Source organism: Castor canadensis, chromosome 16 (genome assembly GCF_047511655.1).
Source record: "Castor canadensis chromosome 16, mCasCan1.hap1v2, whole genome shotgun sequence".
In the NCBI taxonomy this organism is placed as follows: Eukaryota; Metazoa; Chordata; class Mammalia; order Rodentia; family Castoridae; genus Castor; species Castor canadensis.
In genome coordinates, this window is record NC_133401.1 from 61,539,662 (window position 1) to 61,682,073 (window position 142,412).

The 142,412-nt window shown below is 40.8% G+C and overlaps 5 protein-coding genes, 1 non-coding gene and 1 pseudogene across 14 annotated transcripts; 5 read left to right on the plus strand and 2 right to left on the minus strand.

The window, feature by feature from the left end:
* The first annotated feature begins 9,702 nt into the window (after positions 1-9,702).
* On the plus strand, positions 9,703-89,986 carry Aff4 (ALF transcription elongation factor 4). Of its 3 annotated transcripts, none has more exons than XM_020179703.2 (21): positions 9,703-9,842; positions 36,982-37,108; positions 39,998-40,780; positions 42,445-42,489; positions 46,051-46,137; positions 55,506-55,542; positions 58,292-58,340; positions 61,855-61,909; positions 62,343-62,380; positions 62,777-62,939; positions 63,609-64,526; positions 69,096-69,184; positions 69,804-70,044; positions 75,049-75,143; positions 75,756-75,819; positions 75,930-76,066; positions 76,321-76,392; positions 77,853-77,946; positions 78,837-78,880; positions 80,651-80,871; positions 84,297-89,986. In XM_020179703.2, exons 2-21 carry the CDS (start codon positions 36,986-36,988, stop codon positions 84,422-84,424), a joined length of 3,483 nt encoding a protein of 1,160 aa, XP_020035292.1. In that variant the 5' UTR covers positions 9,703-9,842; positions 36,982-36,985; the 3' UTR covers positions 84,425-89,986. The 3 variants fall into 3 exon arrangements, with proteins under 3 accessions (XP_020035292.1, XP_073913301.1, XP_073913300.1); XM_074057199.1 differs by lacking the exon at positions 9,703-9,842 and adding an exon at positions 23,559-23,577; XM_074057200.1 differs by lacking the exon at positions 46,051-46,137.
* On the plus strand, positions 29,747-29,819 carry Trnas-aga (transfer RNA serine (anticodon AGA)). Its single transcript has one exon. It is a non-coding gene; the product is annotated as a tRNA-Ser (tRNA).
* Positions 89,987-90,592: 606 nt separating the features above from the next.
* On the minus strand, positions 90,593-92,837 carry Leap2 (liver enriched antimicrobial peptide 2). Its single transcript, XM_020179701.2, has 3 exons — positions 92,681-92,837; positions 92,347-92,486; positions 90,593-90,833 (listed from the first exon to the last, which is right to left on the minus strand). Exons 1-3 carry the CDS (start codon positions 92,801-92,803, stop codon positions 90,797-90,799), a joined length of 300 nt encoding a protein of 99 aa, XP_020035290.1. The 5' UTR covers positions 92,804-92,837; the 3' UTR covers positions 90,593-90,796.
* A 5,408-nt stretch (positions 92,838-98,245) lies between these two features.
* Uqcrq (ubiquinol-cytochrome c reductase complex III subunit VII) lies at positions 98,246-99,733 on the minus strand. Its single transcript, XM_020179700.2, has 3 exons — positions 99,585-99,733; positions 99,283-99,449; positions 98,246-98,445 (listed from the first exon to the last, which is right to left on the minus strand). Exons 2-3 carry the CDS (start codon positions 99,434-99,436, stop codon positions 98,351-98,353), a joined length of 249 nt encoding a protein of 82 aa, XP_020035289.1. The 5' UTR covers positions 99,437-99,449; positions 99,585-99,733; the 3' UTR covers positions 98,246-98,350.
* Positions 99,697-105,935, plus strand: Gdf9 (growth differentiation factor 9). Of its 3 annotated transcripts, none has more exons than XM_074057201.1 (3): positions 99,697-100,652; positions 102,598-102,793; positions 104,635-105,935. In XM_074057201.1, exons 2-3 carry the CDS (start codon positions 102,661-102,663, stop codon positions 105,549-105,551), a joined length of 1,050 nt encoding a protein of 349 aa, XP_073913302.1. In that variant the 5' UTR covers positions 99,697-100,652; positions 102,598-102,660; the 3' UTR covers positions 105,552-105,935. The 3 variants fall into 3 exon arrangements, with proteins under 3 accessions (XP_073913302.1, XP_073913303.1, XP_020035293.1); XM_074057202.1 differs by having other exon boundaries at positions 99,697-100,183; XM_020179704.2 differs by having other exon boundaries at positions 99,697-102,793.
* A 12,056-nt stretch (positions 105,936-117,991) lies between these two features.
* On the plus strand, positions 117,992-119,499 carry LOC141418153 (ATP synthase F(1) complex subunit alpha, mitochondrial-like; annotated as a pseudogene).
* Positions 119,500-129,015: 9,516 nt separating this feature from the next.
* Positions 129,016-138,568, plus strand: Shroom1 (shroom family member 1). 5 transcript variants are annotated; one of them, XM_074057205.1, is made up of 9 exons: positions 129,016-129,145; positions 129,486-129,654; positions 133,485-134,483; positions 134,569-134,624; positions 134,812-135,018; positions 135,219-135,782; positions 135,870-136,011; positions 136,102-136,374; positions 136,485-138,567. In XM_074057205.1, the coding sequence occupies exons 3-9, from the start codon at positions 133,527-133,529 to the stop codon at positions 136,815-136,817; spliced, it is 2,532 nt and encodes an 843-aa protein (XP_073913306.1). In that variant the 5' UTR covers positions 129,016-129,145; positions 129,486-129,654; positions 133,485-133,526; the 3' UTR covers positions 136,818-138,567. The 5 variants fall into 5 exon arrangements, with proteins under 5 accessions (XP_073913306.1, XP_073913305.1, XP_073913308.1 ...); XM_074057204.1 differs by having other exon boundaries at positions 129,017-129,145; positions 129,439-129,654; XM_074057207.1 differs by lacking the exon at positions 129,486-129,654 and having other exon boundaries at positions 129,052-129,145; positions 136,485-138,568.
* The last annotated feature ends 3,844 nt before the right edge of the window (positions 138,569-142,412 follow it).

Genomic DNA, 142,412 nt, shown 5'->3' on the forward strand with positions numbered 1-142,412 from the left:
CACATATGCCCTTAATAGTATATTTAGCTTCTAAGTTGAGGACAGAGAACGTATCAAAACTATGAGTCCTAAGTGAATTCGTACTAACTACTTTATTGTTGTTTTTGTCAGGGGATAACTGGGGATTGAACTCAGGGCTTCACACTTGCTAAGCAGGCACTCTACCACTTGAGCCACTCTACCAGCCTTGTTTTGTGTTGGGTATTTTCAAGATAGGGTCTTTCTATTTTTCTGGTGCTGGCCTCAATCTGTTGATCTCTGCCTGCTGAGTAGCAAGGATTATAGATGTGAGCTACCTGGTCTAACTACTTTTCTTAATATAGTTAGAATCATTACAACAAAACCTTTTTTGGGGGGGGGGGTTTGCTGGGGCTTGAACTCAGGGCTTACACCTTGAGTCATTCCACCAGCCCTTTTTTGTAATTTTTTTTTCAAGATAGGGTCTCAGCACTGTTTGCCCTGGCTGGTTTTGAACCATGATCCTCCTGATCTCTGTCTCCTGAGTAGTTAGGATTACAGGTGTGAGTCACCGGTGCCCTGCTCAAAAACTTTTTTTTAAGAAATAATAGATAAGCTGGGTACTGGTGGCTTATGCCTGTTATCCTGCCTACTCAGGAGGCAGAGATAAGAGGATCGTGGTTCAAAGCCAGCCTGGGCAAATAGTTCTCAAGACTCTATCTCAAGAATACCCATCACAAAAAGGGCTGGTGGAGTGGCTCAAGGTGAAGGCCCTGAGTTCAAGCCCCAGTGCTGCAAAAAATAAAAGGAAAGAAGGAAGGGAGGAAGGAAGGAAGGAAGGAAAGAAAGAAAGATAGGGTTGACAGAGTGGCTTAGATGGTACAGTACCTGCCTCGAAAGCCACGAGGCTCTGAGTTCAAACCCCAGTACTGCCAAAAAAAAAGAAAAAGAAATGAGAGATAAAAACCGGGGTCCTGTAATCTTAGCCACTCAGGAGGCAGAAATCAGGAGGATGGAGGTTTGAAGCCAGCCCAGGCAAATAGTTCTTGAGACTCAGGGCCTCACACTTACTAGGCAGTCATTCTACCACTTGAGCCACACCTCCAGCCCTTTTGCTTTAGATTTTTTATGATTTATGTTTTTTGTTTTGGATAAAGTCTTGCAGTTTTTGCCCCAGGCTGGCTTTGGACCAGGATCCTCCCAATCTCTGCCTCCAGAGTTGCTGGGATTATAGACATGAGTCACCACCCCTGGCTAGAACATTCTGATCACTCCAAAGGAAACCCTGTATGCCTTAGCAGTCACTATCCATTTCCTGCCCTCTGCATCCACCCAGCCCTAGTCAACCACTTTCTGTCTCTATAGATTTGCTTACTGTGGACATTCCATATAAATGGAATCATAAAATATATTGTCCCTTGTGACTGACTTCTTTCACTTAGCATAATGTTTTCAAGTTTCGTGTGTGATACACCTTGTCATGTATCAGTAATTTCTTTTTAGTGCCAAATAATATTCCATTCATTACTTGAACATTTGGGTTGTCTCCTACCTTTTTGGCTATTATAAATGATGCTTCCATGAACATTCATGTACAAGTTTTTGTGTGGACATATATTTTGAATTCTCTTAGGTATATACCTACAAATGGAATTTGTCATTGGAATTTGTTGTACATACATTACCTACTTTTAACTTTTTTTTGTGTGTCATTGGGATTTGAACTCAGGGCTTTGCACTCTACCACTTGAGTCATGCCTCCAGTCCATTTTGCTTTGGTTATTTTGGAGATGGGGGTCTCACAAACTATTTGCCCAGGCTTGCCTCAAACCTCAATTCTCTCGGTCTCAGTCTCCTGAGTAGTTATGATTGCAGGTGAGACATCCACACCCAGCATTAAAGTTTTTTCTTTTTTTTGGTACTGGGGATCAAGACCTTGCTCATGTTAGCATGCAGTCTGTTGCTGAGCTATACTACCACCCCCATATGCTATATGTTTAACTCTTTTTCTCTTGTCTTTTTTTCTTTTTTGTGATACTGGGATTTGAACTCAGGACCTCACACTTGCTAAGCAAACACTCTACCACTGAATCACTCCACCAGCCCTGCATTGTTTATTTTTGAGACAGGGTCTTGATTTATGATCAGGCTGGTCTATACTGCCATCCTCCTCTTTGTGCTTCCCTGCATAGCTGGGATGACAGGTGTGTGCTGCCACACCCAGCTATTGGTTAAGACAGTCTTTTTGCACAGGCTAGCTTCAAACCACGATCTTCCTGATCTCTATCTTCCAAGTAGCTAGGTTTACAGGCTTCAGCCATTGTACTGAGCCTAGTTTTCATTTTTATTGTTTGATCCCTTTTGAATTAAATTTTGTGTATTTTGTGAGCTAGAAGGTCCAACTTCATTTTGCCTATGGGTATCTAGTTGTTGCAGAACCATTTGTTTAAGAGTTTTTTTGTTTGTTCACTGAGTTGTCTTGTTGAAAGTCAATTGAAAATAAAATATGAGGATTTATTTCTTGACTGTAATTTTATTCTGTTCGTTTACATGTTCTGGACTCTTTTTTTGTGTGTGTGATAGTGAGTTTTGGACTAAGGGCCTGTACCTTAAGCCACTCCAGCCAGTTTTTGTGAAGGGTTTTTTCAGATAGGGTCTTGAGAACTATTTGCCTGCGCTGGCTTCAAACTGTGATCCTCCTGCTGTCTGCCTCATGAGTGGCAAGGATTACAGAGTGAGCAAGCAGCACTCAGCTGGTTAGATTTATAAAGCTGTGACAATGTAAATTATTTAAAGTCTCATGGAAGTCTTTTAATTTATCATGTGTTATTGAACCATTAATAGCGCTGACAGTAAATTTCATTTGTGCTTCTGGACAAATGAATGAGAAGAATAAAAAAGAAATATGTCACACATTTGCAGCAAATATGTTTTCTGATCTCAAACTCTAGTGCCTACATCCTGTTTTGGACTTCACTTCAGGAGTAAAGGGGAGGTTTCAAAGTTCAAAATCTATTTCATTATACAATTGAGGACTTCCCAGTCCATCTTTTTTTTTATTTTTTATTTTTATTCTTCCACTACTAGGGTTTAAACTCAGGGCCTACAACCTGAGCCTCTCCACTGTCCCTTTTTTGTAATTTTTTTTTTTTTTTTGAGATAGGGTTTCATGAACTGTTGGCCCAGGCTGGCTTCGAACCTTGATTCTCCTGATCTCTGCCTCCTGAATAGCTAGGATTACAGGTGTGAGCCACCAGCGCAATCTCCTGTTGGAGCTGATTACTCTTCACTGTAACATATGCTCAAAGGCACATACCCAGAGACAAATCTAGCTGGGTGTGGTGTCACATACTTGCAATTCCAGTGCTCAGGAAATAGAGACAGGAGGGATTTTTTTTTTTAATCATTAATTTTTGGCAGTACTGGGATCTGAACTCTGAGCCTCAGGCTTGCTAGGCAGGCACTCTACCACTTGAGCCACTCCACCAGCAACAGGAGGATCTTGAGTTCAAGTCCAGTCTGTGCTACATAGCAAGACTCTGCCTCAGTAAGGGAAAAAAAAAGAGAGAATGAAGAATCAAATAGAATTTTATAAATTTATTCCAAGCAGTGAATATTTTCAATTAACATCACATGCCAGTGGATTGGCATCAGATATTTATCAGTGTGAAAAAAGTTTTCAAAAATAAAATACAAAAAATCTTTTTACAGATAATCATTAATAGAAGAATATTTGACAAACTCATTTTTTTTTGTTTTTGTTTTTTTCTTTTTTGGGCAGAACTGGAGTTTGAACACAGGGCTTTGGTGTTTGCTGATAAGTAGCCTATCACTTTAACCACTCCTGCTCTTGTTTTCCTATTTTTTTTTTTTCTTTTAGACAGGGTCTTTCTATGAAGCCTAGATTTGCCTCAATTCACTGTGTATCCCAGGTTGGCCTCAATTTTTTTTTTTTTGGTGGTACTGGGGATTTGAAATCTGGGCCTTGTGTTGCCTTGAACTTTTGATTCCCCTCTTGCTCTTTGAATTCTTTTTTTTTTTTTTTTTTTTTTGTGGTAATGAGGCTTGAATTCAAGGCCTATACCTTGAGCCATACCACCAGCCCTAATTTTGCTATTCAAACTCCATTTTATTTACTTTAAAGATAATACTTCAATTCATCAGTTGTAGAAGACAACTATATCACTGGGAAATTTTCTCTACACAGAACAAAAATGAATTTTGTTAATTAAGAATCCGTTTCAGGAATTGTTGGAAGGTGAGTTATTCTGTAGTAACTATGTGATGGGCTTTTTAAGATAGGGTCTCGAGCACTATTTGTCCTGGCTGGCTTTGAACTGTGATCCTCCTGATCTCTGCCTCTTGAGTAGCCAGGATTACAGGGATGAGCCACCAGTGCCCGACTTCAAATCCTCCTTAATTGAATTGTAATTAAGCAAAATGTTATCACCTGCCAGGTTTATTTTTTAATTCTGCTATTTTTTATTTTCAGTAGTTGTGATGAGTTACAAAATTTATTTGACTAACATATTTTGAATTGTATCAATACAAAATTTATGGAAACTTGTATATTGTCACATAAGTAACCTGCATAAAATCTTTGATTTTGCCATTTCGCCTACAAAGTATAAAATATTTTAGCCTTTTCAGAAAAACTTTGCTGACCTTTGGGTCTAGTTGAACATAATAAGGAGAGAAAGGGAAAAAGGCTGAAGATCAAGTCTTCCTTAGATTTACCTCTATTCAGAAGTCCAGAACAGGTAAAAAGTCTCCAGCAAATAAGGGTGAAAAGCAGCAACCACAGTGGTAGGAAAGAAGCTAGCTAGCAGTGTAGCATTTTGACAGTTAAATGAAGAAAGTGTTTCAAAAAGAGAATGGTCAATTGTGTTGAACATCTGTAAGGTAAAGATAGAGATTCAGATTTTAGATTTGGCAGTGTGGCAATTGCTGGTAATGCTGATGAGTGGTTTCAGTGTCATGGAAGTGTGGAAAAGACAGAATGGGAAGGGTCAAGAAGATTAAATAGGGAGGAAGTGGGGATAAAGGAAAAATACAAAGGAGGTGAGTCTAATGAGTAAGATATGTTGTAACACTTTTTTTTTTTCTTTTTTTGCAGGACTGGGGTTTGAACTCAGGGCCTGCACCTTGAGTCACTCCATCAGCCTGTTTTTGTGAAGGCTGTTTTCCAGATAGGGTCTCTCAGGCTATTTGCCCAGGGCTGGCTTTGAACTGTGATCCTCCTGATTTCTGCCTCCTGAGTAGCTACAGATGCCCAGCTATTATTGTAAGCACTTTTGTAAATGTCACAATGTACCCCTGGTATAACTATTAAAATACGCTAATAAATAAAAAAGATATTAAATTAGTCATTCAAAGTACCAAGCCCTGTGCCTGGCACGTAGTATATGCAGTAATTATCACTGAAGGAGGGTTGGTGCCTCTCCCGATTTCCCTCATTCCTGCCATTTCAAGAATACTACTTTGAATATGAATTTCAACTATGCAGGTGTTTCTGCTTTTTTTGGGGGGTGGGGGGGCGTGGAACAGGGGCCTGAACTCTGGGCTTCACACTTGCAAAGCAGTTGCTCTACTCTTGAGCCACACCTCCAGTCCATTTTGCTCAGGTTTAAGAGGCCCAGGCTGGCCTCAAACTACAATCCTCCTGATCTCAGGCTCTCAAGTAGGTAGGATTACAGGCATGAGTCACCAGTACTCAGCAGATGTTTCTGCTTTTATTTGCCTGAGAGTTTTCTCTGGCTACTGGAGTCTGCTCTGCTTACATACAACAAGCTGGAGCTGCTGTGAAATCATTGCCTTCCCTGGGTAATGACCGAGAGGGGCTATATAAGTACTGCAGCTCTCTTGCCCCTTAGATGGGATAACTGAGGATGTGTTCTATCCCTTTCCCACAGTTCTTCTAGCATGATTATGGACAGGAAAACCTGGCACCTATGTAATTTGAAACAACTATCTACAGAGAAACTTGATTCACTATTATGACACCTTTATTATTATGAAGAGTTGGGTTGATCATAACCCCAGATGTTAATAATCCCCCAGACAGACTGAAAAATGACTACCAGATGGAATACTGAAAATTGACATCATCTAGGTCCACCTAGGTTACTGTCATCATTAACATAATCTTACTACTCCATTTTCATCTTCAACAAATCCTTACTATTCTAGGGATTTTCAGACAAGAAAGAAAAATCGCAAATAGCTTTATTACAAATAGCTTCTCAAAATCCCATTTAAACCAGGTGCTGGTAGCTCACATCTGTAATCCTAGCTATTCAGAAGGCAGAGATCAAGAGCATTACAGTTTGAAGTCAGCCCTGGGAAATACTTCTTGAGACCCTATCTTGAAAATACCCAACACAGTCGGGTGCCTGCAATCCTTGCTACGCAGGAGGCAGAGATCAGGAGGATTGAGGTTCAAAACCAGCCTGGGCAAATAGTTCTCAAGACCCTATCTTGAAAAAAACCCTTCATAAAAAAAGGGCCGGTGGAGTGGCTCAGCATGTAGGCCTTGAGTTTTTTGGGTTTTTTTTTTCTTTCTTTCTTTTTTATGGTATTGGGGTTTGAACTGAGGACTTCATGCTTGCTAGGCCGATGCTCTACCACTGGAGCCATTCTGGTTCCCTATATATATGTAATTTTTGATGGGACTTTTTTTTTTTGTGATACTGAAGTTTTGAACTCAGGGCTTCATGCTTGCCAGGCAGGTGTGCTCTACCTCTTGTGCCACTCTGCCAGCCCTATTTTGTGTTCAGTATTTTCCAGGTAGAGTCTCAAACTATTTGCTGGCTTTGAACTTCGGTCCTCCTGATCTGTTTCCTGAGTATCTATGAGCCACCGGCTCCTGGAGGCACTGGGGTTGGAATTTAAGAATTTGAGCTCACAAAGCAGGCACTCTACTGCTTGAGCCCCACCTCCAGTCCATTTTACTCTTGTTATTTTGAAGATGGGGGTCTCTCCAACTATCTCCCTGGGCTGGCCTTGAATTGTGATTCTTCAGATCTTAGCTTCCCAAGTTGCTAGAATTACAGGCATGAGCCACTGGCTGCCCAGATTATACCAGTTTATGTCTCTCTCTCTCTCTCTCTTTTTTTTTTTTTTTTGCAATATTAGGGCTTGAACTCAGGGCTTTGTGCTTGCTAAGCAGGTGCTTTACTTGAGCCACTACACCAGTCCTCTTTTTTTCCACTTTTGCAGTTCTGCAATTGCTCAGGGTCTTGTGAATGCTATTCAAGTGCTCTGTCACTGAGGTGCATCCCAGCCCCAAAATGTTGTGTATATTGCTTACACAACCATATCCATGCTAGAACTCATAGAACTGTACATTAAAAAGGATGAATTTTTGCCGGGTGCTGGTGGCTCACGCCTGTAATCCTAGCTACTCAGGAGGCAGAGATCAGGAGGATAATGGTTTGAAGCTAGCCTAGGCAAATAGTTTGGGAGATTCTATCTCAAAAATACCCAACACAAAAAGGGCTGGTCTGGTGAAGTGGCTCAAGGTGAAGGCCCTGAATTCAAGCCCCAGTGCTGCCAAAAAAAAAGATGAATTTCATTGTATGGAAATTATACCTCAAAAACCTGACCTTAAAATAGTTTTGTATTAAGAATTGCTACTCTAACAATAGATATTAAATCCTTTAAAATCTTACATGTTAATGAAACAATTTTGTGTGTGTGTGGTAATGGGGTTTAAACTCACTCCACCATCCCTTTTTTTTCTTTGATTTTTTTTCTTTTATTCATATGTGCATACAATGTTTGGGTCATTTTTCCCCCCATCCCTTTTTCTGATGTTTTTTTTTTTGTTTGTTTGTTTTTTTTTTTTTTGAGATAGGGTCTCAAGAACTATTTGTCCCAGCTGGCTTCAGACTGATCCTTCTTATTCCTGCCTCCTGAGTAGCTAGGATTACAGGCATGAGCCACCAGTGCCTAGTGAGATTGTTTTTCTATTTTATAGTTTGTTAGTTATTTTCTGCTATTTCTCCATTTGTGTAGAAAAGTCTTACATTATTCTGGAACATGAAATTAAAGACAGAAAACTCACATTATTAAAGTGAATGCAACAAGCCAGATGCCTGTGGCTCATGCCTGTAATCCTGGGGATGGACCCCAGGGCCTCAGGCCTTCTGTATGCTAGGCAAGCACTCTACTACTGAGCTACATCCCCAACGCTTAATAGATTTCTTAATTTATATACTACATATGTATGTATATATGTAAAATTTATATATAACAAAGTGATGCTTAAAAATAGTAGATAGTTCAACCAGCAAAAACCCTTGTTCCTTCCTATTACGGCTTATACTCTCTCTACAACAAAATTAGAAATAAGGGCAAAATAGTTTCTGCTGGGTATTGAGGGGGTGGAGGGAGAGGGAGGGGGTGGAGTGGGAGGTAAGGGAAGGGGTGGGGACAGGGGGGAGAAATGACCCAAAGCTTGTATGCACATATGAATAATAAAAGAAAAATGAAAAAAAATAGTAGATAGTAAATTCAAAAATGAAAAATGTTATACTTTATTGATGCTAGTGAATTAACAGCTTTGGGAAGGGTGAAAAAAGCATTGTTCATATGCACATTTCTATTCTGAAGCTATTTCAAATCCCATGCACTTTATTAAAAACAATCTTTAAAATGCTTGTTTGAAAATGTTAGAATGGAGGGGGAAAAGAAAACTTTATGAGGCTCCTCAAATCAAGAAAGCAGGCGAGAGATAGGAACTTAAGGAGTTTTTCAAACGAACAGGAGATAGCCTCTCTGGACAGTCACCCTACTGGGTTGTAAGAGATCCTAAAACCCTGCCTAGGCTGTATGATTTTTTAAAATAATTTTTTATTAGGATATGTTCATTATACAGGATGGGGGATTCGTACAATTCTTATTACACTCATATAGTACATTGCAGTTAGTTACATTGCCCCCATCATAGACCGTATGATTTTCCTCTTAAATCATGGCTTGCCCTGACTGGCAGGCCATTAAGGGGTGCAGGAGCGTTCAGAATGATTTCCTGATAAAGAATATTGGAAGCAAAATTGCCTAGATAATGAGGCGGGCAGTCTTGGCTCCTGAGCGTAAGTTCAAGCGTAGGTCTAGACAGCCGCCTGCAAAAAAATCCCCCACGCCCTCTTCCTTTCTGCGGACCTGTTGAGGGCCACAGACAGGACCGGGAAAGGTTCGAGTCCAACTTATGACGCCCCAGAACCCGTAGATCCGGATCGGCCCGGCCCCGCGCCGCGCCGCGCCGCCGAACCCCACTAGCGGGCTGCGAAGGAGGGCGTGCCCGCCCCGCCCCTCTGGCCGAGACCACGTCGCAGGCCCTCGGCCCCCCGGAGCCGTCGGGCCACGCAGCCCCGCCTGTCAGCACCACAGGCGCCACAGGCGCCGCAGGTCCGCAGCGCCCACTCCGCGGCGGGAGGGGCGCATCGTCGTCACGTGACTCCCCGCCCCCGCCCGGCCCTGGTCACATGGGCCGCACGGCCGCTGCGTCAGTCAGTCCTGGCTGAGGGAGTCGAGCCATCGCCCCCGCCGCCGCCAGCGGACGGGGCGGGCATCTTGGTGCCAGGTCTTCGTCAGCCCGCCCCCGCCGCTTCAGTCAGCCGTCCCGGGCTCGGTCCGACCGTCATGGAGCGGGGCGGGACCTCCGCCTGTCCGATGTGAGGCGTACCGTCGCCGCAGCAGCTTCGCGAGGCCCTCGGAGCCGCCGCCGCCGCCGCCCGGCCGCAGCCCCTCGCCCTTGGCAGCCTGTCGCCGCCCCCTTGGGCGGACCCGAATGCGCGTCCGGTGAAGGTGCAGGCCCGGCGCCGCCGCAGCCGCAGTCGCGGCCGGGAGATGATTAGGGCCTAGCGGAGCCGGGACTGGAGGTGAGAAGGGCCGACTGACTGACTGACAGATCGAGGGCCGGGCCGCGGGGGAGGGGAGTCCGGGCACAGGGCGACCTGGGGCGGGGGCCGCTCGATCCGCCCTGGTCCCTCGTCTGCGCGTTCCTCCCGCAGACGTGAAAAAAAAAAAAAAAAGACTAACGCAAGCCCGGCCGGAGACCATCTTTCTCGTGTCTTCCCTCCGCGCTGGGGCCCCGTCCGCCCCCTTCCTTCCACACCCGGTCGGTTGATCTTCTTTTTTAATATCTGTCTTATTTCCAAGTATTTGCAAGCTAAGAGAAAATAGGCCCCGGTTCTGGCGATCATTACCCAACTAGTTCTCGCTCTCCTTCTCGCGATCCTGTGCACCTCCCCCCCACCACTCCGTTGCAAAAAAAAAAAAAGAAAAAAATTTCCGTCTTTCACCAACGAAGGGGGTTGTCTAAAAATGGGAACGGGGGGGTCATACTCGAAACCCCCCGCAGCTCGGGCATCGGCCTGCTACCTGGCTGTGCGATCGCGGGGTTTGGATAGTTAGTGATGGCGAGGCCTTGCCTCCAGCTGCCTGTGCTCGGGTTAATCTCGTAATTGACGTCAGTGCTTTGTTCCTTCCACTTTGCTGTTCCTTCCACTCCTTGAGGATGGATCCTGGGGTGTAGGAGTTTGGGGAGTGTCCTTACTGCCGTTTCATTCACAGATGACCTCGTTTGCCGGGAGTTGAAAGTACAGATCGGAAATGCTTGGGTATGGGGTTTAAACGAGGAGATCCACTTAGGGTTCTCTTAGTTTTACCAGCTGTAGTTCAGAATTGGGCCTTTTTCTTTCCTGCTAGCCGTAGGGAGATTATAAACTAAGGCCAGTCCCGTTCCAAGTGACCAGTGTTTTTCTTGTCTGAATCTAAGCTATAAGTGCCCGTGAATGGGCTGTTTGTGTGGCATTTAAAATGTGTGTTGTTTTTTAGGGCTCAGATGTGAAAGGCTTAAAGCTTTGTTTCTATATTGATTCTGAAAAGCCTTATAAGGTCTTTTTTTTAACTTAACTTATCAAAATTGAAATATTTATTAGAACTTTCTTAATTTGGGATTTGATAAAGAGCTTTTGTGGCCTGTGAGTCTGCCTAGAATCATCTTTGGTCATATGTGCATAAAGAAGTGTTGGCAAGTGTCCACTTGGTTTTCAATAAAGCTGGCTTCAACTCTTTCAAGGTTTATTTTCCTTATCACTGCATTTCTCAGTTCCCAAACCTAAAAAAATTTTGTTATTTTTTAATTAACTTTCAGAATGGACTTGATAAAAACCTGGAAACAATCAAAAAAGTTTTAATGCCAGCAGTGTCATTCAGTTTGTGGTCATTTTCAGGCGTTTTGTTAGCTCTGTAGGAACACTAGGCACATTTTACTTTAGACAAAATTTTGTTTCAGGTGGGGACAAGGTAGGGTGTCCGTGAGTGACCAGATCTTTACTGTTTGATTTAAAAAAAAAGAAACAAAACCAAAAAAAGCTTAGCTGTGTTAATTGGAACGTGCTCTACAATTTTGGTGTGTAAAGATGACTCTTCAGAGCTTTAGGCAAGCTGTGTAATTAAGAATTCCTAAAGATGAAATTTTGTCATTTCAGTTCACTTTCTGCTTGTCAAATTCTCACATTCATATTCATACATTCTCTTCTCTGTGCTCTTTTTTCTTTTTCTTTTTTTTTTTTTGCGATATTGGGGTTTGAACTCAGGGCCTACACCTTCAGCCACTCCATCACCCCTGTTTTGTATTGTTTTTTTAATTTTAAGATAGGGTTTTTTGAACTCTTTGCCCAGGCTGGCTTTGAACTGCCATCCTTCTGATCTCTGCCTCTTGAGTTGCTAAGATTACAGGCTTGAGCCACTGGCACCCATCTTTCTCTGTGCTTTTGAGTTATTATATCCCCCTTTTGTAAGTTAATATATTATACTTGTATACTGTGATTTTCTTTGTTTTCTATTTTTTATTTCCTTTATTCATATGTGCATACAATGATTGGGTCATTACTTACCCCCACCCCCTTGTGATTTTCTTATAGGCCTGTTGTAATGTCTTTTTTTTTATTTTTTGGCAATACTGGAGTTTGAACTCCAGGGCCTCACACTTAGGTAGACAGGCACTCTACCACTTGAGCCACTCCCTCATCTTTATTGTAGTGTCTTTACAGCAAATACCAGTACAAGTATTTTATATTATTAATAGATTTAATATGAATGTGATAATTGAACTTCGAATTGTTTATCAAGTTATCCAATTTTAAGATTTCACAAACAGGTATCCTAAAAAAAGTACTAAGCAAGTGATCAGTACTTGAAGGGGGAAAAGTATCAACTTCAGAAGGTGAAACAAGATAAAACCTTCTAAAAGTTATGTATCTTACCTTTTTTTGAGGAGGTAAGGTAAATGTCTTGATTGTATGTGTACCTGAGAGGAACAAAGAAAACAGGTATTTCTTCTTTGGTGGCCATCTACTGGTTTATAATGGAGTTCAAAATGTATGAGGCCTTCCCTTTTCTTTGTACTGTTTTTCATAAAATCAAAGAGGTGCACTTAAATATTGAGAGCACACCTGAAAAACGACTTAGAGGTGTGTATATTTTATAAAAATTGATGACTTAGATTTTTTTTATTTTAGCTCTATTCTATGATATCTTTCCTATATAAAAACTTTGCTATGTAATATAAAGGTTTTCCAGCTTTCCCCAGTCCTAATTACATTTTCCTCATTCCCTTTTTCATTTTCTCTGCTAAGTTAGAATGATTTGTTTGATTTCTGGGAGGGCGTTTGCCAGTTATTGTGAAATAAGGTGTAGTTAATGACTAAAGACTGCTTAAAATTAACTTGACCTCTTGTAACCTTGCTGCTTTTTCCTTTGGGTTAAGAGGAGCACCCCCACTTGTTCCAACTCCCTATACCCATCTTAGTTATTTGAAGTGATGTTCTAGTATGTTGAAGAAAGCAGTAGTAAGCATTCCAATGATTAACTTTTGGCTGATCATCTACATTCCTTTTTTGTCCTGATGTTCGTTTTCCCTGGCATCATATCTTGAGAATTTTAGTGGTACTGGCGCATAGAAAGTATTAGAAGTACTAAATTTAGTTCCAAAATATTCCAGAGCATTTTAATGTTGGGACTACCTATTCTTTTTTTGAAGGAAAAAAAAAAAGTCTTAAGGTCTGTTTGCTTCATCAGCTATAGTTTATTTACAAATCTGTAACCTGTGCAAATGTTCAGAGAAGGCATTTCATGTAACTTTATTATTATCATTATTTTTTACACTACTACTGGGTTTTGAACTCAGGGCCTACACCTTTAGCCACTCTGCCAGCCCTTTTTTTGTGAAGGGATTTTTCAAGATAGGGTCTCTTGAACTATTTGCCTGGGCTGGCTTCGAACCTCGATCCTCCTGATCTCTGCCTCCTGAGTTGCTAGGATTACAGGCATGAGCCACCGGTGCCCAGCTCATTAACTTTATCTCACAGTGCCTAATGAACCATGATAGTGACTTTTAGGAAGGAAGACGCAGTTTATTAGTGGATACTATTTTAAACTAGTTATTTTGATAATCATTTCTTGGGACAGATGGAAGAACCTGATATATCCTTTTTGAGAAAAAAAAAACAAAAAACAAAACAACTGAACAAGTTTCCTGGAAAACCAATGTAGTTTGGTTATCCTGAGATTGTAACGATTTGTCTTGGAGCTGGGCTCCTTAGTGCTGCTTTGGGCCTCAGTGGTCCTCCCACCATTTTGTCAGTTTGGAGTTGCCTAGTGAGTTAGGACTTTTCACTCTAACTTTTCCTTTTCATGTCATCATTAGGGAAGGGACAGTTTTATGGCGAGGTGAGTACAGCCCAGTATTATACATAGGCCTTCACCTCTTTGCAGTTGCATCCATTTCTTCCAATTTGGGTATCATTTTTCGTCTCTTGTTTTCTACCTATAAAAATGTCATCTCTTAGGCCTGATGCAAGTACACTTGCCTTCCTAAAGTTTTGCGTGATTGATTCCTCACCCAATTCTAATTGTGATCTATTGTCTTTGACTATCTGTATCACTTTGTGTTTATCTTTATTTATTTATTTTTTCAGTACTGGGATTTGAACTCAGGGCCTTGTGCTTGCTAGTCAGGCAGTCGACCACTTGAGCCACTCCACTAGCCCTTTTTTTGTGTGTTGGGTATTTTTGAAATAGGGTCTTGCTTTCATTTTGTCCAGGCTGGCCTTAGAACCTCTATTCTCCTCCTCTCTGCCTCCTGAGTAGCTAGGATTATAGGCATGAGTCACTGATGCCTGGCTTCTTACTCTTGAATCTTCAGCCTGATTTTTTATTTGACCATGCCGGTTAATGTTGCTCTTACCAAGTCTGCCTGCAACTTCTATATTGCCAAATTGTATTGTCATTGTTTAGTCTTTTACTTCTTTCTCTATTTGATATTATGAACCATTTCCTGATTGTTTTAGAAAATTTTTTTAATTCTATTTATTTTTATTGGTGATACTGGAGTTTGAACTCAGGTCCTCAGGCTTGCTAGGCAGGTGTTCTACTGCTTGAGCCACTCCACCCTGTTTTGTGTTGGGTATTTTCAAGATAGGGTCTCTCAAACTGTTTGCCCAGGCTGACTTTGAACTGAGATCTTCCTGATCTCTGCCTCCCAAGTAGTTAGGATTACTAGACTGAGCCTCTGGTGCCTGGCCCCAGTTTGTTGATACTCTTTTTTCCTTGACTTGACTCTGCCTTTTTTCTGCCTTTCTTTGTACTGACTGTTGTTCCTTAATTCTCTGATAACCTCTTGATACTGGTAGCTCTGATAACCTCTTGATATTGGTAGTTTTGGATTCCTTTGGCCTTCTCTGTGTATTCTGAATTGACCATATCCAGTTCTGTTTCTTCAGCTACTGTGTTAGTTAGCTTTCCATTACTGTGATAAAAAGCCTGAGGTAAACAAGAAAAAGGAGGAAATGTTTATTTTGGGTCAAGATCTCAGAGGTTTCAGTTCATGGTCATTTGGTCATGTTGCTTTTGGGCCTGTCTTAAGGCAGTATATTATAGTGAAAGTGCATAGTAAAGGAAACTTGTTCACTTCATGATGACCAGGAAGTAAGGAGAGATGGGGAGATGGGAAGGGAGGAGTTGCAATATCCTCTTCAACAGCCCAAATAATATAACTTCCTTTCACTAGGCTCCTCCTAAGGGTTCCTCCATACTGCCCTCCCCTTAGTGTGCCACATGCCGGGGACCAAGATTTTAGCACATGACACTTTGCCAGAAGGCATTCTAGTACTTCTAGTGCTTGAGATACTTGCCAGTATCTCAAGTGTTTCGTGAGCATTAGAATTCTTTCATCTACCTGAGTACTCCCTTTAGTTTGTCTAGGGGGGCACTTTGTTTTAGTCAGGAAGTTGACACATAGCTAACTGCAGCAAAAGGAGGAAATTATTGAGAACATATTGGGTATCACGTGAATTCTAAGAAAGATGACAAGCCATAGGAGGACAGCTAGAACTCAGGAAGGACTCTTGATTCTACCTTGGTTAGGGTGATACATTGTAATAACATCTTTTATGTGCAACATCTTTTAGGAACAAATGGAGTAAAAGATATTCCATCCCATTTATTCCATGGCTATTTAGTACACATACATGGTCCTACTTTCCCCCCATATTTGTTACTTTACTTATTTTATTTTTTTGGGATACTGGGGTTTGAACTCAGTATTGCACTTGCTAGGCAGATGCTCTATCACTTGAGCCATGACCCCAGCCCTTTTTGCTTTAGTTACTTGAGATAGAATCGTTTATTGCTTATACTCAGGCGGGCCTGAACTACTGTCCTCCTGTTTATGCTTCCTGTATAGCTGGTATGATAGACATTTACCAGCCCAGCTTTTTTTTTTTTTTTTTAATTGGTGGAGATGGGTTTGCACAAACTTTTCCCCTGGGCTGGCCTCAAACTTCAATCCTCCCAGTCTCCACTTCCTGAATAGCCAGGATTACAGGTGTGAACTACCTCGCCTAGCCATGTTAAGCAATTTTTTTTCTTTTTGTTTTTTGTGATACTGGGGCTTGAACTCAGTCAGGGCCTATACCTTGAGCTACTCCACCAGCGCTGTTTTGTGATTTTCTTCTTTTAAACATCAGCAAACACCCTCATTTCTTCTATGGGAGGCACCCAAATTCATATTTAGCAACTATTTTTGTAAGTCCTGATGTTGCTGGGGGCATGGTTCAAGTGGCAGGGTGCTTGCCTAGCAAGTTTGAGGCCCTGAGTTCAAACCCCCAGTACTGTTAGTTAGATAGATAGATAGTAGGGAACACGGCTCAAGAGGCAGAGTACCTGTCTAGAAAGTATGAGGCCCTGAGTTCAAACCCTAGTACCCCAACTAAATCCTGATGTTAAAATGATACCCTGTTAGTCACAATTCTGAAAACTGGACTCAATTCTAAAGGTAATTATCCCTAACATAACTGATTCACAATGGTCGGGAGAAAACTTATGAGGGGAAGGGAGAAAGAAGAAGGTACTAGAATTATATCCTAAAACTTATACATATCTGCTGGACAAATACAGTATAAGTTAAGTAATGGAACCTGGGAATTGATTTGTTGACTCACTTCCTTGCAAATGGAATGAGTTCTTTGGTCAGCTAAGTGAAGGTTTTCAGTTCTGTCCACTGGGAGATTTTTCTTGTGTTTGTTTTGACACTTAAGATTAACACTGGGGTCATATTTGGGAAGGAGTTTTAGAGGAGGGCAGTTTTTCGTACAAGGGTTAGTGAACTTGGTCAATAGACCAAATGCAACCTGCTGCCTATTTTTGTATGATCTGATAGGGAAGAATAGTTTTGTATAATTTTTGTTTTGTATTGTTTTTTGGTAGTACTGGGGTTTGACCTCAAGGCCTCATGCTTGCTAGGCAGGTGCTCTTACCACTTGAGCCACTCTTGTCAGCCCCTTTTTTGTGTTGGATATTTTTGAGATAGGTCTCTCCAACTCTTTGCCTAGGCTGATTTTGAACTGCAGTCTTCCTGATCTTTGTCTCCTGAGTAGCTAGGATTATAGGCATGAGCCAACAGCCTCTGGCTTGTTTTGTTTTTGAAAGAGGGTCTCATTATGTACTCCAAGCTGGCTTCTAACTTGATAATCCTCTTGTCTTAGCATCCTGAGTGCTAGGATTATAGGTGAGTATCACCATACCCAGCTTGTTTTTATATTTTCAAACAGTAGAAAAAACTCAATTTTTTTTTTTAGAAAGTGAGTATTATAGGATACTCAAATTTCAGTGTCCATAAATAAAGTATTATTGGAACACATCACACCCATTTGTGTATCGTCTGTGCTATATATAAGGGCAGAGTTGAGAAATTGTGACTTTATGGTCTGCCAAACCTAAAATATTTATTATCTGGCCCTAAAAAGTTTGAGTCTTGGTTTAGCAGATCAAATGAACCTTAGTGGATACTTAGGCCTGAGGATTGCCTTAAGGTAAGTTGTATGGTCCCTATTTTACTTATTTATTTTTGCAATACTGGGGCTTGAACTCAGGCCAGCCCTTTTTTTGTGATTTTTTTTTTTTTGATGGGTTTTTTTGAGATAGAGTCTGGGCTGGCTTTGAACAGAGATCCTCCTGATCTCTGCCTCCTGAGTAGCTAGGATTACAGGTGTGAGCCACCAGCACCTGGCTAAGGTCCCTGTTTACTGTGGTGTCTATTAGGGATTTTGTTTGTAGACTATATATATTTGAATATTATATCTGCACATACAAAATAATTCATTATCTAGTACATATTGCACATAATATGTGTAATACTAAGTATACTTAAAATGTATATAACATGTAACTGTAATATACTATTACACTATTACATATTATACAAAATAGTAGGTAGGTGAGGTCTGGACATTAACCTACTTTATTTGAGGATTCAAACTCCACCTGTCAGGTTGGACCATTCTGTAGATTACATTGTAGCATATCTACTCTTAGTACAGCTATGAGGGGGAAATAGTCCAGAAAAGTTGGGAATGAGATGAGGCTAGAAGCTGATAAGGATTATTATCCTTATAAGTGTTCAGCATGTACAGATGAACTATTAATTATCAGTCCTCTCGCCCCCAAATTCCGCTCTTTTCCTTGCCCTGGGGAATGACCCACTGTCATCACTTTTTCCAGAAACCTGCAAATTGTCCTTAATTCCTCTATTTTACTTCTCACATCTGTCTGGCTTCCAAGATTCTACTTCTTTGCCATCTTTAAATTCAAACCCCTCTTTTTTTTTTGGTACTAGATTTGAACTCAGGGCCTACAACTTGATCCACTCCACCAGTTCTATTTTTGTGATGGGTTTTTTTGAGATATGGTCTGGAGAACTATTTGCCTGGGCTGGCTTCAAACCAAGATCTTCGAGATCTCTGCTTCCTGCATAGCTAGGATTACAGTTGTGAGCCCCTGGCACCAGATCTCAAATCCCTTCTTGACATCTGCATTTCTATTACTGACTTAATCCAAGTGGGGTCTTCATTTCCCACCTGGGTATTCTGAGAGCTTTCTATTTGTTTCTTCACTGCTCCATCCTATACCAGGGTGGTTTTTCCCTCTGACTTACAAATATTGACACTTAAAAAAAAAGTCCTGAGTAGTTTTCTATTTTCTGTAATAACTGCAGATTCTTGGGCATTTAATGACTTTTGTAAAACTTCTGAAGAACTACCTTATAGCTAATTATTTCCTTGGGACCTTGTTGCAGTGTTTAGATTTGGTTATTTATTGTTTGTGTCAAGTTATAATGCATTGCACTAATGATTTCCCAGTAGTTTAAGCAGGAATAGATGGTGGGTAAAATCGGGACATGGTATGTGTTAGTACAGGTAGGCCAAGCCCAAAGAACCCTGACATAAATATAATAGATATATAATTCTAGCACTAAGAGGCTGAGGCCAAGGCAGAGGCAGAAGGATCTCCAGTTCAAGGCCAGCCTGGGCTACAAACAACAGCAACAATAAAAAAGATTATTTTATGTGTGTGTGTGTGTGTGTGTGTGTGTGTGTGTGTGTGTATGTGTGTGTGTGTGTGTGTGTGTTATATGTAATACATACAATACATAAAATTATAAGTACAAATATTTTATATGTAAAAGAACTGTAGGCTTTGCATGCCTATAATTCTGGCATTAGGGAAGCTGAGGCAGGAGGATGGCCAGTTTTAGGACAGACTGGGCTACATAGTAAGTTTGAGACCAGGCTGTGCTGCAAATGAGAGCCTGTCTCAACAAATCTGTCTTTCTCTGTCTCTGTCTCTGTCTCTCTTTCTCTCTCTCTCTCTCTCTCTCTCTGACACACACTTTCTCTCTCTCTCTAAACCCTGGCATAATGTATGTGTTTATGTGTATGCATGTGTGTATTAAAAAAACTCTTGCTGTTATAAAATATAATCAAAAATCTTAGTAAAGATTTGGGGGGCTATCTATGGATAGAAAAAAGTGGTGACATTCTATTCTGAAACCCAGCCTTTAGTGAGCACTTTCACTGACTATATTTACTCTTGAGGCAATAATGCTTCAGTTGTGACCCTTATAAAGTTCACAGAGCATTTTGAATATCTGTCGTATGCCAGTCATTGTGTTAAGCAGTGGAGGGGAGAGAGTGGGCAGCTATGTTTATTGCTTTCCAGGAGCTTGTAGTGTGGTAGCAAGGAGAGAGGGGATATACAATAACAGTAAATACAGTAACCCTAATGTAAGCAAGTGTTAAGTGCCAACAGAAATATAAAGAAATGCTTTGGGAATTGAATGATTTTAATGACACAAATCACAAAGGGCTTCTTGGAGGATTGAAATACATGTGTTTAGAAGTGGGGAGAAGGAAGGACATTCTAGGTTGAAAGACTGTATTACATAAAGACCTGGATCTGAATGTCTGAATGTATGTAAGATATTTCCAGACTCATAAAGCCTGAAGGCTTTAAAAGTAGGTGAGAATTGAAATGTGGACAGTTTTAAAATCTTGCAATAAGAATTTTGAACTGAGTCAAAAGATTGTTTTAGGGCTGGGGATATAGCTCAGTGCTAGAGCACTTTTGTAGCATGCAGGAAGCTCTAGGCTCTATCCCCAGAACTGTCCCCCTCAAAAAACTAATGAAAGTATGAAAAGTAGAATTTGTTAGGCTGGGCATGGAGGCACACCCATGTAATCCCAGCCTGTAATTTTAGCACTAGGAGGCAGAGGCAGAAAGATCTCCAGTTCCAGGCTACATAATGAGACCTTATATCGGAACCAAACAATAGCAACAACAAAAGATTGTTTTATATATATAAATGTTTTTTAAATATGTAATGTGTATAACATATAAAATATAAATATAAAGTTTTATATATAAAAGAATGTTCAGCATTCAGCACATGCCTATAATCCTAGCACTAGGGAACTTGAGGCAGGAGGGTGGACAGTTCAAGGACAAGGTGGGTTACATATAGAGTTTGAGGTGAGGCTCAGCTACATGGCGAGAGCTGGTCTTAAGAAATCCCTCCCCCCTCACTCACAGACACACACAACATGCAAACTTATATTTTATTTGTCTTTTTTTTGTGAGTCTGGGGTTTGAATTCAGGGCTTCACGCCCTCAGTAGGTACCTGAAAGTAGGTGCTCTATCATAACTTGAGCCACACCTCCAGTCCGTTTTGCAGTGGTTATTTTGGTGATGGGATCTTGCAATGTGTTTGCCCAGACTGGCCTTGAACCAAGGTCCTCCTGATCTCAACCTCCTTAGTAGCTAGGGTTACAGACTTGAGCCATCTGTGTCTGGCAGCAAAGTTTTATTTTTAACCATTTTCTCCCTCAATGAAGGAAAATAAAAGATAATGGTAGCTGGAGGGGGACCTTTTGTGTGTGTATTATGGTGAGCTACTCCCTCAGTTTCCCCTACCCCTGCCTTTTTCAAAGAGAATGAATGCTGATGGAAAGTATTAAAGGGTTCATTAGGGAGGAAGAAGTTGAAATTGTTGGAGAGAAGGCAGTAATTGATAAAGGTCTGGAAGACAACAAAATGAGGTTAATTGTTCTTTGATAGGAGGAAATATTTTTTCCTTTGTAACCCAGAATAAAGAAGAGAATAGGTGTAGATTTTGAGAGTTGATGGTTGATTAATGATTTTTAATCATGTTCTCTGATTTTTATGTTCTTTTTCTTAATCTTTGTCCAATTCTACATAGTGGAATTTAGGATTGGGGAAAACCCATAGGACTCAATGAAACACACATGCAGAATAAGAAAGAACATTCACCAGAGAAAGATTAAATACAATTTCTTTGGGGACCTAGTTGAGAACAATTTATGGAACAGGATAATGAGAACTTCAGGCAACACATAAAGATATAATTAAGAAAGCAAGAGTAGTATGGAATTGTTCTCTTTGCTTTCATATTTTCATGGCTAGATCAAGGCCAGCCATGTGGCTGAGCGATAGAATGCTTGCCTTGCATGTGTAAGCCCTGTGTAGGATTCCCAGCACTGAGAAAAACCAAACCTACCAACAAACAAAAACTACACATCTCATGACTAGTTTTTGGGCAAGGGTCCTTCTGTACAAGTACTGTCTTGGGACTTGATGTTTTGTTAGTTTGGCTTTGATCTCTAGGTGTGCAATCTTTGTTTCCTTGTCTTACAGGTAGTCTTCTCTTCACATGTTCTTATGGGTAGAGAAATTCTGCCAAATAAGGCCAAGAGGGGTTTCTGTACCCATGAGACTTACTTTGTACTTTAACATATTGCATTGTGGTGAGTTACAGTTGCTTAGTGTTTGTAATATACTCAGTTTGAAAATAATTGAAATTTTAGCTTAAGTCTCATTTTGTCTTTTGGAGTTTACCCAATAATCTGGTAGTTGAATGGGCCATTTTTTTAAAACAGGGTAATTGTTCTACAACACTGATTGAAACAACATTGTAACAGATTCTGTGCTTCACTTGAGTTTTTTTTCTTTTGGTGGCACTGGGGTTTGAACACAAGGTCTCATGCTTGCTAGACATATACTGCCGCTTGAGCCACTCCACCAGCCCCTGAACTTCACTTGAAAGGGACAGAATAGAGTAAAATATTTTACTGTAAACTGTTTAAAATTTTTTTAAAAAATATATAGAGATTTAAAAATTAGCAGCAGTGTTCATAAAAATCATAGAATGTTAATTTCTCATTAGGAATGCATATTTAAGTATTTTTATTATGTGCTCAATGGATTGTTTTTGTACTGTAGTTTGAACTCAGGGCCTCCCCACTTGCTAGACAGGTGCTCTGCTACTTGAGCCAGTCAACCAGCCCTCTAATTGTTATTTTCATGTTAAACCAACCTATTGTCCTGGGATAAATCCCACTTGGTCATGGCGTGTAATCCTTTGTATATATTGCTAGATTCAGTTTGCTAGTACTTTGTTGAGGATTTTCATATTTATAAGGTTTTATTGATTTGTGGTTTTCTTAGATCTTTGTCTAGTGTGATAATCAAGTATAATACTGGTTTTATACAATGAACTAGAAGATGTTCCCTTTTCTTTTTTAAGGGAAGGGTTTGTGAAGGATTAGGATCAATTATTTAGTATTTGTTGGGCTTCACCATGAAGCCAGTCCTAGGCTTTTTTTAGAGTTCTTTTTTTTTTTTTCTTTTCCATTACCAGTTAAGTTTTATTACTTGTTATAGGTCTATTCAGGCTATTACTTTGCTCTCTGTCTCTTTTTTTTGTTTTGTTTTGTGCTTGGCTTGAACTCAGGGCCTACACTTTGAACCACTCCCCCAGTCCTTTTTTGTGATGTGTTTTCTTCAAGACAGGGTCTGGAGAACTATTTGCCCTGACTGGCCTCAAACCGCCATCCTCCTGCTCTCTGCCTCCTAAGTAGCTAAGATTATAGGCCTAAGCCACTGGCGCTTGACCATTACTTTATTACTAAAATTAGTTACATATTTTTAGGCATTTTGTCTAGGCTTTATAATTTGGTGGTAGACATTTTTTCTTAGTATTCTCTTACCTGTTTTATTTCTGTAAGGTTGGTAATATAGTCCTCTCTCTCTCTTTTTTTTTGTAGTACTGGGTCTTGAACTCAGAGCCTACACATTGAGCCACTCCACCAGCCCTCTTTTGTGATTTTTTTTTGTTTGTTTGTTTGTTTTTGAGGTAGGATCTCACTAGCTATTTGCCTGGGCTGGCTTCAAACCTTGATCCTCCTGATCTCTACCTCCTGAGTAGCTAGGATTACAGGCATGAGCCGCTGCACCCAGCTTATCCTCTCTTTTATTCTTAATTTTGATAATTCGAATTTTCATTCTTTTCTCTTTTTTTGTAGCTATAGCTAAAGGCTTGTCAGTTTTCTTGATTGTCTCGGACTAGCTTTTAGTTTTGATTTTATTTTCCTATTCCCTGTTGTATTCCCTTCCAATCATTATTTCCTTCCTTCGGCTTGCTTTGGGTTTAGTTCATTTTTTTTCTTTTGTCTTTTTCTTCTCTTTTTCAATTCTTTTTTTCTTTTTGATGATTGAACTCAGGGCCTGTGTTTACTAGGTGGGTGCTCTAATACCAGAGCCATGCCCGCAGACCCCCCTTTTTTTGTTTCATAAGGTTAGGTTATTAACTTCAAATATTTTTTTCTTTCTTTTTCTTTTGCACAGGTGTCACTGTGTAGCCCAGGCTGACCTGGAACTGATGATCCTCTTTAACTTCTTGAATGCTGGGATTACAGGTGTGTACCAGCACACCTAGGTCAAGATCTTCCTTTTTTAGTGCTACTGGTGTTTGAACTCAGGGCTTCATGCTTGCTAGGCAGGCATTCTAGTGATTGAGCCACACCTCCAGCAAGATCTTTCTTTTTACTTACTTTTATTTTTTAATTTCTTTTGGTGGGACTGGAATTTCAACTTAGTGCTTGCAAAGCAGGCATTCTACTACTTGAGCCATACCTCCTGTCTATTTTGCTCTGTTTATTTTGGAAATGGGGTCTTGCAGTTCTCCCAATCTCAGCCACCTAGGTAGCTAGGTTTACAGCCATGAGCCACCAGCGCCTGGCAAGATCTTTCTTTTTTAAAACCAGTCAGGTGCCACTGGCCCATACCTATAATCCTGGCTACCCAGGAGGTAGAGATCAAGAGGATCCAGGTACTGAGGCCAGCCTGGGCAAATAGTTCAAGAGATCCTATCCCAATAAAACCCTTCACAAAATGGGCTGGTGGAGTGGCTCAAGGTATAGGCCCTGAGTTCAAACCCCATTACTGCAAAAAAAACCCCAAAACTCGGTGTTTACATTTCTGAATTTTCCTGGAGGCACTGCTTTAGCTGCATCTCCTAAGTTGTAGTGTGTTTTGTTTTCATTTTAATTATCTCAAATGGTATCCTACTTTCCCTTGTGATTTCTTTTTGACTCATTGGTTATTTAGAAGTGTGTTCTTTAGTTGCCATATATGTGTGAATTCCCCAGTTTTCCTTCTGTTCTTGATTTCTAATTTCATTCCATTGTGATTAGAGATATACTTTATATGCTTTCATTTCTCTTGAATTTATACATGTAATAAATTCAAAAGTACATGTAATAAATGTTCCATGTGCATTTGAGAAGAATGTGCATTCTGTTGTTGAGGGAAGTTTTATTACAGTGTTTATTCAAATTCAATATATCAAATCCTGGGAGACAAATACTTGCTCTGTTTATAACCTTTATCTGTTGAATAACATCAGATATATTTAAATATATGAAATCATAGCTATTTCTGATGGGGAAATGGGCAGTTTTAAGTTTATTCAGAAGATTGGGAACCTGAATTGTTTAAGGGTGTGCATTGGTTTCATCAATAAGACTATTAGAACAGAGGAGGAGCTGACAGATGATCATAATTAAGAATCTTTTTAAAGCTGATAATATTCCCTTTTTTCTTTTAGAAAAGAACAGCTTTATTGAGCTTCAATTTATATCCATAGAATGCAGGTTTTTTTATGTGTACAACACAATGTTTTTTTTAAGTCAGTTTACAGACCTAACTGTCACCACAGTTTAATTGTAGAACATTTTCATCACCCCCAAAAGATTTGTCATGTCCATTTGCAGTCACCCATTATTTTGCATTTTATCTTTTATTCTTACATAATATAATATATTTAAGCATGTTCAGGTACTTTTTTCATCTAGTCTTCCAGTCTTTGTCATTATATAAGTAGTATGGACTTTGTAGAAGGTAAAACTAAGGTAGAAAAGTTCCTTGCTTAAGTTACGTATCTGGTATGTTATATAAGACCAACTAAAAATTACAAAGCCTTAACTGTTTTTATAATTCATTTGAAGTTTGGACCTTATAGTACTTTGTTAAGTTATTTAAGAGGTAATTGCCTGTTTTTTGGTTTTTGTTTTTGGTTGTTGTTAGACATTTTATGTGTGAGAATTTTTGTTGGTAAGGATACCACTCTCCATCTAATCCATTTCAGTTAGTAATCCTTGCTTACAGCTAAACTGCCCAAATCATTTTTGATTTAAGGAATTCCGCACTGGCTAATCTTGAAAAAACTGTATCTTAGTCTCTTTGGTATTATGGAGAGGACTTCTCTTCCTCTAAATAGTCATTCAACATAGTGCACATGGCAGTATTCCTGATGTTGAGATTACTATACTTAAACATCTCTGACTTACTTCCTTTTTTTTCTCTCTTGAGAAAAGGATCTTGACAGAAATGTAAATGACTGAAAAGTCATCTTTTCTATAAATGTAGTTTGACTTGGTGCTGGTAATATCAGGTGGATGAGATTTGTAGTATAGTAGTCTTCTCTTACCTGTAGCTTCACTTCCCATGCTTCCAGTTACCTGTAGACAACTTTCCAGTTACTTGGAGCAAACCATAGTCTGAAAATACTAAATAGAAAATTCCACAAGTAAATAATTCATCAATTTTTAAATTGCATGCTGTTCTGAGTATTGTGATAAAATCTCACACAATCAAACTTCATCCCACTTGGGATATGAATCATCCCTTTATCCAGCTTATCCCCTTTATGCTATCCTCCTGTTAGTCACTTAGTAGCCATCTTGGTTATCATATTGACTTGTGGAATGGCACAGCCATTATTTTACTTAATAATGACCCCAAATCACAAAAATAATGATGCTTGGAATTTCGATAAGCCAAAAAAGTCATAGTGTTTTCCTTGAAATGAAAAGGTGAATGTCTCAATTTAATAAATAAAAAAACGTATACTGAATTTGTCATGATCTATGGTAAGAACAAATCTTTTGTGAAGCTAGGAGTGTGGCTCAAGTGGCAGAGCACTTGCCAACAAGTGTGAGACCATGAGTTCAAACCTCAGTACCACCAGAAAAACTCAACCCCCCCGCAAAAAAAAAAAAAAACCCAAACAGCCAGGCACCAGTGGTTCACACCTGTAATCCTAGCTACTTAGAGCAGAGAGCAGGAGGGTCATGGTTAGAAGCCAGCCCCAGGCAAATAGTTTGACCCTATCTCGAAATAAACCCATCGCAAAAAAGAACTGGTGGAGTGGCATATGCTCTGAGTTCAAGCTCCATTACCACAAAAAAAAAAAAGAAAAATCCGGTGAATTGTGAAGGAAGAAGAAATTCATTTTAGTTTTTCTGTCTCGTCTCAATTACCAAATGAAAAGGGTAAGAAAAGATACTAAATTTGTGGGTGGAAGACATAAACAGAAAAGATGTTTCAATTGCTGAAAATATGTTGTGCCATAAAGTGTTGAGCCTAAATGAAGACTTCAGCAAGCAGTCTCCTGACTTAAGTCATTCTATTACAATGAATTGTTCTATTTTACTATTTTATTATTAATTTATCTTTAATAAACTAAACATGCTTCATAAATATGTCTTGTTGGAAAAAACAGCAAATACAGGCAGTGCTCCCAGTGACTTCAAGCCTCTGCTTGGGGTGTTGGGAAATTATCCACTGAAGGTAAGGGAAGTCTCCTGTAACTGCACTGGGTAGTAGAGGCTCCCTATCAAAGCCAGCCTTTTCTTCCAATAGGCCCCAAATTCTATGTTGTCCATGATGGATTTACTTTGGGTTTCTTTTTTCCTTGGTACTAGGGATTGAAACCAGGGCCTCTCACATGCTAGGCATGTGCTCTACCTCTTCAGTCCAGCTCCCAGCCCTTTTGTTTATATTTTTGTTTCTGAGATAGGGTTTTGTCTAGCCTAGCCTTAAACTCGGGATCCTCCTGTTTCTGCTCCCTGAATAGCTGGGATTACAGGCATGCATCACCACACCTGACTCATTTTGGGTTTCTTTAGGTACCGATTGAGCATTCGTAATCTGAAATCTGAAATGCTCTTAGAGCATTTAGATTTTGGGATTAGGAATGCTCAGTTGTTTAAGCCTATCTGAACATTCCAAAATCTAAAACAGTCCAAAATCTGAGCCACTTCTGGTCCCAAGCATTTCAGATAAGGGATACTCAGCCTGTGCTAGATAACTGAGAAATAAAAGTTATAGATAGCCCAGTGTCTGTAGTATAAAAATTAAAAACTACTGACTTAGATTAATTATATAGTTACTCACAAATGATAAATTCAAGCTTCAGAAAGACTGAACAAATGCTGATTAAGATAAAAGAAGGAAAGCAGTCAGAAATAAATGGACACTTAGAGAAAGTATTGACAGTTTTTAACAACTGCAGTTGGGTTTGTATTTTAATATTCAGAGATTAGAGAGAAGGCAGGCATGGCTTGTAGAGTTTGGGAGTAGGCCTGGAGGAAAAGCAGACAGGCTCTGAAAGTCAGTTGGATTAGAGTACAGTTTAGTATAAGGTTTAATCTTATCCTTTATTTCTCAGTTGAGATAGGTGCCACGTTGGAGAAATAGTTGTTACATAATTAAAAGGCTGGGACTGGGGGATGTGGCTCAGGTGGTAGAGCACTTTCATGTGCAAACTGAGTTCAAACCCCAGTGATATGAAATATAAAAAAATAATAAATAATAAAAGACTACCACTTTAATAGAAAAGTGGGCCAAAGACATAAGTAGTAGTTCACAGAAGAAGAAATATGAATGGTAAGTAACATGAAAAGATGTGCAGTCTAACCAGTTATCACAGAAATTCTGTACAATGCAGTTGACTGTGACCTCTGTTAGGTCAAGACCCATCTTGTGTCATTTTCCATATTTTTCATTTTATATCTAGCTCCTGGCACAGTACCTAGAAGTTGTAGATCACTTGGAGTACTTTTTTTTTTTAACCTGTTAGATTATTAGCACAGTTTATTTATTTATTTATTTTCACACCACCTTTTATTTATTTATTTATTTATTTGAAATTTTCTTTTTTTTCTTTCTTTTATTATTCATATGTGCATACAAGGCTTGGTTCATTTCTCCCCCCTGCCCCCACCCCCTCCCTTACCACCCACTCTGCCCCCTCCCTCTTCCCCCCACCCCCTCAATACCCAGCAGAAACTATTTTGCCCTTATTTCTAACTTTGTTGTAGAGAGAGTATAAGCAATAACAGGAAGGGACAAGGGTTTTTGCTGGTTGAGATAAGGATAGCTATACAGGGTATTGACTCACATTGATTTCCTGTGCGTGGTTGTTACCTTCTGGGTTAATTCTTTTTGATCTCACCTTTTCTCTAGTACCTGTTCCCCTTTTCCTATTGGCCTCAGTTGCTTTTAAGGTATCTGCTTTAGTTTCTCTGCGTTAAGGGCAACAAATGCTAGCTAATTTTTTAGGTGTCTTACTTATCGTCACCCCTCCCTTGTGTGCTCTTGCTTTTATCATGTGCTCATAGTCTAATCCCATTGTTGTGTTTGCCCTTGATCTAATGTCCACATATGAGGGAGAACATACGATTTTTGGTCTTTTGGGCCAGGCTAACCTCACTCAGAATGATGTTCTCCAATTCCATCCATTTACCAGCAAATGATAACATTTCGTTCTTCTTCATGGCTGCATAAAATTCCATTGTGTATAGATACCACATTTTCTTAATCGATTCGTCAGTGGTGGGGCATCTTGGCTGTTTCCATAACTTGGCTATTATGAATAGTGCTGCAATAAACATGGGTGTGCAGGTATTAGCACAGTTTAAAAAGATTCATGCCCAGCTGGTGGAGTACTCAAGTGGTAGAGCACCTGCCTAGCAAGCTCAAGGCCCTGAGTTCAAACTCCAGGTCCATCAAAAAAAAAAAAAAGTAATAGATAAATACTTGTATATGATTATATTTCTTCTTAGAATGTTAATTATGGGGTTTTTTTTGGGGGGGAGAGTTAGGTTATTGATGGCTTTTTATATTCAGTAATTACTAGTTTTCAAGATACGGTCTTGCTCTGTTGCCCAGGCTGGCTTCAGACTCTTGGCCTTAAATGAATCTCTTGCTTCAGCCTCCCTGGTAGCTGGGACTTAGAGGCATGCGCATTGTGACTGAATCATATTAGAACTTTTAAGCACAGACCAAGTATTACTCTTAAAATGGGAAAAATTAAGCCATCAAGTTATATTATATCTCTTCTGAAAAATACATAGGTGAAAGGAGAATGTCTTTATTCACATTTATAAGAACAACCAAAACATTTACTGGGGTCGAGAAAAATTTAGCTACGTAAGAAGACATTGGATAGCCAGGGTTGGAAAACTGAGTATTCAGATTTCAATTTTCTTGTGTGTTTAGCTAGTGAAAAACCTGCATGTAACACATTTTGATCTTAGTTGGGTTGTATCTAATTCTTATCTATATCCTCTATACCTAATGATTCTACTTCTGAATCTGCTCTAAAGATGCTGGGCACCAGTGACTCTTGCCTATAATCCTAGCTACTCAGGAGGCAGGATCAGGAGGATTGCAGTTCAACAACAGCCCAGGCAAAGAGTTGGAGAAACCTTATCTTGAAAAAACCCATCACAAAAAAGGGCTGGTGGAGTGGCTCAAGTGGTAGAGCGCCTGCCTAGAAAGCATGAGGCCCTGAGTTCAAGCCCCAGTGCCACCAAAAAAAAATAGATAAAAAGAGCAAATGAACAGTTTTAATTCTAGCATTAGTTTAAAGAAAAAAAGTGAACAATTGAACAAAAATAAGGAATTGGTTAAATAACGTTGAATAAAAACAGTTCTTCCATTCCATTTATCCCAGCTATACTGTCAAATACAGCTGGCTATGTGGGGGTGTGGTTGGTGTTTTCTGTATTTTTGTCCCCCTGAAAGATACATTGTGTTGCCCCTACTTTTCCTCACATGAAAGTGATTATGGAAATTCCTCCAAGATAATTGACAAAGATCTACTTCAGGTGTTTTTAAAAGTTGACTAATAATTTGTCATATAGATGAACCATTCTATTCTTGGGCATTCAGTTATTTTCAGTTATTCTACCAGTAAAATTATGCTGCAGTAAACATCTTTGCTTTTTTTTAGTGGCTGTTTTTTTTTAAGCTTTAAAATTTTTTTATTTGGATATATTTGTTGTACAAAGGGGATTCATTGTGAAAATTCTAAAGAGGCTTACATTGTACATTAGTTAGATTGCCTCCACTGTCTCCCCCACACACACTTGAAGGAATTGCAAAAGAGGTTTCATTGTTCTATTTCATATATGTATATGAAGCCCATCAACCATATTCCCTCACCTTCATTTCCTCCATTCCCCCCCATGTTACCTCCCCCGCATACATACACTGTATACTTTTAATTATGTAGAATGTATTCCTGTTAAAGTTGCTGATGATTCTAATCAGATTTGGTCCTTGTGCTCTGATAAGGAAGAATCCAAGCAGAATACCTGAATGTAATGAGGGAAATAATGGAGTTTTATTATAGGAAAGAGGAAAAGGGATTACAGATGGAATCTCTGTCAAGTGGAATAGAGGCATTGTGAGTGTGCAGAGAAAAAAAGAATTTTTACTTTAGGTTGTTTTTATATCATCCTGAACTTGGAGGTGGGGAGAAGACCTATGTCATTCCTATTTCCAATGGCCTTGAGGCCAGGGATCGATCTGGGTGGACTCATGCATACACCTATACTAATTCTCAGGTATCCTATGTCTATTTGGAAGGAAATTTCCACTGTAATTTAACAAAGGATTTGCAATTGAAATGGAGCTCAGAGGGGATGGATAAGGGAGGGGCAACTAAGGTGCTCTAAATCAGACTGTATGGTTTTTTAAAGTCTTGAACTTTAACATCTGGTCTATCTCATTCCCACTTGTGAGCCTGCTGTGCTGAAGGATTTATGTATTTTTTCTAGTTGATTTGAAACTTGGCTTTACTATTTTATTATCTTTGGTACCTTAGAAAACTACTTAGCTCTTAATTACTGTTGTAATTAAATAAAACTTATTTTCCCAGTGGATTGGATTCGTTAACTATTAAAATCTAACCTATTTTTGGGTGTATTTCTGGCCTGCTTTCTTTTAGTGCCACGTTTGTTAATTTCTCCCATCCAAATACTAAACAGGCCAGACCCTGGTTAGCTTCTGAGATCAGATGAGATCGTGTATATTCAGACTGGTATGGCCATAGACCAGTTTGTTAATTTCTGTGTACTGTCATACTATTTTTTGATAACAGTGTGGCTTTATAGTAAACTTACTATACAGTAGGGCAAATTATTCTTGTTCCTGTTCTCTTCCCCAGTGCTTTCTATTGTTTTCTGATCTTCCAGGATTCTAATACATGTCTGTTGCATAATAAGTTAATACACTTATTAATACTGGGTCTTGCATTAGATAAATTTGAGATGCCCATTTACCTTTGAGAAACTAGTATTTGTTGTGTTGATGGTGTCCCCTCCTAGCCACGCATGGTATTGTAATGTAACTTTCTCAAGTATAATAAATAGTAACAGAGGAGGAGTTAAGGAAAATTGGATGGTCATTGTGAATGTGGAGGGAGGGTTTTTAAGGTTTACCTCTCCTTAAACATGAGGAGAATACTTTAGGCTTTAGGGAGGGGACAGTTTGATAGTAAATCCTAAAGGTGAAAAATGCTGTAAAGCACCTCCAGTTCTCTGATGGGTTTATCACCCCTTCTTCCTATCTTTTATTCTGAAAAGTTTTACACTTACAAGGACATCCATCTACTCTTTACCCAGGTCCACCAGTTGTTACCATTTTTACTGTAATTGTTGCTGCTCTGCTTCTCTTTCTCCTCCTCTTCTTTCCCTCTCCTCTCTCTTCTCTCCTTCTGCCTCTGTTTGTCTCTCTCTCTCTCTGTTGCTCTCTCTGTCTCTCACATACACACACACAGTAGATATATATTTGGATGACTGCTTGACCATTTAAGAGTCCGGCACTCCTATTTGTTTAGTATATGTGTCCTGAGAATCAAGGACAATTCTCTTGCATAACCAAGTACAGTTATCATAGTTGAGAAACTTAACATTGCTATGGTTATTTGAAATACTAGCCATACTCAGATTTCGCCCAAGTTTTCCAATAATGTCCTTTTCAAGCATCCCCACCCCAATCCAGAATCTGGGAAATGAAGGGCCATGTGTTATATTTTGATATTGTGACTCCTTGAATGTAGAAGTAACCTCCCAGGCCCTCTTCCTTTTGTTAGTCTCATGATACATTTTCAGAGTCCAGACCAGTTTCCCAGAAAACTCCTCAGTTTAGGTTTGTCTTTCTACTCTTAGACTTTTTATTGTGATGTATCTTCAGTGTGTCACCTTAGGGAGATACATGTCATGCTGGCAGAGTGGCTTAAGTGATAAGAGCACCTACCTTGCAAGTGTGAGGCCTGAATTCAAACCCCAGTGCCACAAAAAAACCCAAAAAACACAAGGAGACCCATGTCAGTTTCTCCTGTATTAAATGTTGTTTGATCACTTGATTAAGGGTAATCGTTGCTGTACTTCTCTATTTACATTTTTTTTCTCTTCAGACTTAGTAGTTTATGGGGTATACCAAATAGTCTGTTCTTCCCCAAATTTTCACTCGGTGGTTGAAGCATTAATTGAAGACTCTTGCCTCTTATTACTATGGTGGCTGGGAAAGGTGACTTTTTAATTTTTTTTTTTTTTTGGTGGCACCGGAGTTTGAACTCAGGGCTTCACGCTTGCTACACAGGCACTTCACTTGAGCCATACCACCAGCCCTTTTATGTGATGGGATTTTTTTTTGAGATAGGGTCTCCCAAACTATTTCCCTGGGCTTGCTTCGAACCTGGATCCTCCTGATCTCTGCCTCCCAAGTAGCTAGGATTACAGGCGTGAGCCACTGGTGCCTGCCTCTAATTCTTTTATTTCTTCTATATTTGATAGTTATCTTCTATAAAGAAGGGTATCTTCTCCCTGCTTTCTTATCTTTTTTTTTTTCTGGTGGTGGGACTGGGGTTTGAACTCAGCTATGAGATTTGCAATTGCAAAGCAGTCGCTCTACCCCTTGAACCATACCTTCAGTCTATTTTGGTCTGTTTATTTTTATTTATTTATATTTTGGTGTTACTGGGGCTTGAACTTTGGGCTTCACACTTGTTAGGCAGGCACTATACTGTTTGAGCTTCTCTGCCAGCCCTTTTTCATGTTGGATATTTTCAAGATAGGGTCTTAAGAACTATTTGCCCAGCTGGCTTTGAACCAAGATCCTCCCAATCTCAGCTTCCCAAGTAGCTGGAATTACAGGTTGAACCACAGGTGCCCAGCTATTTTATTTTTCTTATTGTTCTTTACTTGGATTTTAAAAAATTTGGTTGATTATCTTCTATTGTTGTCATTGCTAATTTTGATGAGTAGATGTTTTTAAATCTGCCTAGTGAGAGCCCCTTTAGATGGACTCTTGTGTTCTTTTGATATGTGAGTTTATTTTTTCCCCAAGTGCTAAGGATTGAACATGGGGCCTCTTCTATGCTTGGCAGCCACTCTACCTCTGAGCTACATCCCCAGCTCTGACCATATTCTTAACTATTACAGTATGTTTTAGGTTTACCTTGTTACCTTCCAGCTGTTTCTCCAAGAAACCCTCTTTCCTTTTAGTTAGGAGAATGACATTAGAAAACAAAATGCAGGTGCTAGAGGTGCTCATTTCTGTACAGTGTCACTGCTCATTTCTGTACAGAATCACATGACCAAAATTTCCAATTAGTGAGTGGTCTGTGTCATCAGATTTCCTAGGATGAAATTCTGTATTATCTATTAAGTGTATAACCTTAAATAAATAACATTTGTGCTTCAGTTTTATGCTGAGTAGAGTTAGGATAATAATGGTATCTAGTTCGCAATGGCATTGTTAGAAATGAGTAATAGACAATTAGTAATACACTTAGCATAGGAATTGCTGGCAGGTGGCTCAAGTGGTAAAGGGCCTGCTTAGCATAGGAGTCTGCCCATTTCCTGAGTGGGGAGCAGGAAATGTTTCTCCCCATTTCTCTGTACTTTTACCCTGTTATACTAAGTTTCTTTCCTAATAAACTTTAGTATCAATTGCAACTACAAAACAAAACAAAAAACAACCCATTCAGCACAGTGTCTGGGTCCATTAAAGCACATAATAAATATTAGCTGTTATCATTGTCCCCTTCCATTCTCATAGCAATCTCTTCCTTAATAGTGTTTCAAACCCAGTGGGGATCAAACCTAGGGCCTCATGCATGCTAGGTAAGAACTCTTAACACTGAGTTAAGTCCCCAGCCCCCACATACATATTTTTAAACCTAGAAGTTCATAATATTAGTAATAACCTCAATGTTCTTTTTCTCCTTACTCTATTCTATATTTATCTCTTCTCTCATAGCAAAATCAATAGTTCCTCGAGAGTCTCAGTTTATTTACTAGTCATTTGCTGAATCTGTAAACATCTGTAAAATAAGTACTTCATAGATATTTAAAACAATTTGCCTTAAGTAACTAAAAATTTTAGATAACCCTCCTTTCTATTTGCTCGTTTTCTTTTTAGAAAATTTTAATCTAGTAATCTCACAGATTTTGTTGTGATGTAAATTTGCTAATTTTAACTGAATCTTGTTTCATTTCAGTAATTATAAGTGTCTTGAGGGATATACTATAAAATAGTTTTGTCTGTACAACAAAGATACATTTCATATTGATGCATGTTTAGATTTTTTGTTAATGTTGGTAGAACTCAGATTACTGGAATTACCAGTTTGGAGGAAAACTTTAGTCAGAGATACAGATGATCAGAGTCACAAGAAAAAATGAAATCCATAAATTAGACACAAAAATAAGTTAGAACAGGAAAAATATTTATTTTTGCAATAAATATACAGGTATTTTCCCTTCCTTCCTTTCTTCCCACCCTTGCTCTCTTCCTTCCTTTCTTTTTGAGATGGGGTCTTCCTATGTTGCCAAGACTGGCCTGAACTTCTAGGCTCGAGCAATTCCCCCTGCCTCTGTTTCCAAAGTGGTTAGGATTACAAGTGCATGCTATCATGATTGGCTCATACAAATATTTCTTGAATGATTATTTTAGTGCTGTTGAATACATAGCATTAAACCACATTTTAAGGAAGTGTTATCTCTCTTTCTCTCTCTCTCTCTCTCTCATGTTCTTGGTGATGGGGATAGAATGAACCCATGCTAACAATCATGCACTCTACCACTGAGCTATACCCCTAGCCTGTTCTTTCAGGATTCAAGTTTAAGAGATTAAAGAAAACTAGTAGTTATCATGCCCCTTAGACTCTGAAAAACTTTGTGTGTTGGATCACATAGTTCGAGACTAATTAGACTGTGGTGTATGCCTGTAATCCCAGCTACTCTGGAGGCAGAGATCAGGTAGATCATGGTTCAGAGCCAACCTAGACAAATGGTTTGTGAGACCCTATCTTGAATATACTCAATACCAAAAAATAGGACTGGGGAGTGGCTCAAGTGGTAGAGTGCCTGCCTAGCAAGCACAAGGCCCATCAAGTCCCCGTACTGCCTTGAAAATAAAAAAGAGAGCCAGCGCCAGTGGCTCATGTCTGAAATCCTAGCTACTCAGGAGGCAGAGATCAGGAGGATTGCAGTTCAAAGCTAGCGTGGGCAAATAGTTTGGGAGACTCTATCTTGAAAAACCCCATCACCAAAAATTGGGCTGGTGGAGTGGCTCAAGGTGAAGGCCCCGAGTTCAAGCCCCAGTACCATAAATAAATCAATAAAAAGAGACCTAATTAAAACTTGATTGTTGCTCAGTGTCAGTGGCTCACACCACCTATACTCCTAGCTACTCAGGAGGCAGAGATCAGAAGGATTGAGGTTCAAAGCCAGCCCCAGCAAATAGCTCTCAAGACCCTACCTCACAAAAACCCTTTACAAAAAAGGGCTGGAAGCATGGCTTAAGCCCAGAACTGGCTTCGAACCACAATCCTCCTGGTCTCTGCCTCAAGTAGTTAGGATTATAGGTGTGGGCCACTGGCACCTGACTTAAGAGCTTACAGTTTTAGGGCTGGAGGTGTGGCTTACGTGATAGAATGCCTGCTTTGTAAGCATGAAACCCTGAGTTCAAACCCCAGTCCCATGAAAAAAACCTGAAAACAAACAAAAAACACAACTATAGTTTTGTTTTGGCGGTTCTGGGGTTTGAACACAGGACCTCACACTTGCTTGTCAGGCAGGCAGGCAGGCAAGCACTCTTACCACTGAGCTGCTCCACCAGTCTTATTACTTTTTTGATTTGGTTTAAAATTATAAGTTAGAAATGCTCCATAGGTATAACCTGATTCCCTCCCCATTCTATCCCTCCCCTCTTTTTTTCTTTCATTTTGTTTTTGAGACAGAGTCTCATGTAACTTAGGTCAGCCTAGAATTTGGTAATGTAGCCCAGACTGGCCTGCAGCTCGAGATCCTCATGCCTTACCTTTTCTTCCTTTCAAAATGTTTTTAGTACTTTCTTCCTTTACAGGTTCTTCCAGTAGTAATTTGTTTTTGTGGTGTTGGAGTTGCACTAAAGGCCTTGTGCTCTAGACAGGTCTTGAGCACACACCTATCTCTATCTCTTGAGCTACGCCTCCAGCCCTTTTTACTTCAGTTATTTTTGAATAGGGTCTCAAGTTTATGCCAGGTATAACCTGGACTACAGTCCTGCTATTTATGCTTCTTTGGAGATGGGATGACATGCTCACGACACCCACCAACCGAAAGTAAAAATTGGTGAGATGGGCTCTCATGAACTTTTTACTTCTTAATTTTCTGATGTAAAAATTGTGTTTCTCCTCATAGCAACATGAACCGTGAAGACCGGAATGTGCTGCGCATGAAAGAACGGGAAAGGCGGAATCAGGAAATTCAGCAGGGTGAAGACGCCTTCCCACCTAGCTCACCTCTCTTTGCTGAGCCATACAAAGTTGTAAGTTGTCCTTTGAATGTTTTTTCCTATTTATGTGACTTTTTTGATATTAAAATGTTTTAAACTTGATTTTTTGCATTAGAAAATAATTATTACAAATATCATTGACATTTTCCTTTTTTCTAAATAGAGCATTCTTTTTTTTTCATGTAAGGGTTTCTTTTTTTTTTTAAACAACTTTCTTTTTTCTGGGTATTGGGTTTTGAACTCAGGGCTGTACATTTGCTAGGCTGTACTATTTGAGCCATGCCTCCAGCCCTCAGGTAAGCTTTTTTGAAGTACAGTATGCATGAACAATCTCAGATAATCAGTACAAAGATGAAGAAATAGAGCATTCCCAGCCTCCTAGAAGTCCTCCTTGAGTTTCCCTTTTATTGCTATTGTGCACTCTTTGAAGAATGTGGTCTGAATTGACTCAAATATTTATCTCTATACTCCTACTATACCACTAACCATGGCAGGCATTTAACTGTGTGTGTGTGTGTGTGTGTGTGTGTGTGTGTGTGTGGTAGTATTAGGGTTTGGAGTTAGGCATTTAAGTGTGTGTGTGTGTGTGTGGTAGTACTAGGGTTTGGAGTTAGGCAGGCCCTGCTTGCTAGGCAGGCATTCTGCCACTTGAACCACAATGTTAGTTATAACATCAATCAAAAATGAGTTTCATAGATGGATTTTTGTTTCTTATTTCTTGCCATGTGCTTATTTAGTTTACTAAGTTTCATTGACTATTATTAGTATGGTCGAATAAATGTGTCTTGAGTATGTTGGTTCTTTTTCTGTTATAGTACTAACTCTGACCTTTCCTTTTAATGTTTTTAATGTTTAACTGTGTGAGTATATTAAAGCATGTTGTCAGAGATGTTGAGTAGATTAAATCAATCACCATTTTTATATCATTGTCCTAGATTTGCGATTATAGAGACCAGTGAAAAGTACCAATTCTGATGACTTTAATATAGATTTTAGTAGCAGCAGATGTCTTTTTGACATTTGATTTGACTTTGGATTTTATTTCAACCATTCTTAACATAGTTTATAGGTTTATACTACATGAAATAGCAGTAGTACTACGTATTACAGCAGTATGAGATTGAGAATGTATTAGACTTTTTCTGATGATACATGTAAAGGAAAACATATTCTCAATTTACCCCATAATGTTTGGTGTTTATAGAAACCATTTATTAAAGGCAATCATATTGACATGATTTATGTGAGTGTTACACAAAACCTGGAATTAGGAATTAGGGGTTAGGGGATAAGATTAGAGGTTAAAGGCATATTGAAAAAATTGAGTTTTAGTTAGGTGCTGATGTCTCATGCCTGAAACTCTAGCTACCTAGAGGCAGAGATCAGGAGGATCTTAGTTTAAGGCCAGCAGGGCAAATAGTTTGGGAGACCCTATCACAAAAATAACCAACACAAAAAAGGGCTGGCGGAGTGGCTCAAGTGGTAGAGCATCTGCCTAGCAAGCATGAGGCCCTAAGTTCAAACCATAGTACCACCAAAACAAAAACAAATTTAATTTTCTCCAGAATCTTTGAATCATGCTGCCACTTATTTTGTAGTTTTACTATGATGAATTGGATTTATTTTCTGATCCTGCTGTTGTCTGTCAATGGCTGTATATTTACCTCTCGTTTAATAAGATCAGAGAGATTTTTCAAATAACTGAAAAATCATTGTTATATGTCATTCTCAAAATAAATAGTGACAGTTCAGTCTTGATTTCTTTTTGTTTTTTCTTGTGGGACTGGAGTTTAAAGTCAGGGCTTTGTGCTTGCAAAGCAGGTGCTGTATTGCTTGAGCTATGCCTTTATCCATTTTGCTCTGGTTATTTTGGAGATGGGATCTCATGAACTATTTGCCTGGGCTGGCCTTGAGCTGCTGATCTCAGCCTCCAATAGCTAGAATTACAAGCCCGAGCCACTGGCACCTGGCTCAGTCTTTATTTCTTTTTAATCGGTAAACTTTCTTCCATGTATATGAACATGACAGAGTCCTCAAGTTGATAGACATTTTTTACTTTATTACCCAAGAATTCTTTACAACTCAAAATTTATTGACTTTAAAAGTTGCATCATTCACTGGGTAGAGTTAAAAGCCAGTATTTAAACCTTTATCAATGAATTTTCTGTTCTTAATTGTTTCTGGCTTACTTGGTTTATTGAGACAGGGTCTTACTGTATAACCCAAGCTGGCCTCAAACTTGCTAAGTAACCAAGACTAGACTCAAACTTGATCTTGCTCTGCCTCCCAAGTGCTGGGTTATAGGCATGCACCACCACACCTGGAAGTTTCTGACTTTTATTAACTAATGAATCATAGAAACAGAAGAAATTAAGATTTTTTAAAAGTTGGATATAGCTTGTTTTACTGGATTTTTCTTTCTACTCCTGTTACATTGATTCATAAAGCACTTGATGTTTTTGTGGACTACCAAAAATATGACAGCTCATTTCTCAGCCTGGAACTTAATCATATAAGGAGAGATTACTTTTCTATTTCTCAAAAACTTCTGTTTAGTATGTTTATTGGCGAATTTTATTTTCCTTCCTATAATCTGTTGTATATATTCCTTAATGCCCTATTTGTATGGTTATTTGCAGACATTTCACTGTGAAAATTATGTATTTGAGGAATGGGAGTGTAGCTCAGTGGTAAAACATCCATTTAACATGTGAGGCCCTGAGTTAGATCCCCAGCATTGCAAATAGTTGCATGTGCATGTGCACACATGCACAGAGTTTGTTTCTAGATGTTAACTTAAAGATAAGAGGTAAAGCCTTTCTTTGAAAAACCCCTTTCTATTTGAAAGTAGAAAATCAGTTTAGAGGCATATTTTATTTCTAATTGTGCTAACGGTATAATTTTATTTATCTTTTTTTGTAGACTAGCAAAGAAGATAAATTATCAAGTCGTATTCAGAGTATGCTTGGAAACTACGATGAAATGAAGGATTTCATAGCAGACAGATCTATACCAAAGCTTGTTGCAATTCCCAAGCCTACAGTACCACCAACTGCAGATGAAAAATCAAACCCAAATTTCTTTGAACAGAGACATGGAGGCTCTCATCAGAGTAGCAAATGGACTCCAGTAGGACCTGCACCCAGCACTTCTCAGTCTCAGAAACGGTCCTCAGGCTTACAAAGTGGACATAGTAGCCAGCGGGCGAGTGCAGGTAGTAGCAGTAGCACAAATAGTAGTGGCCAGAGGCATGACCGTGATTCATACAGCAGTAGCCGGAAAAAAGGCCAGCATGGATCAGAACACTCCAAATCACGATCTTCGAGCCCTGGCAAACCCCAGGCTGTTTCTTCACTAAGCTCTAGTCATTCCAGGTCTCATGGGAATGATCACCATAGCAAGGAACATCAGCGCTCCAAATCACCTCGGGACCCTGATGCCAATTGGGATTCTCCTTCCCGTGTACCTTTTTCAAGTGGGCAGCACTCAAATCAGTCTTTCCCACCTTCATTGATGTCAAAGTCCAGTTCAATGTTACAGAAACCCACTGCTTATGTGCGGCCCATGGATGGACAGGAGTCCATGGAACCAAAGCTGTCCTCTGAGCACTACAGCAGCCAGACCCATGGCAACAGCATGACTGAGCTGAAGCCCAGCAGCAAAGCCCATCTCACCAAGCTGAAAATACCTTCCCAACCACTGGATGTAAGTCACACATTTAGATCTTTTAATATTGTGACTGTGAAATAATTGACCATGGAATTGTCAGTGAACTCAGAACTGCCCTTTTGCCTTAATAGTAAAAAAATATAAAACTTTAAAGGTAAAAAAAGTGTAAAGTTGACTTCCTCTCTTGGGAAATAGAGAAAATGTCATTCATGGTTTCCAAATATTAAAGTGACATGTCAGTTACAGAATAAACATGATCCATTAATACCTTAGATTCCTCTTTTTTGTGTGTATGTGGTGTTGGGGCTTGAACTCACGGCTTACACTTTGAGCCATTCCACCAGCATTTTTTTGTGAAGGGTTTTTTTTGAGATAGGGTCTCCTGAACTGTTTGCCTGGGCTGGCTTCAAACCTTGGTCCTCCTGATCTCTGCTTCCTGAGTAGCTAGGATTATAGGCGGGAGCCACTGGGGCTGGGTTCCCCCTTTTGTTTTTTTGGAATTATACCTTGTTTTCTTGTTTAAAAAGAAAATAAACTTCTCTGTTCTTATATTCATATGCATGAATAAATTGCAGGCCATGGTTCATGGTGGTAAATGTTGAGACTTTTGAGTCCATAGAGATGGTAATGTTGTGTACTTTGAATGTTATCATTCTCTTCTCCAGTTATACTCAAATGATTGAGACAGATCAAAAACTATATATGAAACATGACATTTAAAATATTTTATCAAGGAAATGAGCTTTCATTGTCAAATAGCTGAAGTTTTATCTTTGTTATTAGTATATAATAATTGTGCAAGGTGATTTCATTATGACACATACATGAAGCAATTTTATCTTTTAATGTAGTTTATGTAATAATTCAAAAAGTAATGTTAGTAGCCAAAAATCATAGCTCTTAGCTCAAATGGTGGAAGGAGTAAGGATACTTTGAAAACACTGTTTTGAGAACATTTAAGAATCTTTCTGGGCTGGCAGAGTGGCTCAAGAGGTAGAGTGCCTACCTAGCAAGCGTGAGGCCCTGAGTTTAAACCCCAATACCGCAAAAAAAAAAAAAAAAAAAAATCTTTCTATGGCCTTGGGAAACTCATTGTTAGTTGAATTTGTCTTCTAATGTCTCTACAGAGAACAGTAAAGTGGTAATTTGTTCTTTCTTTAAACAACATCATGTTTAGATTTAGACTTGAGTTAAGCTCTGTAATTCCTGTTTGTGCCTTAAGATAAGCAACTTACCTTTTTTGATTTAAGAAAGAGTGTAAAATGTCCACCAAGTTCCACACAAGTAATATTTCAGTAATGCTTGTTTTAACTCTTGTTTGTTAGTTTATGTGAAATGATTTCTCAGTATCATGCTATATTTTGTGTCTGAGAGTAAATGTCTGAATTTTTGGGTAAACTACTCACCTGAAAATTACATTTAAAAAAATTTTAAATCCAAGTATTAGAATTTAAAAACCTTTAAAAAGGATGAGGTTCTCCAAGTTGTATAGTTTGATGATTAAAATTTTCTAGTAGAAGCTTAAAATTTTTGTATTTTGGGAAAAGATTCTAAGTGTTCTGATTTAGAGTAGTAGTATCACAAATATTTGTTTAAATTTTATGTACTTTCTAATTATGTTGTAAAATTTGTGTGGTAAGTACCAAAAATCTAATAATAAATACTCCACATCTAATATGTTTCTTTTTCTCTTTCTTAAGGCATCAGCTTCTGGTGATGTGAGCTGTGTGGATGAAATTCTTAAAGTAAGTTTTTAAAAAATTTTAGTCTCTTTTATTTATAATGCTCTTGCATCGTAATTACCCTCTTTTCACCTGAGTTTCACAAAGAATCTGAAGCCACAGATTACTTATATGTTTAATTTAATTTTATTCATCATAAATAATTAACTCTTTTTCTTAGATTCTGAATCACATGGTTTGATTATTTGATTCAAAGGGTTGACTTTGTTTTTAAGTAAAACCAATTCTAGTCTTAACAGTTTGCCTTGAAAAGAGGAAGAAACCAAATATAACTGTACTTCTCAGGCTCATCATTTAATAATTTGAAGTGCTAAAAAAAACCTTAATAGTTTTAAACCATTATATTAAAAAATAGCTTGCTTTGTAATTTGTCTGTACATACTGGTCAAATAAAAGGTTTCCTCTGAGTTCCGTGTATTTTAAGTGTTCATTGGATACATTTAAAAAGCTACTTTGGACCAAAAAAGTACATTCCTCTGTTGGGAAAAGAGAAAGCCCAAGGAATTATTGACAGTGACTGCTTTTTGCTCATAGGAGAGAACTTTTAGTCACATTACTTAGACTTTCTTCTTTTTTGTGAGCTCCTGAATTTTTTTTGTCTATCCTTGCATTTAACTGTGGATACCTTTGAGACTTCCTGGTCCTTGGCTGCTTCCACTTTTTGTTCCCCATTCCTTCCTTTAGCTCCCTGTAATTTCCTTTTACCTCTACCATTTTGTTGACCCTGTTTCTTGGGGTCATTATCCTCTCTTTCATCTAGGGGCTTAATTTTTTTACTCTCTCTGCTGTTTTAAAGTTTAAATTTTTCCTTCTAGAAGCCTAATTCTTTCCTTGACTGTAGCTATGCTTCATTGTTTTTATTCCCCCAACTACTTTTCTTGTCTCTCTCTTCCTTTTTGGAAGCCATGGCTTCTCTTTTCTCTTAAATATGAGTGCATTCTTCTAGCATCTTCTCTTTTCTTTCTGCACTTTGATCCTGTCCACCATTTTCCACTTTATTAGACAGCTATTAAGTCTTTCTCTCCTGTCTTCATGTCCTTTAGGTTTTGGTTTGCCTTTTAATGGCTTCATACCTGTACTTTCATTTTAATTCTCTTTGCTTCTTCAGATTTAATATGTCTAAAGTCATACTTAACAGATTTCCCGCATGCTTCCATCTTTCTCCCGTGCTTCCCATGCTTCTAAGTGTAAAATTACAATTATCTCTTTTTTCCTTATGATTTATTTAATCACAAAACTGGATGTCGATTTTGAAATTTTCTTGAAAATCTCCATTTCTTTCTATTTCTGCCACCTTGAGCTTTAGTAATTGTGAGAGAGTCCTCACTTTTTCTGCTTCCATAATGCCTTCTGCATTGCTTTCAGGTTCTTTACTTCAGTCCCTGGTTTTCATAACTTAGTTTTTTTCTTAGAAATTTTCAGTTTTCTAAGACTGCTATTCTAGGAAAAATACTGTCCAAATTAAACACTTCAAAACTCCCACACTCTAGTCCTAACCTTCTCTGCTGGTGATTGGCTACTTTTGCCAAACTGATTTTCCTGAGCCACTTTCTTGCTCTTTTACTTTCTTTAAAGTAAGTTTCCTTGGAATGTTTCTTTTTCCTCTTTAATAGAATATAGGTTTCTTTTTCCTTAGCTTTCTGATGAAATCCTCCTGCATCAGATTCTTTCCTTTGAATCTCATATAGCATTGATTTTTTTTTTTAGGTGCCATATGTATGTATAAAGTTGAAGGGAGCATATGTCTTTCCCTGAATCCTCAGTAATACATGGAATTTCAGTACCTGGAATATTTGCTTGTTGTTAACTATATCTTTGATGTTACTGACCATTCTACATTTTATATATACAGGGCTTGGCACATGTCCTTGAGTGTTTTAGGTGCTCAGACACTTAATAGTTTAATAGATTTTTCAATTAAGAGTATTTTGGTATTTCAGGTGTACAGTGCCAATACTAAAAACCTGAGGTATGTGAGTTTCTGTTTCCTTTCCCCTTCCCTGTTTGCAGTGTTCAAGAAACTTTAGGTATATGTTTCCTTTATACTTTTTATTTTTTATTTTCAAATGACTTGTAGTTCTTTCTCTACTTGTAGGGTAAAAAACAAACAGACAAAAGAATGACTTGTACTTCTTGAAACCCTGTTATAAACTTATGGAAGAATTTTAATCTAAAAGTAGTACATATTTATTGAAAAAGTTGATTTATCAATTAAAACATAGTAACTGAGCTCCTGTTGTGTCAAGCACTGGGGATATAGTAGTGATAACAATAGTAGCATCTTTTGAACTGACCTTCTAGAGCTGGATGCAGGAAATAATAAGAGCATTATAAGAGAATGCAGATTGGTTGCAGCCACATGCAGGTGGCTGTTTTAGTAGACAGATGTCAAATGTCCTTGTCTCTACCCCTCTGTCATTTATTATCCAAAGGTAACCACTGTTAACTATCCCTCCAGAGACTTTTTTTTTCCATAGCATTTATTAGGACATAGACCATGATTTGTGTTTGTCACTTAATAATATACTGTGTACATCATTTCATATCAGTCGTCAAGTTTCTCATTTTTATGTCTACTTGATGTTCCATTGTGTGGATGTCTGCTAATTTATTTAATCAGTACTGTATTGTTGGATACCTGAGTTATTTCCCCTTTTTTTTTTTAATATGAGTCCCTGGAATGTGCATCCTAATATAACTGTGTGGTTATATCTATAGGATAAATTCCTAGGCACTCTACTACCTTTAATTTACCTGATGGCATCCTTTGAACTAAATGCCAGAAATAAAATACTCCTCCTTATTCTAAATCTGGTAGCAGTCTCTCCCCTGTTCCTCTAATATTCACATTGTTATCTTACTCAGACCTCACATGGACATATTTAGCATGATTAGACAGAAAACATTGGATGAAGTCAGACTTAGGGTCTTGCTTGTTTGTTTGCCTCTTTATGTGCTTTTGAAATCTCTCTTCTGATTTCCTCACACAACCAAATTTTCCTATCAGTGCATGGGCTATGTTGTCAGATTTTCTAGGATGAAATTATTTGTCCATTACTAAGTGTATAACCTTGAATAATACAACTTTTGTGCTTCAGTTTCATTTTAAATAGAGTTAGAATAATAATGCTATCTATCTCATAATAACATTGTAAGAAATGAGTAGCAGTAAAACACTTAGCACAGCGTCTGGTTCATTAAAGGTACATAATAATAATGTTAGCTGTTATGTACTCTTCCTTCCATTCCCACAGCAGGCTCTTCCTTAGTAGTGTTTTATTTGCCATGTATCTGATAGAGGCTGATTTCTATAACTATTTACACATTTTGTCATGCTAATTGTAAACTCCTTGAAGCCAGGGAGTATTTCTTATTTACCTTACTATTACCAGACCCATTAGTGCCTTACACACAATTGTGCTTTATTAATATTTATTGGCGAAATATGTATAATTTTGGAGGAGCAACCATGAAACCAGTATTTATAAGTACAGATCTGGTTTTTAGCTGTATAGCTTTTATCCTTGACTTGGTTGAAAACAAACTGTAATGATTACATTTCAGGAGATGACGCATTCATGGCCTCCCCCTCTAACGGCTATTCATACACCATGCAAAACAGAACCTTCCAAATTTCCTTTTCCAACTAAGGTAAGTAAATAAAATCTGTCTTTGATAATTTAAGAAAACACTAAATGGCTCAACTAAAATCATATGAGTTCAAAATTGTCTTGCCATTCCCATTCTAGTGGGAGAAAACTAGCGAATAAATAGATAAGCTCAGATAGTGACAATTGCTATGAAGAAATTTAAGCAGAGTAATAGAATTGAGAGCATCATGGATTGAGAGGTACTTAAGAAAGCTTGGAAGACTATAGGGGACAGAGACTTAAAAGACATTTATGTTTATTGCAAACTAATAGGTTTTTTAGACCAGAGTGATTAAGGCCTTTCAAACTATTGTCTGAGGAGCCCCTTTCTGAAGAACTTAACAGCCATACTTCCATTCTGGGTTCCTCACACAACAGTTTCAAGCCCATACAAAATCTGCAGGTTAAAGTTACGTCTACACAAATAATCCAAAATATATTCTCCCTGTGAAAGTTTAACCAGGATCCCTAATAATAGCTTTTCCCTAATTCTTGTTCTCCATCTCACCAGAGCGCCTTTCATATTACCTTTTGAGGTCTTTCCATATATGTTTACACACACATATATAATCATTACACGTAAGCATTTTATCATTTATTTCTACACAGATACATTGTTATGTATTATTAATCTGTCAGCAATAGTCTTGGAAACCTTTCCATGTTATTAGATACAGAGGTATTTCATTTATTTTAACTTCATCCATTGTATAAATACATCTGAGTTTATTTAGTAATTTCTGTGATTTCTTTTGGTGGCTATCTTTTTTTTTTTTTTTTTACGATACTGGGGCATGAACTCAGGGTCTACACCTTGAGCCACTCCACTAGCCCTTTTTTGTGATTGGTTTTTTCAAGATAGGTTCTCTCAGACTATTTCCCTGGGCTGGCTTCAAACCTCAATCCCCCTGATCTCTGCCTCTTGAGTAGCTTGGATTACAGATGTGAGCCACTGGCTCCCAGCCCTAAACTCTCTTCTCTTTGTACCCTGTTCTTTACCTAGCATCTCTTATCCAGTTGCTTTACAAATTTTTATCTTAACATTTCTCCCTCTCTCTGCCCCCGCCCTTTAATCTCCCCCTCCTTGTCTTCTTCTGGAGAACATTCATGGATTGCACTAATGATGCCTTAACAGGAATCACAAAAATTGTCCACAACAAGGCAAGTGTAATGGCCCGACAGTGCAGTTTATGCACATTTGCAGTGTTGCAACATGATGTTGAAGTCAGAAGTATCAAAAATGCTTGCATATCTTCCTCTAGCTGATGAAATATTCTCTATGTTTTCCGGTGAAATAATGATCCTAAATATCTTCTGTACTGACGTAGAAACTCACACTAAAAAATGTATTAGGCATCCCTTTCTCCCCTCACCTCTTTGGCTCCAGATCTACCAGATCTTTTCATAGCATCTTTTAAAAAAAAACCCTTTCCCCCTCAGATTGAATATAGTGTTTTGACATTGAATGAAAGTAGCTGCTCTAACTAGGTGCTGGTGGCTCACGTGTGTAATCCTAGCTACTTAGGAGGCAGAGATAGGAAGATTATAGTTCAGAGCCATCCCTGGAAGTAATTTGAAAGATCCCATCTTGAAAATATCCAACACAAAAAAGGACTGGCTCCAGTGGTAGAGCGCCTCTGCCTAGCAAGCACGTGGCCCTGAGTTTAAATCCCAGTGCCACCAAAAAACAGAAGAAAAATACCTGCTCTCTTAACAATATGCTGATGCTATGAAAAGAACATTTTAAAAATAGACTGGCTTTTGACCTCAATTGCTGAAAAAGATTAAAATACAGCTTTTTAATTTGCTTTCCTCAAAACTGATTTATATCAGGGAACTTTGAAATTTTCTAACTCAACTTCAGTAGAACCCTTTGCATATTAAGGTATAGAGTTGAAAATTTACTGTCATGATTTCATAAGCATTTGGACATCTTCCATTTGTATAACTGTATCTTAGAAGAAAGATATTGTTAGCTGGGTGTGCTGGTACACACTTGTAATTCCGGCTACTCAGGAGATGGAAATAGAATGATCAGTGTTCGAGGCGAGCTTGGGCCGAGACCCTGTGTGAAAAACTACAAGCAAAAGGGACAGGGGTTATGGCTTAAGAGGTAGAGTGCTTCATAGCTGGTGGGAGGCCCTGAGTGTAATCTGCCAAAAAAAGTGTTTTGCTATCAGTAATAGAATTTAGAAACTAATCTAAAATATTTTTATTTTGGGCCTTTAAAGGCTCAATATTTTAATCTTATATAACGTGTTCATTGAGTAGTAACACATATAGTAAACGTGTTTTAAGATAACAAATGGAAACGTTTCTTAGTAATGAGTGGATTAACAAAAGCTTGGTGAGCAGCTTGTTTAAGATACAGTCATCTCCTACTTGTACCACTAGAATAACTTCTAATATGTCTTTTTACTTCCATTTGGGTTTTATCAATCTGTTTTCTACTGAATCTCCTGAATGATCATCATAGTATGCAGATGTGATGTGACTGTAGAACTCTTTTTGCTTAATAAACTGCATACACAGACCTTTAATATGGTCTGTAAGCTGTATGATCTTAGCTTCTTAGGTTTTAAGTCTCATTTCTGACCACTTTTCCCTGTACTTTTTTTCCTCTCTGTGGCTGCCTTTAAGTCCCTTGTACAAGCTATATTCTTCCTTTTCTGACTTTTACGTGTTCTGTTCTCCCTCACCCCCCCCCCCCCCCCCCCCCCCCCCCGCCCTCCACCAGCACCCTATCCTCCTTTCCACGTTTACTTCCTGCATACCTTTTATATGTTAATTTAAATAGTACTTCCTTAGGGAAGCCTTTGCTCACTTTCCTGGCTGAATCTCTCTCCCACACAAAATTAAGCTCTTCTCTTAAATACTGTGTGTATATTTGACCTTTATCATACTTTTCACATTTGCCGTTTTGTCTTTATTTGTATGAGTAGAAAGGTAGTCATTATTGGTATTGTTCATATAGGTGTTAAGATCTGTGTGAGGACGAGGCCCTTGTCTGTTTTTGTTTATCATTTTGTTTCCCTGGTACCTAATTATATGAGTGTGTGGTGCCAAAGAGTTTAGATTTCAGGCAGTCATGGGGCATAGCTGAAATCCCAGCACTCAGGAGGGTAAGGTAGGAGAATTGTGAGTCCAGGCCTAGCAAAACCCTGTCTCAAAACAGCAACAACAAAGAGTTTGGGTTTCATCCATAGGAAAGACAAAGATGGGAGGTTCCTTGCAAAATAAGAGAGGCATGAATGACACACTAAGACTTAGGTTTGAAGGAAGGTAAACTGGAGGCTTGTAGTTGAATGCAGGAAAGACCAGAACCAGGAAAATCCATTAGATAGCAATCATAGGTGATAAAGAAGAGAACCTGAACTCTTTATAGTGTAAATGGAATTTACACTGTACCATTTTAGATAATTTTCATCATCTAAAAAAGAAATGGCATACCATTTAACTGTTACCCTGCTTTCTTCCTGCCCTTCCTGCCACAAGCCCTAAGCAACAAATAATCTATCAGCAAACTTTCCTGTTCTAGACATTTCATATAAGTGGAATCTTATGTGGTCTTTTGTGACTGTAGACATACTTACTGTAGACCTCTACATTCCTGTGGAAGTATTTGTGAAAGGATTTGACATATCCTTTCATTTTGCTTGGCTATACAGGTAAGAGTAGAATTCTGTTACTTTGTGTTTAATCATTTGAGGAAATGCTAGAATATTTCCAAAGCATTTGCGCCATTTTACATTCCTACCAGGGTTCTGATTTTCCTCCATTCTTGTCAGTACTTGTTGTTACCTGTCTTTGTGATTGTAGTCATTCATGAGAAGTAGTGTCTTATCATTGTTTTGTATTTCCCTGATGACAGATGTCAAACACATTTTCTTGTACTTATTGGACATTTTAATACCTTTTTTGGAAAATGTCTTTTTGGATTCATTTTCTCATTTTTAATTGGGTTGTCCTATATTGTTGAATTATAAGAGTTCCTTACTATATTATGGGTACCAGTCCATTATCAGATATTAATTGTAAATATTTTTCTTCCATTCTGTGAGTTTTTTTCATTTTCTTTCTCCCTGCCTCTTTGTGTTTTGAGACAGGGTCTTGCTATGTAACCCATGCTGGCCTTGAACTCACAATCCTCCTTCCTCAGCTTCCTGAGTGCTGGAATTACAGGCATGTATCACCATACCTGGCTCTTTTTGCATGTGTTTGTATGTGGGGGCGGTGCTAGGGGTTGAACCCAGGTCCTCATGAATGCTAGACAGGAACTCTACCATGTTTTTTCTTTCCTTTTTTTTTGGCAGTACTGGGGTTTGAACTTGGTAGGCAGGCACTCAGCCACTTGAACCATTCTTCCAGCCCTTTCTTATGTTGGCTATTTTTGAGATAGGGTCAAGAACTATTTGCCTGGGGCTAGCTCCAACTTTGATATCCTCCTGATCTTTGCCTTCTGAGTAGCTGGTATTGCAGGTGTGAGCCACCCGCACCTCCTGGCTTCTTTTCACATTCTTTCTTTTTTCATCTTTTTTTTTTGGTGGTACTGGCTTTGAACTCAGGGCCTCATGCTTGCTAGGCAGGTACTCTTACAGCTTGAGCCACACCTCCAGCCCCTCTTTTTACATTCTTAATGGTGTCTTTTGAAGCACAAAAGTTCTTAATTTTGATTAAGTCCAGTTTATGTATTTTTTTTTAATGTGTCATGTTTTTGATATTATATCTAAGAATTCTCTGCCAAATCCAAGGTTGTTAAGATTTGGAACTGAGATTTTTCTTTTTAATTAGTGTATATTAATTGTAAAAAGGGTTTCATTGTGATATTTGTATACATACATATAATGTATGATCATATTCACCCCTTCTGTTACTCTTTCTTACTCCCCCCAAACAATTTTTAATGGAGTTCATTTTTTTTTTTTGTTTGTTTTGCATACTGGGGTTTGAACTCAGGGCCCACACCTTGAGCCACTCCACCAGCCCCCTCTTTTTTTTTTTTTTTTTTTTTTTTTTTTGATGGGTGTTTTTGAGATAGGGTCTTGTGAACTATTTGGCCAGGCTGGCTTCAAACTGTGGTCTTCCTGATCTCTGCCTCTTGAGTAGCAAGGATTACAGGTGTAAGCCATCGGTGCCCAGCTTCATTCTATTTTCATACATGTGCATGAAGTACTTTGATCATATTCAACTCCCTTCCACTCTCCATGCTCCCATTGGTTTCTACCTTCAAATAGTACCCCCGGGTTTACACTCATGTCAGTGTCTTTTTAGATTTGGTTTCTGCATATGAGAGAGAACATAAAATATTTATCTTTCTCAGTCTGGCTTATTTCACTTAACATTATGATTTCCATGGAACTGAGTTTTGTTCTAAGACTTTTGCATTTAGGTCTTTCTTTGATCATTTTTGGTTAACAGATGTTAACTAAATGGGATGTAAAGGTCCAACTTCTTTCTTTTGCAAGTGGCTCTTCAGTTTCTCTACTACAATTAGTTGAAAGAACTATTCTTTCTTTATTAGATGGTCTTGGCACTCTTCTTAAAAATCAGTTGACTGTAGATGGAGGTTTACAACTTTAAAAAAAAAAGACTCCCAAAGTTTATTTTAGCTTTCTTACTATTTGGATTGGTCTTTCACAGATAATTCTGTCGTTGAAGAAACATTATGCTTATTTTTAAGTAGGCTTTTTAAGAGATGTGTATGTAATTTTGGTACTACATCTTGCTACAGACTTAACCTAGAAAAATGAACAATTTGCACATATAGTTACTTGGAAAGCCATGATTCTGTCGTTGACAGTGACATTCTAGTTTCTATTCTTTTTATGCTGCTTGAGTGCTGGGTGCTGTGCTTTAAAAAAAAGCATACTGACAGTCTGTTCCTCAAGCTGCTAATGGTTTATATGAGGGATGAGGAGTGGGAGTGAGCAAGATATATGGGAAGTACCGATGTGGAGGTTTTTTTTTTAGTCCATAGAAGTGTTATATTTTGAATGTATATAGCTCATACAGCTAATTTTACGTAGTATACTTCTTTTTACTTGAGGGTTTTTGTTTTGTTTTGTTTTGTTTTTTGGTGTTTGAGGATCGAACCCAGGGCTTGAAATATGCTAGGCACGTGCTCTACCACTGAGCCACACCCCCAGCTCAAACATAGTGTATATTAATTGTACAAAGAAGTTTCACTGTGATATTTCCATGCTGGTATATTGTATATAATGTACTTTGATCATATTCATCTGCTCTGTTACTTGTTCTTATTCCCCCACCCAATTTTTGTTTTGTTTTACGATTTTTAATGCATTTCTTTATTCTATTTTCATACATGCATATATGTACTTTTGATCACACTCACCCCTATCTTCCTCTCCTTTTGCCCATTGGTTCTCCCCGGAAACAGTCCCCCTTTCACTTTCCTATCATTTTTAGATCTAGATGTCCCCCTTTTACATTCCTGTCATTTCTTTCTTCTTTTTTTAATTTTCCTTGTTTTAGATCTAGATTCTGTGTATGAGGGAAAACATACGATGTTCGTCTTTTTCAGTCTGGAATGGATGATCTCCATACCATCCATTTTTCTGCAAATGGCTTAATTTCATTCTTCTTTGTGGCTGAATAATGCTCCATTACATATATATACCACATTTTTATTATCCATTCATTAGTTGTTGGGTACCTAGTCTGATTCCATTGCTTAGTAATTGTGAATACTACTGCTATGAAAATGGTTATGCAGGTATCTCTGTCGTATGGAGACTTATATTACTTTGGCTCTATACCCAGGAGTGGCATAGCAGGATAATATGGTAACTATATTTTTAGTTTTTGAGGAACCTCCATATAGATTCCTATATTCCCATCAATAGTATATATAACAGTTTCTCTCCCCAAACATATGTCCTTGCTAGCATTTGTTGTTTACTTTTTAAAAAAATTTATTAGTGTATATTATTATACAAAGAGATTTTGCTATTTGCATACTCGTATATAATGTACTTTCATCAAATTCAGCCCTTCTGTTACTCTTTCTTATCTCTCCTCCCTCCCTGTTTTTGTGGTTTCTTCTTTACTATTAGTTTGGCGGTACTGGGGGTTAAACTTGGGGCCTCCTGCTTGCTAGGCAGCCAGTGTACCATTTAAGCCACTCCACCAGCCCTTATTGTATTGGTTATTTGATCACAGTTCAGGCCAGCCCAGGTTAAAAAAAAAAAAAAAAAAAGTTAATTGAGACTCTATCTCAGTGGAAAAAAATCGGGGTTGGTATCTCATGCCTGTCAACCCAGCTATGGCAGGAAGCACTTTGATTTTATCAGTCCCCTCCCCCATTCTCTCCTTTTGCCATCCCTGTCCTGCTGTTTCCATTCTCCAGCAGTCCCCATTTTACACCCTTGCCGTATTTTAAAGTCTAGAGTCTACATTTGATACAAAACCTTTCTTTCCCCATCTGGCTTATTTCATGTAATGTGATCTCCAGTTCCATTCATTTTTCTACAAATATAATTTTATTTTTCTTTGTGGCTGAATAGCACTCTGTTGTACCTATACCACATTTTTTTTTTATCCATTCTTCTGTTAATGGGCACTTGGTCTGATTCCATAGTTTGAGTATTGTGAATACTACTTTCATGAACATCAATGAATGTGTAGGGGTCTCTACTGTATGCTGACGTACATTTCTTTGGATATATACTCAGGAGTGGCATAGCAGGATCATATGCCAATTCTATTTTTAGCTTTTTGAGGAACCTCCATACTGAGTTCTGTAGTAACTGTGCCAAATTATATTCCCATCAGTAGTGTATAAGGACCCGCCCCCTGACCACACACACACCGCACATCCTCAACAGAGTTTCTTGTTTCCTTCCTCCCCTGCCCTACCTCCCTTCCTTTGTACTGGCGTTTGAACTCAGCTTCATGGTTACTAAGCAGGCGCTCTACCACCCTAGCTACTCCACCACAGCCCTGTTCTGTGTTGAGTATTTTTGAGATAGGGTCTCCCAAACTATTTGCCCCAGGCTGGCTTTGAACCTTGATCCTCCTGATCTCTACCTCCTGAGTAGCTAGGATTACAGATGTGAGCCACTGGCACTCGGCTTGTTTCTTTCTTTCTTTTTTTTTTTTTTGCGGTACTGGAGTTTGAACTCAGAGTCTACACCTTCTACACCTTGAGCAACTCTACCAGGCTTTTTTTGTGATGGGTTTTTTTCAAGATAGGGTCTCACGAACAGGCTGGCTTTCAACCGCAGTCCTCCTGATCTCTGCCTCCTGAGTAGCTAACATTACAGGTGTGAGCCACCAGTGCCCAGCTTATTTGTTTACTTGATGATAGCCCTTCTTACTGGGGTGAGATGGAATATCAGTACTGTTTTGATTTACATTTCTTTATGACTAAGGATGTTGAGCATTTCTTTATGTGTTTTTTTGACATTTATACTACTTTTGAGAACTATGTTCAATTTATTTGCCCATTTATTAACTGGATTATTCTTTTGGTGTTTTTAAAGTTCTTTATTCTGGATATTAATCCTTTGATGAATAGCTGGCAAAGATTTTCTCCAGTTCTGTGGATTGTCTTTTGATTCTGGTAATTGTTTCCTTTGCTGTGCAGACATTTAATTTGATGCAATCCCATTCATCAATTCTTGCTCTTATTTCTTGGGCAGTTAGAGTCCTATTCAGAAAGTTGTCTCTATCTTGTAGTGTTTTCCCATACTAGTTTCAAAGTTTCGGGTCTTACACTAAAGTCTTTGGTCCATTTTGAATTGGTTTTTGTCAGGGTGAGAGAGACAAATTCAGTTTCAGTCTTCTGAATGTGGATATCCAGTTTTCCCAACGCCATTTGTTGAAGAGGCTGTCTTTTCTCCAATGTATGTTTTTGGCATCTTTGTCTGAAATCAGATGACTGTAGTTGTGTGGACTTGTTTCTGGGTCCTCTATTCCATTGGTCTAAATGTCTCTTTTTGTGCCAGTACTGTACTGTTTCTGTGACTATGGCTTTGTAATATAATTTGAGGTATTATAATACCTCCAGCATTGCTCTTTTTATTCAAGATTGCAGCAAGCATTTCTTAAGACCAAGAATCTTAATTATAAACTGAAATTATTTATTATTCAGGCCTCTTAATTAGGTTATGAGTACCATGGGAAGCTACTGAAAAGAAATAAATGATGACCAGATGATTGGTTAGCTTAATGGTTTTTGTATTTATTGACTACAAAATTGCCAAGGCTAATAAGATGGTACCATCACATCCTTTGAATGTTTTTTCTTTTGTGTACTCGAAATAGTTTTATGCAGTTAGGAGCATTTTCCATTTAATGAACCTTTCTTATTATCACTTTGTGTAACTTTATGTTCCTTTTCCTTAGGAGTCTCAGCAGTCCAATTTTGGCCCTGGAGAACAAAGTGAGTATTCCTTTTCCTTTTGGTTTTCAAATTAAGCTATTTATTTATTGAGCATTTTATTCATATGGCCACACCTTATATTACTTTACTAGTTCTTCTGCATCTCTTTTATTTTTTGGTTGTACTGGGATTTGAACTCAGGCCTTGTGCTTGCCAGGCATGTGCTCTATCAATTGAGCCAAGTCCCCAGCCCTTCTTTTTTTCGAATTAAGAGTTTCACATTTTTGCTCAGATGTCCTGGACCACAGTCCTTCTATTTATGCTCCCCACATTGTTGGGATAACAAGTAATCGCTACTACATCCAGCTTGTTATTGGTTGAAATGGGGTTTTGCAACTTTTTTGTTTGCCCGTGCTGGCCAACCACTATCCTCCCAATCTCTGCCTCCTAGGTAGATAGGATTGCAGGCATGAGCCACTGTACCAGTTCATGGGCTGATTTCATGGGCTGCAAAGTAGTAACCAGTTGAGCTAAATCTCAGGATGCTTAGAAGGTCAAGAAGTATATATAGGCCATTAGAGGTTAAAATAAACTTTATTGTTTGAACTAATAATTGAAAGTTCATAAATTCAGTTTTATGGGCACCTCAGAAACGCAAGAGCTGTTCTCTTTTTTTACTTCCTGCATAAAAATACTTGGTTCTATTGTGGTAAAACTCGAGGCAAGAATGGGTCATTTTAGCTGGTGATTGCTCTTCTCGTCCTATATCTGTGTGTTTCCCTAATTCTTCCTGCATATTCTGGTCTAGGTAGAAAAATCTGTTGTCTTATACAGTCTCACTTCACTTCCACACTTGAACTTTTGGAACACCTTAAGTGGAAGATAGCTTTAGGGAATTCACATGTGGTCCCAAGAGATCTGTAGATTGGTAGTGAAGGTTAGGAACCATTGCAAATGCTTTAACATCACCATATAGCTCTGTAACTAAACCAATACATTTACCAAGAACAGTAACTTCTTTAGTAACATCAGTTCCTACTTGTCTTAAATTATGTTGGGAAATGAGCATGGTTTTGATCTTTTGCTCATTATCTTTAGTGATTTTTTTTTTCTTTTTCGGGTAGTATTGGGGTATAACTTGGGGTATGAACTCTTCCTAGGAAGGCACTCTACCACTTGAGCTACTCTGCCAGCCCATCTTTACTGATCTTAATACAGAGATGAAACTAGAAGAATATATCTTTTGAAGCTTTCTATATCTGTATATCCATTTTCATTCTGTCTTACAGCTGTAATTATAAGAAAAAGGGACCTGACATTGGGGTTTTTTTTTTTTGTGTTTGTTTGCTTTGCTTTGCTGGTACTAGGCATTGAACTCAGGGCCTCATACTTGCTAGGCAGGTGCTCTACCACTTAAGCCACACACCCTCAGCTCTTTTTTTTTTTTTTTTTTTTCTTTAGTAGTTTGGGGGATAGAATCTCACTTTTTTTTTTTTTTTTAAACTCTGTTGGCCTGGACTGTGAACCTTCTATTTGCGCCTCCTGTGTAGCTGGGCCATGCCCAGCTTTTTAGTTGAGATGGGAGGTCTCTCTAACTTTTTTTTTTTTTGTGGCATTGGGTTTGAGCTCAGGGCCTTCACCTTGAGCCACTCCACCAGCCCTATTTTTGTGATGGGTTTTTTTCGAAATAGGGTCTCTCAAGATCTTTCTGATCTCTGCCTCCTAAGTAGCTAGGATTACAGGCATGAGCCACTGGCGCCTGGCTTCTAACTTTTTTTTTTTTAACCTAAGCTGGCCCCAAACCACAGCTTCCTGAGTAGCTAGGATTATAGGTGAGCCATAGCACCTGGGCCTCTTTTTTGTTTTTATAGTCCTGGGGAATTGAACCCAGGCCTTGCACATAGGTAAGCACTCTACCACTTGAGCTACATCCACAGCCCTTTTTTTGTTTTTTGTTTTTTTCTTTGTGGTACCAAGTTTGAACCCAGGGCCTCATGCTTTCTAGGTAGGCAGTCTACCACTTGAGCTGTGCTCCCAGCCCTTTTTCATTTGTCTTAAGAAAGAGTCTCACCACTGTCTTTGCCCATTCTGACCTTGAATTTATGATCCTCCTGCTTCCAGAGTAGCTGGGATTATAGGCATACCCCACCACACTTGACTGCTGACATTGTTGATATGCAGAAAATAGCTAGTTGTAGACCAGAATATCTTCTCTCTTCTTTTAAGAATATCTCATCCTTGATTCTACCTCTTTCCCATTGTCTCTCCCTAAAGGTGACGATGGCAAATGGGATCATGAGCTGCATCTACTCTTTATTACTTTGTGTTTTTCATTGAATTTATTTTAAAGCCATTTCTCTCTCAATGTAAATAGTTTTAATATTAAAATTGTTTTATCGTGATTTAACTAGTCTTCTGATGGGAATTCAATTTATTTCCAGTTTTTGCTATTAAAACCATGTTGTTACAAGTATTCCTGTGTGTTTATATGAAAGTGTTCTTTCAGATATACCTGTCAGGTAAATTCTTTTTGTCAAAATAGGTCAGTAACAGAATAGTTACAGTATTGTTACAGATAATGTTACCACATTGCCCTCCAAACAGATTATATAAATTTATAATATGAGCATGCCTGTTTCCCCTATACTCACCATATGCCATATTATTGGACATGAATGTGTCCAGTTTTGATGGGTGAAGAATAATCTGTTATGATTTATATTTTATTTGAAAGTAGATATTTTGTATAGATATTTTACAATCTAAATAGACAATTTCAGTTGCTCATTCTACATTCTTTTTGTTATAGAAAGATATAATCCTTCTGCTAAAACTTCAAATGGGCACCAGTCAAAATCGTAAGTTTATTGCTTAATAAATTTGTCTTTTTTTAAATATTTATATATATTAATGCTTTTAAAATTTTTTTTAGCACAGTAGTAGTTTGAACTCAGGGCACTCAGCAAGCACTCTACAACCCAAGCCATGCCCCTAGGGCCCCCACCTCCTTTTTTTGGTTTAGTTATTTTTCATATAGGGTCTTATGTTATCCCCAAGACTGCTTGGACTGTGATCCTCTTATTTATACCACTGTGTAGCTGGATGACAGGCACACACCACCACACATCCTGCTTTATTGACTGAGATGGGGTCTCATTAGCTTCTTTTTGCCCAGTTTAGCCTCAAACTGCAATCCTCCTGATCTCTGCTTCCTTGAATTACCACCAACCAACTATTTCTTCTTCTTTTTTTTTTTTTTTGAGGTACTGGGGTTTGAACTCAGGGCCTCCTATTTGCTAAGTACATGCTCTACCCCTTGAGCCATATCACCAGCCCTTATTTATTTTTTAATGTAGTGTCAGAGCTTAAACCTAGGACCTTGAGTATGCTAATCACACACTTTCCCACTGAGCTATATCCCCAGGCAGAAATATTAATCTTCTAAGGCAGGAGCAGGCAAACTTCTATGTAAAGGGCCAGAGAGAGAAGTATCTTAGATTTTCAGGACCACATGGACTCTGTCCTGAGTTCTCAGTCCTGTCCTTTTAGTATAAAAGCAGCCATAGACCATGATATGGTTGTGTTTCAGTAAAACTATTCTTTTTCTTTGTTTTTGTCCCCTTTTTGGTGGGGTGCTGGGGATCAAACTCAAAGCTTCCTGCATGCTTGGCAAGCACTATACCACTGAGCTACATCCCCAGTCCAGTAAAACTTTCTTTACAAAATAGTAGTGGGCTACATTTGTCTTGTGGGCCATAGTTTGCCCACCATGCTGTGAGTGCACAGTTTTTTCTTACCTCTCAGAGTCTGTGTGTATATGTGTGTGTGTGTGTGTGTATTTAAGTGTGTGTGTTTTTATATTTTACATATAATAAAGAAATAGGATTGGGGATGTGGCTCAAGTGAGAAACCCTGAGTTTAGTCTCTAGTACCACCAAAAGAAAAGAAATGGAAAGAAAAAGAAAAGAAAGGAGGAGGAAGGAAGGAATTATACCCCAGGTGTGGTGGCACATGTCTATAATCCCTGCTACATGGGATGCATAGGTAGCAAGATCCTGGTCCAAGGCTTGGCCTTAGGCATCTACTAGAGACCCTAGGCAAAAAAACAATTAAAAGCAAAAAAGGGCTGTAACATGGCTCAAGTGGTGGAGTACCTGCCTAGCAAGTGCAAGGCCCTGAGTTCAAACCTCAGTTTCACAAAAAGTTAAAAAAAAAAAAAAAAAAAAGAGAAATCATAAAAAATCGGTGGTTGGGGGGTGGAGAGACAGGATTCTAGTAATCTATTTAGCCACTAAATATTGTACATTAAAGCATCATAATTTGTACTAAGTTTTCCTGTTTTTGTTTTGTAGGCAGAACTAGGAATATATGTATCATAATGTAATAGGGAAGGGTGTATTGGATGGTAATAAATTTCAGCTTAAAAAGTGAACTCCTGAGACTACAAGTTAAGTTGAAACTGGCCACAATGCCAGCTTTCTGTACCATAGCCATAAACTGTACTGATAGCCTTAGACTGGTAGCCTCTTCACCTGAACTAAGGGAGGACTGAGCAAGAATGAAAGTACATGAACATAAAAAGCTTCCCTTCTACACTGCTGAAGAATTCTCATTATATTCCTGCTTATCATATTTATATGCCAGATATGTATGCGTACCTTAAATACATGCATATCACTTTGGTTTCTGAGGGAACAAAAGCACACAGGACCTGGAGGAGTTTGGTAAAAGCTTTGACATATTCACATATGTAAACACATTCATTGAGCTGCCATTATTAAATCATAAGGGCTGAGAGAATTCAGTTAGTACATTTCCTTAGAGGAAACCTGTCATAGAGATGCACTCAGCCCTTGTCCAAAAGAAAACTTTTTTTCCCCATCCCAATTATTTGAGCCAGTCTTAAAACACTTTTCATAATTATATACTCATCTGGTCACTTTATTTCCAGGTAATCTTTTTTGTAATACTTTGAACTTGGGGTCAGATTTAGAAATGCAGATTAAGGTTTGAGGCTAAGGTACAAATAGTTACTGGAATAAAAGAAGATTTTCTTTCCACTGAAGACTGATGAAATTTAAAAAGGAAAGGTAATGAAGCTACTAGTAATGAGAAATTAAACATTTTTCTAGTTTCAGTTCTTCTATACTTTATGTAATTTTTTCTCTCATAAAAAGATGAGTGTTTTATGATTTGTTCTTTCTGGTTTTAAAATTAATGGCTTTGATTTTATGGTCTTGAGGGAAAACTTAAATTATTAATTTTACTTTCATAAACAAATTCCAGAAACTATTAGTTTGTAGTATTTGTGTGTGTGTTTTTAATTGATTTTATTTTATTTATTTATTTTTTAAACAGTACCAGGGCTTAAGCTCAGGGCCTACACCTTGAGCCACTCCACCAGCCCTTGTTTGTGATGGGTTTTTTTGAGATAGGGTCTTGTGAACTTTTTGCTTGGGCTGGCTTTAATCAGGTGGCTGCGATCCATCCACCTGATTTCAGTAGCTAAGGTTTACAGGCGTTGATGCCTGGCTGATTGATTTGAATTTTTTTTGGTTTATTTATTCATATGTGCATACATTGTTTGGGCCATCTCTTCCCCCCATCCCCTATTGATTTGAATTTTGATCATGGGAGATTTGAAACCTCAAGCTTTTATTCATGATAATTTCTCATTCCAGACTGTTATTTGTACAGAGAGTACTTGTCTTTTATAACAAGGCATTTATAAATTAGAATTTGGCTTAGGAAATTGTGTCTTGGTTTTCATAATTAATCCAGTTGCCAACAATTGTGTACAAATCTCTGTTCGTGGAACATTGGAGACAGAGAATTGCTTGATGCTTTCATTTTATCTTCTCTTTAGGAGTTATCTCTCTTTAGTTGACTGTTGGGTATAGCTACATTAATGTTGCTTAAATTTTTTAATGGTGATACTGGGGTTTGAACTCCATCTCACGCTTGGTAGGCAGGTGCTCTACACTTGAGCCATATCCCCAGCTCGGTTAATTTGTTTTAATAATATAAATATATATGCAGTTAAGAGAAAATTTAGCATTAACAGGAGTGAATATGAGGGCTTATAGAAAGTGGCTTTTGTTTAATTAGAAAAGAAAAATGAATATTTTCCTTACGAAAAAGTTTAGAGCTTAAAATGGTTAAATTCTTCCTTTCTCAATTTGCACTCTGAATCAAACCAGACTCAATAACACTTGCTGTTTTTTTTTATTTAGGGGGGGCATCCTCAATTAAATCATAGTGATTGGCTATCATAGTGATTATTTCTAGAGTATTGGTAGAATTATTAGTATATATTTAATACTCTGGCATGCTGTTCCAAAAATAATATTCCTTTCTGCCTTTTCCCTCTAGTATGTTGAAAGATGACTTAAAACTAAGCAGCAGTGAAGAAAGTGATGGGGAACAGGTGTGTTTGCTATACAGTTTTGCCAATCATACACTATTTGTTAGTATGTTTTATAAAAATCATGGCTTAATAATACATTTAAGATCTAGACTTTCTATATGCTTTCTGATGTTGGAATGTAGTTTTCTGCGCTGATTTAAACTGCCATTTTTTTCTTATTTTTTAAAAATTGACTTTTCCTTAACATTTATTTTGGATTAGTATATATTCTTTGCAGGAGATTATTTACAGGAAGAAATATTAGTTTGTTTTATCTTATCCTGGCAGTTTACTTATTCTGTAGGTAAAAATAGTATACTATTTTAAATCAATGTATTAGATAAACATTGATCCATAGATTACAGAAGCCAGTTTTTTTTATTAAGAGTTCAGGTATTAAGCAAATAGAGTACTATCTATTCACTCACAGATCCTTCTTATGTTTTAATTTCAGGATTGTGATAAGACAATGCCAAGGAATACACCAGGAAGGTAGGCATCCTTTTATTTTCTGTTTTATTTAGAGGGGTGAGGTCAGCCTGATCAACATTGTGGTGATATAATAACTGGCTTTAAAAATAACTACTGTCAGTTGTGGTGGTGATTGTATACTTCTGGAAATCAACTTAGAGTACTTAAATTATACACTTAAACTGGGTGAGTTTTATGGTATATAAAGTATACCTCAAACTGTTTTTAGTATTAATATCTGAGTAGCACATCAGAAACTCTTCTTAGTGAAGTTTTATTTAGTTTATAGTGAAGTTCTGGGTTCATTGAATTACAACAACATATGTGAACATTGTAAGTAAAATTGGTTGTTAGATGTTTTCCTGCTGTCCCTTTCAAAAAAACATTTTATCATTTATTTGTTTGTCTCTTATTCAGTAACTCTGAGCCTTCACATCATAATAGTGAAGGAGCAGATAACTCCAGGGACGATTCCAGCAGCCACAGTGGATCTGAAAGTAGCTCTGGATCTGATTCAGAGAGTGAAAGTAGTTCCAGTGACAGTGAGGCAAATGAGCCATCCCAGAGTGCATCTCCTGAGGTGAGAGGGAGAAGAGGGGCTGTCTTCCAAGACCCTGTCAAGGCCTTGGTGATGTCCAGTTAAGATCTGATTCGATTCAAGTGTAAAAAGTGAAGGAAAGAAGGTTACATGTTCAATTAAAAGGCAATTGAACTGTGTATTTTAGAGAATATCTAAATATTTTGGTTTCCTTATTATTTGAACAAACATTTTTTTCTAGATTGGGAACCATTTGAGTTCATATTGCAGGTTATTAAAATATTAGATTTCATCAGTTTGGTCTTTATGTATTAGCATTGGAATTCATGTTATGTAGTTATTGTGGATAACATATTTTGTGATTTTATTGTAGCTTGATAAAATGCAGTTTAAAAGTCTGTCAGTTTTTACATCATTTGCTTTCTAGCATTAAATATAGTATATGATCATTTGTAAAATTGCCTTTCAAGTTGGACTCCTAATAGAAATATTTGCTATTTAAAGACTACATACAACATTAAGCTTATCATCTTATTTGGATGATTAGAGATAATAGTCAATATTTTACCCTGTGCTTTGGTCCAGTGAGAACCTTGAAAAGTACATGCTTTTATTACTTTATACATTATATTTTTTCCTCTTCCTTAACTTTATAAAGAAGAGAGAAAGCTTCAATAGTGAGAAAAAGATATATATATTTCTGTTTTTTAGCCTGAACCACCACCAACAAACAAATGGCAACTTGATAATTGGTTGAATAAAGTTAATCCACATAAAGTGTCACCAGCTTCTTCTGTAGACAGTAATATCCCATCATCTCAAGGCTACAAAAAAGAAGGTCGAGAACAGGGCGCTGCGAATAGCTACACTGATCCTGGTGGGCCTAAAGAAACAAGTTCTGCTACTCCGGGACGAGACTCCAAAACCATCCAAAAGGGATCGGAGAGTGGGCGTGGGAGGCAGAAGTCTCCAGCGCAAAGTGACAGCACAACACAGAGGAGAACTGTAGGCAAAAAGCAACCCAAAAAAGCTGAGAAAACAGCTACTGAAGAGCCCCGTGGAGGTCTGAAGATAGAAAGTGAAACCCCTGTAGACATGGCAACCAGCATGCCCTCCAGCAGACACAAAGCAGCCACCAAAGGCTCAAGGAAACCCAATATTAAAAAAGAGTCTAAATCTTCCCCTCGACCTACAGCAGAGAAAAAGAAATACAAATCAACAAGTAAATCTTCCCAGAAGTCACGGGAAATCATAGAAACAGATACCTCATCCTCAGACTCGGATGAAAGCGAGAGCCTTCCTCCTTCCTCACAAACGCCTAAGTACCCTGACAGCAATAGGACTCCTGTTAAACCCTCCTCTGTGGAGGAAGAAGATAGCTTTTTCCGGCAGCGAATGTTCTCTCCTATGGAAGAGAAGGAACTTCTTTCACCCCTCAGTGAGCCTGATGACAGGTATCCACTTATTGTGAAGATTGACCTGAATCTCTTGACTAGAATACCAGGAAAGCCTTACAAAGAAACAGAGCCACCTAAGGGGGAAAAGAAAAATATGCCAGAAAAGCACACAAGAGAGGCTCAGAAGCAAGCCTCAGAAAAAGTTTCCAACAAAGGCAAGAGGAAACATAAGGTTTGTAAGGGATTTTGTTTATTTTTAGATATCAGAATCTGAAATACTGTGGAAATCTCTGTAAGGCACAAAAATAACAAGTGGCTCATGAGCTATAAGGGAAAATACTGTATGAGCCCAATGCCCCATTTAGACTGCATGTGGAGCAGTCTCTTGAGGACTTCTGTGTTTCTGTCTCCCCTTTTGTAAAGCAGAGTGATTTTTATTAGAATAAGATTTTTTTTTGGTGGGACTGATGTTTGAACTCAGATTTGCCATGGCGAGGCAGGTGTTCTACCACTTCAGCCACACCTCCAGTCCATTTTGCTGTGATTAATTTGGAGATGGGGGTCTCTCAAACTATTTGCTCAGGTTGACCTGAAACTGCAATCCTTCCGATCTCAGCCTCCTCAGTAGCTAGAATTAGACTGGCACCTGGCTAAGAAATGATTTTTAATTCAATCAGAATGAGCCTGTGTTCAGAGTGTGTGGTAGCCAGCAGAGGAAGGAGAATAGAGCAGATATACAAACTAGTCTTTGCAACATTCTTAAAATTTTAGTTGAAGGTGGTGGTAGTTGGGATGTGATCCTTAGCATCGGTTCTGTCTTAACGCTCAGATCAAGTCACTCTCTTAAGATTGCTGCTTAATTCCTGCTTAGAAAAGATTGGCTCACCAGTTTTGACACATCCTTGAAAATTTCACCCATCCACACTGCACACATCTTTTACCCCTTAACAAAGGTCAGAACTAATAGCATCTGCTAGGGTTAAGGGTGTAGCTCAGTGGTCGGTCGAGCACTTGCCTAGTATATGTGAAGCCCTGGGTTCAGTCCCCAACACTGAAGAAGATAAAAACATAGTGTTGACACGTAGCCAGCTATCATCCCTAAATACAGTCAAGGTAATTTAGTGACAAAATTCAGTGTATATTTAAGGGCAGCTTTTTATAGACCCAGGAAATGTGAACACTAATAGATGTCTAAGAGTTGAGGATAATAGTCATATAAACAGAGACTCTGGAAGAAACAACTGATCTTTTCATCTCTAATAATGAATTTTTAGATAAAGTAAAATTTTTAAATAATCTGTATTGAAGAATACTATAATTTTTCCCTGATACATATGTGTGAGCATGACTGTAAAGGTTGAATATTATGTTTGTATAGGAGAACAGATAGGTACCAGAATGACCTTAGGAGGCATACTTAAAAAACAAACTCTTAATCCTAGTTTACCTGAGAATCACATGCTGTGTTGGAAGAGCAGAGCATTTTCTTAAAATGTTCTTCAGGAAACTTTAAAATATTATTTATGGCATAAAAATAATGATCCTTGAATATCATTATAAGATATTCAAACTTTTAAAATATGATATAGAAAGAAAAAGTCCTTTTTACTGTTTAGTTTAAAATTTTTGCATTGTTGGCAGACATGATGGTGTGGAGGCTGAGGCAGGAGGCCAAGGCAAGTATATAGTGAGTTCCAGTGTTTATTTTTACTTTTTAAGATGATCGTGTTGTATGTACCAGGCTGGCCTCAAACTAGTGATTTTTCTGCCTCTACCTCCTCAAAAAAAACCCACTTTTTTTTGTTTTGGCAGTACTGAGGTTTGAACTCAGAGCCCTGCACTTACTGGGCAAGTGCTCTACCACTTGAGCCACTCTGCCAGACCCCTCCCCCCCAAAAAAAAATTCTTTCTGAGCAATGTATATGTAACTTGTAATTATTTCTCAAAAAGAAATTCCCTATGTCCCCCTCCTCCTCCATATCTAATCAATATATATTCCTCAGAATTTTTTTGGGGAGGAGGTAGTACTTGGGTTTGAACTCAGGGCCTTGCACTTGTTAGGCAGGCACTCTTACCATTTGAGCTACAGCCCTGGTCCTTGAAATTTTTTATCCCAATACCTGAAAGCAATTTTTTTTTTCAGTACTAGGGTTTGAACTCAGGGTCTACACCTTGAGCCACTCCACCAGCCCTTTTTTGTGATTTTTTTTTTTTTTTTTTTTTTTGAGGTAGGGTCTCATGAACTATTTGCCCAGGCTGGTGTTGAACCGTGATCCTCCTGGTCTCTGCCTCCTGAGTCTGTAGGATTAGAAGGCAAATTTTTATTTTATAAAATCACGTGTAATACCAGGAAACTTGATGATTTTTGAAACTTGTAGGTTTGGTTAAATGAAGTGTCAGGGTCAATTCCTGGAGTTAAAGCAGGTTAATACTGAGATGAGACTCAGTCAGGTAATGAAGGATCTAGATAACTTTTTCTCATGTCTTCATTTGTCTGTCTTTTAATCATTTGTGTGAGGGAACAGGCTGTTTTGTTATGGTAGAATATTTGCATTCTTGTTGCCCTTTTTTTTTTTTTTTGTGGTACTGGGATTGGAACGCAGGGCTTTGCACTTGCAAAATAGACAGACATGCTACCACTTGAGCCACACTTCTAGTCCATTTTGCTGTGTTATTTTGGAGATGGAGTCTTGAGAACAATTTGCCTGGACTGGCTTTGAACCTCCATCCTCCCAGTCTTGGTCTCCCAAGTAGCTAGGATTACAGGTATAAGCCACTTATGCCCTACTTATTGGCTGCTATTTGAAGCAACAGGAAAACTTAGAATCACCTACAAAAGTAGCATGGACAGTAGATAGGCTTATTACTTTCATTTTCACCCTAACAGTTTCAAAACTCATTAGTCTTGGCTATAATCAAAATATTAGACTAAGCTTTTATGCTGGTAATCCTAGGTACTCAGGAGGTGGAGATTTGATGGATTGTTATTCAAGTCAGTCTGGGCAAAATTCTTGTGACCCCTTCTCAACCAATAAAAAGCTAGGTGTGAGTGGCAGAATGGCTCAAGTGGTAGAGTGCCTGCCTAGCAAGTGCATAAGACCCTCAATTCAAAACCCCAGTACCACCAAAAAAAACCAGTATGGTGGCACGCACCTGTCACCCCACCTGTATAGGAAGAATAAATGGGAGGATTGTGGTACAGGCCAGCTGTGTGGGTGGGGGGAGAACATGAGGACCCTGTTCAAAAAATAACTAAATCAAAAAGGGCTGGAGATGTGTCTCAAGTGGTAGAGCACATGCCTAGCAAGTGTGAGACCCTGAGTTCAAACCCTAGTTAAAAAAAAATCAGACTATGAAAAAAAACCTTAAAGACAAAAGATCAGACAAGTGTTGGTGAAGATGTGGTGAGTCATCCTATGACCTACCAGTTATACTCTTAGGGAGTACAGTTCTCCAAGAGAAATGAAAACATAGGTCTATAAAAAACTTGTACTTGTGTGTTCATAGCAGCCTTATTCATAACAGCCAAAAGTGAAGACAATCTGAATGATCATCAACTGACAAATGAATAAATAAAATGTGTATCCATACAGTGGAATGCTGTTTAGCCATAAATCAGGGTGAAATATTGATCCATACTACAACATAACCTTGAAAATGAAAAGGCTGGGAACTAGAGGAGTGGTGCAAGCTCTAAGAGCACCTGCCTAGCAAGCATGAGGCCCTGAGTTCAAACTCCAGTGCGCCAAAAAAAAAAAAATTGAAAAGGAAAAATCTGGGTGCAGGTGGCTCATGACTGTAATTCTAGTTACCTATGGAACTAGATCAGGAGGATCTTGGTTTAAACCCAGCCTGGGCAAATAGTTCAAGAGATACTATCTCAAAAATATCCAACATAAAAAAGGACTGGTGAAGTGACTCAAGTGGTAGGGCTCCTGCCTAGCCTAGCAGGTTTGAATCCCTGAGTTCAAGCTCCAGTACCACAAAAACAAAAACTTAGAAAGATTATGCTAAATAAAAAGAGCCAGGCCCCAAAGCCCACACGTATTTCCATTATATGAATAGGCAAATTCATAAAGACAAAATGTAAAAATTAATGCTTGTCAGGGCCTGCAGGAAGTAGAGAATGTAGAGTGACTGCTAATAGGTATAGGTATCTTTTTGGGAGTGAAGAAAACATCCTAAAGTTGATTGAAGTGATAGTTGTACAACTCTTTGAATAGGCTAAATGCCATAGAATTTTGTACTTATTTATTTTTGGTGGGACTGCGGTTTGAACTCAGGGCTTATTCTTGTAAAGCAGGCATTCTACTGCTTGAGCCACGCCTCCTGTTCATTTTACTCTTGTTATTTTGGAGATAGGGTCTCTAGAACTATTTACCCGGGCTGGCCTCAAACCAAGATCCTCCTGATCGCAACCTCCCAAGGAGTTAGGATTACAGGCTTGAGCCACCAGCACTTGGCAAATTTTGTACTTTTAAAGAGTAGATTTTATGGCATGTGGATTGCATCTTAATTATAATTTTATGGATACTTCTTCTCCCAAAATCATTACCTAGAGAAGATACCTTCTAAGACTATAAAAAATCTGTTTTAGTATTTGGGTTTTGTGTGTCTAAAATAGACCTTTCTCAGGCTTAGGACCTATTTTATTATACATTGTTTTAATGAATTCTTCCATTTATCTTATTTCTGAGGTTTTATCTGGGATCATCAGTTTGGGGGTTTGCAGTAGTAGAAGCTTAAGTTAGATGAAAAATAAAATCAGACTAGTACCTGCTGTTTTCTGGTTTTCATCCAGAATGAAGATGATAACCGAGCCAATGAGAGCAAAAAACCCAAAACAGAAGACAAGAACTCATCAGGCCACAAGCCATCCAGCAACAGAGAGTATGTCCCCAAAACATGTTGCATGCCAGTGTTGTTAATATATGTCTATCATTTGGTATTGGGTACTTTCTAATGTGCTTTTAAAGTGTTCCTTTTAGTGACTGATGGTCATATGCATGTACACACATACATGTAGTGAATAATGGGAGCTTTTGCTTTTAGTTAATAGGACTAGAAAGAATTTAAGATTCAGTTACTTTTTCTCACCTTTTTTGGCGGGGAGGATAAGGGTGACAATGGAATAAGAGTTAAAGCTTTGTCACTTTCTGGACAGATGGCGTGCTTCTCTATAACTTGAAAGAAGTTAGTTACTAATTTAAGCATTAATCTTTTTGCAATTTATTTGCTCATTCATTTGGGCACTCTTTGTGTGTCAAGCCATGTTTTAGGCACTGGACATACAACTGAAAAATAGATATAGGAGAGGAGGGAGGGAAAAAGGTAGACAAGATACCTGTATCATGGAATTTACAGTCTCATGTTGTTTTGTAAGAATTATATACCCTCCTAATGTAATGGGAAAACAGAGTTGTCTTGAAACAGTCAAAGAATAATGAAACAAATTCATCATGATCGAATCACTATATGGAGAAATGACGGCATTTGTTTTCTTTGGCAGGTCATCTAAGCAGAGTGCTGCAAAAGAAAAGGACTTGCTACCTTCACCTGCTGGGCCTGTTCCTTCAAAAGATTCAAAAACAGAGCATGGCTCTCGGAAGAGGACAATCAGCCAGTCTTCTTCCTTAAAGTCAAGCAATAATAGCAACAAGGAAAATAGTGGCAGTAGCAAGAGCAGTTCCTCCACATCAAAGCAGAAGAAAACTGAAGGAAAGACTTCCAGTAGCTCCAAGGAGGTTAAGGTACAGTGTTGGGGACCTGAGCATTTTGAACATCACTTTCAGAGTAACACTGTACTTTGAAATTTTTGCAGACATCCCATTAAATTTGTAGGACTGTGTATTTTACTCTTATTATGTCATGATATTGATTATAAACTTATGAAGTGATCTGAGACCATGAAAGCAATAAGTCAGCTTGGCCACATGCCTATTAATCAGTATAGAAACCCTTAATTGGGAAAGTTGATTATGGCTGTTTTTAGAATAAGCACCAAAAGGTTTTAATGCTAAGATTGAGTACTAGTTGATAGTTTGAAGTAGGCTTTGGATTTCTTGTAATTAAAATTTCCAGTTAACTTGTATTACATAAAGCAACAGAGCAGCCATTTGGTTTTGATTTATAAAATTAGAATAAAATAGAATTTCAGTTACCACTGAAATTATTCCTAATTACTGTTATTCCTAACATATTTATAATGTAGTTGAATGTTCTTTATGTTTGTGGGTAGAGGGAGATTTGGATTGAAGAAGCTTTTTCAAGGCTGTGCTTTAATAGACCTTCAGTCTCAGTTTGTTTACCATAGTATTTGCATTGCTTTCTAAAAGCAAACTTCCCAAAGTCAGAGGGTGTAAGACAAAATTAAGAAAATACCTAGGTTATTTATTTATTTTGGTGGTACTGAGGTTTGAACTTAGGGCCTCATGCTTGCTAAGCAGGTGCTCTACTGCTTGAGCCACTCCACCAGCCCTTTCTTGTGTTGAGTGTTTTTGAGATAGGGTCTCACATACTGTTTGCCCTGGCTGGCTTTGAACCTTGATCATCCTGATCTATGTATGACTCCTGAGTAGCAAGGATGGCAGGTATGAGCCATGGGTGCCTGCCTAATACCTAAATTTTTAAGAGTATAATCTACTGGATTATTGTGATTTGAGTAAACAAAGGTTTATTAATTTATTTTTAATAAAAAAAAATAAAAGCCTGGCTTTTTTCCCCTCCAAATTCCTAATCTAATAAAGACTTATTATTTGCTTACTTTTACGTAAGCGAAGTTTTTTTTTCCACCCTCCAGCTTGATTGAACTCAGGGCCCCAAGTTTGTTAGGCAGGCACTCTACCACTTGAGCCACTCCCCCAGCTCTGTTTCTGAATTGGATATTTTTCGAGGTAGAGTCTCAAAAACTATTTGCCTGGGGCTGGCTTTGAACCCAGTACTCCTGATCTCTGCCTTCTAAGTAGTTAGGATTTGGCACTCGGCAAAGTAAGCAAAGATTTGAGAGTTGAAAAATCAAATTGCTAAACGATACTAGTCTTGCTTAATTGTGTAACTAAGATTTTGTAAGTTGAGGCAATTCACATTAAGAACAACTTCTCAAACTGAGCTGTAGAGAAGACTTTTTCTCTAGCTAAATACCTTGATTCTGTAGTAGTTTGGAGAATTCACGTACTGTCCTGAGGACGCCCCAATTCACCTGCTTACTGGCTCTTTTTCCATTTCTCACCTTTGAGCTTTAGGATTTGAGGAATCTGCTTATTTTTAAAACCTCTGAGTTCTTTTTTTTTTTTTTATGCATTCATTAATTGCCTGCTGTCTAAACATTTCTTCTTTACAAAGCAGTTTCCTTCTGTTAAGTTTGTCCTTCTTAAAAGTAGGAATTTGTGTCTTCCCTATTTTATGTTTTTTCCAATGCTTGATTTACTGGGCAGTTAGGATATATTTTGTTGGATCAAATGTAGTCATTTGGTACTCAGTGATTTTGTTTGTTTGTTTTGTTTTGTCTCCCTGTGGAGCCCAGGCTGGCCTGGAACTTGCTATAGCCTAGGCTGACATCGAACATGAGATCCTTCTGAGTCAGCCTCCCATGTCCTGAGATTATAGACATGTACCATCATACCTGGCATTTTACCCTGCTATTTTTAAAATTATTATTATTTTATTTTACTTACTTAGTTTTTTCTTTGTTGTTTTTGCAATGCTAAGGCTTGAACTCAGGGCCTCATGCTTGCTAGACAAGCGCTATACCTCTTGAGCCACTCCACCAGTCCTTACCCTGTTATTTTTGACAAAATATAAAATAGACCTTTATCATTTTGATTCAAGCTTTTATGGCATCTGACAGTTATTAAAGTTGTTAATGTTAGTCTTGACAGTTTCTGATTTAGGCAGTTAAATAAGAGTTTACTAAAGAAAAATCTGTTTGGACAGGCAGAGTGCAAGTGATAGAGCCTAGCAAGTGTGAGGCCCTGAGTTCAAGCACTAGTTTAAAAAAAAACAACAAAAATTAGATAAACTAGAAAACCACAATTACATATGTTTTATGGATAAAAAGAATGTTGAAATATCTGGAAAAAACTTTTCTCAGATTAACTTTGTTTTGGAATGTGTACACATTATGTCTTCCTGTACCTGGTTCTAAGCAAAAAATAAGTTGTGGTCTAAACCTATTGAATTTGGCTACATTGAGGGACAGTTATCTTTTGCCCATTGCCATGTCATTATAATCTATCTATGTATTTTAAAATCTCTGCCCCTCTAGGTTCCCCTAGATGGTCATGGATAAAGTGATTCATGACATCCTGGGGAGAGACTTAATACTCCATGCCTTTTGAACTTCAGTAAAAGCTTGGGCTTTTACTCAACATCTTCTCAACATCTCTTTTTGAGATGACCCACTTTTACCTCTGAAAGTGTCTTTCTAGTCTAATAAACTATGCTATGAAGGAAACTTCAGTTTTCCTCAAATAAATCTAAACTTAGGCACTTGTAGGACTGTGTATAAAACATAGAAGGAAAGCTATCCTGGTCATGTTACCTGCAACATCATGTTCAGGAGGCCATTTCATAAACATGTAAACTTTACCATAAAGAATTAGCATTGAAGTAGATTATAATAGATGGAACCAAAATGCTTTTAACAGATAAGAAAAGAAAAAATTACTACTTGGTTCCTTTTAAGCAGATTTTTAGCACAAGTAGTAGATTGATATATTATCAGATTTTTCTACTATTGAGACATGCATTTTTGATATTAAATTCTACTTGTTTATAGTGTTTTGTGGGAACATACATATTTTATTGAAGGTAGGGATGAATTGGAGGCTTTTGGAAGGAAAGAGTCCTTTTGCATAAAGGGGCATGTTGATAGGCAGGATAGACACCTTGATAGAAGGCAGAATAAAGTTTAAGTGGGTAGCCTTTTGAAATCAGACAGATCTGGATTTTAAACTCATTCCAGGAATGCCATTTAAAAGTTTTTTTGCACTTGTTGCTGGGTGCTGGTTGCTAACATCTGTAATCCTAGCTTCTAAGATCAAGAGGATTAAGGTTTGAGGCCAGCCCAGGAAAATAGTGAGACCTCGTCTCAAATAACAAAGCCAAAATGGACTGGAGGTGTGGCTCAAGTGGTAGAGCACCTGCTTTGGGATCATGAAGCCCTAAGTTCAAACCCAAGCCCTACCAACAACAAAAAATAATTGTTTGAATTTACACAAGTTAATTAGCCTTCTTGAGATTCCTTCTCCTCTGTGAGGATAACAAAAAACATTTAATGCTTATAATGTGCCATATACTCTGCAAGGCAGTGAAAATAAAGATATGAAAATGCAGTCTTGGGTATCTAAGAAAGCAGTGTCCTGTATGGGAGTAGATATAAAAATTCAAAAATTTGGTAAGAGTCAGGCATGGTGACTCATACATGTACTCTAAGGTACTTGGTGGTAGAGATCGGGAGGATCACAGTTCAGGAGCAGCCTGGACAAAAAGTTCTGGAGATCTCATCTCAATTAATAAAAATTTGGACATGGTGTCATGCCCCTGTCATCCCAGCTGTAGCTAGATGGGTTGTTTATTATCATTCTGGTGTTGAACTCAGGGCCTCTTTCTTGCTAGTCAGGCTCTCTACCACTTGAGCCACTCCATCAGCTCTGGGGGGGCAGTGGGGGTTGTTTTGTTTTGCAGATGTTGGAAGCACAAGTAGAAGAATTAGGTGGCCTAATACTATAGAAGTCCAGGCTGGCCTGTGCAAAAACTCAGAGCCTGCGAAGAAAATAACTAAAACAGATGGCTAGGGGTATGGCCCAAGTGTTAAGAGTGCCTAGCAGGTTTGAGGCCCTGAGGTCAAACCCCAGTACTACCACAAAAAAATAAAAAGTTTTATAACAAGGAAATTAACGATTGAAGTGTTCCCCTGGGAATCAAGGGCAACTGTGCCGTATGGGGTTTTGTCCCTTGGATGCCAAAGGCGCATTCTCTGTACTCAGAGACTATTGTTTTTTTTGTTTCTGAATTCAGTCTAATAGCAGTGCTATTCCATAGCATTGTTGAAAGTACAACTATATTAAGACCTTAGTTAACTTGGTGCATGGTAAATAGTACGGTACCTGTTAAATATCAGTTATTATTATTGCTATTTTTTATTGGCAATAACTACCAATAAATTTTTCCCTAAGTACCATTTTGATACTAGGTTTGTCTTCCTTATATTTTAACAAGTGCCTAGCCCAGTGCTTAGCATGTAGTATACCCTTAATAAATGAGAATGAATATTTTGGTTACATGAAATGGACCTGTAAGAAGTTTACAGTGTAAAACTTGTAAAAGTTTTGTAACAAGGGCCAGGTGCCTGTGGCACACAGCTGTAATCCTAGCTAATCAGGAGAAAGAGATCAGGAGGATTGCAGCTTGAAACCAGCCCAGGCATATAGTTCTTGAGACCTTATATGAAAAATACCCACCACAAAAAAGGGCTGGTGAAGTGACTCATGAGGTAGAGCGCCTGCCTAGCAAGTATGAGGCCCTGAGTTCAAACCCTAGTACTGCCCTCCCCACACACACAAAAAAAGTTTTTTAACAAGGAAATTAATTACTGAAGGCAGTGGAATTTTGTTTCTATTTTAACAGTGGTTGAAAAAATACTTTCAGCTTAATTTTATTTCACAGTTTTTAACTCAGTTGTGTGTGTGTGTGTGTGTGTGTGTATAAATATATATTTATATATATATATTTTTTTTTAATTTTGTTTTGGTCAGGAAAAGGCTCCAAATAGCTCTTCTAACTGTCCTTCATCTACACCAACTCCTGAAGCTTCTAAACCTCGGAGAACAAAGCTTGTCTTTGATGACAGGTGAGATAAATCTGATGGGATTCTTGTGTACATTTAACAAATCACTCAGTTGGCATGTAAGAAACTAATTTCAATTTCTGTCAGTAACTAGAGGCTTAATACTTGTATATGATCCATAGCATATTCAGATTTTAACTTGAAAGGTAACCACTAGTCCAACTGCTGTTCCTTTAACTTGACTCCATGATGACTCTTATAAGGGATGTAAATGGTATGCCTTTCAGAAGACTGTTACTGCTGCTGAAGTAAGTCACTGTTAAGGAAGTGCAATGTTGGTTTTTTCCCTGCATTTTGATAAAAGATTATTTCTTCTACCCACATCTTTCCTAGTCTTTAAACAACAGAGTAAATTAGTTTTTAATACTAGGAAGCTGAATTCTGTTTTCTTGAATAGAAGAAAGCTGAAATGTTTAAGAGTTTCTACCAACTGAGCTAGCCAGGCATTTTTTAAAAAAATGTTTAATAATAGCTCATTATTATTATTAAATGTTTAATAGCTCATTTTCTTTACTTGAGGATGTGAAAACTGAGGGATACTGGAGACAAAAATGAACTAGCATTTTCTTATGGAAATACTTACCATTATATTTACAATGAAAATTTACATTACAGAAATTATTCAGCAGACCATTATTTACAAGAAGCAAAAAAACTAAAGCACAATGCAGATGCATTGGTATGTAGTCTTCTTACATTTATGTATTTGATGAAATTAGCTGAAATCCTCATTTGTTGTTTGTACTTAGAGTAGCTCACTACTCAGAGCTTTTATTCTCCATGTTTTAGTCTGACAGGTTTGAGAAAGCAGTATACTATCTTGATGCTGTGGTATCTTTCATTGAATGTGGGAATGCATTAGAGAAGAATGCTCAGGAATCCAAATCCCCATTCCCTATGTATTCAGACACAGTGGAGCTCATCAAGTAAGTGTAAAAATTTGCCATATCATTGGTAAAAACATGATTTCTCTGGTCCATCTAGGAAGGGGTGATACAACAAAACAGTGAACTGAAGAGGATGTTCAATCTATTTTTTACATCTTTATTTTCCTTGGATGAAAATAAGTAAATGTTTCAGTGGCTGTTTTATTCTAATGCTTTTTAGGATAATGGAAGTCATAAGATTAAGGGGAAGTATTCTATTCTACTTGCTATTTGTTTGTTATTCTAATTCACAGGTATACTATGAAGCTAAAGAATTACTTAGCGCCAGATGCTACAGCTGCAGATAAAAGACTTACAGTACTTTGGTAAGTGTTGTTGTTTTTTTAGCCTTTGCTAGATAACAGGCAGTCCTTTGATAAATTGTGCTGTTTAAACTCTTCTGAGTGTTATACTTGAATCAAATCTTCCACAGCCCTGTCACAAACCTATAAAGCAGGTAAAAGCAGGAAATACTTCAAAATTCCTACTGTAAGATTTTTTTTTGTTGTCAATATCTGATCCATTGCCCTCTTGATGAAAGGCTTGGTAAGGTAGAACTAATCTAGGAAACCTCTATTGAATTACATGATCACTTTCTTAGGCTCTTTTTATACTCTTTCTCACCATTCACATATAAACATTTCTTTAGGAGCATAAAGACTGTGACATAAGCCAGGCAACTGTGATTCATGCTTATAAATCCTAGCTACTTGGGAGGCAGAGATCAGAAGGATCATGGTTCAAAACCAGCCCAGGCAAATAGCTGTGGGACCCTATCTTGAAAATACCTAACATAAAATTAGGGCTGGTGGAGTGTCTAAAGTCATAGAGCGCCTGCCTGGCAAGTGTGAGGCCCTGAGTTCAAACCCCAATACCACAAAAACAAACAAAAAGAATGGAAGAATGTGACTTGTTTGCTTTATCCCAAGGAGGACAGTTCTTGCTCTGGTTCTATTTACTTTAACACTGGAAATGTAGCTGTGAATAAATCTAACCCAATCCTCTTCATTGTGGCGTTTATAGTTTAGTGTGAGGAGAAAAATTAATTAAAGAAGCACACACTATGTTAATTCAGTACTTTGAAAGAAAAGTATATGGAATCATAAGAGTAAAGGGTAGGATGACCTGCTCTAGGTAGAAGGAACAATATATACAAGGGCTGGATGGTGGAAAGGAACAGGAAAGTTTCAAGGAACTAAAAGAAGACCATTGAGAAGTGAGCATGACTGGATAGATAGGGATGATGATGATTATGCAGGACGTGTTAAGGTTTGTATGTTCCATCAGAGTTGTAATGTTCATTGTTTCCTCATTTTTATTTTGGATTACTTATGATTTAGTCTGGAGATTCTAATGTGGAGATTCATACCTAATGCGTGTGTGTGTGTGTGTGTGTGTGTGTGTGTGTTAGTTACTGGGGTTCGAACTCAGGGCTTTGTACTTGCTAGGCTGGTGTTTTGCCACTTGAGCCACACCTCCAGCCCACTAAGTGATTTTTTTTCTTAAATTTATATGTTATTATGACATGTTGGTGTCCTGTGAGTGAAGTTTTGATTTTTGAATGTCAGCACCTAATGAGAAGGCTGTCTTAGGTTTCTTAACCACCTCTCTTTCCCTGCAATGTTGCATACCTTTTGATTTTGCTTAAAGGTTAGTGTTGTTTTTCTTAGGCATGGTCTGCCCACATAAGCCAGTCCTGTACTTTAGCATAATCTGAAGGTTGTCTCTACAGCTATGCTTAGAATCTGCTACCCTGGTAAATAAACTGCCCTTTTTCATTGGCTAGCCTGAGATGCCAGTCTTTGCTATACCTGAGGCTATTCAAACTGAAGAAGGAAAATGCTCTGAAGTACTCAAAGACACTGACAGAGCACCTGAAGGTAAGTATATAAAGAGGAGGGTCCATTTCTTAGAAAACAAAATTGGTGAAGTCAGTCTCCCATTCCTACCGCAGAATTACTCTCATATTTAGGTAAAACACAGCAGGGGGAAGGGCTGATACTGTTTGAGAATTCTCAGATATGTTTGAGGTTTCTAGGAAAGTTTTTAAATGCATATATATCTGATTGTAGAACTTATATGGTTGTATGTAGCAGCCATTTTTATACTTTGAAATTATTCTTATTTTCACTACAGATTATAATGTTTTTCTTTTTCTTTTCCTTAAGGTGCTGGGGCTCAAGCCCAGGGCTTTACCCATGCTAGGCAAGCTCTCTAACACAGAGCCACGTCCTCAGCACAGACTGTTACCTTAGTTTCCTAAAATGTCTTCCCATGGTTTACTGGCCAGCACCACAAAATCCTCCTAAAATTCTGCTCTGATTATGATTTATAACTCCTCAGTAACTCACTGTTGCCTCCAAGATCAAGTTCATACTCCTTACCCTTAAGACCCTTGGTTCTTAAGGATCTCTTATTCCTTTTGTAACCCTCTGCTTTAGGCAATCTGTATGTTTCATGTATACTCTCTTTTCTGCCATTTTTAAAACTCATTTCCCTATGTCTTCTTGGACCCTTTCCCTTTTCAGTTGGAGTGTTGTTCTTTCTTTGTCTGTTCTATGAAGTATTCTAGAACATTTCTACTCTTACCTAATAACTTTTTTCAGTTGTGTATACATACACACACACACACACACATTTTGATTCTTAAAAAATAAAATAAAAAAATTTATACAAAGTCAGCTCTAGTCCAATATTTTTGAATGTACTTAGTACTTTGTAGTTAGTGTTTTTTTTTTTTTTAATTAAATACATTTTGGTTTTTCTACAGAATTCTTACAATAATTCTCAAGCACCATCACCTGGTTTGGGAAGGTAAGTAAAATATTTTATTTATTTATTTATTGGTGGTACTGTGGTTTGAACTTGGCCTCGTGCTTGCTAGGCAGGCGCTCTACCACTTGAGCCACTCTGTTAGCACTAGGTAAAATATTTTTGACAGGTTTATTTATCTGTATATGAAAATGGAATGGTAAGGGCAAAGATTACTACTTTTAAAAAAATTCAAGTAATCTAAAAGTATTTTTTTAAATTTGTTTACTTTTTTGTACTGGGGATTGAACCTACGGCCTCGCACTTGCTAAGCATATGTTCTATTACTGAGTTATAACACTAGCCAAGTATTTCTTAAAGTTATTTTTTCCTTTTTTTATGAATTGAAAATATAAATGGACATAATTATAGGAATGTTAGATGAGACATTTCACCTATAAACTTCTGAGGCTTTTTCTTTTTTTTTTTTTTTTGTGGTACTGGGGTTTGAACTTAGGGCCTACACCTTGAGCCACTCCACCATTTCTTTTTTATGAAGGGTTTTTTCGAGATAGGGTCTCGAAGAACTATTTGCCTTGACTTGCTTCGAACAAGATCCTCCTGATCTCTGCCCCCTGAGTAGCTAGTATTATAGGCATGAGCCACCAGCCTAAACTTCTGAGTTTTTATTAGCACCTCACCCTTTCTCAGTTTGATACCCATAATTACTTGGGTTTATTATAGTCTTGGCATTCACAAAATTTAGTGATTTTGTGATTTCTTCTCTGTCTGCACACCACTTCCATCCCATCTGTATCCAAAAGGAGAAGAAACACCATGAAGGCCCCTCCCCCCGCCTTTTTTTGTGACTTTATCTGTTCAGTTGTTATATTTATGTGAATTCACATTCTTTCTTTGCCCTGTTTTGGTGTTGTCATCTCCTCCTTTATTTTTATTTTTTTTGTTTTTTCTTTCAAGTGCTGGGGATTGAACCCAGGGCCTTGTGCATGGTATGCAAGTACTTTGCTACTGAGCTACATTCCTAGCCCTATTTTTTATTTGGAGGCAGGGTCTCACTTGACCAGGTTGGCCAGGAACTCACTGTGTAGCCCATGCTGGCCTTGAACTCTTAATCCCCCACCTCATCCTCCCAAGTAATGTACAATCTCATCAGGCTTTTATTTTCCTAACCAAAAGTGCAGATAAAAATATAAACACATAGATTTTTCTCCCCAATTTTCGTTTGATTTTTTTCCAGTGTGAAATTGCACTCTTGGGGATTCTCACAAATTTTAGTACTCCTGAAGTGAACCTGAAAGATTTTAATGTCTGTGTTTTCTAAGAAATACTTAACTAGCAGGAAGCTTGAGATGCTTGTCATTGATTATGAGGGCCGTATTTCTTTTGGTTAAATTCTAGGAAAGTGCCAGAAATTATGAAGCTCAAGAAAAGATGTTCTTATCTATTACCACAATTTTAGAGGTTAATTGTTCATTCCATCCAACCTTTTGCAAAACAGTTTGAAAAATATGTAATTACATGCCTGAATAGGTGGAAAGTTTGTTGAGCTGTTGAGTGAAGTGCCCTATCTTACAAATTTCAAACTACTATAAAAAGGTGTTAGGATTTCTTCAGTTGTCTCCCAGCTGTTGCCATTCCATAAAAGGAACATTTACAATGTCCTTTAGTGCTTTTAGAAGAAATTATACTTCTGGAAGCCCTTCTAGGCTAAAAGAATCTTTAAATTCTAAAAGCCTTCTTTTAGAAGAGTATATTCATTTCATAGCACTCTCTGTGTCTGTACCAACAAGCTTCCCATTTCTTTATGTGCAGCAAAGCTGTTGGGATGCCTTCCCCGGTTTCTCCAAAGCTGTCTCCAGGCAATTCGGGGAGTTATTCTTCTGGGGGCAGTAGTGCTTCAGCAAGTGGTTCTTCAGTTACCATTCCACAGAAGATCCACCAGATGGCAGCCAGCTATGTTCAGGTTACATCCAACTTCCTCTATGCCACCGAAATTTGGGACCAAGCTGAACAGCTTGCCAAAGAGCAAAAAGGTAAGTAGGGCTCTGGGTAAACTTTGAGGGATGGAGTTGGTAAAAAGAATTTTCTTTTTGGTGACACTGGGTTTGAACTCAGGACCTCTCACTCGCTAGTCAGGTGCTCTCACATCTTGAGCCACTCTCCTAGCCCTTTGTGTGACGGAGTTTTTGGAGATAGGGTCTCGAGAACTATTTCCCCAGGCTTGGGGCTGGCTTTGAACCATGATCATCCTGATCTCTGCCTCTTGAGTAGCTGGGATTACGGGAGTGACCCTGTAAAATGGGTGCTGACTGAATTTTTATGATTTGGTTAACTGTTAAGTATTTAGTTTGTCACCTAGTTTATACTTAATCATAGTCAATTTGCTGATTGTCTCCTTTGCTTAGAAATCATACTAAATGTAATTGACTTGAGTTAAAAAAAATACCCTTGGGTTGGAAGTAGCTCAGTGACAAGAGTGTTGCCTAGCATGAGGCCTTCGGTTTGATCCCAACTATGGCAAAATAAGTAAACAAATAAAAATACAAATTCTTTATGGTATTGGTGACACGAGCTAAACTAAAAATAGTTCTTTTCTGGCATGTTAAATGCAGCTCATACTATAAAAGTAATGTATGGCCTACCTGCTGTCAGATGGTCAATAAATTTGGCTATAAACATAGGATTACCTCTTATATATCTAAGATGTTTAATATATAAGAAAGCACATTTGCACTGGGTGAGATGGCACAAGCCTGTAATCCTAGCTACTTGGAAGCTGGTGATCCAAAGGATCACAGTTTGAGGTCAGCCTGGCCAAAAAGTTTTCAAGACCCCATATCAGACAGTAAAAAGCTGAGTGTAATGGAGCATACCTGTCATCCCAACTATGTGGGAAGACTAAGAGTATCACAGTCCAGGCTGGCCCAGCCACTATATCAAAAATAACCAAATCAAAAAGGACTAGGGGGCATGACTCAAGTGGTAGACTTCCTGCCTAGCAAGCACAAGGCCCTGAGTTCTAACCTCAATACTGAAAGGAAAAAAAAAAAAAAAAACACTTTCATACTGGATTTTTAGGTAATATTGAAAGACATTTATGTGATAAAAGAGATAAAATGAGAAGTTTCTTAGCATTCTTTAAAATCAGATCATTTGAAATATTACACCTTAAAAATTTATTATCCCCCCAAACTGAGGACTTTGAAAATTATAAAGTATTTAAAGATCATAGGGAAAAGTACTACATAAACACCATCGTATTTTAGTAAATGTTATTAGCAAATATCTGTGTGTAGTACACACATATTTAGTGTTGCAGAGAAACACTAAAATAGCCAATCATTGTCTTTTTATCATAGAGTACATTTTAAATGCTTTATAGTATGAATGCATAAGCAGTTGAAAATGAAAGATTCCGGTCCCTGAAGAGGGATGTGGTGAGAGAAAAGTAAAAAAGGAGCTCCAACTTTTAATGTAAAGTTGTGGTCTTAAAAATCTAATTTGTTCAAAAATTAAATATTGTCAATACTACCCAGGGAAGGCTAGAGAGCTGAAATTACTTCTGAAGTTACCCATTTTCTTTTTGGGGGGTAGGAGTGGGGATGGTACTGGGGTTTGAACTCAGAGCCTCACACTTGCTAGGCAGGCACTCTGCCACTTGAGCCACTCCATCAAACCTTAAAGTTGCTCACTTTCCATTTTCCACTCTTTTCCCCAGTGCTAGTTTTCTACCCTCTTTTTTTCTGTTTCTTTGTTGTTTTACTTTTGTATGGCATGTTTAAACAATGACTTAAGGAAAGAGAATGGTATATTGAAACCCATGTACCTTTCATTAAGCTTTAGTTCCGAAGATACAACATTTTGCCAGTGTGAACATGTGAGCTTGCTCTCTCACCTGTGTCCCCGCCCATACTTTCTGTCCTCCCCCACCTCATGAGTAATTTAAAGCAAACACAAGATAGGAAATTTTACCTGAAAGCGCATCCGTAAGTGATAAGGACTTTTCAAGACATGGCCACCATGCCTTTATTACAGCTACCAAAGTTAACAATAGCTCCTTTATATTATCAATACCTTAATTAACCTAGTCCACCAAAATTTCCTCCTCATTTCAAATACACCTTTTTTTTCTAGACAGTTGGATTTATTTCATACAGGATGTAAGCAAGGTCTACACATTACATTTTGTTGATAAATCTACTTTTTTGGGGAGAGGGCACACTACTGATTGTTGAGGAGAAACCAGGACCAGATCATACAATATGTCTTACACTGGGTTTTACTGATTATTTCTCATGATGCTACTTAATTTGTTCTTCTGTCTCTCATTTCCTTTATACTGGTAGTTCTGTCTTAAGACTTGATTAGATTTAGGTTCAGTACTTAGATAAGAATATTTCATAGGTGATGCTCTGATTTACTATCGCCTCATATTAGGGGACATATAATAGTTACACTTTTTAATGATATTAAAATTGGTCAGATTGTGCATGGTGGCACATATCTATAATCCCAGTACTTGGGAGACAGACTACAGGCCAGCCTGGGCCACATAGTGAGACCCTGTCTGAAAATAAACAAAAAAAAAGCCAATAGATCATTCCAGTGGTGTCAGCCTCATAGTCTTGATGGAAGATTCCCTATTAAACTTTAACTTGTGCTTTTGACATCCATGGATGATCATTACCTAGGTCATTATCCTATTAGGAAATAAGAACTCATCAGGAATTTTCTATTCTGGCATTCCTCTGCATTTTTTTCCTGGAATTCTATAAAGAAGAGCTAGCCTTCTCAAGTGTTTAGTGTCTGAGTCCTACATCGCTCTTATCTGCTCCCCAAACTGTGCTGGAATCAAGTCCTAGGCTTCTGTTCTCCTTCCCTTCATACCACCCTGACATGCAGCCTTTATTTGTTTACATAGGAAGAATTCTTTTTTTTTTTTTTCCTTCCTTTACTATTGTTTGAAAACACGCTATTTATCGGTGGTGCATGGAATATGATTATAGCAGAAAGGTTTGGAACACTTACTGTCTCATAATACACAGGAGCTACTTTGGGAAACATGCAAAGGGCATTTTCCTTTTGGTGCCACTTGCTTATTATACAATAGTACGATGTAGAGAAGGTTTTGAGTAATCAACTAGTCCATTGTATGTATGTGGACTAGTTCTCTACTTTAACATAGTAGCAATTTGTAATTTTCATCAGTGGTATTCTGCATGTGTATATAGCACTTAATTCTTGACCACACATCCTGTTTAAAATTGCTGTATGACTCAGGAAACAATATAACTTAAGAGACTATGGGATGCTTTGTTCTAAAACACAGACAAGTCATTTTAGTGTGGAAAGACGTGTTTTGACTTCCATATAATGTTATTTTACAATCTAGACTGAAAAATTTAAATCATGATTCAAAAGAGTGTGCGTTACTTAATGTATGTTTTTTATTTTCTAGAATTCTTTGCTGAACTGGATAAAGTAATGGGCCCTCTCATCTTTAATGCAAGCATCATGACAGATCTAGCTCGTTATACCCGGCAGGGACTACACTGGCTTCGCCAGGATGCCAAGTTGATATCTTGAACTGAACACATTCTCGTTGCCTCTGATTTTCTCCACAACACTGTGTCACATCACAAAGGAAAACTGCCATAACATGCCACCTAGTCAACACTAAGAATGAGGAATGGTTTTCTCCTCCTTGGTTTATGTGTTGTTTTTATAACCCCAAACCATCATATCAATCAACCCCTTCAATATTACCAACGTGAAAAAGTATTTAAATGCTTTTAAATCCGCAGCGCATTGATAAGATGGTTTTAGTGATCTATAATACTATTGAAATTCCAGTTGCAATTCATAACTAATCAAGTGAAATTCTATTTATTTTTAATTTTTTAAGTTCCCTAACTGGGGCTTGTTTAAAACTTATTTCTGTCTATAAATTTATTCTGCTGAATATTTAGCATAAATGTAATTAGGCATTTTTATTTATGTATTTTGGGAGCGTTGTTACCTAATTTTTTTTGTGGTAGCTCTTCTAGAGTAAGAGTTGGTTCACTTAAAATAGGAATATGTTCTTTCTACATCTACTACCTGATATTATTTCAGATCTTAACTATAATTTTACTGTAGAATTTATGCTTAGTGTTAAAGATATTCTTCTACACGTGAAAAAAATCAAATATGAGAAGATGGCATTGTACGTGGATGCAAAATGAAATGTGTCTGATTTGGTATGCATTATTTCAAAACTGTGAATGTGTGTTAATAACACTATAGCAATCACAAGGTGACTATAACTTGCATCTAATGCATTACAAAAGAGAGCAGGCATACTTTCTAGGAGAAGCATATTATATTGAAGGGTTTCATAAGAGGACAATCTTAAGGGTTTTATTAAAGTGTGTGTTCTATTTGTTGCTAATTATTTGACACTTAATCGAAGCAAGATAAGTTACTCTTGAAGAAAGAATGATCCAGATCCTGAAGGTTGCTGCTTGTGTCTCTTTAACTGATACTGTTTGAAGGTTAAAATCTCTTTGCAGATTTTTCCCCCTTAGTAGATTGTGATGCTCTGATAAGAGCATGTAGTGACTGGTGTGAGACTGGGCTGGAGCTTTGGTGTATATGCTTTTGCTGTACAAATGAACAGTTCTCATACCTAATGTAGAAATGATGAATTTCTCCTTTTTAAAGGTCCTCATCAGTGATACTTGTTTCTGATGAGATCAGAAAATTCACACTAGAAAAGTGGTTCAGTGTGAGCTCTCTTGAAAAGAGGAAGAGAGCAGGGATAGAGCTTAAGAAACCAGCTCTGTGTGAATTGTATATCAAAGTACCTTTCCTTACAAGGTGCATATAGGAATCAAAGGTAAGAAATGTACCCTCCTCTATACTTTGTTTTTAGTACCCCTATCATGTTTGGTGTGCCTTAAATCTTACCTTTAAATGAAGACTCTCTGGATTGTTTACAGATGAAGTTTTACACTAGGGCCAGATCATTCACAAATGGTTGGTCCTTTACAGTAATCTTAAATTCTCTTTCATTATAAATCTTCCCTTGTAGTCACACAAAGATTAATTCCTTTAGAAAAGCTAGTGCTTTGGTATATGGCGTAGTCTAACCAATTGGGTAGTGCTGCTTCAAAGAATAGCTTGTCCTTCTCATTCCGAAAATGAATCCATCCATTTGGGAAAAAAAAGGTTGCCTTCCCCTACTATTTGTAGATGATTGCCGAGACTTGAAATGGGAAGGGAGAAAGAAGGGCTAGAAAATCTCCAAGCCCAATGGTGCATTGAATCATCTGAGTCTCTTTTACAATTACTCTGAAGCTAGTGAACTTTCATTGTCATGCAACCTCATATTTAAAGAGCTTTTGAATTGTTTTGTACCTTGTTATTTTTAACCTATCTTTGAAGATTGAGATCTACAAATTATATTGAATTTACCTTTTTTCCCTCAGAGAAACTGCCTCTTACTATCTTTCTAATTTAATCTTTAGTGTGTTCTAGGAACAGTTTTCCTTCAGAGGACAACTTCTCAGCAATCACAATAGTCATTTAGTAACAAGTAATGTGTTAATCAAGCCTATGTCCTGTCCAACTCTCATTCCTTAATTCGCAGTGATGTCTTAGAAGTGGAAGGAACAAAAATTCTTGGGGTGTTTAGGCTTCAGCAACAGTAGCCAGTGTAGCACCTCTTGAGTTCTAATGCATTCTAGCCTCTTGTAATCCTGCAGGGCAGCAGGAACTTTTTTGGGAGGGGGCAGGGTCACACTGATGTTGTCTTAAAGCATAATTTTCTGTGTTTTATGGTGCTGCCCTAAGATATTTTCTCTTGAAAACTGTTAATTCTTGGAGAAACAATGTGTTAAGCTTTTCATTGTGGAGGATTTTCCCCAAGTGGAAGTGGGCAATGGATCAAAATTCTATCCTAAATAATTGAATTTTCAATGTTATAGTCTATGAGAGCACCACTCTCTTTCCTCTATATCTATCTTCTCACTTGTTCTGTCTGTGTCATCTGCTCTAGCACGTACCTTGGACTCTTATAGGTGACCATTCTTCCCTCCTCAGTAGGTGTCCTCAGTGTTTTCTAACCATTTAAAAACCGAATTTGACAAGTGGCTATAAACTTGCTTAGTCTGAGACTTGTATTTAATATACATTTAATTATAGAAAATAGCAACTATTTTAAAAATTACTCTGTTGACTGCTCTTTAAGATCACACTTACATGCCAGGAGGCAGCAACCTGCATCATTAGACTCTTTACAGGCAACCGACACACCAATTACAATGGATGAAGTTATCACAGTAGCCTTGTCCAGGCTAGGCTGGGCTGTGAGGAGCATTCCTTTCCAGGTGATTCAAACTTCCATAGCCCAGCTCAGGCTCCCGTTTGGCTGGAGAGCAGCCAGTCCTTTCCTTGTCTCAGTGCCACTTTTTTCTGGGCGAGGAGCCAAGAAGTGACTTTATAAGCAGTGAGTACTTCAGATAAATTTACAGCTATAGCTGCTGAAGATCCGAGAAGACTGACCACTACTGATTTAATTCGCCAGTGTAAAAGCAGTTTAGAGTAATGTGCACACGTGCCCACACATGCCTGCTTTTTCTGGGGAGCTCTTGTACTAGGGATCCATAGGCATCTGGGCTGCATTTTGAATGACACACTTGTGACTTTAGAAGATTCACTGTTTTTTTAATTGTTTGTTTCTTTTCATTAAAGATTTTAATCAGCTAGATCAGACAGCATCATTTTGTATTTAATGGCAGAAACTTTGGTACATTGAAATTTAATGAATGAGCTTGCATTGTGAAGCAAGAGCCTACAAAAGGCATCTGTTCTAAGTGAACATGCTGGCTGTGGAGGCCAGTGCTCAGTGGAGTTTCAGAGCAGCCAGTGATTGCTCGAGTCAGTGATGCCTAGCTGTGGAAGAGGAAGGGGTACGCTGTGCACTCTTCTAGTTATGAGGGTATGCAACTTTGAGCTTAAAATTATGTACACATACACACTTTATATATATGTATGTATGTATGAAACATGAAATTAGTTTGTCAAATGTGTGTGTTTAGTATTTTAGCTTAGTGCAACTATTTCCACATTATTTATTAAATTGATCTAAGACACTTTCTTGTTGACACCTTGAATATTAATGTTCAGGGGTGCAATGTGTATTCCTTTAGATTGTTAAAGCTTAATTATTATGATTTGTAGTAAATTAACTTTTAAAATATATTTGAGCCCTTATGTAGTATAATTGGGCTCTTACAGGGTGGGAAGGATTTTAATTTTCCAGTAGCTAATTGAACAAAATGGCTTCATTATGTATTTTGATTTATAGGAGTCTATTTATAGGTGTCTGGGTTCCAGGAACATCTATTGGGAATGAGTGTTGTAGGCAGAATGTGCTGATGTTTTTAAAAAAAGAGTAACTTGGGGAGCCAGAACATTTCAAATCCATATATGACTCCTATAACTTATATTCTCTAGTTATATGGAACACAGATTTCATTTCAGCTTCACATATCAATGTGTTGGAGAGGCAGATTTTTCCCCCGTAGTAATATTGCACACCTAAGGTTGCTATTCAGTAAAACCAATAGAAGAAATAATCATTGAATGTCTTGGAAGATGCAGTGTCAAGAAGCCAAATTGGTCATGTTGTGGAATATTCACATACTCACTAGTGGAGAAATTGGGTTTAGAATTAATGGACCTTAAAACCAAGCTGGCAAGTGACAGGAAGTAAGTTATTAAAAGTTAGTAAAGAGATGCTTTCTTACTAAACTCTTATTTACATGAACCCTGCAGTTAATTAAAAAGAACTTGCGGATTGGGTTGTGGCTCAAGTGGTAGAGTGGTTGCCCAGCAAGCATGAGGCCCTAAGTTCCATCCCCTGTACTGCCAAAAAGAAAAAAAAGAACTTGCTGTGTGTCCAGAACTAGAAATAATAGTTTACAGGAATGGACCTCTCCTTGCTACCATCGCTCAGCTGAACATAAATTACATTTTAAAAACAAAGATAGATCCCTTACTTGAGCATGGGTAAGTTCTGACCCAGAAATTCTAGTATATTTGGTTTTGACCTCTTACTGCTTCCATGTGGGGTTTCTTTTCACTTTTAATCATTGGAATTTTCTACCTACCATGTTCCTATCTGGAAAGTATCTATTTGGAAATGCTGCCTTTCAAATCAGTGACATAATTCTCCATATTGTTGAGTTTGTTGTTGCTGTTCAAGAACTGTCTCCATTTTACAACTTTCTGCACACACCTGGCAAATCATTGACATGAGCATTCCACAGTACTGGGATTGGGGTGGGGGGGTGGGGGCTCACCAACAAAGATGGTTCAATTAGCTGTGCCTGCAAAGGTACCGCTCTTGAGGACCACATGTGGGGTTGGTAAGCACAGTTATGAAAATTTCTATCTAGCCTCCGTTTTGAATGCTTTTAAGAAATTTTGTATAAGGAGGTTGGAAATGCTTATATATTTATTAAAATCCTTTTATTTGAAATTAAAATTATTTGGTAAAGGTTTGATATTGGGGGAGGGTTTTGGAGGGGAGGTAGCTCTATTGATAAATTATAAGCCTATTGATTCCACAGGAAGGTACTGTCAGTGACTAATAGGATGCCTTTGTTTTGTGAATGATCCAAATCTTTGTTTCACATTTCTTTTATCCAAAATATTTAGGCATCTGACATTTTCAACCAAAATTTCAATTATATACTGTGATTTTTATTTGTTGCAATACATTAAAATTTCAGAGGTACTTTGGGGCTCAAAAGCTAGGATTTCTAAGTCAGTATGTGCATTTCACATAATAAAGCTGTTAACGGTGAGCAAAGTATTATATACTAACTAGATTTTTCCACATCTGTATAGTATATTATATGTATTTTGTGGTATTGAGATTATAGAAAGTTTAGAGTGTCAAACATGCGTTTAATGTGTATTTTTAAACAAATTTATGGCAATTAAAATATTTGGAGACAAGGGTATCACATTTCAATTTGTAAAAATCTTTTTAACTCTACTGTGTCATTAAGATGCTTTGTATAATGCCAAACCATAGCTGGAGAAACTAAGTTTAATAAATATCAAATAGATTTTCTGTATTAAAGTTCATAAACACTGTTCTCTTTATACTTCTTCAATTCTTTGCCCTTTTCATGCAGTTGTTTTATATTTTAGGGTCTATTACTACTGTTTAAAAGTGTCCTCCTCACCACCACAGGTCTCATTTTCTGATTACAGAAATTTCTGAACTTGTTAATGGGTCCTTGAGTATATATGACAGTTGCTCTGCCCCAACAAATCTTGAATCCTTTTTGATGTTCTTGTTGGTGCAGGGTTTTTCTGTTTTATTTAGATTTATGCTTGAGTTCCACTTTACATTCAGAGAATCATAGATAAACTTGTGCACACCATCAGGTGGCAAGTGCCAACTGCCCATCTTGACACATCACTGAAGAGTGCTTTACATGGAGTAAAGGTCCAGGATCCAAGGCCACAACTTAGCTATTGTTAAATTTTTGCCTTTTAACCTGGTGTTTTCTCTATATAAATACAGATTCTTGAAAATATGTTAAATCTCATAATCCCTTCCAGATGGAGAAGTTAACACATCATTATTAGGCAGTGTTGTTATTTTCTATAACATACAAAGTGAATCCTTTAAGTTTGAATTTCAGACTGCTAGGATTTCAATTTGAGACATTTAATAGTATCCATAGAAAAATAAACTCTGAACTAATATATTAATCTATATAGCGACATTTTAGGAAGACATGGAGACCAGTTTAAAGCATGCATCTGTCTTTAAATATTAAAAACACAAGATTGCTTCACTTATGTATCTCCAGCCAAAATGCAGTTCATCAATATTCCATAGAACGGAGCATTGTTGGGAGTTGACTGTTGTCCTTTCTTCCCCTGGTATGTACATCATTCCTGGGCCACAATTAGGGAACAGCGTCTTTTTCTAGGAGGGGAAAAAGGTGTTTTAAAAACTAAATTCTCCCAAAACTAATGAACCAATAAAGAAATGGGCATGTGAACTAAACAGAACTTTCTCAAAAGAAGAAATTCAAATGGCCAGAAAACACATGAAAAAATGCTCACCATCTCTAGCAATAAAGGAAATGCAAATTAAAACCACACTAAGATTCCACCTCACCCCTGTTAGAATAGCCATCATCAGCAACACCACCAACAACAGGTGTTGGCGAGGATGTGGGGAAAAAGGAACCCTTTTACACTGTTGGTGGGAATGTAGACTAGTACAACCACTCTGGAAAAAAATTTGGAGGCTACTTAAAAAGATGGACATCGATCTACCATTTGATCCAGCAATACCACTCTTGGGGATATACCCAAAAGACTGTTACTCCAGAGGCACCTGCACATCCATGTTTATTGCGGCACTATTCACAATAGCCAAGTTATGGAAACAGCCAAGATGTCCCAGCACTGACGAATGGATTAAGAAAATGTGGTATCTATACACAATGGAATTTTATGCAGCCATGAAGAAGAACGAAATGTTATCATTCGCTGGTAAATGGATGGAATTGGAGAACATCATTCTGAGTGAGGTTAGCCTGGCTCAAAAGACCAAAAATCGTATGTTCTCCCTCATATGTGGACATTAGATCAAGGGCAAACACAACAAGGGGATTGGACTATGAGCACATGATAAAAGCGAGAGCACACAAGGGAGGGGTGAGGATAGGTAAGACACCTAAAAAACTAGCTAGCATTTGTTGCCCTTAACGCAGAGAAACTAAAGCAGATACCTTAAAGCAACTGAGGCCAATAGGAAAAGGGGACCAGGAACTAGAGAAAAGGTTAGATCAAAAAGAATTAACCTAGAAGGTAACACCCACACACAGGAAATCAATGTGAGTCAATGCCCTGTATAGCTATCCTTATCTCAACCAGCAAAACCCCTTGTTCCTTCCTATTATTGCTTATACTGTCTCTACAACAAAATTAGAGATAAGGGCAAAATAGTTTCTGCTGGGTATTGAGGGGGGGAGCGGGAGGGGGTGGAGTGGGTGGTAAGGGAGGGGGTGGGGGCAGGGGGGAGAAATGAACCAAGCCTTGTATGCACATATGAATAATAAAAGAAAAATGAAAAAAAAAAAAAAAAATAAAAAAATAAAAATTGGTTGGGGGCATGGTTCAAGTGGTTGATGGCCTGCCTAGCAAGGGCAATTCCCTGAGTTTCAAACCCCTGTTCTGCCAGAAAGAAAGAAAAAAAAAGGTGTAGGCGTGCCCAGGGCCACCTCTGCTGTGTTTCCTCTTCTCTGCTCAAGCTATCCAGTCTCAGGAAAGCAAACTGAGTAGTTCTTGGCTGTTAATTCCTGAGCTCCTCAGCCCTGACATCCATCCCAGCTTTATTCTTAGGTCTCTCTCCTTTTTTTTTAAATCTTGTCCCTGCCCAGCTTCCCAGGGCTGTTTGTTCCAGCCCTGCCCCCAGGTTTATGAAGTACCTGCATAGCTTTGTGATACACTCAGAATCATCCCTGCATGAGGCTCCGATGGGCCTGAGAGAAACCCCTCTCCAAAATGGAGTCATTCTCCGTGACCTTCTGTTTGCTTGACTCCGTCTTGGTATTGTGGAGCCATCTACCTACAGAGCAAAGACAGACAAATTCACCTCAGGTATGGAAGAGTAGACACTCCACTGCGCAACTTGGAAAGGGACCATTTCCAGGATACTGGAGACTCAGTAGAGGAACCATTCTTCAGGACTGTCTGGTGCTCAAGTTCTACTTACAGTTCCACTGCCACTATCACGTCCAATGTACACGTTTTCTTCCTTACCTGGCCCAAAAGCAGCAGGCAGATCATGAGCGCTGCAAGGAGTTTGAGGTGCCACATCTTGGGAGTGGAATGTTGCAGCCTGAAAGCCGGGGACCGTTCCCACTTCCTTTTATAGACTGACATCTGCCTTTTTCATGGTGGCCAGGTGATGGGGCAAAGTTTATATTTGTAATCAGGATTGATTTAATAAGTTAATGTCTACCAGAGAAATGTGCTCAAGGGCTACCTTTGAGGCACGTTGCATCTACTGATCTCTCATCTGGACTTTGAGTGACTGTGTTGCTGGCCTGGACCCTCTCACCCATTTTATCAGAAGTCAGCACTGCCCTTCCTTCCCCTTTGAAAGCCACGTGAAACCACTGAGGGAGACCAGAAATCTGGCTTCTAAAATAGCTCAAGACTGGGAGTGTAGAGCGTGTGCTAAGCATGCGTGAGGCTGACAGTTTGATCTCCAGCACAAAGTGGAGGAAAAAAAGTCTATAAAAAGTAGCTCAGTGACATCACTGAGTCAAAATAGAATTCTAATAATAAAGTTCAGAAATAACGTCGACCTCTTTGAACTTTTGTCTAGGCAAAAAGCGCTGACCTATGGCGTAGAGGCAATTGGATAGGGCCCTTATCTCCTCTCTGTGGGAGGATACTTCAGTCTACAGAGGTCAAGGTGCCCTATTTACATAGATGGACTGTCACCCGGATCTGCCCCAGTTCATCTTCCTAGTACAGTGAAAAGAGTCAGCTGTGGAAAATTCAAGTTGGGGCCTACGTGCCGCCTTCCAAGGGAAGAGCAGTCAGTACTGACGGGGAACTTTCTTGAACTATGGGTACAGTGAATGATTACAGGCTAGTGTTTTGGTTTATGAAAACCTATGAATAAGGAGGTAGCACAAGCTCCTGAGTCAGTGCAAAAGCTTGAGTGTGACAAGTAGCATTGAATTACGGGTTTTATTCCTAGTAGTTGATGGAGCCTTGGTAGAGCATTTCCTACCAGCACTAACAGGGCAACACGTATAAATTGAGATAACGCCAAAGCCTGAAACATACATTAGTTTTTCTAGAAATCCCTGCAAGTTTCTAGACCAAAAGACATGTATTTAAACCATCAATAGATAGTTGTAGGTACTGGCTGGGCACTTATGGCTCACATCTGTAACCCTAGCTACTCGGGAGGCAGAAATCAGGAGGATCTCATTTCCAAGACAGCCCCATGCAAATACTTTGTGAGGCCCTATCTCGAAAGTACCCAATACAAAATGGGGCTGGCAGAATGGCTCAGGCAGTAGAGTACCTAGAAAGCATTGAGGCCCTGAGTTCAAATCTCAGAACCACCAAAAAGAAGTTACAAGTACTCATTAAATAACATGGCTTTTTTTTTTTTTCTTTGAAAGAGTCTTGCAATGTAGATCAGGCTGGCCTCAACCTGGAGATCCTCCTGCTTTAGCCTCCAATATCTGGAATGACACATGTACACCACATGCTGGCCATGAGGGAAAGTTGAATTCAGGGAGGGCGATTCATGGGACTTTAGACCTTCCTGTGACCAAGGAGGATAATAAACCAAGACAAATGCAACAAGATTTTCTGTCTGCTTTGTATCTCACTGAAAACTTGGCTAAGGCTTTGCACTTTTCTCATCTTCACCGGTTGAATATTTGGGTAAGAACCTGCTTGTTCCTTTATCCCAAGCAAAAATGGAAGAGAAGAAGCTGGGCACCGGTAGCTCACACCTGTAATCTTAGCTACTCAGGAGGCAGAGATCAGGAGGATCGCAGTTCAAAGCCAGCCCAAGCAAATAGTTCACAAGACCCTATCTCGAAAAACCCTATCACAAAAAAATTGGGCTGATGAAGTGGCTCAAGGTGAGGGCCCTGAGTTCAAGCCTCAGTACTGCAAAAAAAAAGGAGAAAATGCAGCAGAGTTCCCTTACAGATAAAACAGGATGGTCCCCAGTCCTTCGGTGAGATGGAGAGGGGGAAAAGAGTGGTATGATGGATGTGTGAGACATGACCCCACAGATCTGTCTCCTGATTCTAGTTCTCTTGGGGCCATGGAGCTAGACCTGGAGAGGGGCACCACACCTTGAACTTTAGCCAACCCTACAAACTGAAGACAAGTCAGACGCTCTTTCCCCTTATCTCTAAGGTTGGATACTGCATGGCCCCAAGTAGGGAACTAACTAGGAACTTTTACAGGGTTAGGGAGAGGATATGGTGGTGACCAGTGAACACTGAGTAAGAACACAGAGCCGATTACTGAACAATGTGATGTCGTAGAACCAGTTGGGTCTGTGAGCTTAGTGCCAGTGATAGGCAACCCATCCAAGAGATGAGTTTTCTCCTAATCTTCCATTTCTGACTTCATGTGTTCTACGCAAAAGTCAAACTAGCTTTTGCGTGTGGGTAGGGGGCTGTTCTTTGTTTTCTTTTTTGCAGTACTAGGGTTTGAACTCAGGGCCTACCTGCTTGCTAGGCAGGTGTTCTACTACTTCAGCCACTCTACCAGCCCTATTTCTTTTCGAGATAGGGTCTTGAGAACTATTTGCTTGGGCTGGGTTCAAACCACGATCCTCCTAATCTCTGCCTCCTGAGTAGCTAAGATTACAGGTGTGAGCCACCAAGTGCCTGGCTTTTTGTGTTCATTTCTAAAGTATAGTCAAGGAGAAGATCTGAAGCCCTAGGCCCCTGTGCATATGGAAAAGAACTGCTGATCTTCAAGGGTGTAACACTGCCAAAGCCTTCATGGCTCAAGCCTCTACCCACATGCCAGCCCTTCCCCCAAAAGAAAAGCCTGTTAGATGTCTGTGGAAGGAACCAGTACTAGAGCCCTGTAGTTAAGAGTTAAATTAAATGTGGAAGCTGGGGGGGGGAGGTAGCTCAGTGACAGCATTTGCCTAGCATGTGTGAGGCTGGGTGTTCAATTCCCAGCACTACAAAAAGAAAAGGAGCAAACACCAAAACTTGGGAAGCAAAGTGGCATCCAAGCAGTGCTTAGCTGAACTGAGCAATTATCCACAGCTATCCCATACCCTGAGAGGTTATTCCTTAAATTCAAAAAATTCATAGGCTCACTGCAATCAAATATCTTGCTGACTGAATAAAGAACCACAGGCTCTGTCATAGAAAGGCCTCGGCAGTCTTTAGCAATTTTAATCATAAGGAGAAAGAACTCTTGATGGAAGGCAGGAGCCTCAGTGTGTGGAGTACGCCTGAGCACAGGCTAGCCCTTCCCTCTTTGGCTTTTAACAGTTTGACCACTCTGGATACAATTCCAGGGACTTTCTGCTTCACAGGTAAATGCTAGGATGAAACAGGAGAAAGAGGATATAGATACAAGAGCAGCTGTCTGAAATACTTCCCAGGTGAAGAGATCATTAGGGCTTGGCAGTAATTGGAAACTTTTGTTGCCCTTGAGCAGGAGGTGCCTAATAAAAGATGAAAGACTTTGAAATGGTAAAACTTTCCAGGTGAAATTTCCAACAAGGGGTCAAAGTGTGTTTGCTTGTTTGCTGGCTGGAGCTGGTACTTTTCTGGGCCTGCAGTAGGGAGGCCTGCATCTTGGACACTATGTTAGCAGGCTGCAGCCCATAGGTGAAAGCCTCATGGGGCTGGAACACTGGGAAAGAAGGGTTAAATGGAGCAAAAGTTATACCAAAACAGGTGAAAGAGCCACACAGGGCTGGAAGCTCCAGGTGGATGGGACACTGGAGGCCCACACCAGCTTCCCTTAAAAAGGCTTTACTCAAGTTCTCCCTTGTGGATTTCTACAAGTAGAATGGTCCCTAAAATGACTGCAGATCCCATATCATCAGCACTGGCACTGAGTCACCATTCACCCCATCCCATATACCCTCTGTCTTGGCACCCCTGCCTCACAAGTGATACCCACATCTCCAGGCTCAAGAGAGGAAAGCTTCTCGTGAGACAGGCTGAAAACCACCTTTAACAAGTTCAGCCATAAGCAGAAATTCAGCACCTCAAAGCGCTTGCAGCAGGGCCATCTCACAAGACCCAAAGGCTCAATCCTTAGTGTGAGCTGAGAAAAGGTTAAGTTTGAGCTGTTATCTCCAAAGTAGTCAAAAGAACCAGAGAGAAATGATGTCTGGGAAAATGGAAGAGAGTGGTCATCTCCTCCAGGAAGTTTGAAGCAAAAATCAGGAGGGGGATCTGGAATACTTATTCTATTGGCTTTTACACCAGTTTTAACACCTTCATCGTTATGTTTAAAAAAATTAATAAATTAAGAAACCATTTTAAAGTTACAAAAAAAAAAAAAATCAAGAGGGAGAAAGCCTGTCAATGCAATGGTCCTCCTCTGGCAGTTATTCTGCTAAAATGCTCCAAGGTCAGGATGGGTGCATTTATACCTCCTTCAGGGTCACTGCTTTAATCACATTCTCATAGGACTCTGACTCAAGTATGTGGCAATAAATAAAGTAAGAAAATTGGCTCATTACTAGGAAGGCAAGAGTCTGCCTCAGCTGCTCGCTGAAGCCTATACCATCTCCCCAGATACGTGTATATCACTTACTTCACCATCCTCACTCAAGACTTTGCATTACCTTTCTGTTTTATGGGTGAGATGCATAGGGCTGGGGCATGGCTGAAATGGTAGAGGGAGGCAAGCATAAGAAAAATACAGAGTTCTTGCCTGTGTCACAGGAACTGACAGCTTAAGGGCACGGCCCAAGTGTGTCACACAGTCTTTTCCCATACCCTGCCTCACAATCAATGCAATTTTTCAAATGAATTTTCTGTTCAGGTAATTTTGGTTCTCAAAAGGCAACAACAATCATTAGATATAAGATACATCCTGAGCCAGACTCTGAAAGTTGCTTCAGACTAGCAGCCTTAGAGAGGTTCCTAAAAAACAGGGCCACAGAATAAAACTGCCAACCACACCTACCCTACCATTGACATGTGAAGGGAAAATGGTACCTTTTTCTTTGCTAAAAAGGTAATTCATAGGCTCTGAAGCAGGGATAAACCTTTTCCTAAAGGAACAGAGTAAATATTTTGGCTTTATGGTTCATACACAGTTGCCAAAACTATTGTTGCCTCTGTGGTACAAAAACAGCCATAGTTTGCTGACCCCTGCTGTAGAGGCTATCAATTGCCCCATCCTCTCCTTTCACAGCTTACTCCTCTCCTGTTAAGGCCTTAGTTTTCCTCCTAAGGCCTTAGGAGCACACACTGGTGCCAGACTCTACCACTCACTACTGTACAATCTTGGGCAAATTACTTAACCTGTGTCTGTTTCCTCATCTGCAAAATGAATATACTAATGATACTTAATTCAAAGTTTGCTGCGAAGTTTAAAAGTTCATCTGTGTGGCTAAGAAGAGTATCTGACACACAGCAATTTAGTTACTCGGCTTTATGTTTACAATGGGACCAGAGGGCCAAGAACCAACACTTGTAGACTAAAGAACAAGGGGGAGTCTACCCCTTCACCAGAACCCAGACTAGGCAAAGCTGCTCAGGACTCTTGCTGAGGAGGGGAACATCATGAACTTGAATTATTGGCAGTCATGCTGAGGATTCTGCTCAAAAGAATGTAAAGTCACAACAGTGCAGCCCATGAGAGCTTTATTGTGTCTTCAAGACACTACAATACAGACTCCTCTTCCAGAGAAGGGTCTTTCAGAGGCAGGAAACCATCATCCAGATGAGTGGCTCATTTGTCATTTTCATAGGCGGCTGGATTCTTCCTCTTGGACTTCTCAAACTCCTGGTTCCCCCAGGTGTAGACAAGATAAAATGCTATAAATGCTTTAAAAATAAAAGTAAGTAGTGAGTACACACAATATGGACAAGGGTCTCAGTCCTGTTTTCTGATATTTTTGGAAGATTTTTCCCTCCTGTTGCTCTCTACCTTTTTTTTTTTTTCTCGGTACTGTGGCTTGAACTCAGGACCTACACCTTAAAGCCAGTCCACCAGCCCTTTTTTGTGATGGGTTTTTTTTGAGATAGGGCCTCGCGGACTATTCGCCAGGGCTGCGATCCTCCTGCTCTCGGTCTCCTGAGTAGCTAGGATTACAGGCAAAAAACCCCTCAAACCTTTGATTTAATTCTGTTTTTTGGCAATCCTGGGACTTAAACTCAGGGCCTCACGCTGCTAGGTAGGTACTCTACCACTTGAGCCACTCCGCCAGCCCTGCTCGCTACTTTTTAAGAAACTACTTTTAAACTGGGAAGTCAAGAAAAGTTACAGTATACATCCATTTTACAAGAAACAAAGTTCACAAAGGAAAAGGTGTCACCCAATCTTCCCCATTCCCTCCATTTCATCGAAAGTCAGCTAATAGTAAACGTCACCACTTTACGTGTACACCGCCCCGACGGTTCTTAGCACATTACAATGTCATGCAACTGTCAGCATTATCTACCGCGTTCATCCCTGACAAGTGGATAAATAGGTGACCTCGGAGGGGAACGCTGGAGTCACGCTGGTGACCTTAGGCCAGCCGTCTCGGACAGGACTAGCTCATGGGCTGGCAGGAATACTCAATGACAAAGGTGTGTCCGGCAGGCTACAAAGAGCCCGCCGCCAAGGTCCTCCAGGTGCGCGTGGAGTCGCGCGCCCCCCGCCGCCGGCCCCGGACTCACGCGGCGCCACGCGAAGGATGCACTCCCGAGTGCGGCGCAGCATGTTGGGGACGCCCTTGCTGAAGTAGTGCGGGAAGGCGCGCTGCTCGAAGGGCGACAAGCTGTAGGAGATCACATGCCGCACCCGCGTCAGGTTCCCAAACTCGCGGCCCATGGCTGCAGCGGCCCTGCAGGACCGAGGACGAACAGGTGCTTGGTTTAGTCTCGGGACGCGCCACTGCTCCCCAACCCCAAAGCCGGTTTCCACACTCCAGCCCGGGAGGTGTCCCCACCCCCACAGCCCACTCGCGTGTTTGGGTCACCTCGTCCTCCACAGACGCCCAGCCACCGGCCACCGTACGTCACTTCCGTTGGACCAGGAAGCCGCTCCTGGAGGTGGTGGAATCACTTCCGGGAAGTACCATTTTCCTGTCGTCCCAAGGGGACGCCCGTGGGGGTCCAGTGGGTTTTTTTTTTTTTTTTTTTTTTTTTGCTTGTTTTTTGCTTTTGCGGCAAGGGATGTTGAACTCTGCGCCTCGCGCTTGCTAGACAAGAGCTCTGGCACTTGAGCCACACCCCAGTCCTTTGAACTCCCCCCAAACCTACAGAGAAGTGGCCTGGCCGGTTGACTGAGTGGGCCGTGCTTGGGGGCGGAACCTGCCGGGCCCGCAGGTGTGGGGTCTCGCGGAGCACGTTGGAGAGCCAACGTAGGCGCTTGCTTCTTGTCCGCCGGCGCGTTTCTTTGGAGGCCCAGGCAGGGAGCGGCCGAGGTGGAAAGAAAGGGATCAGTTGACCTTGGGGGCCGCCCTGGCCGGGAGTTTGGGCCTGCGAGTCCTCCCAACTGTGCAGAGCGCCCCTGCCTAGCGGTCTCGCCGCCGCAGCAGAATACGATGTTTACGAGCTCTTGCCCAGTACCTGAAAGGTACCATCATCAACACCAGTACAAAGTCAGGGACGTGGATCTAGGGCTTCTTCTGATAACCTCTGCCATAGGATCCACTGGAAGGCTGTAGACTTGTCCGAGATACGATACAAACCTTTCTTCAAGCAGCTGGCAAATGCTGTTGGTCCCGTGGTAGGAGGGAAAGGCCGCCCGTACAACTGCCAGCTTCTTCCCCAGATGGTTTGACCTGGGGGGGTGGGCTCACATTTTCTTTCCCCTCCCCAGGGAGCGGAGGCCTTACTGTGTTTTCCCTGAAGTGCATTCTGCTTATTGATGCTACTGTCCAGCAGAGCTCACGGACTCTTCTACTCTGCGTGTGTCTGCAATGTTCGTCATTAGATTGCTCACTATATATTATAAAGGACTAAACTCTCAACAGTTTGGGCTAAGCAAGGCTTGGCAGGCAGTGAACTGAAATTTTGCAAAGTACCTCAGTTTGTCATCCTAGGTACTGTACAAACTGAATTTGTACCTTGTACTATGAGTGTGGGTTGCCTTTCTCCCAGCTGATAGTCTCCATGGTATACCTTTGTCTCATTTTTCTAAAATAATATGTAGCCTGGTCTCAGCTCGAAGGCAGGAACACAAATACAACAAAGGCAAAAATATTAGGACTGGCAGATGGCTCAAGTGTAGAGCGCCTGCCTAGCAAATGTGAGGCCCTGAGTTCAAACATATATATATATATACACACACATACTGTAGTGAATTCTGAAATTTAATAAAAATCATGTATTTATTAGCACTTTCACCTCAAAACCTTTCCCCCAAAATATGTACAGGTGAATGTGTATACCAAAATAAGGATGCCAAGATAGTCATATTTTAAAACTAGTCAAAGTTAAAGGCAATGTCTTTTAAAACATTACAAATACAGTTGCAGTATGCCTTGTATATTCCCTATACTAAGCCACCTCAGAAGACAGAGCTGGCTGGCTCTCCTACTTAGGAATGTTTGTTAATTATGACCTTCCCCCCTCTCCAAATCAACATGTAGCAAACACTTATTTTAAGCACCTGGAAATGCCAGCAATAGGGAGGATGAATCAAGAGGAAGAGTAAAATCTGGTACTGGTGGCTCACACCTGTAATGGTAGCTACTTGGGAGGCTGAGATCAGAAGAATCACAGTTCCAGACTAGCCCAGACAAATAGTTTGCAAGACCTCATGTCCAAAATAACCAGAGCAAAATAGAGGGAGATAGGGCTCAAACTGTAAAGTGCCTGCTTTGCAAGCACAAAGCCCTGAATTCAAACCTCAGTCCCACCAAAAAAAAAAAAAAAAAAGTAAATCCAGTACCATAAATTGCATGCCAACAAATCTTAGTTTCATCATGAAACCATATCCTTTGGAAGTTTTAGGAAGTGCCTAAAGAACATTTTAAAAAATCTTGATTTCTCTAATCCCAGCTATGAAGGAGGCAGACCCTATCTGAAAAATAAAGCAAAATGGTTTGGGGGTGTGGTTCAAGTGGCAGAACACAAGTGCAAGATCCTGAATTCAATCCTCAGTACTGCCAGGTCTTAGTTTTTCTCCAAAAATTAGAAGTGTTTTTGCCATGCTGGGGACTGAATCTGCTATGTCAGCAAACTACTGCTGAGCTACATCCCCTGCCCTGAGAAGTTTTATTTTAAGATGATTCCTCAGCTTCTCTTAGATTTTTAGCTACATAACTGGTCTATTAGGATAATAACTTGACATGTTTTAACAGTTTTTATATCCTGCTGTACTTGGGTTTGAACTCAGGGCCTACACCTTGAGCCACTCCACCAGCCCTTTTTTGTGATGGGTTTTTTCGAGATAGGGACTACAAACTATTTGCCTGAGCTGGCTTCGAACTGTGGTCCTCCTGATCTCTGCCTCCTGAGTAACTAGGATTATAGGAGTGAGCCACCGGCTCCGGGATTGACAGGTTTTAAGTAAACGCCAGGAAAAAGGGGAGAGGAAAGTGACATAATCAGATAAATCTGGATCTAATGAGGACAAATTGGAAAAATACAATGTGATCAGCTGACTGCTATAGAACTGATAAAAACTGTCTTCAGCTAAGTACCCTTGAGGTCTGATTACAGAATTGATGCTAGTCTATCCACACACCTAGAATTTATTTAAGAAACCAAGTCAGGGGCCTCCTGGCCTTCAGAAAGAAGACTAACATGGTGAAATGTTTTCCTTGTTAGTTCTCCCAAGCCATGGCACTTCCCAGCAAATCCCTGCTTTGGTTTTGCTGCTTTGCCTGGCTGTGTTTTCCTGTTAGCCTTGGTTCCCAGGCTCCTAGGGGAGAAGCTGTGATTGCAGCTGGTGCTGAGTTAGAATCTGAGGCAGACCCTTGGTCCTTGCTGCAGCCTCTAGATGGGGCAGATAGACCTGGCCTCCTTCCTCCTCTCTTCAAGGTCCTGTCTGATAGGCGAGGTGAGACCCCTAGGCTACAGCCAGACTCCAGAGCTTTGTACTATATGAAGAAGCTCTATAAGACCTATGCTACCAAAGAGGGGGTTCCTAAGTCTGGTAGAAGTCACCTCCACAACACTGTCCGGCTCTTCACCCCCTGTGCCCAGCACAAGCAGGCTCCTGGAGACCGGGTGACAGGTGTGTAAGAGTAAATTACTTAAGTGGGTGGAGGGAAGATAACAGAGCTTGTGTTTTGTATTGTTATTGTTGGTTGGTTGCTGCGTAGCCTTGGATTTGAGAGTGTGCCTAAACCTGCCAAGGGTTATAAGGCATGACTGCCATGCCTGGTGACCAATGCTTTTATATTTCCATTACAGAAAGGAGCTGGATGTTGATTCTTGAATTATGTTTTAACTTGCATTATATTCAATATCAGCTGGTACTTGTTTTTGGTTTTTTTTTTGTTTTTTTGTTTTTTAACTTTTGTTGTGCTGCTGAGGATCCCAGTGCCTCACACATACTAGGCAGGCATCTACCACTGAGCTACATCCCCAGCACTGATGTATTTATTTTTCTTGGTGGGACTGAGATTTTGAACTCAGGGCTTCATGCTTGCAAACCAGGTGCTCTGCTGCTTAAGCAACATCTCCAGTCCATTGTGCTTTGGTTATCTTGGAGCTGGAATCTCACAAACTATTTGCCCAGGCTGGCATTGAACCCTATCTCAGCCTCCCAAGTAGCTCCAGCACTGGTATCTAATCTTTTTCTTTCTCATGCCCTCATTAGTTAATAGGACTAATACGACAGAATCTTAAAGCTCAAAGAGACTTAATGGCTTTAAAGGCCAAGGAAAGTACTGGAGAAGGTTAGCAACTCTTTCTGATGTTCCAAGCTATTGGCCTGGCAATGTGCTACTCTAATATCTCGTTATAGTCAGTGATGTGTTAAACAGTATATATTCCCTTTGTTCATTTTTTGTGAGAGGAAAGCTTTAATCTCCATTTGCACAGTAGGTCCTTAGAAGAACAAAGTGGTAGGAGCTGGGTGCTGGTGGTCACGTCTATAGTCCTAGCTACTGAGGAGGCAGAGGTCAGGAGGATCAAGATTTGAAGCCAGCTTGGGCAAACAGTTTGCAAGACCCTATTTTGAAAAAAAAAAAAAACAAAAAACCAAAAACTGTCACAAAAAAGGGCTGGCGGAGAGTGGCTCAAGCAGAAGAATGCCTAACAAGCATGAGGCCCTGAATTCATACCTCAGTACCACCAAAAAAAAAAAAAAAAAAGTGGTAGGGCTGGGTTGCTCAGTGGTAGTTTGTGCTTAGCATTTTTGAGCCCCTGGGTTTGAGTCCCAGCATGAAAACTAACAAAATAATCAAAAATAAAACCAAAAGGCTAGTCAACAGTTGAAGTGGTTGGGTGTCTTACATATGAGAGGAATGGTAGTACTTTAAAACTATATTCAACGATGTAATGAAAGCCATTCTAACTACACAGGGCTGTTGTGCCAATTAAAAACCCATCCATCTTCAATATTCTATTTTGTGGTAGTGGTATCATAGTCTCCATTTGTTTTCAGTTTCAAGGTCCTAATTAACTGAAGCAGTCAAATGTTTTTAATTGAATTCTTTTACTGTGGCTTAGGATGTCTTAATAAACCTGGTGAGTTTTGTTTTAAATTACAGGTTTCACTATAGAGATTCACCAAAAGAAAACTACTTTCCTCATTAGCTTCCTCTGTATTTGGAGCAAATTGTTAGGACTAAAATTTCAGAACATAATGGTTCCCAGTTGTTTTAATTCTCTGTCAAAGCTGTTCTGAATTTCTGGAGACAAAATGTGCATTCATGGTTGCTGGCAGTTAGTTATGGTACCAATTACCATTTCTGTGTTTTCTTTATTAGCCCTCTCCCCTTGTTTTTGATTAAGGAAGTGGAGGACAGAAGGGAAAAATTGCATATTAGGAAATATCAATTCCTTGATTTGACTTCCTGTTACCTCTGATTGTATGCAACACTACTAGTGAGTTGCTTTTCTTCTCAGGAATCCTCTCATCAGTGGACCTGCTGTTTAACCTGGATCGAGTGACTGCCGTTGAACACTTACTCAAGTCAGTCTTGCTATACACTTTCAACAACTCGGTTTCCTTTCCCTCTGCTGTTACATGTGTGTACAACCTGGTGATAAAGGAGCCAAAGTCTAGCAATGCTCCTTCTAGAGCCCCATCCTCATTTACCTTTAGGAATCACAAATGGATTGAGATTGATGTGACCTCTCTCCTTCAGCCTCTTGTGGCCTCCAGTGAAAGAAGTATTCACATGTCTGTCAATTTTACATGTAAGAAGGACCAGTCGAAGCATCCGTCAGCACAGGATGGTCCATTTAACATGACCCTTTTGGTGCCACCCTCACTAATCTTGTATCTGAATGACACGAGTGCTCAGGCTTATCACAGGTGGTATTCCCTTCACCATAAAAGGGGTTCGTCACAGGGTCCTGACCAGGAGAGGAGTGAGACTGCTGTGGGTGAAAGATCAGCCCGTCACCGGAGAGGTCAAGAAATCATCAGCCCTGAATTCAAGAAGCCACTGGTTCCAGTTTCCTTCAACCTGAGTGAATACTTCAAACAGTTTCTCTTTCCCCAAAACGAATGTGAGCTCCATGACTTTAGACTTAGCTTTAGTCAACTCAAGTGGGACAGCTGGATTGTGGCCCCGCACAGGTACAACCCTCGATACTGCAAAGGAGATTGCCCAAGGGCAGTCAGGCATCGGTATGGCTCTCCAGTTCACACCATGGTGCAGAACATCATCTATGAGAGGCTGGATCCCTCAGTGCCAAGACCATCATGTGTGCCCGGCAAATACAGCCCCTTGAGTGTTTTGACCATTGAACCTGATGGCTCCATTGCTTACAAAGAGTATGAAGACATGATAGCTACTAAATGTACCTGTCGTTAACATGTGGCCCTCCAAACAAAACCTTGAGCCTATCTGGCAGAGTAAGTGCTGTGTGCCTAGCTGAGCCTTAGGAGAACATTTCTCGTGTTAATTCCCTCAGGGTAATGCGGTGCACATTGTGGAAGGGGTGCGTGTGTAGACTAGAACAGTCTCTGGCATCTATCAGCCTAAAGGGAAAGTATCAGATGTGACTGAGCCTTTTTTATTTCCCAACTTAAACGTCATTACTTTAGAGAGGTTTAAAGTTTTTTTCTTGTAGTTTTTTCTCCCCACAGAAGTCTTATTTTTGATGGAAATCTTATTAGCACAAATCTTGGATGGAATTGCAGATGTAGACAATTCAGTGTTGTAGCCTTATATAATAAAAGAATAAATTCCAGTCAATGACGCAGATGTGTGTGTGCTATTGAAGATCGCTTTTATGTGGTCATTTGGTGTTGGGGGGCGGTGAGGAAACATGTCTAACAGTTGATCTTGGCTTGACCTCAGCTCTTCCCCCCCCCCCCCCCCCCCCCCCGCCCAGATCCTGGTGAAATGAGATTCAGTAGGACTAGATGCAGCTGCATTTGTTAAGTGTGATTACTCTACAGTATACTAGTTCTGCTTAAGTGCTTATGTAAATCAACTAATTTACGTAAAACAATGATCTGTCTCATTAATCTGAAGGAAATTGCCTTGCAGATTTTTCCAAGAAAAAGTATGTTCAAGTTTTTTTTTTTTCTTTTCTTTTTTGGTGGGACTGAGGTTTAAACTCAGGACTCACACTTGCAAAGCAGGCACTCTACTGCTTGAGCCACAACTCTGATCCATTTTGATCTGGTATTTTGAACATGGGATCTTTTGAACTATTTGCCCAGGCTGGCCTTGAACCTCAAGCCTCCTAATCTCACCCTCCCAAGTAGCTAGGATTACAGGCATGAGCCACCAGCACCACCAGCATTGAAAATAAGTTCAATATTTTTAAAATGTATTTTCTCATATGAGTTGATGGCTTCCATAAGGTGAGAAGTTAAGTTTTGTTTTTTCCTTCTATTTGCTTTTTGCTGGTTTTTCTCAGTCTACCCTCAGACTTTTCTTTCAGGATGGCAGTGACTATATTGTTACTAACTGGTTTTATGTGGAACCAAAGACTGGTAGCCCAGGCTGGCCTCAAATTCTTGAATTTCCTGCCTCAACCCTCCTGACTGCTGAGATTAGAGGCATGCACTACCATGGTCAGCTGGATCTGAAGACTCTTATATGGGTTTTCGATGTCTCTTACCATGAGAGAGCCCTGGAGGTACAGTTATAGCTGATGCAGTGGTTTAGTGTTTCATAGTTTCTAAAACCCTAATGTGTAAACCAAAAGTAATTCTAGATGCAAGAAGTAATTTTTTGTGTTTTTTTTTTTTTTTTTTTTGAGACTGAGTCTTGCTATGTAGCCAAGGCTGATCTCGAACTCCTGTTACTCTTGTCTCTACCTCCAAAGTGCTGGGATTACAGATGTGTACCATCACACTCAACCCAGAGGTACTTTTCCTTTTTTCTTTGGTAGTACTAAGACTTGAACTCAGGGTCTCACTCTTTCTAGGCAGGTGCTCTACCACTCTACCAGCCCTTTTTTTGTGTGTCGGGTACTTTCAAGAAAGGGTTTCATGAACTATTTCCCCAGGCTGGCTTCGAATGGCAATCCTCCTGATTTCTGCTTCCTGAGTACTTAGGATTACAGGAGTGAGCCATCAGAGCCTGGCTTGCTTTTCATTCTTGTAAATGACCTGTTCTTAGTGCTGTATTTTTAGCTTTGAGATATAATTCACATGCCACTATATTCCACCCACTTAAAGTGTATTATAGTATAGTCATAAACATAGGATGCCATCATCATTCTTACTTTTTAGAACATTGTTGAACATTGTCATCACCTTGGAAAGAAACCCTGTTAGCTGTCACCCCTGATTCATGTCTTCCACTCCCAGCCCTAAGCAAGCACTAACCTATGTCTATAGATTTCCTTATTCTGTATTTTAATTTGAATGCAGTCACACAACAGGTGGTGTTTGTGACTGACTCCTTTCACTTGGCATGCCCTCAAGTTTCATCTATATTGTAGCATGTATCAGTACTTCATTTTCTAATGGCTAAGTAATATTTGTATGACTATACCAAATTTTGTCCATTTATTGATGATTAAATTTTTTTCCTTTTTGTGAGGGGAGAGCTATTGTGAATAATAACACAAGTACAAGTCTGTGTTTCATTTCTCTTGGGTACACACCTAGGAGTAGAACTGCTGGGTCATATAGCACCTGCTTGTCATCTGAGCACCTGTTGGACTGTTTTCCAAATCAGCTGCACCATTTCACTCTCACCACCAGTGCACAAGGTTCTGATTTCTCTACATGTTCTTAACTTTATCTGAATTTTTTCTGTTTATTACATTGTTGTACTAGGGGTACATCATGACATTTGCAAAAGTTCTTACAATGTATCATGGCTGAATTCACCCCCTCCATCATTCTCCTGTATCTTTCCCCTCCATCCATTTATCTGACTTTTTGATTCTAGCCATCCAGGTGCACAAATGGTATCTCCTTGTAGTTTTGATTTGTATTCTCCTGGTTACTAATGATGTTGAGTGTGGGTTTTTGGTTTGTTTGTTTTTTTTTTCTCGGTACTGGGGTTTGAACTCAAGGCCTATGCCTTGAGCCACTCCACCAGTCTTTTTGAAGATAGTCTTGCAAACTGTTTGCCCAGGCTGGCTTTGAATTAAGATCCTCTTGATCTCTGCCCCCTGAGTAGCTGGGATTACAGACACAAGCTACCAGTGCCTGTCATGTTTTTGTGTTTTTAATCAGTCATTTGTGTGTATTCTCTGAAGAAATCTATTCAAATTATTTACCCATTTTCAAAGTAGATTACTTATATTTCTACTATGAGTTGTAAGATCTTTATATGTTCTAGATACAAGTTCCTTATATGACATTATTTCCAAATATTTTTTTCCCAATCTATGGATTTTTGTTACTGTTTTACTATTTTTTTTTTTTTTGGTAAGACTGGGCTTTGAATTCAGGGCTTCATGCTTGCAAAGCAGGCACTTTACTGCTTGAGCCACAGCTCCAGTCTATTTTGCTCTGATTATTTTAGAGGTAGCATCTCACAAAGTATTTGCCAAGGCTGGGTTTTAAATGTGATCCTCCTGATCTCTGCCTCCAAAGTAGCTAGGATTATAGATGGGCATGAGCCACCATCACCTGGCCCCATTTTAGCCATTGTTAAGCATACAAGTTAGTGACATAAAGTACATTCACTGTTGTCCAGCCATCACCACTACCTAGCTCTAGACTTTTTTCATCATTCTAAGTTGAAACTCTGCTCATTAAGCAGTAGCTCACCATTTCTCCCTTTCCCTATTCCATGTTATCGTCACAAATTAGACTCTTTAGGTGTGTCCTATACATGGATTCATTCAATATTTGTCCTTTTGTGTCTGGCTTATTTCACTTAGCATAATGTTTTCAAGGTTCATATTGTATGTATCAGAATTTCATTTTAAAGGATAAATAATCCATTTTACATGCATATATGTATATAGATCCATACTTTTGTTCATTCACTTGTTGAAAGGCACTTGGGTTGTTTCTACCTTTTAGTTATTAATGCCAGTATAAACACTGGTGTACAAATAAGTTTGGCTTTCCTTTTTCATGTGGTGCTTGGGATCAATCCCAGGGTCTCACGCATGCTAAGCAAGTGCACCCCACTGAGCTACATCCCCAGCCCTCTTTCAGTTCTTTTGGATCCATTCCTAGAAATGGAATTGATGGATCATGTGGTAATTCTTTAATTTTTTAAAAGTTTTTTTTAAAACTTCATCATTTTGCATTTTTACCAACAATGCACAAGGATTCCAATTTCTTCACCTTTCAGCCAGCACTTGTTTTCTGTTTGTCTTTTAAAATATAACACTCATTCTAGGCTGGGGGTGTGGCTCAAGTGGTAGAGCACCTGTGGAGCAAGCATGAGGCCCTGAGTTCAAACCTCGGTACCTCTCCCCCACAAAGCCATCCTAATGGTTGTAAAATGGCTTTGATATACATGTTCTTTTGGGGTTTTTCCCATTTTTATTTATTATATTGTTGTACTGGGGTAATTGTGACATCTACAAAATTTTTTACAGTATATCATAGTTGAATTCATTCCCTCCATCATTCTCCTTTATCCTCCCTCCCCCATTCCTGGAATAGTTTCAGTGGGTCTTATTTTTCCATTTTTCCATCTAAACCAGAGCATAAGGTTTCTACCACATTTACTCTCCTTCACTCTTCTATCCTCCCTGATACACATTTTCTTGATGACTAATGATTATTTTTCCACGTGCTTATTAACCATTTGTATATCTTTGAGAAATGTCCATTTAGGTCCTTTGCCACTTTTAAAATTTTTTTAAATTGAGATTTAAGGGCTGGAGTATGGCTCAAGAGGGTACCTGCTTTGCAACTGCAAAGCCCTGAGTTCATACTCCATCCCACCTCTCCCCCCAAAAAATATTTTTAAGAGTTGGAGATTTGGGTGGGGGGATCTCTTGAACTCTTTACCCAGACCTTGGAATACTGATCCTCTCAATCTCAGCCTCCCAAGAAGCTGGGATTACAGGTGTGAGCCACTGACCCCCAGCTTTCTTTCTTTTTTTTTTTTAAGGTCCTGGGGATTGAACTTGGGGCCTCATGAATGCTAGCACTATACCTTGAGCCACATTCCCAGACCTAATATTAGCTTTTATGTTTAGATTTCTAATCCAATTTGAGTTAATTTTTGTGTATGGTGTGAGGTAGACCTCTAACTTCACTTTCTTGCATGTGGATATCTAATTTTCCTAGTATCGCTTCTTTAAAAGTCTGTTTTTCCCATTGAATTATTTTGGCACTCTTGTTGAAACTCAACTGACCATGGGTGAATAACGTTTATTTCTGGTCTGTTCCATTGCTCCACATGTCTTCACACCAGTATCAGTGTTTTGATTAGTTTGTTTTTAAATCAAATATTCTATTTGCTTCCAGGATTGTCTAGCTGTTATAGGTCCATTGTGAATCATAAAACCATCAGGATCAGTTTGCCAGTTTCTGCAGAAAAGCCGGCTTGGATTTTGATAGGGATTATGTTGAATGTGTAAATTAGTTTGGGGAGTGTTGCCTTTTTTTCTTCTCAGTGCTGGAAGTTAAATGCAAAGTATCGCACATGGTAGGCAAGCAGTCTACCACCTAAACTCCGTCCCACCCCTTGTTTTTGAGAGAGGGTTTTGGCTGTGTAGCCCAGTCTGGTCTTAAACTTGAGCCATCCTCTTGCCCCTGCTGGGCTTACAGGAATGTGCCACTACACATGAAGAGTATTGGCACCTTAATTTTGTCTTTCAGTCTATAAGCATGGATGCAAGACTCTGAGTTCAAACCCCAGTGAATGAATACATATATACACCAATCTGTGAGCCTGGGATATTTTCCATTTGGTTAGATCATCTTTAATTCTTATGGTTTATGGAACTTCTGTTAAATCATTCTTAAGTGTTTTATTCTTATGCTATTGTGAATGAAATTGTTTCCTTAACTTCATTTTTGGGTTGTTTTGGAGTGCTGGGTTATACACATTGTAAACTTGCACATACTGACATAGAGCTCTGTTACCTGCTTATGATTTTTCTCTCAAAAAATTTTAAGCTAGATGTGGCACACCTATAATCCCAGCACTCAGGAGACTGAGGTAGGAAGATTGTGAATTAATTCAAGGCCAACCTGGGCTACATTGGCAGACCCTGATTCAAAAACTAAAAACAAAGAAAAACACCTCAGCTAAAACAAAGAAGTGTCAGGTAGCCCTAATGGCAAACAACTTCATCATTTTTGTGTGTGTGTGTAGCTTACAGCAGACATAACTCTCTTGTAAATGAGGTTGAAGGTCCAAGAGATAATTGGTGTTTCAAAGGTTTTGAATCATCTTCTGTCATTTTTAAGAGCAAAAATAAAATTGGAAAGTGTATGATTAATGGTAATAATGTACAACTGAACTTATTTGAAGGTACTGTCCATTAAGTATGGTCGCTTTCAAGTGAAACACATGAAATATATTCCTCATCAACTACTTAGGGAATTTTTTTGTTACTAATGTGTGTGGTTTTTTTTTTTTTTTTTTTTTTGAGATTGGGTATCACTGTGCTGCCCAGACTAGTCCCCAACTCTGGCTCAAGTGGTGCTTCTACCTCAGGCTCCTGAGAAGCTGGGACTACAGGTGTGTGCCATGTACCCAGCTTTAGGATTTTTGCATAGCCTGCTTCTGTGACTGAATATGTAATATGGTCTGAAGTCTGACAGTTTCAAAAAGAAAATGAAGGACAGGAGTAATTGTCTTGTGTGGTGCTGAGGAGGAGGAGTAATTTTGATGGAATTAAGTATTAGCATTAATGCCAAAGTCTAGGTTCAGAAAAATAGTTGGCTATTCTTATAGATAAATGCTAAAACTTAACTAAAGTTTCTTTGCATAATGTTTCGATACCCAGCTGAAAAATGATAGCTTGAGCTATAAGGTTGGCTTTTTTTTTTCTTAGAGTTCATAAATCTAGTTTCATTCACTCATAGGACAGTGTTTAAATTCAGCAGACATGTCAGCCCTGAATGTTAACTTCAAAGACTTTTCTACACAACTGAGGAGGGTATACTAGTCTCCTACCTCTTACGAAGCCTACTTCTCTTCAGTTACTCTTACAAAAGCTGCCACTTTAGAAAACAAATGAGAAAGGACAGCAGTGATTCAAATCTGGAAACTCAAGGATGAAGCTACATCTGCCCTAAATAGATGCATTCAGCTTTGGTATTTAGTTCAGATGAGATAGGAGGTGGCTTCCCGTGATGAGGGTGCTAGTATGCCAAGGACAATGGCCATCAGGAGCTGCTTTTACCTTAGCTCTGAATTTCCTGCTCTTTATCTGTTCAAATCAACTTCTGTGTTCCGCCCAGTCAGTGCTTTGTGCTTTACTAATCAACTTCAAAAGGTAGCAGCCATGGGCTTGGTTTAGAGCTTGCTTTTTCATGAGAAAAAGGAGAAAGTATTTACTGTTAGAAAAGAAAAACGCTCAAATGGCTTTGTTTATATACAAAAAAAAATTTCAGTTTTAATTTTTTGGCGGTACTGGGGTTTACATTCAGGACCTCACACTTGCTAGGCAGGTGCTCTTCCTCTTGAGCCATGCCTCTAGCCCTCAATTTTAATATTTAATTTTGTAGGGATTGTACTTTATAAGATCAGTGAAGTGAAACTAAAATGTTTTAAATATTCTTTAGCTGATATCAGTCCCCAAAACATCTATTAGGTATGTAATTGGCTGAATGGACTGAAATAGGGGCAAAGAATGCTGCTTTACCCACTAACTGCTTGCTAAATTAAAAAAACTAAGCAATACCAAGGGATGCAAATGCTTCATGCTTTACCAGAGTTGACAAGTCAAGTATGGTCTCTTCCTGTGGTTAATTACTTCCTGATGCAGCTGCCCTTCCCAAACCACACATTTTCACCTGTCCCCTTGTCTGTGAGGAAAACATCTCAAGACCCACAGTAGATGCCTGAACCAGAGTACCAACCCCTATATACACTGTGCTTCTTGCTATACCTATGATAATGTTTAATTTACAAATGAGGCACAGTAAGAGATTAAGGACAACTGATAATAAGAACATCATAACAATATTCTGTAACTTATGTGAATGGGCTGTCTAAGTATCACAGTTGACAACTCAGTTATCAGATGAACTGTTGCAGTACCACAGTGCTTGTGTGTGAGTAGCCCTTATTTTACTTAGTAATGGCAGAACTAGTGATGCTGGCGAAAGACAAGCCAAAGAGAAGCCATAAAGTGCTTCCCCTAAGTGAAAAAGTGAGAGTTCTTTACTTAGAAAAGAAAAAAATCATACACTGAGGTTGCCAAGATCTATGGTGCAACCAAATCTATGAAATTGTGAAGAAGGAAAAAGAAATTCATACTAAATTTGCTGTCTGGTTGATCCTGAGTAACTGAAACTGAAGAAAGCCAAACTTTGGAGAAAGGGGCATTACTGTAAAGTCAAGTTTTGGAAAGGATTTGGCTTGATAATAAGACCAGAAGTATTTCAGTAACTATTTAAAGACAGGATTTTATAGATGGCCTGACAGTATTTCTTTGTCTTACCTTAGTATGTAATGCAATTTACATTGAAGAATTGAGTAATTAGACATATGCAGATCAGTGTCAACTGTACATTTTAGGCATCTCAGTGCTTCAAGAATATGTGCTTTGCGAACAGTTTAGACAAGTAGACTTGTCTTTGGTGCTGGTGTCATTCTGTGTTGGAATGCTATGACAAACAGTGTTATGAGTTCCTTACAGCCTGTCGTTTTGGCTTTCTCAGAAACAACTAGCTCATTGAATAAATGTTTATTGAACACTGACTATGGGCCTGATGCCACGTGTGGTTAAGAACAGAGTCCAATGTTTTCTGCTCCAGTAAAAACATATCACCTCCCAGAAGTGGAGACTTCTTTGTACCCATAGTGCCACTCGTGAGCATTGCCCGCCACAGAACAATAGTCCATGGAGGGGGATACCTTTTGGGGTGGGACTCCATGAGCAAGCTAAATGAACAAGTTGTCACTTCTTTAGATTTGGATTTTTAATTTACAATTACATGCAATTGTAAGAAATAACAGCCCATGTATCATCAGTTCCCTTAATGATAGCATCTTGCAAAACTATAGCATAATAGGACAATTAGGATATTGACATTGATAAAATGAAATTTTCCATGTTGAAGCCTGCTTGGTCCAAGGGAAATGTTGATCCTAGTAGCAATAATTTTTATATTCCCTGAAGGAATTTACTTAATGGTTCTATATTTTTTTCAGCTTATACCATTTGAAACTTTGAGCCTTTTTATTCTGATTTTACTTATTCAATAAATACACTTAGCTGATGTTGGTTTTGGAGCTTAGCCACGGAAAGGGCTAAGAGTTCATTTAGTCTGAGCTTTTACTGACCTTTCTTCCCTCCAATACTGTGCCTCTTTTCCAGCCTCTTTTGTGCCCGGAGTTCACAGTAGCCAAAGAGGCAGAATTTCTTCCACAGAATCCGCTCCTAACTTCCTGCTGGGTTGAAAGAAGGGTAGCTGCTTGGGATGCGACTATACTTTGGGGTGTGATCTGCAAACTCAGAAAATACCCACTTTCAGTCATAGCTAGCACCTCTGCCTTCCAGGGTACACAGCATTTTTCCTGAGCTTTCCCCTTATTCAGCTTCTCACTAACATCCCCAACCCCATTGTTTTTCCTAACTCTAGCTACTCTTCCAGCCCAAACTTTAGCTTTCAGTACTTGTGTGTGTGTGTTTGTGTGATGCTGAGGCTTGAACTCGGGACCTCACACTTGTTAGGCAGGTGTTCTTACCACTTGAGCCACTCCAGCCCAGCTTCTAATACTGTGTTCACATTCATCTGTGCTTACCTCACCTATTCTGGGTATGTTTCTGGGTATGTTTGACGTTTGTTTTATCTAAAGTCAGGGGGAAGGAAGAGATAAATGCACATACTCAGTTCTCCAAGTCAAACTCACACAAAGTCCTTGTTCAAACCTCTGCTTTAAGAAAATGGACAAGGAACTTCTATAGCAAATTATAATCCCTTTGTGACCTGCAAAAAATTTGCTGCAAGTTCTTTACATGATAGCTTCCTTAAACATCTCCATCTCATCCCTGTCCAGTCAGTTTGGGGTAAGGAAAGGCAGGATTTCACCAACATTTGGCGTGTATCCATAACACAAAAAGTACCTCATTAGATAGTATTAACTAGTAGATGAAGCCACTTGCCAATAAGTATCTGAATTTTTGTCTAAATGTAGAAAAATCAATTCCACTCATATCTGTAGAAACAGGACAAGCAGGTTTAACAGTCTACTGGTCAAAAAAGTTATGCCCAGTTTCTGTTGCATCATCCTCTGGGAAAATGTTTGCTGCAACTTTGCAAATCAGTGCACAAATGGAGAAATGATCAGTATTACAAGTTATCACTGTGTTCATGACCTTGACTGTTGTCAGTCTTGAAATGTCTGTCAAGGGCTGAAGCAGGGTTGGGGCATAGAAGGAATCTTGGACACTTGCTCAGCTCTTGTCGAGCTCTTCCTGGGCCTGAGAGTTCATGACTCCCCTTTATCAGATCTTTCTCCAACAAAGATATGTGCAAACAAAATTAAAAATGATTCACAGCAGAGCAGTACTTGATTTATTACCGCTTATCACAGTTATTCCAGTGAGAGAGAGCAGACAGGCTCCAGAGAGTAGAGTTGGGTAGTGTAAAAGCTTGAGCTTTGGAACCATCCTGGCTATATCCCTAAGCAAGTGAATTAACCCTCTGGAACTCAGTTTCAGTCTCCATAAAATGGAGTAATAGCTGTTTCACAGGGTTGTGTGAGGATGAAATGAGTTAATGCATGCCAAGAGTTTAGAACAAGGTGTGGGATGGTGGCTTACCTCTGCAATAAGTGGCCTTCTATTTCATTCTCAGTATTAACTAGTAGATGAAATGATGTTTTCAACATTTATTCACATGTGGCGTGTCAATGTGAATAAATGTCATTGTTAGCCCCTCATTTCTCTTTATGGCTGAATATGCTATTGATTGGATATCCCACATTTTGTTTGTTCATTTGCTGATAACCATTTAGATTGTTCCCACTTTGAGGCTATTATGAATAATGATATAAACATTTGTGTGTAATTTTTTATGTGAACATGTTTTCAGTTGTCTTGGGTATACACTAAGAAGTAGAACTGCTGGGTCATGTGGTAACTGTATGTTTAATCATTTGATAAACTGATCACCATTTTCTTTTTTTTTTTTCATTTAAATATAAATTTTCTTTTTTTTTCTTTTATTATTCATATGTGCATACAAGGCTTGGTTCATTTCTCCCCCCCTGCCCCACCCCCTCCCTTACCACCCACTCCGCCCCCTCCCTCTCCCCCCCTTAATACCCAGCAGAAACTATTTTACCTTTATTTCTAATTTTGTTGTAGAGAGAGTATAAGCAATAATAGGAAGGAACAAGGGTTTTTGCTGGTTGAGATAAGGATAGCTATACAGGGCATTGACTCACATTGATTTCCTGTGCGTGGGTGTTACCTTCTAGGTTAATTCTTCTTGAACTAACCTTTTCTCTAGTACCTGTTCCCCTTTTCCTATTGGCCTCAGTTGCTTTTAAGGTATCTGCTTTAGTTTCTCTGCATTGAGGGCAACAAATGCTAGCTAATTTTTTAGGTGTCTTACCTATCCTCACCCCTCCCTTGTGTGCTCTCGCTTTTATCATGTGCTCATAGTCCAATCCCCTTGTTGTGTTTACCCTTGATCTAATGTCCACATATGAGGGAGAACATACGATTTTTGGTCTTTTGGGCCAGGCTAACCTCACTCAGAATGATGTTCTCCAATTCCGTCCATTTACCAGTGAATGATAACATTTCGTTCTTCTTCATGGCTGCATGGAATTCCATTGTGTATAGATACCACATTTTCTTAATCAATTCGTCAGTGGTGGGGCATCTTGGCTGTTTCCATAACTTGGCTATTGTGGATAGTGCCGCAATAAACATGGGTGTGCAGGTGCCTCTGGAGTAACAGTCTTTTGGGTATATCCCCAAGAGTGGTATTGCTGGATCAAATGGCAGATCGATGTCTAGCTTTTTAAGTAGCCTCCAAATTTTTTTCCAGAGTGGTTGTACTAGTCTACCTTCCCACCAACAGTGAAAGAGGGTTCCTTTTTCCCCGCATCCTTGCCAACACTTGTTGTTGGTGGTGTTGCTGATGATGGCTATTCTAACAGGGGTGAGGTGGAATCTTAGCGTGGTTTTAATTTGCATTTCCTTTATTGCTAGAGATGGCTGATCACCATTTTCTAAATCACTTGCATCATTTTACATTTCCACCAGCAACTCAAGATGGTCCCCATTTTTTCACATTCTCTTTAACACTTATCTGACTTGGATTTGAGCCATCCTTGTGTATATGAAGAACCCTCATTTTGGGGTTTTTTTGTATTGGTAGTACTGGGGTTTGAACTCAGGGCCTCATGCTTGCTAGTGCTACCATTTAAGCCACCCTACCAGCCCTTTGTTATGGTTTTGATTTGCACTAGATGTTGGACATTTGTATCTCCAGAGAAATCCATTCTCTCTATTCAAATTCTTAGCCTATTTTTAAAAATTGGATTCCCAATCAGTTCTGAGGTTGCAGCTGCAGAGGAACCTTGCGAGGAGAGCCTGCCGAAGATGCTGTCTGTGTGTAAAGCTGAGGCCCACACCCTCCCTCCATGGGCCAGGATGGTCTCCAAGAGTTCTTTGGATCATCTTCATTGCTGCAAGGAACCTCCATGCCTCTTAATACTTGTCTCAGCAGATTGACACTGCTGAGATGTCCTCTATTCTTGAAGAACAACATATTCTTAGAGCTGCTACCTTTGTTGACCTTGAAGAGACTGGGTGTGTCTTAAATGTTAATGATGGTTTCGCCCAAGTTTGTGGGCTGAGGAATGTTCACAAAGAAGAAATGGTAGTTTTCTTCAAGTTTAAAGGGTATGTCTCTTAACTTGGAACCAGACAATGTTAGTGTTGCCTTGTTTGGGAACAACTAAGGAACTAATTAAGGAAGGTGATATTGTGAAGAGGACAGATGCCATGTGAGTGTTCCAGCTTGCAAGGAGCTGGTAGGTCAGATAGTAGATGCCCTTGGTAATGCCATTGATAGAAAGTGTCCATTTGGTTCCAAGACCTATAGGCAAGTGGATCTGAAAGCTCAGAATCATTCCTGGAATCTCTGTGCAGGAACCAATGCAGACTGGCATTAAGGCTGTGGATAGCCTGGTGCTCATGGTCCTGCTCAGCGTGAGCCAATTATTAGCAAGAGACAGACTGGGAAAACTTCAGTTGCTGTTGACACAATCGTCAGCCAGAAATGTTTCAGTGATGCAGCTGATGAGAAGATCCGTATCTATGTTGCTATTGGTCAGAAGCAATCCACTGTTGCCCAGTTGATGAAGAGACTTAGAGATGCAGATGCCATGAAGTACACCATTGTGGTGGCAGGTACTGCTTCTGATGTTGCCCTCTTTAGTACCTGTATCCTTATTCTGACTGTCTTATGGGAGAGTATTTTAGAGACAACAGCAAACATCTTTTGATCATCTACGATGACTTATCCAAACAGGCTGTTGCTTATGTCAGAATATCTCTGTTGCTCTGCCCAGTCCCTGGTCATGAGGCCTATTCGAGTCAAGTGTTCTAACCACACTCCCCACTACTGGAGAGAGCAGTCAAAATGAATCTTTTGGTGGTGACTTCTTGACTGGTTTACCACCCATAGAAACACAGGCTGGTGATGGGTCTGCTTATGTTTCAGCAAATGTCATTTCCTTTACTGATGACAGATCTTGTTCTGTAAAGGTATCCACCTGCCATTAATGTTCATTTGCCTGTGTCCCACGTCAGACCTGCTGCCCAAAGCAGGGATATGAAGCAGGTGGCCGGTACCCTGAAGCTGGAGTTGGCACAGGATCGTGAGGTTGCTGCTTTGCCCAGTTTGGGTCTGATCTTGATGCTGCTACTCAACAACTCTTGAGTCATGGTGTGCATCTGACTGACGCCTGAGGGTTGCTGTTTGCTGAAGCAAGGATGATATTCTCCCATGGCTATTGAAGAACAAGTGGCTGTCATCTGTGTGGGTGTAAGGGGATATCTTGATAAACTGGAGCCCAGCAAGATCACAAAGTTTGAGAATGCTTTCTGAAGTCATGTTGTCAGCCAATACCAATCCCTGTTGCTCAGTTTCAGGGCCAATGGGAAGATCTCAGAAGAGTCAGATGCAAAGCTGAAATTGTAACAAACTTTGTGACTGGATTTGAATCATAAACTCATGGATTCACATCAGACGCTGGTTTGGTTTTGTCGTTGCTTCTAGTAAAATCAGTTCCATTTCTAAAAAGATTTTATGTGATGATCAGAAATCACATAAAAAATAAAAGTTCCAGATTGTGTGGTTAAAAAAATTGGATTATTTAGCTGGGCATGGTGGTCTATGCCTATAATTCCAACACTAGGGAGGCTGAGGCAGGAGGATCTTTAGTTCAAGGCCAGCCAGGACTACATAGTGAGACCCTGTCTCAAAAACACCAACAAATATATGCTTTTTGGATTGTTTGTCTTTTTGTTGCTGAATTGTAAGCTCTTCCACATACTGAGGTGAATCTAATTTAGGTGACACTCTAGGAAGACCAGATGGTTTCTGTTGGCTTAGTTTTTCATTCGTTTCAGGCACTTAAGTTTTTGAAGAGAATCCCTGTTCACAGGATAGCCATAAACTAGAACATACTGCCATCAATAATAAAGCTTATTAATTCAATCCTAAAACCAGTGACGAAGATTTGGAAATCCAAATGAACTCTCTTTGGAAATTCTTGCTTCCGTTCATGGCGGTGGATTCCCAGGCCTCACTTCATTGTGCCTGAGTGAGTGACTAAAGGGACTAAAGAGAAAGCAGTGCATTTTCTCCCAGGTTGGTAAATCACAGCCTGTGTTAAAACCACAGGAATTGAAACAGGGACTGTGGAGATCTGGAGGGAATGCTCAGTCCCGGATCAAATGTGGCTTTAAAAGTTTGTTCCCCTGTGAGGGCTGATGGGGGAGCCTGCCCATGGTGAAGCCACCAGGCCCTCCACAGGTGGCTGGCACAAGGGCAGGGAGAGGTTGCCAGCAATGGCTCTCAGTGAAAGGAAGGATGATGCTGACTTCCTTTCTGGCTCCTAAGACCTAAGCCCTTTCCTCTCCCTTTCAGTATGGGCACTAAATAATTGCTTGCTGGTTTAACAGTGCTTTTACTCAATTCATTCACTTCCACTTGGTGCCTAAAATGCTGTTAGTGTGGACTCTCCCTTAGACTTCCCCATAAAACACACACACACACAAAAAAAATCCCCAGGTCTTGGAGGCCAATGTCATCCTTGTGATGCTGCTCGCAACTGTGAACTCACAGAATGAAGGAATGGCACAGCCATTCACGTGTGGTTGGGACTCTTAACAAGCACTGGTGTTACTTCTGAACCTGGTACAGCAGGCATAATCTTGTCCTTCAAAGCACTCACTATGTCAATGGGACAGGCAGACAACTAATGAGCACAAATTCCATCTTACAGCATTAGGCAGAGAAGGGAACAAAGAGCTCTACTTACAGATATCTTGGAGAATGCTTTACCTAAGAAGTGATAGTTGACTAGGGGTTGTATAACTCAGCATCATGATGGGGCCTTTCCAGGACCGTTTCCCAGTGGGAGAAGGAAGGAAAAGGAAACCCCAGCACGTGCCCAGTTCCCTGTAGAGGGATAGCTGTGGGATGGAAGCCTGTGTCTCTGGATCTCCAGATAGGTCCATCATGTCCAAAATTAGCCTAGTCTTTTGGCCCAAGCCAGTGTGAGAAGAAAAGGTGGAATCTAGGTCAATTCTCTTTAGTACAGGAATAGGAAAAAGCAACCAATATCCAAACCTTCTAGTCTTTGATTTTATGTTTATCAAGGGAAATCTTGTTTTCATTTTTATAGCAAATGTTTATGACTTTGAATCAGGAACTTGCCTGCTTTGTATTTCTCTTGTACTGCTTTATCCTGTTTCCCAGGTTGGTGGTTTTGAGATTGTGTAAGATTTGTTTCAGCCATATCAAAGGGCAGAGTTGCTTCCTTGAACTCCAGGGCAGCTGGGAGATCACTTTTGTCCTCCTGCCTGGTGGTTGCTTCTCTCAAGAAAGAGTAGCTCTGAACACCCAGATCTGGCTGAATTAAGGTGTCTTGGTTCTGCATTAGAAGCTTTGTAGCTTCAAGCAATAGTAACTAACTCTGCCTGACTCACTCACAAAAGGAATGTGTTGGAAGGAGATCTGGGAGCCCATAGCATTGACCAGAAGACTGGGAATGCAACTATGAGAACAGACAAGCACCAAAGAAGGCTGTGCAGCAAGAGCAGGAGACCAACTAGCACTTTCATTGTACCCCTCAAACTCTGGGCAGTTTCATACCTCTTCCTGCATCTCTATATCACTCACTTAAGAGTCCCAGTTTCTGGAAGGAGCATCAGATTGGTTAAATGCAGGTCTAAGACCTGAACTGTGTCTGGGCTGTCTTTCAGAGTTTTCAGAGTGGGAGGAGAGGCTCTGTCTCTTCAAGGCTTACACATTATGTGTGGGATACTCCCTGAGAAGGAGGCATTGTTCAGTAGAGGAACTACACCAGCAGGAGCCCCAAATGTACAATCTAACCCTCAAGACAAAACTGGGCTGGAATTGAATTGGAACTGTATTCCTCACAGGAAAAACTCCAGAGGAACAGCTAGCACCATTAATCAATAGCCTCCAACGAGCCTGGCACTGAATATATGTGATCAAATCTCATTTTGTCTTCCTCTGACAGGTGTGTAGCGGTATCTGTTTTACAGATTAGTTGGGATAGCTCCAGGGTCATATGGCTACTAGCATTCAAACAGTTCTGCTAGACTTTGCAATTCACACTCTGTTAACCTACTATGCTGGTTTTCCTGTCCCTGGGATATGCCAAATTGCAGAACACCTGTTTGTCCCTGTTCTATTGTGAGTAATCAAGAGTGGGCAATGAGCCTGTCTGGGAATCCATCTCTGCTGCTTCCAGGCAGCTGCTGTCAGTTACTTTGTCCCAGAATTCATTTGGTGTTGTCCTGTTAATGGTTACATTTCCCTTTCATCTTGCTAGGTGATCTGCCAGCAAAGTCAAAAGTAACTTGGGATCTTGTTTTGTTTTTATTACTTCTGATGTGTTCCTTGAGTAGAAACAGCTGCTAACTAGACTGTGTGTATAACACCTACCCCCGGAAGGGGTCCAAAATTATACTGCATGGACCATGATGGATGCCAGACATCCCCACCTCCATGTCTCAAAGCAAGGTTTCCTCTATGTGAGTAATTGACCAGACCCACCAGTTAAAGTCAGGAAGGTTTTTTAGATGAGAGTGAGGGCCCTTTATTCTGTCTACAGAGCCAACAGTAAAAATTCATCCTATATATACATGACATGCTGTCGCCAAGTTTTGCACCAATATCAGCATATAGTATTGGTCCTGGAGCTCCAGAATTGAATTGTTCTTCTGTTTAAAATGCTGACCAGATGGGAGGTTGAGATCAGGAGGATCGTGGTCCAAGGCCAGCCTGTGCAAATAGTTCTTGAGACCCACATCTCTAAAATAATCAGAGAAAAATGGACTGGAGGTATGGCTCAAGCAATAGAGCACCAGTTTTGTAAGTGTGAAGCCCTGAGTTCCCACCAAAAAAAAAAAAAAAAAAAAAAAACAGAGGGGGCTGGTGGAATGGCTCAAATGGTAGATCACCTGCTTGGCAAGCATGAGTTCCTGAGTTCTACCCTCAGTATCCCCCACCAAACCCCCCAAAATAAACCAAAATGCTGACCAGAGGCTGGGTTGTGTAGCTCAGTGGTAGAGCACTTGCCTACCATCCACAAAGGTCTGGGTTAAATCCCCAGCAGCACGTGCACGTGCACACACACACACACACGCACACACAAACACACACACTATTGACCAGGTGACTTCAGCATTTGGGGATCTGGGAAATTTAGCTCAGACAGAAGAGCACTTTTAGGAGAGGGACTTTTGGAAGACCATCTCATTCTTTTATTAGGGTCTGAACTCAGGCCATTCATGGGTCTGTGGAGGTTGTTACCCTCTTTGGATGATGTCGTTGGGGTCTAGTTCAGAGCTTAAGTTAGTTTCTATTCTTGAGAACCAAAATGAATGTTATGACACATTTCTTCTTGGTGCCAGGAGATCAGAAGACCAAAGTGGAGTCCACTGGAGTTGTCAGAAGAGGAGAGAAGTCCATATCCATCTATCTCATTTATCCTATTTTGTCCAAGGATATGTGGGTAATGTCTGAATGAGGGCAGATCAGAGGATTGAAGGGTCCCAGGCCTGAGGCTTGGAGCCAGGCTGGAGGAGAAAAGTGAGTTGTTATGACCAAAGCAAACAGTGTCTGCAGGGAACAGGTGCCACATGTGTACTCAGTAGGAATGTGACAACCCAGCATTCCTTCCCAAGAATTGTGGTTCTGAAAGGAAAGACTGGCTCATGCCAAGGGACAGCCACCCTTTACTCCCCCAGCCTTGATCAGGCCTTGGCTGTGGGAGCCACTATAGAAGTGGCACCGTCCCTCCCAGCACTTCCTTATGGTCCCTTCCTATGAAATTTCATCTCTGGATAAGTGTGAATTCAGTGCATAATTAAAAAGCAAACAAATCTGCCCCAAATGAGCATTTGAAATTTAGGTAGACATTTGAATATAAGCAATGATTCGTGTTTTGTTAAGATTTTTAAAAATAGACAATATGAATTTGTTGAAGGATTTCTGGCCTATAATTATACTTTACATAGTTTGTAAAAGAAAAAGAATGCATCTTTTTCTTCATTTCTGGACTACTGACCCACTGATACCACAAACAAAAGTTTTGGGGACAGTTTGTTGTCAATTGTAGCAAGTTTTAATTGCCTTAATATATAAAGGAGTCTTTTTTTTCTTGTGGTGATACTGGGGCTTGAATTCAGGGCCTCATGCTTGCTAGGCAGGAGCTCTACCACTTGAACCACTCCACCAGTCCCTTTTTATGTTGGTATTTTTGAGTAGGGTCTCGAGAGCTATTTGCCCTGGCTGTCTTCAAACCACATTCCTCCTGATCTTTGCTCCCAAGTAGCTAGTATGAGTGCCCAGCTCATAAATAAGGAGGTCTTCTAGATTAATAAAGAGGACTGATGTTTTTTTTTTTTTTTTTTTTTTTTTTTTTTTGGTGAGATGGGGATTTAAACTCAGGGCTTCCTGCTTACAAAGCGGGCACTCTACTGTTTAAGTCACGTCTCCACTCCTTTTTGCTCTGGTTATTTTAGAGATGGGGTCTTGCAAACTATTTTTCTGGGCTGGCCTGAAACCACCATCCTCCTAATCTCAGCCTCCCAAGTAGCTAGCATTATAGGCATAAGACGCTGGCAGCTGGCTGAGGACCAATGATTTAATAGAAAAATGAAAAATGAGCAAAGAAAAAGGACACAGAAGTTAATAAAAACAGATTTAAAATGTATGAAATGATGTGCAATCTTATAAAAAATGTAAACAAAATGAGATACCAGTTTCACCTTTCAAATTTTAAAGATCAAAAGTTTGATAATACATTATTATTGAGGATAAAGAATATATATATATATATATATATATATATATATATATATATATATATATATATATATATATATATATATATTTGTTTGTTTGGTTTGTGGCACTGGGGATCGAACCCAACACAACTGCTCTACCACTGAGTGACATCCCTAGCCCCAGTCTCGTACATTTTTGGTAGGAATGTAAATTGGTATGATCTCTTCCTAAGTGATTTGACAATATCAACCAAAATAGGAAATTCACATATCCTGATTCAGTGATCTACTACCATGTAACAAACTACTCCAAAGTGCAGTTTCTTATACTTTTACAGTTAGTTTGCTTCTTGGGAGGGTCAGAAATTCAGGAAGAGCTAGTTTGGATGGTTCTCTGATCATTATGGTGTCAGCAGGAGTGGCCAATTCTGGAGGCATCACTTCCAAGATGGCTCGGGCACTTACATGCTTCCGTGCTCCTTGTCCTCTTTCTCCTCACAGCCTTTTAGCTCATACTTCTGGGCTTTTCCATATGGCTTGCATTTCTCATAGCATAATGGTCTCAGAGAAGTTGCACTTCCAGGAAGCAAGAGGTAGAAGCTACTAAGTCAGTTAAAGGTATGTATATCCCTATAATCCCAGCTGTGAGGAGGCTAAGGCAGGAGTATCATGAGTTTGAGGCCACCCTGGGCTGCATAGCAGCAAGACCCTGCCTCAAAACACTAGAAACAAAATTTTTAAAAGGCTATGCCCAGAACTGGCTCAATATATCTTTTGCTATATTCTATTGGTTAAACCAATCACTGTCACTCCTAACCAAATATCCAAGGGGATGGAGACATAGACCTCATTTCTTTGTGGAGTAGTGGCAAAGTCACATTGAAAAAAAAAAGAATGTGAAGTAGATTTTTAAAAAACATTTTTATTAGTAGTATATAATAGTTGAACAGAGGGTTTCTTTTTTGTCTTTTTTTTTTTGGTTTATTTATTCCTATGTGCGTACATTGTTTGGGCCATCTCTCAACAGAGGGTTTCATTGAGACATTTCCATATATGTATACAACGTACCCCAGGTTCATTTCCTCCATTCTCCCTCTTCCCTCTCCTCCTTCCCTCTCCACCTTCTTAAAATGACTTCAACAGGTTTCAGAATTCCATATTCATACACGGGTGGACAATATATCAACCATATTCACCCTCCTCTGCCCTCTTTATTTACCCTCCCCTCCTACTAACAACCTCCCCTTAGCATGATCTGTTTTATATCCCTGTCCTTCATTGTTTAGGTGTCTGTTGTTGAGTGGGGATTTTGCCTCAGTATTTTACCTGTAAATATATTGTGCTTAAATTGTCTAACCCCTCCACTACTCTTCCTCACCATTTTCCCCCTACCCTATATTGTTCAACAGTTTTCAGTGCATTTTGTTGTGTCTTGTTCCTACACAGACATAATATATTTCAATATTATTTATGCTCTATCATTCTCCTCTTTCCCTCCTCCACTACTCTCCTCTATTAAGTAGTTCCACTATTAAAAGCATGTTTTATTTATATGTATATGTATATACATATATATGTGTATGTATAGATGATAATGCTTGTGTTTATATTTGGATCTAACGTGAAAGATCTTTTTATTGTGTTTGGAGAGTACAATCTACTAGCTACACTTTTAGCCACCAATTCATCTTTTAAAATTTTGTAAGTAGTTAAAAATGTAGGAGTTGAATGTGGTGGCACATGTCTGTAATCCCAGCACTTGGGAGGCTGAGGCAGGAGGATCTCAAACTGGAAGCCAACCTGGGTTTCATAGTGAGACTCTGTGCCAAGAAGGAAAAAAGAAAAAAACCCAAAGTGGGTGAAAATATATTACCAAGAGTATTCATTACTAAAGAAATATTATTTTGGTGGTACTAGAGATTGAACTCAGGGCCTCAAGCTTTCACTCTACCACTTGAGCCATGCCTCCAGCCCTTTTTCCTTTAGTTTATTTTTCAGATAGAGTCTTACACATTTTCCTGGGGCTGGATTTGGACCTCGATCCTCCTATTTCCATCTCTGGAGTAGCTGGGATTACAGATGTGAACTATCATGTCTGGCCCAATATAACTACAATCTCAGGAATAAGAAAGTTAAGGAAAATAGAGCCCTTAGCACATGCACCAGAAAACTGGTCTTAAGTTTTCCAACCATTGTCACATCACATCAACCAAATCCAACAAAGAGAGTGTAGGCACCAAAGCAAAAAACCACAGAGACTTGTGGGTGGCGTCTTTGGTACAGTGTCTTCAGTTCAGATTACAAGTGCTAAACCACCTGGAGGAGAGGATTTCCACTGCTTCCCCACTCATCAGCTTCTTTAGCGGCAAGCTCTGTGGCTCTAACTCTGGCTAAGTCCATTTACCCAGGGGACTTGTCAAAAGAAATGTCCCAGGACTCCTGAAGACATGTCTTTTTATGCAAAATAATAATAATAATAATGTGGACTGGCAGAGGGGCCCAAGTGGTAAGAGCACCTGCCTAGCAAGTGTGAGACCCTGAGTTCAAACCCCAGTGCCACCAAAATAAAGAAGCTTAAGCCACTCACATTAGTCAGAATGGGCAGTGTTTGTTCATTCTTGTGATTTGGACAATATTCTTGTTTTTCTTTGTGTCAGACATGGTTAACAGTGCTCTTGCTGTTGTCATGATCTATCACGGTTACAGAACAGCCTCATGTTGATGTCCCCTGAAATGGTTTCTGTCCAAGAGAACACCAGGGCTTTGCTGGGAAGGTCCCTTCAGCTCTTAGCAACACCAAAATCTAGCTGGCATTGCCAGGCCAACTTCCACATCTTGGGGCTGCTTTTTTCTTTTTCAGAAGAGGCAAAGAGAGGAGTGGGCAGAATCTCAGTTTTCTGGTGACTTAGGCAGAGATTTGCTTTAGTGTATACAAGAAAAGGAGGCAGGAGGGTGGAGTGGGTTAATAATTGCTATAGATGCTGTGTGCACTTCACGGTTTTTAATAAATAAAAGTAAAAACCTAAGCAATTTTGAATGATTTTTCATTTGTGGGGCTGTGTTCCTTTTGTTGTGATACTGCTCTAGACCGTGTAGCTCAAAGTCTTAAAAGTGCTGTTTTTCAAAGCCAAGAGGTTCTGAGCTACTGCTAGTTAATGCCCGGAGTTCCAGCTCCAGATGAAGCCAAAGTCCAGATGGTGCTTCAAAGAAGAAGGCTGATGTTCATGGGGGCCAGGCTCAGTGCCTGCTGTCTCCACCCACCCGAGACCCAGGAAGACAGAGTTCCTCAGGCTCCCAGGGCCCCAGGACCTGGCAGTCTGGACTACTGGCCAGAGTTCTGGGTCCTGGTTATTACCACAAACAAACCCTTATCTGCTAGAGAGGTGCCAGACAGGGAGGACATGACCCCTGCCCCCAGCCATGTTGATCCTTGGCAGAGTGAGGGCCGCTGAGGACAGTGACAGATCTGAGAGCTGGAGGGGCTCAGCAAAAGGACCCTAGCCCCACTCAGGAATGGGGCATTTCTTACAGGAGTGGGTATTCATAGGACAGAATTTGGAAAGATGGGAAAAAGGAGCCAGAAGTCATAGCTAGAAGAGCACAGTGGAAGATTAAGGCTGAATAGTCTTGGGGTTAGGAGGCCCTTGAGATGGGACTCCAGCCATGGGGTTATGCATCTGTGTAGCACCCCAAAGACCCACTTGGAGCAGTGGGCAGGAGCTCTTCAGGATCCTGGCCTCCTCGAAGAGCAGACTGGGAGGTCTTAGACTATGGTGGGTAGCGGGAGAAATGGAAAGAAAAGGAACAAGAATGGAAAAGAAAAGCCCACCCACCGTGGTCAAGGAGGTGGAAGAGTTTGGGAAATGCGGGGATTGAGGGAAAGTTGATCAAGGTGCCGTTGCCATCCGAAGCAGACTCAGAAGAAGGTGTGTTCTTCCCACGAAGCTGGCGCTCCAGGTCCTCTCCCCACAGAGGGGAGGTGTGGGGGGCCGAGGACTTGCCAGGCAGGCGGTGGACAAGGTCGCCCTCACCTTACGTTCCGGGTCTCTGGCCTGGAGCAAGAGGCCGTAGCCCTGCCTGAGAGGGGGAACAAATTGTCCCCCCCCCCGGGGGCCAGGACTGGGGCTACTAGCAGCCACTAGGAAGGGGCGCGGCCGGAGCGGCAACACCGCCGCTCCCGCCCCCCTTGGCCGGACGTGGCGCCTCCCCTGTAGCGGCGGCCGGAGGCTGGAGGCTGGAGGTGGGGTGGGGAGCCCGAGCCCGGGGCTCTGATGTCACTGCGCGGCCGGCCGCGGCCGCCCAGGAGCCTCTCGGGCTGGAGCCTCAGGTGCGCGGCGGGCGGGGAGGCGCTGCGTGGGTCCGCTTCCCGGAGGGTGGGGGGCCAGGGGGACGGGGCGACGGCAGAGAGGGCTGCGGGGCAGTGGGGACATCGTCCCGTCCCGACCGGTCCGCTCGCGTCCAGTCTGGTGGCGCCTTTGCTATCTGCCAGGGGTCTGGGAGGAGACGGACCCCCCCCACCGGCGGTGGCAGGCGACGCCACTCAGCGACCCCCTTCCACTCCTGCCCTTCGGTCGAGGAGCAGCTGGAGATTCGGGGTCCCTCCGGTCCCGTGTCATGCAGGGCCCCTCCCTGCTCTCGATCTGAGCCTTTCTTCCCCGACGGTGAAGCCGGCAGGAAAGGCCGAGAAATGCGCCGGACAGCGGCCATCCGTTCTCCCGGCGTCCCCGGAGCCCCCTTTCCCGCCGCTCCGCGTGACTCTGCCGCCCCCTGCGGTCGCCGGGGCCCGCGTCTCTCTTCGTCCTCGCGCCCCTCGACTCTCAGAGCCTGAAGCACCAGGTACGTGGTCCGCCCACGGCGGCGGCCGCCTCTCCCCGGTGCCACCCGCGTCCTGCATTTCGTGCGCGCCGCTCCCAGCCTGGCTGCGAGATCGCGGAGCCGCGTACACCAGCCGCCCCCTCGAGGCTGCACGGGGTGCGCTGTCTGAGGGACAGGCCGGGAGAACGGTGGGACAGGGACAGTAAAAGAACTCGCCAGATCGCCTATCCAGACAGATCTAGCCTGGGGTTCAAGAGGCGGCCCCGGACCCTGAAACTCTGTCTGGCAGGGAGGTCTCGGTGCATTCTCTGTCCCCATGGTACTGAGGGAAGACCAGGCTCAAGGGGTGGCCTGGACTGCCCCCCACAGAGAGGTCAGATGGTCCTTGAAAGAGGGACTATTGTGTGGCGTTGGAGTTTGTCTGTTCTGCACCATTCTGGTCACCCTTCTGGATTTGCTCCCATTGCCTCCGTATGATTTTTCTTTTCCCCCTTGGAAACTGTCTTCATGGACTTGGCCAACCCCTAACTAAAATCCAGGGTCTGCTTGCTTGCCTGGTCCAACCTGTCCGCGGAGCTCCAGACTCACAGTCCAACTGCTGCCAGTCTTGCCAAGGTCACAGAAAGGCCCTCCAACCTTGGTCAGGAGGGTGCCTCCACCTCCCCAACCCGAGTCCTCTACTTCTGAACTCATCTTCCTCTCTTGCTCTTTCCTGCAGGTGAAAAGTATCTATGAGACGTTCCCCCACCCCCAGAACCCCAGTCTGGTGATTTTCTAGTAGGCACTCCAGGCTGCTCTCCCCTACCACTTTTGTGAGGCCTGGTAAAATGATTGAGAACTTCAGGACTTCCGGTCCACAGCTGGCATAGACTGCAGCTCAGCCCACAGCTGGCAATGCTGTCCCTGGGGTTCCTAAGACACAGAACTTCAGGACTTCCGGTCCACAGCTGGCATAGACTGCAGCTCAGCCCACAGCTGGCAATGCTGTCCCTGGGGTTCCTAAGACACAGAGGCTGGATGGACTGCAAAAGGGCCCCTGCAGCCAGACAAGTCTGTACTGAGGCCCCCAAACATACACCAAAGCAGTGGAGTCCTGGTGACATAGCCGGTTCTGCAAAAAGCACACTGTGAGCGCCCTGGATGGACACCAGCTTGGGGGGACACCAGTGCAAAAGCATCCTTGACACAAGTTAGGGCCGACAAGGAAACAGATTTGTACACATTCTTATTGTCCATTCAAGCTGTTTCTATCTGGCAAATCCACAATCCTTTGTTAACACAGTAACTTCTAAAGAAGATAGATTTTCATGGCCTCTTTTGAGAGAGTTTTTTTTTTTCTTTTTTCTTTTATTGGCCCTCAAGCTTGCTAGGGTAGGTGCTCTACCACTTGAGCCATAGTCCCCTATTTTTGCTTTATTTTTTAGGTAGGTCTCATGTTTTTGCCTGGGATGGCCTCAGACTACTATCCTCCTACCTATGCCTTCCAGTAGCTGGAATTATAGACATACACTACTACCACACCTGGCTTGTTGATTGAGATGGGGGGATCTCATTAATTTTTTTTCCTGGGCTGGGCTTGAACTTTGATCCTCCTGATCTCCACCTCCTGAGTAGCTGGAATTACAGGTGTGTACCACTATGCTCTGTCCTTGAGGGAGCATCTTTTTATTTAGTGATCCCTGCCTATTGGCAAGCCAACAGGGGCAGACATGGATGGCATGAACCAGCCCATTAGCTGGGCTTGGAAAGACTAGGACGAGAGAGAGAGAGCACTGACATCTGAGCAGCCAGGATATACTTCTTAGGGGAGGTATCTGTCCTAGGAGCTGCCACTCAGAGTAGCTTCTGAAGTTTAAAGAGTGGAACCACTTTGCAAAAGATCCCCAAGCAAGAGCACCTATAGGGCTGTGCTTAATGAGCCCAGATAGTTGACGTCATGTTCTGGCCTCAGGTCTGCTAAAAGCCCCCCATGCAGGTGGCAAGTACTGCTTCTCCTCTCTCTCTCTCTCTCTCTCTTTCTCTTTTTTTATTTTTTTGCAGTACTGAGGTTTGAACTCAGGGCCTACACCTTGAGCTACTTCAACAGCCCTTTTTTGTGAAGGATTTTTTTCGAGATAGGGTCTCAAGAACTATTTGCCCAGGCTGGCTTTGAACTGCGATTTTATTGATCTCTGCCTCCTGAGTAGCTAGGATTATAGGCGGGAGCCCCCAGGACCCGGCTCTTGCTTCTCCTTCTCTTTTAGGAACACTAGATTTTCCCACCACTACCTTTAGGCCCCTGTCCTGGACCTCTGGGAGGTGGGTGGAGGATGACTCTGAACTCCAAGGTGTCTAGAAGGCTCAAATGAGCCTGCTTTTTGATGCTCACTAGCTGTGTATCACCCTGATCTCTGTACTCCAGGATCTCAAGCAGCTCTAGGAAGCAAAGCCTTCCCCCACCCCTACTATAGTTCACTGGGAGCCCCAAGTTCCCAAGCCTCAAAGCTGCTCTGAGCCTGACCCAGGCACACCCACCAGCGCTTCCCCTTGCTCCCCTTCCTGGCACTGAGAAGGTATTCATTTCCAGTTAGTCCTGCTGTGCCTGTGGCTCTGTTTGTTTCTAATAATGCATGAGTAACCTGGTTATTTCCAAAGTGGCAAGGGCCTCACTCATTTTGTCCCCTTCCCCAGAAAAGATGAATAGAGTGAATACAAGGGTGGGCAGAAACTAAGGAGCCCTCTCTCTTCCTTCTCTACCAAGGCCATGGCTACCTCCAACTCCCTGTGCGTCTGTTCCTTCCTTTGACGTTCAACAAATGTTTATTTAACATTGACCACATACCAGGCACCATGCGGACACTGAGTGACGAGTGAGGACAGGTCCTGTCCTCAGGAAGCTGAGGGGCGGGAGTAGGAGGGGGGGATGGCCAGCAAGCAAACAATTCTAGTGCAGGGTGATGAGTGCTGTGATGGGGGAAGTACAGGACCCTAGCAATCCAAAAGACTAGGAGATCTCTGAGTCCTGTAGGAGAAGCCAAGAGAAGCAGGACAAAGAGAGGGGTCAGTCAAAAGATGGAAACCCAAAAGTAGGGTTCATATTATCCTGGAGTTTGTGGGGAGGTTGGGACAATTTATTTCCCACATGGAGTTTGGGCTTTGTTGGACTGTGGCAGCTGAAGGGAGGGGACATAGTAGACTGGCAAGTTTTGCCTCTAGGAATTGATTCTGGCTACAGTGAATTTTGGAGTCATCCCCAGAATCCAGCCAGGGCTCTGCCATTTACCAGCTGTGTGTGTACCCTGAGCAAATAATTTCCCCCCCAGAACCCCAGGGTCCTCATCTCTAAAATGCAGATAGCAACCTGAGGATCAAGATGAATATTTACATGGAGCACCTAGAACCTAGAGGCACAGTGGGTGGGAGAGAAGCTGTGAAGTTGTTCCTACCCCTGATTTGGGTCGCTCTCTTCCTTTCTTGGCTCCTCTGTGATCTACGGACATTCTCACCATTGTTTATCAGGGAAAGATCACATGGAGAAGCTAACAGAGTGGCCAGGAAGCAGCCTGGGTGGGACAGGGTTGGAGCCTGAGTATATTCTCAACGCTATAGGGGGTACCAGGGTAGAGCCACACCTAGGTAGGGGGAACCCAACTGGGAACCAGCTAGCTGACAAATCCTTCCCCAGAGCTGAGGCCCCTGACCCCCAGTGCTGCTCCCTGTAAGTGGTCCTACTGCCCATGCCATCCTTGACTCTGCCAAAAGGGAGGGGAGGTGGATAATGCCAGCACTAGAAACGGTGTGACCAGGAAGCCAGCAGGCTGCCCTAACCCTTACGTGGAACTCCTTACCCACCATCCTGTCTGTTTTTCCAGGACCCAGGAAGCCAGCCATCCTTAGCCCTCACCTGCATAACTATGGAAGCGCTGGGTCCTGGGGGCGACCGTGCCTCCCCGGCCCCATCCACTCGAAGCCTAGATGTCCGGCGGCTGTCCACGCACGCCGACTCAGCCTATAGCTCCTTCTCCGCGGCCTCTGGTGGCCCTGAGCCCCGCACGCCGTCGCCGGGCCACGATCTGGTTCCTTACCTGGACTGGGACTACGTGCGTGTGGTGTGGGGCGGCCCGACGCCCGCGCCGTCGGAAGCAGTGCCGCGCGCCACCCGGCCCCTGCCCGCAGTCGCCGCACACAGTGGGCCGCGACCCCGAGAGGTTCAGGGGACCCCGGGGCGACTCAGCAGACAGGCCACCCCGCTGCTGTACGCGCTGGCCGCGGAGGCTGAGGCTGGGGTGCGGACTGCAGAGCCGCCCAGCCCACCAGCCTCACGGGCCGCCTACCGCCAGCGCGTGCAGGGCGCGCAGCGGCGAGTGCTCCGGGAGACGTCCTTCCAGCGCAAGGAACTCCGCATGAGCCTGCCCGCCCGCCTGCGGCCCGCAGTCCCCGCACGGCCTCCCACGGCGCACCCGCGCTCCGCCTCGCTCAGCCACCCCGGCGGGGACGTGGGGCCCGCGCGATCCCCGGCTCCCGCGCCAGGAACTGCCGGCCGGGGGCACCTCGCCAACCAGCAGAGGAAGTGGTGCTTCTCGGAGCCAGGAAAGCTGGATCGCGTTGGTTGGGGCGGTGGGTCCGTGGGGGAGGGCTTGAGTGGGGTCTGCGCCAGCGCACGTCCCGCCAGGCCTGAACCCCCGGAGTTGTTGCATGGTGGGGTGCGGACTGAGTTCAGAGGGCTGCAGGAGGCCCAACCCCGAAGATCAGCGGAACTGGACCCCAGATCTGTGAAGCCTGGCAGTGCCTATAGGCCCGCCAGTCAGAGTTCTTCAGGAGAGGTCGTGGGTCCCTGGAGAGGTCCAGGAGGAACCATGGCCATTGTTCAGGTATGGAAGATAATGGATGCCGGATGGTTGGAGAGGGGAGTATCTTGGAGATGGCTACATTTTAGTCCACTGGTCACCTTTCTAGGCTTGTCCCCAAGGAGCAGAAACCCCAAGACCGTTGTTTCAGACCAAACTTTCCAGGTGAGAGACAGAAGCCATTCTGGGGACAAAGTTGTGGAGAGGTTATCTTTCACAGCTTTTGCTGAAGAAAGGAGCCAGTGTGGCTCTACCTACCCTTAGTTTGAGTCTTCTGATTAGTTTTGCAAACGGCACACCCTACTGTTTCCCTTCCTGGTCACTGTAGTCAGTGTGGGGTTCCTGCCTGCAGGTTCTTGACTCAGAAGGAGGCTGCAGTGGTGTGTTCTGCAGAGGTCCCCCAGAGCAGCCCAGCCAACTGTGAGCAGAGGGTCTCAGAGACCTGTGCTGCATCTATCCCGCTGGCCTCTCTTCCTGATGATGATGTGTTCCTGGAGGAAGCTCTGCCAGTCAGGAGACCACCTCCAGACTCCTGCTCCCCACACTGGCTCCCAACCAGGTGAATTTCTGGTTGTTTGCAAGCAGGGTGAGACATTCCTCTCACACATACACATCTAGACAATGCTAGAGGGGCAGGGAACCCTCTCCTAGCTGGAGCCTGGAAACCCAGGGAGTGAAAGTGGGGGCAGGTGGCCATTGAAGGCCACTACTTGTCTGTAGCCAGAGATTTTTCTCATTCTGTATCTCTTCTACTTCCAGTGTACGTGCTTCTGACCATCAGTATGAAAATGGCTTGACCCAAAGGGCTGGCCAGGCTACAGTCCAGGAAGAGTGCCCCCTCCATGACTCTACAGGGACAAATGACTGCTGGCAGGGAGTGAACAGTTCCTTGGGTGTCTCCAGGCCCACAAGCTGTAGCCCCTCTGGGACTGCAAATGGAGACATCTCAACCATTGACCCCACTGAACTGCTGACCACTGACCTCTCTGTAGCTGCAGAGAAAGACCCCTTCAAACCTCCCCGAGTTGATGCCCCTGGACCTTTAGGCAATGATACTCCAGGGCCCCCTTATCAAACTTCTGTGACCTGGGGCACTGGCCAGCCTGGTTCCAAGCCAACATGGCCTACTCAGCGTCTGGAACAGCTGGTTCAGGAGCTGGCTAGACTGGATCCCTCTCTGAGGGACACTCTTGCCTCTCAGCCCAGCCCAGAGCCACCCCTGGGCCTGCTGGATGGGTTGATTCCTTTAACAGAGATCAGGGCTGCAATGAGACCAGCCAGTAGGGAGGCTGAAGAGGAGACTGTTGGTACTTCTGAGCCAGGGTGAGTGACAGGCACCAGGGGACTCAGGATTCTAAGACTCTTCCGTCTGGGGCTAGACAACCCAGGGAGCTCTGGCTTTGTCCCCAGGTCATATCAATTCAGCTTCATCCAGCATCTCCCAACATCTCAGGAGGAAATAAGGCCTGAAAACTCAACACCACACGCTGTACTTGACCAGCCATGTGGCCAGGGGCTCCCTGCACCAAAAAATAGCATCCAGGCCAAGAAAGTGAGTATGGGAGGGCTGGAGAAGGCTGGCCAGCCTGGGTAAAGTTAAGGGCCTTCCCCTGGACCTTGAGTACCCAGACTCTCCCTGCAGGTGGAGCTAGCAGGCCTCCTTCAAAAGATTCTGCAGGACCTTCACAGAGAGCAGGAGCAACTGCAGGGGGCGGATGGAGCATGGGTCAGACGCAGAGCGGCTCTGGAGGCTGCGGTGGGCCAGGCCTGTGCCCCCCGGGAGCTAGAGCGGTTCAGCAGGTTCATGGCCGATCTAGAGCGCGTGCTCGGCCTCCTGCTGCTGCTGGGCAGTCGCCTGGCCCGCGTGCACCGCGCTTTGGCCACAGTGGGCTCAGACGGAGACCCTGAGGAGCGGGTAAAGGGAGTTCAGGCTGGGGAAAAGCTGGGCGGAGAGGGGCCTGCCCTCTCTGGTTGGGACCATACCGAAATAGCGGTGCTCATCGCGCTCTTTTCCCGCGGCTCCAGGCCTCCCTGCTGCAGCGACTCCGGCTTCTGCAGAGGCAGCAGGAAGACGCCAAGGAGCTGAAGGAGCACGTGGCGCGGCGCGAGCGGGCCCTACGCGAGGTGCTGGGCCGGGCACTGCCTGCGGAGGAGCTGCGCGCCTACTGCGCCCTGCTGGCCGGCAAGGCCGCCGTCCTGGCCCAGCAGCGCAGCCTGGAGGAGCGTGTCCGACTCCTTCAGGACCAGCTGGACGCCATCAGTAGCGATCTCAGCCATCGCCCTCTTTCTTCCAGTCTGTCTTGGCCCCCTGAGACCTGTTTTCCAGATAAGCCGTCCTTCCCTGCTTCTCCTGTCTAGTTGCAGGTTTGGGGGGGGGATGGGGAACATCTCCCCTTCCTCACAATTGGGGCCATGCTGGTTTATTGAGTGCTTTCCCTTGAGGGAGCCTAGAGGACCCAGACGGGGGTCTTCTCGTGATGCTCCTTCCCAGTGTTCTTATGTGGCCTTATCCAAGTTTTGTGGGGTTTGGGGAATTAACTTATAGATCTTTAAAACTATTTCCCCCCCCCCCTTTTTTTGGTATTTCCCTTTGTTTGTGCTAGAGGAGAGTTCTGTCAGGCTTGATTAGAAGGAGAGAGACAAGTCAGAGGAGCACTTTGGCTTAAGGTGCAAAATGACCTTATATTTTATTTCAATAAAAACTTCTAAGAGAAGTGTCACCTGCACACAGATGGGTGAAAGAGGGGAGGGGTCTTGTTGACAAACTGCAGCACCAGTCCTGGCTGACCAGGGCAGAAGAGGGACTTGGCAGAACATCGGGACAGGCGATGTCTAGGAAGACTGGAGACCCAGGATTGAAAACAGGAGGGACCTAGTGACGCTGGGCCCTCAACTCCACTGCTACCAAGAATCCCTAACTGCCTTTTGTCTCCACTATCACAAAAGCCATTATCACAGTGTCTTCTTAGTTGGCTTAAACAAGCCCCCAACTTCAGTAGTAGAAGTGGGGGTACTGCCTTACTTCAAGACTCAAGGGCTGGGTGCTAACTGGCTCACATTTGTAATCCTAGCTACTGGGGAGGTGAGATCAGGAAGATCTAGGTTTGAGGCCAGCCAGGGCAAATAGTTCTTGAGAATCCCCCTTTCCAAAATAATCAGAGCAAAATGTACTGGCGGTGTGGCTCAGACAGTAGAGTGCTTCCTATGCAAGGGTGAAGCCCTGAGTTCAAAACCCCACCAACAAAGTAAAACAAACCCAGGAACAGGGAATTCCATCAAACTGAAAATGGGTACAGGTGTTTTGCTGGGTAAAAACCCTGACAGAGTCAGGCATGGTGGCTTACATCTGTAAGCCTAGCTACTTAGGAGGCTGAGATCAGGAGGATTGTAGTTGAAGGCCATTCTGGGTAAGAAAGTTAACGAGACTCCATTCCAACCAATAAAAGGCAAGGGCTGTCATCCCAGCTACATGAGAAACACAAATAGGAGGGTCAATGTCGGAGCATAAATATGATACCCTATTGGAAAAATATCTAAAGCAAAGAGTGCCTGCCTATCGAGTGGAAAGCTCTGAGTTCAAACACCAGTACTGCAAAACAAAACAAAACAAAAATCTCTGACAGATGTTCAATACACTTGAACACATAGGAACATTCATTCCAAGACTCAGAAACAACTTTCTTCTTCTGATTATGTTATCAAAACTTAGTTTGGGCTGAGGATGTAGCTCAATGATAGAGCACTTTCTAGCATGTGTAAGTTGCTGGGTTTGGTCTTTAACACACACAAAATATGAGTTTAGAGCTGGGCTCCATGACCCAAGTCCCTTAGGAGGCTGAGGCAGGAGAATTTTGCTTGAGTTACAGACCAGCCTGGGCAACATAGACACCCCTCCCCATTTCAAAACACAAAACAGAAACAGAGAAACAGGGCTAGGGATGTAGCTCGTGTGATAGATTATTTGCTTAGTAAGTATGAAGCCCTGGTTCAATCCTCAGTACTAAAAGAAAAGAGAAAAACCACAGATAAAACTGAGCTTATCCAGTTCTCTTTCAGAGACCCCCATTGTGTTAGCCAGGTTTGAGGAGGGCAGTTGAGGGTGGGAGTTGAAGGTGAGGGGTGGGGCCAGTTCCATGTGAGCGCTGAGAGCCTGGAGAGGCAGCTGAGTTGTACTGTAAGCCAGACGGACTGATCCTGGGGTGGTATGGAGTGGCATGACACACAAGACAAACTCTCCTCCATTCGTGCATTAGCCCTGAGCACACAGAATCAGGTTTGCAGATATACATGTGAAATCTGCTTCAGTATTGTAGCTGCAAACACCAGTGTCAGGCATATTGTTCTGCAAAGGTTCAGGGTATTTTTGGAAGTTGAGCATATTAAAAGTGTGTGTGTGTGTGTGTGTGTGTGTGTGTGTATTTAAAGCCTATTGACCCCAGAGTGAGAAATCTCTGCTTCTGGGCTTGTTTTCTGATGTGTATTGTCACTAAGTGCAAGTGGTTGGGAATTTTAAATGGTGGTATTCATACCAGAAGCATTAGTTACAACAGTCGCGCTATTGAGTACAGAACAATACTGACTTTGTGCCTTTTTATAAAAAGCATATGGAGCTCCTGCTGAGGCCTTTGCGGGTTCTAACATTATGCTTTGCTTTTTTCCTTTGAACACTGTGGGCGGGGCCTCGCTTCCAAGCTCCTCATCGCTCAGAGGCCGGTTCTGGATGGAAGCTACTCATTTCTCCTTTTGCCCTGCACGCTCGCGTTATGATATTCTTAGAAACACACTTAACGTCGTTTCTTGAGCCAATGGGAATTGTGCATTTCAGACAAAGCACTGCCAGCCTGGGCTGAGAGTGGGGAGCCTGGGGGTGGGAAAGGGGGCGTCTGCCATCCTCCGGTTAAACTGAACTTTGGTTCTGCGCTGGGGGCTTATGAGGCTTCTGTGCTTGACCCTGCCAGATTCGGAGAGCTTCCAAAGACCCGTCTTTCTGCGCCACTATTTCCGTCTAGCCTGCCCCCCTCTTGCCGCGGTTTTTCTGTCGTCCATTCCGTTATTCCTTCAGAGGGCAAGATGAGCACAACACAGAAACCTCAAGACTTTTGGGGGAACCTGAACCCCGGGGAACTGACCCTGCAGGACACTGCCAGAAGAGGGCACTGTTCTCTTGGCGGTGAAAGCCTCTACACTAGTGCCTCCCCGCAGCCTCCCCGGCCAGCACAGTCACTAGCTTAGCCACAGGGACTTGGCCTCGATCTGCGGAGCTGTACCCCTATTGGGGTAAAAGCTGGGACTGAGCCTTTTGCTTCTGTCGGAAAGAAATTCTGGCCAGCCAGGCAGGGAAAGAAAGACTGGGTTTCTTTCCACTGCCAGTAGGCCTACGATGGCAAGTTGTTGGCTAATGCGAAGTGTGGGGGAGGGAGGCCGGGGGCGTGGATCCCGAGCATCGCGATCACAAAGAGCCTTGCGTAGTTTTCCAGGGTGGAAAAGAGGGTTCCGTCGTTCTCTTTTGGGGTGTCTGTCCCTCCCTCCCCTCCCCCTTGCCCGCCTGTGCCCTTGACTCCGTCGTGCCCCCGCCCTCGGCAGCCTGAAGCTGAGCCCTGCGACTCGGGGGAGGATTGGCTTCGCCTGGGGTGGTTGCCGGGCAACCGCAGCCCCGCCACCGCCTCCCGGCTCGCCTCCTCCCGCCCCCGCTGCTCCTCCTAATAAGGATTTAATTGGTGTACTTTTTACCTTCAGGCTAAATTGGAAACGGAATGGGAAAGCTGTGTTCCGCGGCGGCCCGAGCCCGCGCGCAATCTGTCTTGAACATCCGGCTGGGCACAGAACGTACTTCGGCGCCCCTGGCGCAAACCTCAGGGATCCTCAAAGGAACAAATGGCAGGGCTCTTCATTCAAATGTAAATCAGAAGCTAGGGAGGGAGTTTAGGTCAATGTAGTCGAGCACCGTGGGGAGAGGAGGTGAAAGGGGAGATTGGGAGCGTGGGGAGGCCAGAGGGACGCTTGGTATAAAGATACCCTCTCCAGAACCGCCTTCCGCCCCCGTGCTGTTTCTGTCGCAGCCTGGCTACTTCCTAGGCGGTCACAATGGCTGTTTATCTGTTGTCTTTGATACTTAAATCGGCATGCATTTCCCACTAGGAAAAACTTTTTTTCGTACGTGGGAGAGGTCTAGATCTTTTTTCCTCTTGTGGCAGGTACACGTCAAGCCACCCTTGCGTCACAGGTTTAAGTCCGGAGGTGTGGCAATTCCCGACCAGGAGGCCAGCTCCTTAAGGCTAAAGACTCAGAGCCTTAGGGTATCTACTTATGCAGCCATTTAAAAGGGTCACGTAATTTATTCCAGGAAAAGACCCAAAAGAGGGGGGAGAATATGAGGCCTGGGTGGGCACAGCTTTAGAACTGTTGAGCAGTGGTTTCAGCCCCTCTGGGTGAAGGGCGAAGTTTAAGTCTCAAAAGTGAGGTAAGGTTGCTACAGAAATGTGGCTTAAGAAAGACATTGTTTCTATTTTAATTAAAGTTATCTCACATACAGAACACGGGATAATGTCCCTTTTGTGGGAATACAGTTTTCTTACTACAGTAAATTATTTATGTATGTAAATATTAGTATGATTTTAAAAAATGGTGTTTCTTTTTTAAGCAAATCAGGGCTACGTGATTTGGGAATGTAGCCCAACTCTGCACCCCTGGTACTACTGCCTCTGGTCAGCAGTTCAGTTCTGGAAGAACTTGGGTTACTTATTCCATAGGTTGCTCCCTCCCCACAGCCCTGTTGGGAAGGTCCTGCCCCTCTCTTGTCCCACAGAGGAAGGAGATGTAAATCGCCTCAGGTTTGGAGAACTGGGAGACTTGCCCAAAGTCACTAAATGAGTAAAGGACTGAGATGAGACCACCCTGCTTCCAGAGACAAGACAGTGTAATGAAAAAGGGTCCAGGATGTCATTCCACTCTGCTGCCAACCAGCTGTGAGGCTTCATTCTTCAGGCTTCAGTTTCCTCACTTGAAAATCCAGATGCTAAGCATGTCTATCTTGTAAGATTGGTTAATCTTGTAAACTCCAAACTGCGAGGCGCTTACAACTGTGCCTGGTTAATAAACAGCTTATGTATGCATCATCCAGGGCCTGGCTCTCCCTCCATTAGGCAAGTGAGGCTTGCTCAGGAATAGCTCCCACCTCCATTAAAGGAATGTAAAACTTTATTAAAAAGTTTGCTGTGGTTATGACTCACACATAGCTACATCAACAATTAACCTCTCTTCCATTAAAAGTCATTCTCCCATAACAATTCTTACCACCTAAATTGTCTTAACAGTTAATTTTTTTTGGGGGGGGGCAGTCGTTGGGCATACCATTCCACAGGCATGCCCACTGCTAGGCAATTTATGTTGCTTTTTTTCTTTTTTGGTGCTGGGATCAAACCCAGGACCTCAGGCATGCTAGGCAAGCACTCTGCCACTGAGCTACATCCCAGCCCAACTTATGGTTCTTTTTAAAAATTAAATATATGGTTCTTGAAATCCTTCTGTATGCATATCCAACTATGATATTCTACTGACTTACCTCATAGTTTCAGAAAGTCTTGGCCTGCAAGGAAATAGCTGAGTTCCAGGGTTTTTTTTTTTGTTGTTGTTGTTGTTGTTTGTTTCTTTGTACTGGGATATGAATTCAGGGCTTGTGCCACTCCACCAGCCCTTTTGTGTGTTGGATGTTTTTGAGATAAGGTCTTGTGAACTATTTGCCTGGGCTGGCTTCAAACTATGAATCCTCCTGATCTCTGCCTCCTGAGTATCTAGGATTACAGGTGTGATCCACCAGTGCCTGGCCATGAGCTCCAGGTTTATCCATCCTACATTCTTGCCAAATATTTTATTTCACTTGGAGGTTTGCAGGACACTCTTAAGAAATGCAAAGATTCTTCTGACAGCTCAAATAACTCTTCTCTTATGTAAGTG

Excerpts from the sequence above, each read along its gene's own strand:
- Leap2 (XM_020179701.2), bottom strand. The coding sequence starts at position 92,803 with ATGTCAGTCTATAAAAGGAAGTGGGAACGGTCCCCGGCTTTCAGGCTG. Across the intron at positions 92,487-92,680 it reads GCCTGCTGCTTTTGGGCCAG|GTAGATGGCTCCACAATACC; the intron begins GTAAGGAAGAAA and ends TTTGCTCTGTAG. Across the intron at positions 90,834-92,346 it reads TGTATCACAAAGCTATGCAG|AAAAAGACGCTGTTCCCTAA; the intron begins GTACTTCATAAA and ends TTCCCCTCCTAG.
- Uqcrq (XM_020179700.2), bottom strand. The coding sequence starts at position 99,436 with ATGGGCCGCGAGTTTGGGAACCTGACGCGGGTGCGGCATGTGATCTCC. Across the intron at positions 98,446-99,282 it reads CATCCTTCGCGTGGCGCCGC|CATTTATAGCATTTTATCTT; the intron begins GTGAGTCCGGGG and ends TTATTTTTAAAG.
- Aff4 (XM_020179703.2), top strand. The coding sequence starts at position 36,986 with ATGAACCGTGAAGACCGGAATGTGCTGCGCATGAAAGAACGGGAAAGG. Across the intron at positions 61,910-62,342 it reads AAGAAAGTGATGGGGAACAG|GATTGTGATAAGACAATGCC; the intron begins GTGTGTTTGCTA and ends TTTTAATTTCAG. Across the intron at positions 75,144-75,755 it reads AAGCTTGTCTTTGATGACAG|AAATTATTCAGCAGACCATT; the intron begins GTGAGATAAATC and ends TTTACATTACAG.
- Gdf9 (XM_020179704.2), top strand. The coding sequence starts at position 102,397 with ATGGCACTTCCCAGCAAATCCCTGCTTTGGTTTTGCTGCTTTGCCTGG. Across the intron at positions 102,794-104,634 it reads TCCTGGAGACCGGGTGACAG|GAATCCTCTCATCAGTGGAC; the intron begins GTGTGTAAGAGT and ends TTTTCTTCTCAG.
- Shroom1 (XM_074057205.1), top strand. The coding sequence starts at position 133,527 with ATGGAAGCGCTGGGTCCTGGGGGCGACCGTGCCTCCCCGGCCCCATCC. Across the intron at positions 134,484-134,568 it reads GAACCATGGCCATTGTTCAG|GCTTGTCCCCAAGGAGCAGA; the intron begins GTATGGAAGATA and ends TCACCTTTCTAG. Across the intron at positions 136,375-136,484 it reads ACGGAGACCCTGAGGAGCGG|GCCTCCCTGCTGCAGCGACT; the intron begins GTAAAGGGAGTT and ends CCGCGGCTCCAG.